Source organism: Zonotrichia leucophrys, chromosome 1A (genome assembly GCF_028769735.1).
Source record: "Zonotrichia leucophrys gambelii isolate GWCS_2022_RI chromosome 1A, RI_Zleu_2.0, whole genome shotgun sequence".
Classification (NCBI taxonomy): Eukaryota; Metazoa; Chordata; class Aves; order Passeriformes; family Passerellidae; genus Zonotrichia; species Zonotrichia leucophrys.
This window is the reverse complement of record NC_088170.1, coordinates 10,915,507-11,058,156: the sequence shown is the minus strand read 5'-3', so window position 1 is coordinate 11,058,156 and position 142,650 is coordinate 10,915,507. Positions and strand designations below refer to the sequence as shown.

Genomic DNA, 142,650 nt, shown 5'->3' with positions numbered 1-142,650 from the left:
AGAATTTAAAGGTAACTGACTTAACCTAATAACAAAGGGCTGAACAAAGGAAAATACCTGTATTTTAGAATTATAATTACTATTATCAGCAGCATCACTTAGGAGGGAGGGTTTTTACTGACTGACTTTAATTTCTGTCCTCTTTCAAATCCTTGGAGTTTATAAATTTGAAAGACTTGGCAATAAGACAATGGCTTTTTTCTTTTATCCTACAATCTCCAAAGTATATTTTACCAAATCCTAATTTAACTAGATTTGATGGTCTTTTTTCCACATTTCTTCTTATATGTTATTATTGATAGTTAAGGCAATTCAAAAGCAGGGGAAAAAAGTTGGTAATAACCTGTTTTGTTATTCTACTTTTCATTTTTTCCTAGCATGTACAAGAGGCAGTAGTTGTACAGCTGCAGAGAAATTAAGAAAAGAGCAGGGCTTAGTCTGATCTTAAAGAAGTTCTTTGATTTCTTTTAGGAGCCATGTAGATAAACAGAAATACCAGAAACTTCAGCAGAGGCTGTTTTGGGAAAATTGGGGAAACACCAGAATTTAGTTTGGGTTCTGTTCTCCTGGAAACCAGTTGGTAGGAGAATGTCATAGGCAAAGTGATGGGACTCAAACACCATGGAATCTCCTTGAAGAGTTTACTCAGATGTCTTGAGTGCTGTGTGTGTGTTGGGAAAATTCCCCTTTGATGTTGGAAAAGATCAAAGTTTCACAGATATGGATGCTTGGCAGAAAGCTCTCTGAATGTAGAACCTGAGAACAGAATAGAGATGGAAGCAAGTTTTGATATAGAAGAACAGTAGATGTCTAAATTGAGAATTGCTGAGCCAATTGTTACTGGACAACTAAGAAAACAAAGGTTGAGTCAAGCTGGAAGGAGTTTTTATGGCTAGAGCAAAGGATTTGTTGATCACAAACAAAAAAGATGTTTTTACCAAGCAGAAATAGGTCTTAGGAAAAGAGGAAAGATACCATAGGTAAACAAACATGCCAATGTGACAAGTAGAAAAAAGGTCTAAGAATTTTCCACTGCAAGAAAACAGAAAAACAACTTAAAGCTTAAACTGTACCATACTAACTCATGTGGTTGGATAGTAATGGCTGTAATGTGGTAATGATAGTAGTTGTGATGGGCTACAGGTACTAGTAAAGGTATTGTGTATGATGCTGATTGGTTGTTATGTATTAAGATGCTCAGCAAAGAAAAATCTGTAACACATCGTAACCAGAACTAAAGGGGCTTCAGGCTTGCCTGTAGCTGTAGCTGGCAGCTGTGGGCATGGCTCTGTTAGCCATGACCTGAGACTGCTGTAACATCTCCTGTACAATAAACAGTATTTTGAAGAGCTGCCTGGAGTCCCACATCTCTCATCTCAGGCTCTTACACTTAGTTTTTAGTTTGGCCTCTTTACAGAAAAGCTGTCTTATTTTTCCTCAGGGTATTTTCCTGCTCTGCACAGGACCACATATGAGGTCAATGCTATAATTCCTTCTGGTTGGGGATTTCTGAAATGGGTTGGGCAAAGGAAAGCTTTGCCTCTAAAACTCTGGCTGCTCTGACAGGCTTTGACAGGAATGAATGTTTGTCATTCCTGTTTTCCTAACAGGAGATCCACATGGAGCGCTGTGTGAATCTGACGGACATCGCTGTCGAAGCTGTCCTTACTTGTTGTCCCAAGATACACATTTTCCTGTTCCATGGATGCCCACTGATAACAGGTAGGTCTAATCACAAGAAGATAATTACTTGCTAATCAAGTGCTTTCTGAAAAGCACACTGTACTCCATAAGTAATCCCAAACGAATAATGACTTACTGGATAAAATAATCATCATACACTGAGATTTTCACAGCAAGCTGAGAGTTTTGCTTTGAAATGTGGCAGCAGCCTTCAGAGAGGTGATTTTTTTTTTTTGTTTGAAAATTGTGGGTTTTTTCCCCTTCAGCATGCTGATGAAGACCCAAAGACTTCAGAAAAATATTAGCATCTTAATCCCCTACTCTATTCCAGAAGTGGAACAGCACCCATTCAAGAAAAGTGGAATGGAGTAGGACAGCCTGTGGGTGTCTTTTACAGTTGGTGATGCTTTACAGTTAGATGATTGGAAAAAGAACCAAGAGGGTTTGGATTACTAGAGATGTATCTGAAATGTGATATGGTGATAGCAAAATAAATATAAATGCAGATATAGAATTTCTTTACTGTGTTGTGTGCCTATTCCAAATAGCACCTTTATATTCTGAATGAGTAACAAGAAATTCCTTTGTTGTTTTTCAGATCGGTCCCGAGATGCTTTAGAGCAACTCATCATATCAAACAAAATCAAGCAACTAACATGGACTGTTTACTGATTATTTATCCTGTATATGTGAGTGTCGAGTTTACAGGTGGAGAGCTCCTTCAGTAAACAAGCACCTTGGAGAACTAGCTGGTGACTTTTGTTCCAGCAGGTTGCATCCCTCCTGCCTCCCACTGGAGGTCTCCATTGCCATTCCAGTCCTTGCCCGTGAGCCTGGGCTTCCTCATTGACTTTCCTTGGGGCCCTGTATTTGCATTGATCATTAAGAGGAAAGTTAAACTATAATTAATATTACAGGGCTGTTGCTCAGGCTTCCTGAAGTGCTGGATTTGGCTGCTACTTAGCATCCATTAGCAATTTAGCCACAAACCCAGTTTAGGTAAGTGTGTGTTCTGAGTTTGTATTCTGGGATGGTACTTAAAATTAAAAGTACCCAGTTCAAATCTAACATTGACACACAGCAGTGTCTGTGAAGTTGGGAGTTGAATGTAAAAAAAATCAGCAGCCAGAAGTGGTGAATGGAGGTGGCATTAACAGTAAGACAAATGTACTTGCAGTAATAACAAAGAATCTCCTTTCACTGTGTATGTTTGCTAGGTCTGGAGTAAAAAACATAGGTACCTTTATTGTGATGTTACTGATGCTGCAGGTTTCTGTTCTTACTTACCATCAAATACTTGCTGGATTTTTACACATCCTGAAGTACAGCCTGTGAATGTGTAAACATAAACTTGCTTTGGAGTTGTTATGGTGACTTTACAAATTTCATAGTAGTAGCTGTGACCAAGAAACAGGATTTTATACATGGGCAAATATTTAATTTGACCTGGCTTTTGCCTGTTTCTACATGAAAATCCTTTTAGGGAACAAAACACTGGTACTTACAAGCATATCTGTGAGTGAAATAGGACCAAATGTAGTGTCTGAGCACATAAATCTCAGGATGGTAGAGTGTGTTCTGCTGCATGCAGTTCATTACATATTCAGCAGCCCCCAGAAGCTGAAAATATAAATAAATTTATTGTTCAGTTATAGTAATATTAAAAAATAATAATTTTTGAACTGTAGAGTTTATTACATGATGGAGCAGTGCTCTCATCACAATTCTAAGTCATGTTCCTTGGCTTTCTTGAACCAGCATAACCTCTAGTCAGAGTTCTAGGGTTTCTGCATGAAGCTCCTTAATGCCAGCCATTTCAGCTTTATAAGGGCATGGAGCACACTGGGTTCATCCTCTGGATCTGGAAGTAGAAGGGTTTAGCTACAGTGGTCTAACATGGATTTGATGACATCTGGAAACCTAAAGAGTTTAGGCAACCATAAGGAATATATTTACTTTACCATTTAACTCTTGTCATAGCCATACCTAAGTGTTGCAGAAATAAACCAGTCTTATATTAATGTATTTAAAGTTCAGGCCTAATTGCATGGAAGGTAATTTTTGTTGCCAATATTAAATGATATTATGATGTCTGACAATAACCTTTGTTCTTCTGTTGATTATATGGTTTATGAAAGTGCAAGAGTATTTAGAAAGGTTGTACAGGTGTCAGTAAAAGCATATTTTTCCAAGACCAGCACCAAAATCCCTTAGTCTTGTTGCATGGCTCAGCCAGTGATGAATATTTTCCTGTGATCTCTGTGGATGTAACTGCACCAGTACAAACCATTGGTTCAAGGAGTTGATTTTGCCACAGTAGCTACAAGTATCTGGCAGCTGTTACTGCAGCAAATCCTTGCACCTGATAGAGGCCTAATAACCTAATCTACCAGGTTTTATTTCCTTTTTTTTTTTTTTTCCTGAGGAGTAGTTTATTATGCCCTGTAATATCCCTGGGATCAATCAGGACCCATCATTCCTTTGAACTCTTGGACAATAAATCTGTGTTGCACTATTTTTGATATTGAATCATACAACTGTTTAGGCAGCTCTGTGAAACAATGCTACTGCTAACCTCAGTGACAAAGTTGTCCTTTTTCTCTGTACTAAAATAACCTTGGATTTGTCATGTTGAAGGCAAGTGCAGCTTATACTGTGTCCTTAAGTGTTCCTGTAGATTTACCATCTTCCCCTTACAGCCTCTTCTCAATGTGTAACTTAGTGGTACATCCTCACCTGGTGCTTAAAAAGCTGTTCAACACTGCAACGAGGTAACACTGTAATTTTAGGTTTATTTTTAAAGTTACTTTAAATCTTTCACCATTAGAGCTTATGTTTTTAGTATTTGCCTAACGCTACTAGAATGTGTTTTTGGTTCACAGTAATTTCCAACAAATGTTTACAAGTACTGGGTGAAGTGGGAGAAGAACCTCATGGCTGTGCTTGCCACTTCATATTCTCTATTGTTTGGACATTGTTCTTGTTGTGAGCCTTGCAGAACATTCACATATTGTTATGAAGATTAAAGTTTAGAAGTTGGCTGTTTGGATAGTTCTGAAAACTTGCTGGATTATAGAACCATGTATGTCTGACTAAGCTCCTAAACCTCCTACTTCATGAATGCCATGGTTTTCTGAGTGAGTACCACGCACTATTGCACATTTGTAAGCTTTCACTACAGCACCTGGCACCACTATGGGCTGTGGTGCAGTTATAGCTGCCCATCACTGCTTGTTCAATGATTGACTGCTCAGGTTGACACTTCCTCCAAGACTGCTCTGAAAAGATTGGTTTCTTCTTCAGATGGCCACAGTTACAGCATCTTACCTGAGGAACAGGGTTTTTTTTGTACCATGTTTGGCAGATGAAACTGGTTCTTAGTTGGCAGATAAAACTGAGAATGATTCTGGAGTTTGTCCAGCATCTCCTCAGGAGAAGAGCAAAATAATTATTTCAGACTTGCATTCCCTGTTTTTATTTCATTGCCCTCTGTTTGTCACAGAAGTAAAGACCTCTTCATCCCCCAGCAGCTTCCCAAGGTGACAGATTACCTGGTTTACCCTTGCAAAGGGTAATGTAGGGAGTGTAGATCATTTGACCTTACTCTCAAGGGAATGAAGGTACCCCATAGCTGGTACTATTTATTCACTTTCCATTTATTACAGCTTTTACACTGGCTGGCAGTCAAGAAGCAGAGTTTAAATTTGGGTGCAACTCCTACATAATCACTCTGTCAGTTTCAAGGAAGAGGAAATTTTTATTATAGAGGGAAAGGGGGAGATTTAAATTAGTTACTTTGACATTCAGAAGAGATACCCAGAAAAAAAGCAAGGCACTTCAAGTTGAGCATATTATGAGCTAAAAATCTAGTGGAGAATTTTATGGAGGACAGCAATAATTTTCTATATTTAGAAATTTTCTATAAATAAGCTGCAGAAGCCTGTAGAAGCAATGCAGTAGTCCTTCAGCCACAACCCTCTCCCCACAGCAGTATGTTGGACATCCAAAACATTTCACAGTAATGTCAGCAGGACACAAATACCCATGGGAAGCATCAAGCATGCAAACTCCTACGTGTAAGTTGTCTGTAGATCTGCACTTCAGTGCAGGCCCCTTTGAATACAGTTTGCATGTAGCTTTTACATCAAATTGAGCAAAAGCCTCTGTGAGTATGATTGAAATTAGTCCAGTGGAGGTACAGTAAGCTGCTTTACTGTTCAATTCCCATTTTCATGTTATATACCTGCCAAATGCCAATCAAGTGAGACAAAATCCCATAGGAAGGCAGCTTCAAGAATCATCTAAGCTGTTTGAGGGCTGATAACTCCAGACAATACTTGATGTTAGCCCATAGTTTTCTTGTCTTGTAGACTCAGGCAGTGAATATTCTATAACTTTGTGCAGCTGGCTGTGAATGCTGTGGCTTAAAAACTGATGTCTGCCAGGGTCACCAATCAGCACTTCAGTCTGGTGAATCCTGATGCACTTCTGCAGCCAGTGATGCAGACCATCAGCAAGTTGTTCATCATAAAACATATCTCCTAGAACTATGAGGTCCCAGTTGCCAGCCTCTGAATTAATGATGTTCTTAATGGTGATGGGGAAGGGATCCAGGTGGTTCAGTTCACAGTTCAAGATCATTGCCATTCCTGCAACTGAAGAAAAGTCAAAGTAAAATTAAAGTTACATTTTAGGATTCTGTCATTCAACCCTCTTATGTATTTCTGTGATGAAATTTTTAATTTTCTTCTCTTAAATGTTGTTCATCCTGTCTAGGGTGCTTCCACAGTTTTTTATTATGAGTCAAAATCTAGCATGAAATGATGAAATTTTCTCCTCGTTACACCATGACACAGGGAAGAAGTTTTCCTAGAAGGGATACCACTGGAAACCAATCATGGAATTGAAGTAGAATATATTAACTGCCTTAATCTATGGATATACTTTTAATGAGTAATTAAATGATGAATAAACTGTACTCATAAGTCAATTAGGGAAAGGCAAAGCCTAGAAGAAAAAGGCAAAATCTAAGCCTTGATGTATATGAAAGTACAGGAAAATGCTGTGGTCCTACAGAGAAGCCAACTTGCTGCTTGTGCTTGGAGTTCTCATCCAAACCAGCTGTGGTGGTGTATGGGCAACACTTGGCAGAAAATTTGCTGTTTGTTCTAAGGAGCTATGGAAAGATACCTGGGCCAAGAGAGGCTGGTACAACCCAGCTTCCAGTATTGGCAACACCCATTCCTCTTTTTAGCATTCTTAGGAGTCTGTTTGGAACTTGAATTTTTCCCAAATGGAGCAAAGAAAAGTCTGTGTTAAAGGTGCTTTAAAAATGAGTAAGTATCTTTACACAGAGATGGAAAAAAGCCTTACTGGGGTCAATGTCATTGGCAAGGACTTGGGATGCACCACTCATCACAGCAGCTATGGCTGTTGCTCCACATCCACTTCCAAGATCCAGAACCGATCGCCCTTTAACCACACGTGGATTATCTAAAATATACCTGAAAAAGAAAAGCTATTAAAGCAGTGAACAAGATCAGGCAAATTTCTCAGATTTACAGTACACTGCATAAGAGTTTCTTGCCAAACATGTAATGAAATGTGGTACCTTAATACTGTTCCACATGTGCAGCTGCCACGAAACTCCTTATTTGTCTCAGATGATACAAAAATCAAGAGCCATAATTTTTGTCCCTTAGTGTCCTCCCCCACCCACAAACAAAAAGAAATTCAGCCAAGTAAGCAACATTTTATGTCAATCAGCTCCTTCTCTGACAGGTGAGCTTATCTGGTAAGTAGACACTCCTAGGTAACTAGAATTCATCAGAATCCATGAGAAATAGTGAAGTAAGGATTTGGAGAAATTCAAAACAATCTGACTGAAAAAAACATGATGTGTTCATAGTGAATATGGTGCCCACCACCAATCTGAAACACTGCTTATGCAATTGCTTGGCAGAAGAGGATTTTCTCCTCTTTCTTTTCCTGAGCCATGCAGATAAAGATGCAAATACGTTGAGACTGCATAGTGTTGTTCCTGAGTAACAATGAGAAAAAGAATAGAGCTGTGGTGAGCAGAGAAGGTATCTTCATCTAATTGCTGACACCTGCCAAGAGAAATCCTGAAAAACTTCTAGGCTGGAAGTGAAGAACTGACAGAAGGCAAGTAGCAGTTATTGTTAAATACTATGAACCATATTGTAACTGTTGCAAAGTGTTCAAAACTTTAACAACTGCCATGAAATTCAATTTGCTGCCAAGGGGAAAGCCCCAGGTGTCAGGGAGAAGAGCACTGGGTGAAATGAATTACTGCAGACTGCCATAATTTTACTATCAATTTCCAAACTTCTTTTGAAGTAGAAATAAGAATTCTACATTTGTGTTACCTTCTGGCAGGGAGAGTGATGGCTGACTCTTCACAGGGGTCAGAGGTGAGCACAACTTTTGCAGGGGGACTCCAGTGCAGATGAGTGTCACAGAAATGTTAAGACTGGTGTGCATTGGGAATGGATGGATGGAAATGTCTGGGCCTGGAAGCACCAGCAGCAATGGCAGCAAGAGGCTTGTCCAGTGCATGACATTTGTGTCCAGGCTCAGCAGCTCAGATGTTTAACAGCATTCCCCAAGGCCATCACTCCTCTAAGTACAGCCCCCACTTTACCACCAGGACCAAGGATAGGCATGGGATCTCCACAGAGGTGCTGTGTTTCTCCTTTCTAGGAGCCCCTCTGGGATTGGGCATAACTTTCCATTAGTAATTTGTGTAGGGTGTGATGTGGCCCTAATGCTGCAAATGCCTTGTTTCCAGCTGAGTGGTTCCTGAGTTGCTGCTGCTGGTTGGGTGACTCAGGACAGCTGGATGCTGCTGTGTCCCCTGGCACAGTGCACACAGTGTCTCTGCCCTCCTCAGTTAATGAGGAATCTTTAATTACACCAAGAGTAGTGTGAAATAGGAGATTTCTGATGCTGTGGAAATGCCAGCTCTGATAGGAGGACAGTTATATGGAGGCAACTATATGTTTTTGTGCTCCCTTTTCACTCTTCCAAATTATGCAACTGATTTCTGATATTTCTTAATACATCAAACCAGTGCATAAACAGTAAGACAATAAAGTAGTGAAATGCTAGATAATTATTACTGCTACCCAAATATCCAAGTATATGAATTATAAGAAAATTTAGAAATTAGCTAATCTATTTTATATACCCAATGTTTAGGAGCACTCTAGTTCATCTATATGGCATAATCAACTCATAATTTAACAGTAAGACTCATCTTTTACCTGGTCAAAACTGCCTTCTTATTTATGCTTTCTTGCAGAAAAACAGTAACGCCCCAATTCAGATTCTTCCCTTTCATCTATGTGGGGACTCTCTGACAGCTTGTTCTCTGCTGTAAAAATTAAGATTTTTTTTCTGCTGTTTAAATGAGAGATTTGATTTCACAAAATAAAAGAACTCTAGTTCTTCTGAATCAGGAACATGTAAAGACATTTTGACAGTCAGCAGCCAAAATCAAAATGTGCCTAGATGAGGAGAGTTATTCAGGCTAACCAACACTCCAAGTGCATCAGCATTAAACTACTTTTCTCAACAGACCAGAGGCACATCCACACTCCAACAAAAAACCCATACACTTTATGACAAAATTGCAATCCTCTTGTTTGGAGTGATAGAATTAAACACCTCACTAGGTTTTCATGACATATGCAAGCCCTTTCATGGATCCAAATTCAGCCCTGTTGCCAGCACATGCATAGCCATGATTATAACAAATTTCTATTTAAAAGACACAAGTTATTTTACACAACAGGTGCTGAACTTGCTGCCAGCCAGCAGGGACTGGGACACTCCAGTATAAGCAGAGAGGAGGATGAATAATGCACCCATAATAGGCAATCACACATCACTAGGAATTGCTAGAAACAGAGCTAGATCTGACATCCTGGCACACTGCACTTATCAGCTGTGGTGAATTTTGCTGCATACCTGGAGAGGGCTTGGCCTCCTGGCCAGTAAATTGCCCAGAATGGGTCCCCATAAGGCCACAGGTCAGGTTTCTCTCTCCAGAACCTGCAGCGGGGCGTGAGCAGGCGCAGCCGGATCTCTGGGGTGAGGTGCCCGCTGTTGGTGACCTCGGTGTTCTCCTCCAGAAACGCTCTCACCTCGGGGGCCAGAGCCTTGCCCGAGCTCCAGTGGCAGCAGCGCTGCCAGCACACAGAGGGGCCTCCCCTCCTGCTTCTCCACACCTTGGCAAGGGTGTTCTGCCTGCCCAGGAGGAGGAGCCACCTCCAGCCACGGAAGGCCATGCTTGCCCAAGGACACCGGCCTTCCTCAGCAGAGTTCGGAAGAAAGTTTGACACGAACTCACAGGATGTTGTTGTTCATAGTGATGGATGGCAATTCCTGAAAGGAGAAAAATGCTGTGTCAGTGATGTTTCTTCTGTGACTTCAAGGCTTTAAGAAGAGGAGATCCCTGTGCTCTTGTGCCTTGCCCCTGCCCAGTCTTAAGTCTGAAAGAAGTGGTATTCAAGGAAGAAGCTATCAAGAACCCATTCAGAAGAGTAATCTGAGCTTATCCAGTGAGAAACAACCAGTTAGTGGGACAGCCAGCGCTAGAAATTGAATGTGCAACCTTTTAACATCTCTCTCCCTCTGCCCTCAAGATACACACACAGCAATCTACTCCCATTTTGGGTTCTTCCACTGAATCTTCAGATTTTGCAGGAAGACTCTGGCATTGCAGGGCCTGTAGACATAGCAGTGGTTATCACTAGGTTGTTTGAAGAGACACCATTAACTACCTTTTTTATAATGGTGATGAATCCTTACACAAAAGCATTATTTTAAAAGCATTCCTCTCTCTCCTTAAGATTTATCAATCTCCAAAATTGACAAAAATAGAAAAAAAGCCCAAAACTTATCTTAACCAGAGTAGTCCTAATTAATTGCATTTCAGCCAGTATTTTAAAGGATTGGTTAGTCTTATGGTGCAATAGTCTCATGTGGATGCTGTCAGTTGTAGAAGAAAGCAGACCTCCATCCCTGTAGCCCACTCTGAGACACCATATAAACATGCTCTAAGCTGTCTGAAGAGAGGAACTGAACCCAACACATTTAAATTCATTTTTAAAAGGTGGACAAACATTTGGCCTAGATGGCCTTGTCACACCACTCAAGGTATGTAGCACACTTCACACAGGTAATGAATAAGGAATGAAAGACTGGTGTGTAAGAGTTTAGATTCATTTAAGAATCAAGAGCATGGAGACTGGAGAGCCACGGTACTACATTGATAGGCAAAGGAAGAGCCTCTCAGCACTTTATCACCAAACTTTCCTCACCCACCTTCTCTTGCAGACCCTGGGCCTTTCCTACGCTGATCTTGAGAGTACACTCAGCAAGAAGGGGCCTGAAGGGAGAGGAAATGTTTTCCATCCTCCCTGCTTAGATATCTTTCAACTCATCCATTAGTATTCCCATATGCTTTTTCCTTCCTCACCTTACTCTCCAATTTCTTTTCAATAACTCAGACTTCCTTGCTTCAGGGCACGGCTTTTGAACCTCCCCTGAAACTGATGACCAGGTAAGCATTTTAGGCCCGTGCTTCCACAACAGCAAGACTGCAAGTAGAAACAAACAAGAAACTGAACTCGTTGTTTTGTAAATGTTTTCTCTCTTCTGCAGTGGTTTTCACAAACCAGCAGAATAATGCATGAAGAAAAACAACTTTCATCCCAGTCCCAGCAATTTTTCACAACAGAATCATGGACAACTTCAAGCTGTGCAGGTTGTCCTTAAAACTGGACAAAGGCACAACAGGAAGAATATGTCAGTGAAACAGTCTTAACACTTTAATTAGATCAGTTTTTCTTTATTTGTCTGTATCTTTAGAATAAAATTCATAGGTGTTTAACTGTATTTTTGTTGTGTGCTGGCCTCCGCTTTAAGTACTGGCTTTAGTTTCATCACTTACTCAAACATTAAGCTGTGAACTTCACACTTCGCTTTTTAGGCTGATATTCCTACTAAATCTTGTTTAAATCATTGGCTAAAGGCTTTATGTTTCTATTACAAACAAATACACATGGTCAAACATTTTGCATTTTTCCACACTGGAGAATGCCATTCAGCAGAGTCCATGTAATTAATGAATGCAATTAGCAAATGCCTTCCTTCTTGAAGGCAGATCTCTATAATCCTCATCTGCCTAAGGGAAGCATGATGTTAACTGCAATCAATTGGAGAGATGAGATAAATCTTGTCAGCAAATGCTGTATGCTGGCTTTTCTCCACGAATTGCTGCAAATTAGCAGGGCTGAGATTCTGTGGTGTTTATTTTGCATGGCCTGTCACGATGGTTACTCTCCTGAAATTAATGTCGGTACAGAAACACCTGCCAAGAGCTCAGCATTCAAGATGCCAAACTGAGCTTAAATGCTTAGTGAGGGAAGGCATCATGGACATCCATCCCTGTGTTGACTCTCCTGGCCCATCCATCTTACAGGGAATAAAACCAGGATGGATAACAGGATGGACATCCCTGTGTTGGACACTGCTTGCCCATCCATCTTACAGGGAATAAACCCAGGATGGATAACAGGATGGATATTCCTGTGTTTGACGCTCCTAGACTGTCCATCTTACAGGGAATAAAATGAGGCTGGATAACAGGATGGATATCCCCGTGTTTGACACTGCTGGCCCATCCATCTTACAGGGAATAAAACAGGATGGATAACAGCATGGATATCTCTGCGTTTAACACTCCTAACCTGTTTTTTACATAGAATAAAATCAGGGTGGATAACCTGCATTTGACACTACTGCCTGTCTTACTATAAATCAGTGGGTGAGTAGAACTTGGACCAGAAGACAAAACCTAGCAAAACACATAAGAAAAACCTCACCTCCCCCCCGCCCCCGGTCCAAAAAGAAAAAAACCAAACCCCCAATTTCTATGCAATTTAAGCTTTTTTTTTTTTTTTTTTTTTTTTTTTTTTTTTTTTTTTTTTTGGCAGAAAGAGCCGTCCAAAACCCAAGCACCCGGCTCCTTCCCCTCGGGTGATGCCAGCCCTCCCCACACGCCGCCCGCGCCGCGGGCCGAGCGGAGCGGCCGGGCCGCCGCGCCGCCCTCGCCGCTCTCCCAGCAAAGCAGCCACAGGCCTCGGCAGCACGGGCAGCTCCCGGCCGGGGCAGGGGACAGCCGGGCCCGCTGCCCGACCCGATCGGAGCTCCCGGCCCGCACGTACCTGCTGCTGCCGCCGCCGCTGCGCCGGGGCCGGGCCGGGCCGCGCTCCCGCCCGCTCGCCCTTAAAGCGGCAGCGCCGGAGAGCCCGGCCCCGCGGCCTCCGCTGCAGCTCGGGCCGCTGCTCTTGGCCGTCCTGCCCCGCTCCCAGTCCGCAGCCCTGCTCGGTGCCTGGGCTTGCTCCGCTCCCGATGCGTTCGAAAGGCTTTTCTGAAAGACGTGCGTCAGTGCGAGCGAGCCCTGCGTTTAAAAACGCTGATAAAAATCCGCGCGGGAAAAGGAGCGATAACACACGGCCCAGCTGAGCGGCAGGGAAAATGAGGGGTTTTTTTGCCCTTCGCGCATCAGATCAAGGGCGCTGTCAATGCGGTGGGGGCGAGGGAAAGCTCTCCAGCCTCTCGGAGATAGCGGCAGCTCCCACAGGCAGCGCCCAGGGCCGGCTCTGTCTCTGGGGCGAGTGGGACCTCTCCCTGCTCCTCTGTTGTTCCATGTCCCGTTCGCATTTCTGCTGCTCCAAAGATCCCTTCTCTTCTCTCCCCAGAGCCTCTCTGGAGAGAGAGCACAGGAGAGAGGGGCCTTCCCACCCTGTGTTGTTGCTGTCCCTCACGAGGGCACAGCTCGGTAAGGCAGGTAAGGCACACCTACACTACAAACGCTGGTGTTTCCTCCGAGGCCTCGAAGTGGCCACATTTTCACGTGGCAGTGACTGGGACTCATTGGTGTGGGACAAGGAACCAAACCCACATGCACCCCCTCCAATTCCCCAGGTTTTGAGGTTCACAGAGATGTCCTCAAACGGGCTCACCTCTCTCTGAGACCCCTGTGACTCTCCAACAGCTCCCACCTTGTCTCTGCTCCATCTCCAGTCCCATCTGCTGGGATTTAGGGAATACAAGCAGCTTCTAAAGGTTCTCTACCTCCCCGGTGGGACAAAGTGTACCAAATTTCTCGCGCTGCGTTTTTGAAAGGCTCCTGTGCATTGCCCGAGGTGATGATTCTGCAGCACTTGGGGTACCAGGGGCTTAAACCGGGCAATTCCTGAGCCCCAGCCAGGGTCTGCCCAAATCTCTGAGGTTACGAGGCCATCTAGTGATCTGCGAGCTTGTTACAATTAAAATGTACTCTCCGGGGTCGGAGAGCTGCTTGTGAACCAGGATCTCCCCTTTAAATGCGGGTGATGTGCAGCCTCCCGAGAGAAGGTGACCCCTGCGTGCTGGGCAGTGGAGTGACCAGGACAAAAGCTGGTGTCCTCCTGCCACACGAAGGAGCCTGGAATCCACAGACATGTTCAACTACAGAGACACTTGCATGCCTTTTACTCTTCTGAAGCAAGACCCTCACTCAGTCTTTTTAGAAATTGTATAAACGTGGACCTTTGTGGTTTATTTGGTGTGGACCAAATAAATTATTTATTTAATGTGGACATTATTTCTTGGGGCCCCCAGGGGAACTGTGAAGTTTCAAAGGATTTTCGGCAGCTCTTGCTGGTCCTCTCCAAGAAGGTAGATGTTGAAAACACTCATAGCACCCAAAATTGTGAATAAAACATGCAATATTTTGTGAAATAAAAATTGTTAATAAAAACTTGTGCCCTCTAGATACTCACCACCATGCTAGGAATGAAGAACTCAGTGATGCTATCAACATCAGCTCAGGATGCCACGGAAGATATGGGGCCAGGATGCTGACAGGTGATGATATAGCTCTACCTTGCACATTTTATTTTATGCCTGACATGGTTCTCAGGGAAGCTTTTACACTTAGATCACCAGCCTCTTTGATTGACATTTTAACAAGTATCTTCTCAGGTCTGGTTTTTCTGAACTTCTGACAGATGATTTTACTTAGTAGCTATGTGAACCTCAGTGAAGTCACTGCTGTCTGATACAGACTAACATCACACTTGAAAAGGCACTTAAAAAGGATTGAATCATAAAACCACAGAGTGGCTCGTGTTGGAAGGGACCTTAAAGATCATCTAATTCCAGCCTCCCAAAGAAGTTGACTGGCAACTCCCAGCTGAGAGATTTCATAGGTGAAAAAGGAGGGGTAAAGCCTTTGCTTCCCAGTAACACTGGCAGGGATGTTAGAACCAGAAATTTTTCTCATTTAACTACAACTAATTAGTTGTGATTGTACAGATTCCTAGCATGACACAAGAAAGCCCCAAAACCAGTGATAGCTGCTGTGCTTCTTGTGAGGGTCTGGGTGAACCCCTTAACCTTTCAGGACAAGCTTTGTGCTGATTATTTCAGCAAAGTATTAAAGCCTGTCATCCATGAGAAAACAAGTTTAATTTCCAAAGGCTTTTTGCTTTAGATGGTGACATCTTAAGAATTTCAGCTACAGTTTCTGGTATCCTGTGCAAAGTACCAGAAGTGTGCTGGAATTTGCTCTGAGGACAAGGACGTCTTTGATCAGCACAGAACATCGATTTGGTGTCTCATGGAGGAGGAGTGCAACACTTGCAAAATGCAGCGGTGGAGTAGCACACAGGGGACTCCCGGGTGTCCAAGGGAATTAGGGGATTACTGGCTGATGCTACAACCGCCCAAGTGTCTGGGGAAATCTTGTTTGAGCCAATTAATAACAAAGAAATGGAGCTGCCCAAGGACAGAGAGGAAGGCAAGGCACAGAGGGGCTACCTTCACATCAGCAAGCCCTCAACTCATGAGCTTTCACAGATACAAAAGTTAAACTCAAAGGAAGGCTGGCCAGTGGTTCAGCAGCCAGGTGACCTCCCCAGGTCACTCTCCCAGCTAGTACAGGTGACAGGACCAGCTGCTCCAGTTTGCTGTGGTGAAAAGGCCTCAGTGGAAATTCACCAGGGGGAAAATGGATGGATTCAGGACGCTGTTGATTTGTAAAAAGCATTCCAGCGACTCAATATGAGCAGTCAGGATTTGCACATCAGGCTCAATTTGTGGTTGCCCAGAGGCTGTGGAAGCAAGTCATTATCAGAATGTAGCTGGTGCAAGTAGCTAAGGTAAAATTGAAGCTGAGAGCTCTAGCTAGGTAAGGGAGAGGCAATTCACTTATTCTGTCATGCTTTCAGCTACAATCCAATTTTAGAATAGCAGTACATCTTTTGCAGTTGAAGAATAGTCATCTTAACATAACAACAATCACATATTACCTGTGATGAAAGCACTACATGTGCTTTTCACAGGATTACCTTTCCCCACTGCCTTGCCAGGTTAGGAGCAGGAAGGAGCAGCAGCTAGCAGAGATGAGGCCATCAAGTGCCTTCTAGCAGTGGAGGCAAGAAGGGGAATTTGTAAGGTGCAGCTATTTTTCAGAGTGGAGGTGGGATGAAGTGAGGAGAAACTGTATTATCTGACCCTTGTGCTGCTGTAAATTCAGGTTTTCTGGCACAGAAAATCTCTCCTCTGTGAGAGCCTTATTGCTGAGAGTGAGAAATTGAAAACTACTATCTCTGAGCTCATTCTTGATTTTGTCTTTTGTTCATGTCTGTGGTTGAAGTATTCTTGGCCTTTGCTGGCTGGATTTATTTGTGTGCAGTCAGACATGAGAGTACATTTTTAGCATGAATGAAGATCTGAGAGATGCAAAGAGTCAGGTGGCTTGTGCTTCTCTTTGGTCCATTTTTAGATACTTGTTTTTCTCTTAAACTTCATATTTTCTAGCCCTTTTTCATATTTTCTAGCCCTTTTTCATATTTTCTAGTTTTTTGAATTGTCCTTGAGCTAGAGGGACTTTTGTTCTCACATATCTCATGCAGTAATGACCCTTGGGCTCCTGAGTTTCAGGTCATAGCAATATTTTGTGATAATCAGCTGAGTAATTGTTGTGCCTGGCATCAGAGCCTTTGTTTGGGGGTTATGTAATTGTTTTAGGCATTTTTTTGTGTGTGTGGCTCCTGCAAAGCCCTGAAAGATGATGGAAGCTGAGTGAATATGGGCAGCCAGGGAAAAAGGCTGCTTAAGCACCTTGGAGTGTCTCTGTCTGGTCTCCAGACAACAAGTAGCTAAGTTTTCCTGAATGATACAAAATCATTCTTCATGACCTCATCCCTCCTGACTTCCTGGGACAGTAAAACCCATCCCATCTGTCTTCCCTGTGGCTTTGTCCCACATTCACTCCATGTGTGATATATCAAGGGTGATATGCAAATCTCATTATTTCAGGGTATATATTAGTCCTTAGCTTTTCCCAGACAGGCAAAAAAAGCATCAAAGGCCAGAGCTGAGCCAACACTTAGTCTGGAGCATGAGATCATGACCACCAGCTGGGGCCCTAATGCAAGTGATGCTTCCCAGTCTTGGCTCTCTGTGTTGTCAGGCAGGTTGGATTCACTACTGTGTTTAAACCTCTAACTGGTCTTTGACAAATTCTTCTTCTGACTAATTTCTTCTCTTTTCTCCAGGTAGAGTAATTGCTCCATCTTGCTCCAGAAACAAATCCTGAAACCATCGTACCTTTGGTCATCTGATTTTAAGGATCAAGCAGTTGGTGCCAAGGGGCAAGGTAAGCAAATCAAATTTTTAAGGAGCTGCATCAGTTCACAGCAACTGGTTTGCTCTCACAATTCAACTTTTCTAGTTTTCCACTGGTGTTCAGATCCTGGCAGCAGCAGAACTTTTCCTTTCACCTTCCACATGTTGGTCTGCCAGAAATTTGGACCCAGGGACAGAGGAAACAGTGGAGATCTGAGACAGACAAGGCAGACAGGTGGTGCTTACTCTCTAGAGCATCTAGAGGAGGCTCTTTGCCAAGGACCTGACACAAATGCTTCCTCTTTTGGCTGATGTTTGCTGTTGTGCCTTAGGAGGGTGTCAGGGTCCTCAAGAGCTGTAGTTGTGAGTCAGGGTCATGCCATGTCAGGGCCTGTGCTATTCATTATTTTGCATTAATATCCAGAGGACATGGAAATCAAGTGATACCACTGCAAGGAAAGGAATGGACACAAAACTCCCCCACAACACCAGCCAGCTCCCTCACGTGATAAACAGGGTGAAACTGAAGTTGGATGTGACCAAGGACAGAATAGCTGCTGTTTACGCACATGGAGGCATGGAAAGGTCTTAAGGAGCTGAAAAAACTTAGTCTTTGAAACTCCTCTCAGTTTCATTGATAATCTACAAAGCATTAGCTCCACTGGCATTCTCACCAATATTTATGCAGCATATCCTCTAAAATGGGGTGTTTGCCATACCTCTGCTTTAGGATACAGGCAACTCTGTCACTTCTGTGTCAATAGATTTCAAACACATTTGTGAATAGACAAGTAGTTGGGCTCAAGGATTTCAAAGGTCTTTTCCAGCCTAAACGATTCTATGGGCTGGGTTTGCAAAACAAATCAAACTGACATTAGCCCACATATAATGTCTTTGTCTAACTCAAGCTTCTGCAAGTTCAGTGTGTTGGCAGTTCACTGCAATTTCATTCCCTGCAGCAGAGGACACGGTGCAGTGACACCCAAAACCCAAATGGCTTGTTGGGAGCAGCTTTGTTCCAGCTGGACCTGTTTCCTGCAAGGCTGGGCAGGTTGCAGGGGAGCTGCTTGGGCACCTCCTTGTCACAGCTCCCAGGGCTCTGAACAGCAAGGGAACCTGAGAGCCCCCAACCTTCTGCTATGCAATCTCCAATGCAAGCAGCTGCATCGAGTGGAAGCAGCAGTGTCACCATGACCCAAAAGCTCTGTCACTGTGACAGCAGTATCACTGTGACTCTCTTCAGCTGTGGCACCATGAACTGGTGCTGGGGGAGCCAGGTCAGGAGCACCTGAAGGTGAACTAATACTCAATATGAATAAATGGCCCAGGAATAATGAAGCATACAGGCTCTGTTATCTTCCAGAGAAGAAGATAAGCACTCCTACCACTGAAATCAGCACATCTCAGCTGTGTGTGCTGAGTGTCAGGGCCTTGAAGGCACTAATGGGTCTTACTGGCCCTGGCTCTCCCCACCCCTTACCCACAGCCCAGGACTCTATTTCAGCACCTCTGGGGCTGTCAGTCCTTGCCCAAGCAATGTCACTGTAGGGCTGGTCTCTAGCTCCCCACAGTCCTGCCCAGTCCATTCATGGATCCCCAGGAAGCCATCCCAAGGTTGTGTTTCCAGTCTGGGTCCCTTCAATGTCACCCATGGGCTGACATCAGAGTTGGAGCTGCCAGACACTCTGACAGTGCCTGGCACCAATGATCATCTCTTGCCTTCATCCCTGCCAGGTAGTGTTGAGCACCAGGAAGCCAATGGCTCTGATTTAGCTAGGAAAATACTTTTTCCTGAGTTTTCCCAGTAACAGCTCAATTTTAGCCTGGAGGGAGGTACTGAACTACCTCATTGTCACATTAGGCAGCGTCAAATGCTCCCACCCCCATAGGATGTGCTTGATGGGAACTGCTGGAATTGCTCAGCATGGATCTGGGCTTAAAGAAGTTGTGACTATTGCTTTGCAAGGAAGTCACTAAGAAATATGATCTTCAAGGAGAAGCAAACTGCTTTGATCTCTGTCCTTCTGGTTGAGCTCCTCTGTGTGGGCTCAGAGCTGATTTCCAGTAAAGCACGAGCACAGCCAGCACAGAAAAGCTGCAGTGTGGCTGCTCTCAGTAGTAACTCTCCTGAGCAGCAAATACTGCAAGGACATGTGCTGGTGGCAGAGAGATATGGCTGGACCTGTGGTTGTAAATGTTTAGATTTTTGCTAAAAGCACTAGTAGGGGAATTGAAACAGACCCTTGATTAGTATGAACTGCTTCTACATTCAGAACAACAGCACTGCAGTGATGTGAACACAGAGGACAGAGGAAAGGCAGTCCTTGCTAAATGACATAACAATTCACAATGCATATTCATTGCAGGAAATACTTTTCATCCGTCCTTGATTGCATGTTGTATATTGGCTATGGATTCGATGGCTTTGGATTTCTTTAGCACGCCCTTGGGCTTTCGAGTGTGCTAGGATGCATTGTAATGTAGATGCAGGGTGTCTGGCACTTCTTACTGAATGAGGCTTCAAAGGGAAGTTTGAATCAGACTCTAATTACATTTGTAATAATGCCAAAGGCATTTTGACAAAGGGATTACCTGCTGTTCATGGACAGATTTTGTCCAGAGCACTTGAAACCGTGGGGTTGGTTCACGCTTCCACTGGTATTGGCAGACATGGGATTATCTGATTTTTGGTAGCTGAGATAAAGGCAGGCAATATTTGTGACTAGGCTTTGAACACAACGGTGTTACTCAGGTAGATGGGACAGCCTGGATGTATCTTCTCTGGAAGATTTCCCAGTGCCAGAGATGATCTAACTGGGAGCACAGACCACTGACACAGCTGTGCCTGAACCCCTGCCACTGCAGACAATATTGCTGTGGGCATGTGGTCCAAGCTGCTTGCCAGGATCCCCTCATGCCTTTCTCCTTGCCACAATATGTGCCTTTGAAGCTCTAGTGCTTTAGAAAGAAGCACACAGCCTTTTCCTCATACTTTATGTGGGTAGCTGTATTGTGTTGCAAGACTCTTCCACCTTCTCAGGTCTTTCAACAGACAGTTTGGGTCCTGGAGAACTGAAAACAGAGGAATTGGAGTTTAGAGGCAGGGAAACAAACACCTTCAGCAGAGAGCAGAAATTAGTTTGAAATGCAGAACAGAGGTTTGCTGTCCTCACTGAATACCTGCCTCCTCTCAGGCCTGGTGTGAAAGGCATCTGCCAGCAGATGATGGTGTTGGGAAGCGTGGCTGGAGGGATTTGGGGCTGCTGCCCTGCAGAGGTGCATCTGCCTCCTGGTGCAATGCCATCGGGCCAGCCTGGGGAACAATGGAGCTTTGTGCCTGGCAGATGTTCAGGCAGTGTTTGCTTTCTTTTCCTGAGGGCAGTTGAAACACAGTGACCTGATTTGCACAAGGGCTTCTGCAAGCAGGTTACAAGCAATTTGGCCAAGGTCATGCAGCGAGTGAGGGATGCTGTCAGAGATAGATGGAAATCTCTGTGTTCCTGCTTTAGCTTGATGGTCCCAGCACAACACCTCCATCACTGCATGACATGCTAGTGATTTATCCAAGCAGTACTTTGCTCAGTAGGTTTTATCTCAGTAGCAGTGGGAACAGTCTGTGTCTTGTACATCCAAAGAGCAGGAAGTGTACCTTACTCAGAGCAAAATAAGGTCTTTGACCCAAGGATCTTGGCAGTGAACCATACAAGAGGTAATGGTTACACATGATCTTTCTCCTGGCTTCATGGAGTGAGGAGGGACTGGAGCAAGCCCTCACCTGCTTGGCAGGAGAAGGTGCATCTCACAAGCTCAGTGTAGAATTACAGGCAGAAGTGGAAGAAAATGGCAGGAATCACCACAGATTGTTGCCATACTGTGCCACTGAACATGGGGAAAGAGCTCCAAAACCTCCAGAAACCAGGCCTGGCAAATCCCAGGACTTACCTAGGAGTGGCTTCTGTGTGAAGTCTGACCTCTGTGTGCCCTATCTGCCTGAGGGGCTGCTGTCACTTCCCCCCTCCAAGACCAAACCCTTGAGGAGGCTGATTCAGGATGTGGGGAGTTTTGAAAGGCCAGAGAGACCATCCCTGAAGCAGAGCTGCCCACTCAGCAGAAGGGTGAGCTGCATGCTGAGAAGCCTGGCTTGCAGCATGATGATGATGTGAATGAAACCAGACAACACAGTTCCATCCCTGCCTGTGTTTTGGGATCTCTTTGCCGATGGTGAGCTGGATGTACTCAGGAGAGGCAGACAAGGCTGCAGATTTGTTTGTGAAGGAAGCAGTGGGAGCACAGAGCCAGTCCCAGGAAAGAGAGGGGAAGAAGGTGCAATAAACTATTGCATAATTTCAGTTGCCTCATGAAACCTCTCCCTCAAGGATCCTCTCAGAAAGCAGATAACAGTGGAATGCATCTGTATGTGTTTGGAATGCAAGGCCATGTGTGTGACGAATGTACGTAAAATTAATAAAATGCAATGGGCTACAATAGGGAATTAGAGATTTAAAACCTTCAATTTTAAATCACTGGAGCTTCAGAGGTCCTGTGGCAGAGATTCTGGAAAGTAATAATGTTTTACTTTATCTGTAAGTCTGCTGGATGAATAATAATTACACAATGTGGCAGACGAAAACCATGTGCTTTTATTTAAGCTTAATCTTCATAGATATGAGGCAGTTATAGAAGGTGAGCTGCTTGCTTTAATGGTATTATAATTTGATAAGATATTAGAATATGCCCCTGCAGTATCTGCTTTCTAAGCAACGATGGATTGGGCTGGAGGAAGTGTTCTTTGCTTTATGCCTTATGGTTTATTTGGGTTTGGACCCTAAGGCAGCCAACACTTCTCCCATGCTCTAAACAGTCTTCTTGCATAAGCTCAGAGAATGAAAATTGCATTCTTTATGAACCTCTTTATAAAATCTTCTGCTGTTGTTTTTTTTCCAACTTCTGCTATAGACTCTTCTGCACTTTGTGCCAGAATGACTTGGATTTCAGTCTTACAGTCCATCCTTAACCCATCCTTATCCCACGACTATTCACATCCAGATCCTCATGAAGGAGTTGACAACACTGCTCCACTGAAAGTCAGCCAAGGGTTGGAATGTTCTGAGCATTACCAACATTCATGTTGCATCTTAGTGGTTTTCCTTCCTTCCATCCTACAGGATCTTGTGACCCAATAGATACTAGAGCAAAACAGGAGAGGCTTTCAATGGAAAATCAGTGTGGCTTGGCAGCTTGTGAAAGATCTTAGAGAGAGAACTGTGGAGCTGTGTGGAGGAGTGAGCAATCCATCACAGCAGCATGATTTCCAATTCATGGAAGAACGATGAAGAAAATAGAAAGTGAAGCAAGAGTGTCACAGCAAGGGGAAGGGACGTAACCTTTAAATTGCAGGTTTTTCCACCTCTGTGAAGCATTGGGCATTGGCTTCTTGCAGAAGTAGGACAAAGAGCTTGATGGTCTGATCTTTTATGGCAGATCCTAGGGGCAGGGGGAGCTGACATGCTTGTTAGCATTTGACCCAGTTTAAACTAACGGGTTCTGAGGAACAAAGACTCACTGAGAGGTTACTGAGAGGGAAACCTGAACCAAATTGACATTGAGAGAAATATTCATGGCAGCTAGAGATACAAGTACCTAAGGAAGAACAAATCTGCCAAGCCAAAAACCTTCCCTTGCTTTGTTGTACCAGTGGCAATCCAGCTGGTGAAGGAACAAAGCTGCTGCCATGGGAGAACAGACCAAAGTGAAAGGTCACAGGCAGATCTGGTCTATGCCAGGAAGTTTTTTGTGCCTGTCCTAGTCTGAAATCCTCAGTCCTACCTTATCCCTGTTCCTTGGAGCAACTCATAAGAAGTTCTGACAATGCTTTGCGCTCTGCTGTGCCAGGGACAAACCTCATCTCCCCGGGGTTATTGTTAATGTGATCTGAATAGAGGACACCCATCCTATTCAAAGCCCTTGTGGAACTTTAACACTTTTTGTTGGTGAAAAGAAAAAAAATACTCATAATCCCAGGCAGTTATCTCTGATCATCCTAGATGTGTCTCATGGCACAATCCTATCAGGCACTGCTGCCTCCCAGGCTGTACAAATGTTTTCTCCCTGATTAGTTAGTATGTGATGCTTTTAATCCTCATTTCTGTTTTTCTCTCACTCTTGCAAGAAGCTCCACAGCACCTTGGTGGACCTGCTGTGACTTCTGTAAAATTTAAGCACTTGGTGTTGCAAGTAGAGCAGAAGTATTGAAAGCAGGGCAGCCTTTTTAAGGAGGCACTGGTGATCAGCACCGGGTGGGTTTGGATGGTGAAAGGACAACCAAAATGCCTAGGTTCTGCTAAAATGTAATAAAAGTTACAGATTCTTTGTGTCGAGAGCCAGGATGGAAGTGGAGAAAAACCCGTGAGAGTGAAAAGAGATACCCAAAGGCAACATGCAGTATCTAAGCTAGATCAGCTTGGAGGGAAATATTAGAACAACTGAGATGGAGGGGTTTAGGTGAGAAAATCCTGAGGACATAACATGGCTTACCAGAGCCCAGGCAAGCTGGGTCTGCTGGCACTGCTTGGCAAAAGATCTGAGTGGCCTCATTAGGATGACTTTTGTGCCCAGAAGATCAGTTGTCTTAGGAGAACAAATCAATGCCCCCACAAAAAAGTTCTGTGGCAGCTAGATGTATAGAAGTGGGAGCTCAACCTCACAGCTAACCCAGGAAAAATGAGTTTATTAATTTTACACCTCCAATCCCATGTGTTGTGCTTTTTCCTCTTGTTTAATGCTATATGCACTACTGATTTTATTGAGATTGAGGTGTCTGTGAACTGAACTTTATTAAAGAAAAAAATGCCCTGTACAGAAGGCAGCTAAAGCAAAACAATTTAGAACCAGCTAGCAGCTGGTTTTTACTTAAGGTAAAAAGGTCAGAACTATTGTGTTAATTTTTGGGTTATTTTTAGAAGCATCCTTTAGAGGGGCTGATGAAGCCTCTGTCTTGGACTTCCTGGAGACATCCATGCCATTTGGCCTCAAAAAACAAACATACCTACAATATAAGCACTTGGTTTTGAATGAGAGTCAGAGACTGACTTGTCAAGCTCTTACCATCTGACCCAAAGCTGAATAAGCAAATACAAGTTAATAAACAAACCAAACTAAATAAAAGGACCTAGCTGTGGTGCAAAGTCGAGAAATTTACCAGTCTCACAGAAAATTTCTCTGCAGCTCCAGAAAGATTCAGGTTGCTACTGAGTGCTAAAACAACAAGAATTGGGGATTGTGAAAGAGGATTTGTCTTCTTTTTAATTTTTTTAATTTTTTTTATTGGAGATTGGAGTTATTGGGAAGGGAAAAAATGAGTTTAGCTCCTGTCTGCTTTCACTAGAACACTAGAGGAAGCTAAGAAATAAAAGAGCATGAAATTTGTTAATTTGATGAGATAAAGAGAGAGAGAGAGAGATGCTGACCTAGGTGGCTTCCAGGTCAGACAGTTACTCCATGTACCTTCATAAAATGACACAAGGTGGATGAATTATCAGTTTCCTTGTAGACATTTTCTTATCAAAGGCACTTGTTAAACAATGACAAATGTAAACCATAAAAAGAAAATACGTGATTCACACTGCTAAGAGGAAAAATAAAGGGGTCATAGGAGACCACAGTAAGAAAATGACAAGACTGTAATTATTACAGGTGGCATGGACCAAGACTAACAAACAGATGAAACACAAAAGGATAAAAGTGAAAATACTGAGTGATATGATATCCTTATGATATACAGATGTCAGAATTATTGACATATTGGGGGGGGATCTTATCACTTTGGAGAAGAAAAAGTCACAACTTCAAAAGAATCATCTCTACCACTTTAGAAGTAGGTGCCGCTCGCGGACAGAGCTGCCACTATTTTGGCATCGGGTGATCCTAACGAGGAGAATTCTAGCAGCGGGGGTAAAATAATGCTGTTTTATTTCTGGACGCGGCACAATGGCTAGTAAATCTTAAATAAACTAAGAACGAAGCAACATTTTAGATTTTTGCTTTGAAACGGAGTGCGGGTAGCCAAGGAATAGCTCTCCCGTAAGGTGGCACGGGTGCCATCCATCACGGCGCGGGGATGGAGAGCGCACAAAAGCCATCCGCCGCGGGTGGCGGCTGCTGCTTGCACATTGGGCTGGGGAGGAGAAGCAGCCGCTTCCCCCGGCAGGATTCCCGCAGGAAGCGCTCAGCGCCGGGCGGGGCTCGGCGCGTTCCGGCAGCGGGGCTGCGGAGCTCCCTCCTGGGGCGGGGGGAAGAGGCATTCCCGATAGGAAGCGGCACCGTCTCCTGCTTTATTTAAATAAAGCCAACCTCTGCGGCTCACACGCGGGGGAGCTTTAGGCTTCCATCGCGGATACAGCGGGTGACAAAGGCGCCCGCGGTTCTCCCCACACGCCGGGAACGCGGGCCCGCGGCGCGGGGCGGGGGCGGCCGCGCAGGGTTTAAATGCCCCGCGGGGGCGGTCCGGCGGCGCGGCGTGTCCCGCCCGTCCCCGCCCCGCTCAGCTGACAGCAGCGGGGCCGCCCGCCCGGTCTGTGCTCGGTGCCGCCGCTCGGTGCCCGCCTGCGCGGCCCCGCCGGGGATGGGGGGCGGCGCGCCGTGACCGGCCCGAGCCGCGCTGCTGCCGCCGCCTCACGGAGCCGCCGCCGGCGGGATGAGCGGGAGCGGCAACCCCGGGCCCGGCGCGGCGCCCTGCCGCTTCGCCCACTACTTCGTGCTGTGCGGCATCGACGCGGAGAGCGGGCTGGAGCCCGACGAGCTGGCAGGTGAGCCTGGAGGCCTCGCCCGCGCCGCTGCGGCTCTCGGCGGGCGTGCGGGATGCGCTGCCTCAAAATGTCTGCTCCCCCCGAGGAGGGCAGGAGGAGGAGGGGTCGCCGCGCCGGTGGGAGCCGCTGGGAGGGAGCGACTCTGGAGGATAAAGCATCCTCCTCCGGAGGGGCTGGTGGAGCATCCCCCGAGGGTGGTGGGGAGCGTTTGGCCGCGCGATGCGCCGATCCCCGCAGGCCGGGCTGCGCTGACCCCGCTGGCCCCGGTCCCCGACGGTGGCGGGGACAGGCAGCCCCCGGCGGGTGCCGCCGGCACAGAAGGGAACCCAGGGCTACGGAATTGGAGGGAGCCGAACGACCGAGCTTTCTGCCGGGGCAGATGGGTTTTCTTCAGTCTCTGCGCTGGAAAGGAGGGGGAGGGATCTGGGGAGAACTGAATATATTAATGGAATCGCATCTTTCTTATGTTTATTCGCACCTTATGTCTATTCAGAAATAGTCTTCCCGCATTCTTCTTTCCCTCTCTACCCCAAAAATGTTACAGAAAAAAGGAACACAACTATTGCTGTAGGCTCAAATACATTTTCTAAAATGTTTATTTTTGGTGAATTCATGACTGGATATGAGCTGATTATGTTGGCATAAGGCAGCAGTTCTTCCTCAATGTCACTTTTGTTTATGCAAGAGAAACTAAGTCAGGTTTTTACATATAAAATTTGATCAACTTCAGGCTTAATAACAGGGCTTAATTGCATGGAAGCTAAGCGTTTCCTCATGGAGTTCCGAGTTTGGAAGTGTTTAAGTGCCAATGTTTGCCCATTCCCGTGCGTTCTCACTGCAGGCAAAGGAGCTGTGTGTGGCTGGAGTTGAAGGCAGCTGTGAGCCCCTCTGCCTGGCAGTGGGATCCTGGGGATGGCATCCTAATGAGGTCTCTGCAGCTATTGCATCAGGAAGTACCTTGCCTTCTAGTTGTGTAAGAGAAAGACACGATGATCTGTATCACTGGTCAATGTACACACACTGGTTGAAGTTCATGTTTTTTTCACCAGTGAAAGGGGTGGATGCACGTATGCTTCCAAGGAACAACTTTCCAGGGAGCTTTACCTTAAGGCAGGGTAACTAAGTCTCTACCCTTGGCAGGGAGCACACACTGCTGTATGGAGGTAGCCCTGGGGTCTCCAAGTAGAAGCATTAGCTAAATGTACTTTCATCTCTTTGTTTTTTCGCATGTACTTGTGACCACAGCTGTGTGTTTTCAGTTTTGCTGCTTTTAGTAGAAAACTCCTGACTCCCAGGAGCCTCCTCCCATCTGATGGTGTGCAGGGTTTGATTTGCATGGTGTGACCTATTGGGGTTTCAGCTACCTAAACTTGGAGTCATCTATCTGAAAAGAAACTATTTTTAATGCTGTGTTGGCTGGTAGGCTGTGTTTCCCTGATGTACTCAGACTTTCCAAGTTGTCCTTTGCTGATTTTTGCACCATTTCCCAGGGAGGTGCCCAGCTGTGTTCTTGGGGAGCACTGCTCAAGGACAGCCTGAGTGTGGTGGGTTTGTGCAAATGTAGTGCCTCGACTACAGGGCTCTTCTGTGGTCATTCAGTAGGTTTGGATGGACTGCTCCAGCAACATTAAGCAGATTTCAAGGCTAAAATAATCCCCCTCTTCATTTTTCAGTGAAAGAAAGTAATTTTGACACATACAGGATATGCCCATTTACAAAATACAGTGCAGCTGTGAATAATTTCAAAGAGAAATTAACAAAAGTAGTAATTTTTGAAGCAATGTCTTTGTAACTGGTTTCAACTAGGCAAGATCCAGCAATATGCTTTGGACATACAAACACTTTTGGTAATGCCAGTTCTGGAGGCATTCTTAATACCTTAGGAGGGTTGGGATGTGATAGAGGAAGAAGTGGAGTAACAGAAATATGATGGGACTTAACATTGCCACTGAGCAATGTTATATTTTTAGGGACTCGTGACACGAGCTTTCTGCTATCAGCTGGGAGCTCAGCAGTGGGAAATGCTGGGGAGGAACAGGGAGTGCTGTGAGCCACAAATACAATACAGCCGTGGAAAAATTAACTCTGGTTGGAGATGTAGCTGAGAAAACATTTCTGTTAAAGCTTGGGGAGTACTGATGCTGCTGTAGGCAGGTGGTAGTGAGAGCCCATCTAGAAATCTGTGCTACAGGTTTCAAAAACCAAGGTACTAAAATGGAATTCTCTGCTGTAATGGGTGGGGAGAAAGATGCCAGAGGGAGCAGAAAGTCTTTTCTATCACAAGAAACCCACAAATGGCTATTCTTTCTAAAAACGTTCTTAAAATTCTTTGTGGACATGAATGACCCTGTTCATTCAGTGTTATGTAGCTGTGGTTGCTACATCTTGCTGTCCTTGTGCTTAAAGAGCTTGTTGAGGTAAGTCACAAGGCATCAATGAAAAGTTGCTGTGACTTAAGCTGCTGCACAGATCATCCCCAGTTCAGCAAAAAAAAAAAAAATAGTAATCAAGAACCTGCTTATCCCCAAACCCGTGAATCCCTTGGCAGCCAGTGCTCACAAGGACCCTGCTCACCCCAGCTCTGACTGATGGAGCTGCCTTGAGAGAAGGGACAAGAGGAGCTCTACTGCTGCCTTGGAGGCCCCAGGGCCTCTCCTGTGAAGAGAGAAGCAGAAGTTAGAGAATCTCAGAGGATTTGAGGTGAACCCTGTGGTGATGTTCGGGCAGCTCTCCGTGGTACATGGTGTGCTGAGGGGCTGCCTGTGAGTCAGCTCTGGCGTCACCTGGAGCTCCCTGACCCGTGCCCTGCCTTGCCTGGGGACAGCCTGGGACTCTCCCCAGTGAGGAGGCTTTCCTTGCCTGAAGCCCAACATCTCTTCCATTAAAAACAGCAAAAAGCACCAAAAAATCCTCATCTGCTGCATCAGGCAAGAAGTGAAATGTTTCAGTGTTACTTGTGAAAACAAAGAACTGCTTTTCTGATTATTGTAGTGTTGATAGGTTTGTTCAGAAAATGAAATAAAATCAACATTTATGGTTGTATAGCATTTTGACGTGCTTTTAGGGGAGAATATTGTGGTTTATAGTTCTTGTTCCACTGAATGGATGCTCATGCTTGAAATAAGCTTGGTAGATGAGAATTTTCCACCAAGCAAACAGTTCATTTTGCTTAGATTATTTTTTGTCTTTTGCATGCATGATGTTTTCTGGTACAGATTTTTTTTTTTTTTTTTTTGTGAGTTGCTCCACAGCTGGCTCTTCAGATGGCTGATTTGGGGTTTTTAACTGAACTAATTTTGAACAGCTAAAAGCTGTTTACCTATTACTCAACTTGGTAGTGTATCCAGGCACACAACAAAATTGTGTGTAGATTATGATGTTGTCAAAACACTTGTGGCCCTTATCACAAAGCTCTCACTCAGGATGGAGGGAAAAAAAACCCCACCCTTTTTTTTTTTCCCCAGGGACTCTTTTCCAGGCTCTTTCCAGGGACTAAAGGAGAAAAGGAAACTCTCTAAGGATTTCTTGGTGTTTAATAGTTGGAGGGGTCATAAAAGAAAAGCGGGATATTTGATATTAAATATCTTGAAAAGCATGAAAATTTCAGTATTGCTTTCAGTGCCCTGTTGAACTCCCCTAAAATAGGGTAAAGGGAGCTTTTCTGTCATGTGTAGGGCTGATGGAAAATAAATTTCAGTTCCCTTTCCTCTTCATGCCTGCTTCTTTCAGGTAAAGCCATTTTGAGACTATCAGCCTTGGAATTGCATGTGCTCAAATGAATTTGTTATAGTAAATATTTAACATTGCATTTAACAAAAAGACCTAATTGTTCATTAAATTGTTTCTGTCATATGTTTTTTCATACTATGTGAATTTCATGTTCATATATAGTGAGCTATATGTGCAGGGCACAAGGTTTTCTGGCTGTAGCAGCTTTTACCATTTGCTTGGGGAACATGTTAAATTTTGTAGTATCTTGTTTGAGTGTCACAAACCACAATTTAGAAAAATCCAGAGTACACATGATTCAATTTAAAAGAACATGAAATATACTTAATTGGGGAAGTAATTTAATGCTCTGAAGGAAAGTAGGGAGAGAATTAGGGATGGGTGTTTTGTTCTGAAGTGGAAGGACTCCATTGAGGGTGCAGTTTGGAGGAAGAGAAGGTGCAGTAAGCCAGCTTGGAAATTGGGATTTGGAGGACCATGTTGGATGGCGCCTTCTCTGTCTTAGAATGGGAATATTGGTGGAGTTATGGCTGCCTGTCTGCTGCTTATAGATTTTTATAGGGTTTTTCTCCACATATGAGCTGTAAATGTTACATTACACTGTCTAGTTGTGGCCATTGTGTAAAGATTCAATGTCTTACTGTCCTATTCGGTGTATGCTTGAAAACTCTAGGGAGCTTCATTACCCTACTGTTAAGATCAAATTCTTTATTTTAATAGCCAGCAAAGCAGAGAGTGGATACTGGTCATGCTGACTGAAAATGCTGAATGTCTTGGGGAAAATGCACATTTCTTCTACCTTATGCTGTTTCCCTACAAAATATCCACATATTGGTAATTAATTTCCCTTCAATGAAATGGTAAAATCCAAACAGGGCATGCTGCAGTCTGGCTAACTGTGCTTCTTATCTAGTAGGCTCTTATTTTTAGAAAGCTAAAAGACTTTTCTGTCCTTGTGTGTGCTTGGCACCTGCGTGCTGACGCCCCGCGGAGCCTCCCCGCCGCCTGCGCCGTTCTCCTTCGCGCTTCCTCCGTGCCAGGGCTGTGCGCTGCCAGAAAACTCGGTGGCATTACTACAGGCATACAACTTCTTGTGTGCATGGCTTTTCTGAAAATAGGCAGTTGGATTTTTTCCTAGTTTGCTGGAAATAGATGAAGTTTCCCTCTGCCGAGGAATATCTGATCAGTTGCGATTCCTGTTCGTGACTTACGCAACTGACGCAAATGGAAAGCAGGCCAAAGAAGTTCTGCTTTTCACTTTTAGGTGCGGTCCAGATTTGCTGAAAGCAAAATTTTTGGAGGGATTGTCCAGATGAAGTAACCTGGATGTGGATGAGAATGGTGCAAGTAGAGGCAGAGATGGTTTATGCTGTTCAAGTTAACAAAGCTTCACTTGCTCCTCAGAAGCAGTTGAGGTCGATTGCTTAGGATTTCTCATCTTTGCAGGGCTTGTGGGAGGAATGGAATTTAAGAGTTTCTCCAGCCCCCCTTAAGAAGTGATGCTCAAATGCAGCACTAAATCTTCTGACATTATAGCTGGAAAAAACCAAGTCTCATGGATTAGGGATTGGATGGACTAGCCAGCTTATTGAAGTAACTGTCATTTTTTGTGAACTGTCGTAATAATAGGGAAATACTGTGCATTCATTTAGGAAACCTGTTTGAGAAAAATCTAAGCTGGGTTAATATTTTGTTCATGTGAAACCAAATCTTATTCTGCATATATAAAGTGTTGCTTTTCTAGTTAAAGGAGCATGGAGATAATCCCTGCTTTTGGAAAACCAAAATTGGATGCTGAAACAGAAATAATGTTTCTGCTCTCTTCTACATCTTCAAAGGTGGTGACATGGATAATTGCTGTAATGGTTCATTCTTCTTTTTTTGCTATTGGAGGAAACCAGAATTCCACTGTAATACCACAAAGGTTTTAATTTTATTTTAAAAAATTATCTGAATTATGCATTAAAGACTTAGTTCCTGTAGGAGGATTTCTGCAGCCAAAGGAGTCAGTGCTTTTTATAAAGAACTGTCAATATTATTGATAAGTATGATCTCCATTTAATAAGGAGTAACTCTCTCTTGCTGGCTTGGATAACACACCAGTTTGTGGAATTGCTGATGGCTGTGATGTATTGCTGTGTTTCAGCAATAGCACTTCCATTCTCTATCTACATATATGCCAGAGAAATTCAGGATTTAAATGCTCACCCAGCCCTGATGTGATTATTCTGTTATACATTTGCCTTCATCTAAGTTTTTTCTACTGTATTCCTTTGAAAATAAGGTACTGATGGGGTTGGAAAAACATCATTATTCCTATCAATAGCACTGACTCACTAATGCTAAACCAAAGAGAATTTCTTGTACTTTGCTTGCCAGATAAGCTGCTGTTTTGATTTCCACTTAGACAGACTAAAGCCTCTTGCACGCTCGGAAGCTGCTTGGCTGCCAGTGGCTGCTGCAGCAGCAGAGAAGCAGAAGGTGTGAGAGTGTACGTGAGGGGGCTTTTTCAGAGAGGATCCCAGAACTGCCCCGTTAGTATTGCAGGAGGCAGCCCTTTTCCTTCACACGCTGTAATTGCAGCAGTGATCACAGCAGTGCCAGGCAGAATGGCTGAGCTGCTGTCCTTTAGAAGAACGACCTAAATCCAGCACTAATCTTGTTCCTGCGCAGCAGCCTGAAGTCACTGCTGGCCCCATCCTGGCGGCTTAGTGCTGCGGTGGCTGTGGAGAGATGGGGTCCCAGGCCCACAGCCTGTGCCACAGAGCCCTGGCAGACAAAGGTGGCACACAGCCTGTGCCTGGGGCACAGAGCCCTGGGATACAAACATGGCACAAACGTGGCACGTCCCAGGGAGTGTGGCAGCAGCACCGGATCGGGCTCGGCAGGGTTGTGTGTCAGTGGGGAGGGTATGGATGTGGTGGTGGTGTGAGCCTGAGATCAAGGTCCTGCTGCCAGGGGAAAGGCTCCTGTGTTGGTGTCCACCTCTGTCCTGTCCTCAGGGTGCTGGAGGATGGTGGCATCAGGGGTAAGGTGATACCCACCGCCCTGCAAACGGAATAGCAGTAACCATAAGTATGTCAGAATTGCTCAGGGCAGTGCGTGACTGTAATATTGATTTCTCTGCTCAGCTGTTTTCCTGTGTCCTCGCCAGAGCCTTTTCCCAGTGCTGCAGGAGCTGTGCCAGTGCCCTGACACCCTTCCCACAGCTCGCCTGTGCCAATGCAGAGCTCCATGTGTGCCAATGCAGAGCTCCATGCAGGAATAACTCCAAAATCAGCTGCTTCAGGAAAGCTGCATGTAAGCCAGCAGGGCAGGGGTGTCAGGGCTCTCTTGCCTGCCTTCTTTCACCTGCTTGTCATGGGCTAATCAAGTTGTCCTTAATGCCAGCTTGTCCCTAAAACATGCTGGCAAGTGTACAGCCCACAAAGGCTCTGCGTGGGCTGGTGCTGGGTGTGTGGCTGGCACACTGCTCCTGCTGCAGTTCTGGTCTGTTGCAATGAGGGCTGGACTCAAGGAGAAATGTGAATGAAGGGGAAAAAAACAAACAGTGCGTGCACTTCGATGCAGTTAAAGCTGTGATCTTTGGCTGGTGCTGTTTGAGATCATGTAGGACCACTTACCTCTGTGGAAAGAGTTTCTTCTTGAGCTGCCCTTGGCGTGCATGGAGAGGAACTGTGTGGAATATGTGAATCTCTGTATAGCTCATGACTGTAAATAGCCTACAATTTTTGTTCTTCTCTTGTTTTATTTTCATTATCTACCTCTTAACCAGCAAATAGAAAAAAATATATACAGTAGGAAAAATTGCATTGAGGAAAACCAAATTTGGTCAGGAAACAGTAAGCTTTCAGCTGTGGTTTTTTGATCATATTAGCCACATAGATAATCCCAAAAGTAATTAGTGAAGAAATGGTGATGGGTCATCATAGTAAAAGAAACATTCTGGGAGAATGACTAATGTGTGATAGACTGCTGAGGTGTCAGATATAGGCATGGCTGGAAGAAATTTCTGTTAGATTACCAGTATGAAAATATAAACAACTCCATTTGTGCTTGCTGCTTGGAGTCGAAGATCATTTTTAATCATCTCCCTGATCAGCTGAAGATTCTCTCATTAGGGTGTCCTAGGCTTGGTGGAGGTGCCTGGCTGAAAACATGAAGCCATTCTCCTTTGAGGTCTGAGATCTTGCTTCTACCTCCATGCCTACCCAAGCCATGAAAAATAACATCAAAACAACCAAGCAGATGCTTGAACAGTGAAATGTGAAGAATATTCCATGGGAAAGAGGAATAGGAAGAGTCCTTCTGTGGTTTGAAGTGCTTTGCCAGATCTCAGTGACCTGCTTCAAGTGATAGTACAAAAATTAACTCTTACTAGAATATAATATTGGACAGAGGGATCTGGTTTTGGTGGATCTGTAAAGAAATCTTTTTCTCTTCACAATTTCTTACAAACACGTCAGCTGTTCTTGGTTTGTGTTCAGAGGCAATGTTTAAGTATGTCAGTCTTGTAGAGTAAGCATCCCCCTCACCCTGGAGCATGAATTTGAGTTTGCTTTACAGTCATTTTAACCATCAAATTGCAATAATAATTCTGGGAGCTAGTAGCATTTAACAGAAAACCTAGTAAGCTTTATATCAAGCTTGATATGGAGTCAAATCATGCTTTGAAGCTGCGTGAGTGGTAAGTTGCACAGCATGAAAGCCAGAAGTATCCTCTGTCCACCCCCTTCTCGGTATTCTCTTGTCATGTTAAAGACTAACATGTGGAAGGGTAAGGGGGCTTAATCTGAAACGCCATTCTGTGTAAACAATGACAGGATTAAACAAAAAAAAAAAAGAGCCAAGCTCAACCGCCATGGGTGTGTAGTGGCTGCTGCTTTTCACGGATGACTGCAATTATTTGTGTAAATTTGCATTTTCCCCTCAGCATCTCTATAAAGCCCTGCTCATTCCCATGCAGAGCTGTTGGCACGTACAAGCAGGTTGGCATGCGGTGGCACGCGATGCCATGTCACCTGTGGGAGCAGGAGCTGCACTTACAAGGGAAAATCAAATATCACCTTTTTTTTTTTTTTTGTTCCTTACATGTTTGCTCCTTACACGAGGCTGCCCAGGTGTCAGAGGTGCTTTGAGTCCCTCGTGACTGAAACACAAGAGGGCCGAGCTCTAAGTAATGAAATGATGAAACCCAGAACTCACTTATCTGGTAATTTCTGAATGAAATATTGATTAGATGGGCCAAGCAGCCTGCTTTGGACTGACCAGCATCTGGAATCAGCTGGAGCCTTCTGAAAGAGGATGCTGCTGTCATGGTCCAAATAGGTATTGCTTACACTGACTTCAGGTGTCTGACAGGTTCTGCAGTCTGTGTTCTCACTGGCCTGGAGCCTGCCTGGAGGGTTTAAATCATCTAAGAGCCCCCCTCTCCTGCTTTTTCTCCAGATTGCTGCTGAGATTAATCCAGTCAGATGGTGTAAATACCTTCTGCTGAGCCCTCTGGTCTCCCCTGAGATGCCCAGAGAAGAAAATTGAGATTTGTTGTTTTAAATTCAAATTATGAAGTATTTGAGCAAAGAATGCAATATGCAATTGAATAAATATTTGGCTTTTCATTGTTGAGGGAGGGGAGGATTTGCTGATGAGTTAGTTATTCACACAATACTATTTTTCTATCAGCATTCCCACTTGGTATTCTTGTTTGTTTTATGCTGTGCAATACTCTGACATGAATTTAAAATGAAGAACAATTTTATGCTTAAAAACAAAACACCAGTTCTGTTAACACAGACTTTGTCTAAGCTGTGATGCTGGCTGGTGTGGAAGAGATAAAGGGCTGCTGCGCTGTTTCTAGAATGGGACTTTTTTGTCATGTAGATTTTGTCCTTTCTCACTTTTATTCTTCCAGTATGGTGTATGAAAATACACAGCACCAAGTATTTGAGGAAGAATTCCCGCTTTTTGGTTAAAAAAAAAAATAAAAAATCCCAAAACCAAGAAATCCAAACAAAACTAACAGAAACACTAAAAACACCCACCCCCCCTAAAATTTTGTGAGGATTTGAAGATTAAATGTTGGTCATGACTCACATTGCTTGAAAACTGCCAGGTGCTTTATAAAAATGACTGATGGTAGATGTGTGTAAAGCTGTGTGTAAAGGGTGTATTTTGCTGTAGTGATGCCTTGTAAGCACTGCAGAAATATCAAGGCCAGGAAGAATGATATTACAGTGTCTTCAATGCACCCCTTCTGGGGTTGTCAGCCTTTGTCTGTAACTACTATTGCTATGAATCTATTAAGGGACAACATTTATCTCTGCAAATCAGGATAGCAGCTATTCAGCATGGATGGATTGGGTGTTTAGCCTTTTCCCAAGATGATGCTGTTCAAGATGGGTTTTTCTTACGAAATATTTGCAAATATATTGACTCTTTCTGGCTTTAGTGAGTATGACAGCAGATGTTGTTTGACTCTCTTAATTCAAGCAGGGATGTGTTTTCTAGTGTTTGTGTCTGAAATTTGGGAATGACTAAGAATTACAGAATCCTGGTGTAGGGAATGCTATTAAGTAATCATTTTTTTCCTGTATAAATATGAACATCTGCATGGGGTGAGGCAGCTGTAACCATGGTCTGCTATTGCACTCAGCCAAAGGGGAATGGTGGTGGGAGATGTTAACTTTCACAACAGCAGTTCTGGATAATAACTTACTGTCATTTCCATGCCCATGTCTTTGTTTCTCTCAACTTGGAGCTGCCCACAGGGTGGTGAGTTGAGTGGGGAAAGAAAGAACCCTGTTGAAATTTGCCCAGTGTAACATACTGCTAAGAAAAAAACAACCATCAAAACAACAACAAAAAAAATCCCTTCAGCCTCATGTGGGCTGAACTTCCCATGAAAGCTGTGCCTTAATGAGCTCAGGCCCCTCAGCCCTGCTTTGTCCCTGTCAGCAGGTGAGAAAGGGCCGAGGTCCCTGGCGTGGGTGCCCTGGCTGTGACCCAGGAGCTCGGGGCCCCGATTAGTTCAGCTCTTGTGCTTTCAGTGGGAATAAGAATGACAAAACATTTGTCTGGGGGCCTGGATGTATTCATGCTCCTCCCTTCAGTTCCGTGCTAGTGCTGGCAGAGCCATTTGTCCAGGAACCAGGGAGAAAAGGCACAGATTTAGGTCTGCCCCAGAGCTGAGAGTGCATCACTCAGAGCAGTCATTGCTGTGGTGTGTCCAAGATACAGATCATACATGATGGTGATAATGATCTGAAAGCTATCTGCAATTCAAAGTGGGTATTGGGTTTCAGTTATTGGTTCATATTTTGTCAGCACTTTGTGACAATGACTTCTGACCGCGTCCCAGTATTGCTTGTGATGCACTGAATAACTCAAAAGGGAAGCTGATGCTAACTAAGCAGGAGACCATCTGTGTTGTTAATAGTGCAGTGTTATCGCACTCAAAACTCAGCTTGAGTGATTGATAACATGATCACACCAGGCTTGTTTCCTTTTTATTAAAAAAAAGTCAAAATACCAACCCTTCCCCCAACCAATCTTATCCTCCCCCCAATCTTATCTACCAACTTCTGAGCACACATGTCAATTTAATTTTGTCAGAGATGGAATGGAAAACAAAGAGGATTTTTTTTTTTTTGTTTTGTGAAGTCCCTGCAGCTAGAGCAGAGATCCTAATTAACCTTCCAATAGTGTAGGTACATGGTTTGTGGTAATTGGGAGTGGGGCTGTGGCCAAGCCTCATCCCCAATGGGCTACAGCTGTGCAGGACAGGCGAGCAGCATTGAGGGCAATGAGTGCCCAGGGGCACTGAGCAATCACCAAGGGGAACAGAGGGCACACAGGTGTAAAGCATGCAGGATGATGGCTATAAAAGGTTGGAGAGCAAGAAGGGCAGATACTTTCAGCCTTGTGAAGTGACGTGGTGGTGCTGTGTATGGGCAAGTGCTTAAAATCTGATGTGGTATGGTGTTACTCTGTATGGGTAAGTGCTTAAAACCTTCTGAAATTGTCTGGTGATACTCTGTGTGTCTTGGCCGTCTCAGCTGTGACATATGCTGCAGCACAATGGCACAAAGGCTGCAGGAAAAGCAGCAGCACTTTGTAAAGCAAGGGAGGCCCCTCCATGAGGGAGTCCTGGCCGTAACTGGCAGCCCCAGAGTGGGATCCAAGCAGAGCATGCACTGCCTCCTCCCAAAGGTAGCCCCTGATACTGAGGGGAAACGAAGGAAGGAAGGACTATGGGAGCTAGCAGGCCTGTGTGAGCAAAAGGAGCTGCAGATGAGGGCACCGTGACTTCTGTCCTGCCATCCTGTTGCATAATTCCTGGTGCTATTCACCCCTACCTGTGAAAGCCTACAGCTGTGCTAAAGCCATTGTGCTCAGTCTTAGCTCCTACAGTGTGATAACAGGCAGTGGGAACAAAGCTATGTTTGGCAATAAATAGCAGTTTTCAGATGGTTGTTTGCAGGGTCCAAGTCCTTCCTCAGCCCCAATGAAAGGATGTAGGAGCTTGACTGTGTTGGTACTATTACATCCAGAGATGTGTCTATGGAAAAACACCTCTGTATTTCTTCAAAATATACTGAATGGGAGATTCTTCCCCAGCATATTCTGCTTCTGTGAGTTCTTTAATATCTTTTTCTTTTCTTATCTTCCCTCTTTCTACATTCAAGAAAAAAACAGCTTATCCTCATGCTTTATTGTTCAAAAATGCTATTCTGACCTTTCTGATGATATTGTTCAGAATGACAATCTCTAGTCTGATATATTAAAGTGCTAATGATGCATTAGGAGTCATAAAACTGTATTTAGTGCATTAAATTTTGAGTAACTCCAGTAAAAGGCGCTGCAAGGGATGGCTAATCACTTGGCATTTATGAGTTGTCTTGGAAGTAAATGACAATATCCAGCTGAATCTGCCTGCTGAAATAGCCCAGAAGGAGATGGCATTGCCTTGCAGTGGAGGGTTGGCAGTCTGTGCTTGATTAATCTGCTCACCCCAAAGTGGCATCGCTCCATGCTTCCAGCAAGCTTGTAACAGATGAATGCATTAATGAGCCCCTGGGTAACTGAGACGACCCCCGGGGGCCCAGGGATGTGGGGAATGATAAACATTGCTGACTCAGTTTCTTGCTCTTATATTACATTTTTTCCCCCAAACTGTGCTTAAGTGATTCTATGTTAAAGTGCCTTTCTGCATAGCTAAAAGTAGCAGAGCTGTTTGTGTGGGTTTGACTGGCTGGGTTATTTAGGCCTTTTTATTTCCCTGACTTTTCTTTACTTGAAAAAATGTTGCTGTCTTCAGATGTGAAACACTGGCTCTTGGTTAGTTGCTGCTAGACCATGCTGGGTCTTTGTATGTTAGAGAGAGGCTGGGATCAAACCTCCAATGGGGCCAGCCCAGTGATCCACTGAGCCATCATCATCATCTGTGTGTATTCAATTAACTGGCTGGTAAAAGTGTCTAGAGGCCTCTGAGGGCTGACGATGACAATATGTGGTTCAGAAAGTTTGGGAATTATTCTAGCTATAAGAGAAACAGTTTCAGGAGGCTACTTAGCTTTTGCAGACTAGATTGTCTTTAATTGTCACCATCAGAATAGGTTTAATAAGAAAGGAATTACAGTTAAATTTAAGCAGGCTTTTGCATTCAGGAATTAAATTTCTGTTTTTCTTTCTTGTAGTGGCTTACTAACAATTGTCTTGCTAATGCATTTAAATTCTGCTCCTTAAAAATGTATTAAGTGGTTTATTTGTAGGAGGTCATCAGTTTCACAATATTGTATAAAACTGAAACCAAATCCTCCTGTCTGCAGCTGCAGTGTTAAATAGAGCATCATTGTCATGTGGTGAGCATGGCTGTCAAAACACTTCGGTCAGAGTGGGTAACATGAACAGTTCTTCTACATTAAATATTTATAGAAGAAAATGCAAACTCAGAGGGCTGCCAGCACACAGACATACTGCTTAAATACATTGTTGTGGTGGTGAGGGCACGGATCTTTGTGCTGCAGCTTTAGGAAAAAGACAGCAACCTGTTTCTCCTTGCTCCTAGGCTCAAGGGTGTGCTTTTTCTGCACGTGCACATGTGTGAAAAGGAACTGGAAATTGAAAACTTCCAAAGGAAAACAGTAGCTCAGCACAAGCGATTCGGCTGCCAGCATCCCCCAAAATGTCTGTTCTGCTACAGCAGCCACAGAAGAGTGCAGCACAAGCTTCTCTTGCCTGGCCCCAAGGGCAGCACGTCTTTATTTCAGGTCCTCTGGTGCAAACAGGTGGTGAACTACAAGTGGCGAGATGCTGAGGAGAAAACCATGTAATTAAATCTGGCGCTGTAGCATAATAAATCTCCCTTGTATTCTTTAGCTTCCTAGAGCCTTTGGAGCAGTACACAATGGCTGTGATTAATGACTGTTGTATTGTCTTAAATAATAAGCTTGAGCCTTTGGATAGGTGACATAATTTACCCTTAATGAGCGTCAGCTTCATGTGTTTGATCTCAATGCTTTGAATTTCAGTGTCGTTGTTGCCATGTCCTTGAGAGATTGTTTTATGCTGAAGCAAACCAGTAAAGGAAGGGGGATGGGGAGCAATTTTTATCAGGGTGTGAAGAATCCAACCAAACTGTTGCTCTGATGATGCTGACTTTCTTGTTGTCTCTTGTTTTTTGATATGAGAGATGAAAGTGATTTGAATTGTTCACAAACTGGACCCACTGCTATTGAGAGAGATCTTTTCTTTGATAAAAGTGTTCCTTGCTGGGAGGTGTCTGCTGAGAGCACCATTGATGGGTGTTTCCTTTTGTGTGTCAGGATGCACCAAATAGCCAGAGCAGGGAAAAGGCTTTTCCATCCTTTCCACATCATCGCCTTGTCCATCACCACCTCAGTAGGCTTCTCTGTTGTTTTCTCCCTTGCCTGAAGATAAGCAGCTCTTTGATATGAGCTCCTGTGTTTTCACATTGCCTGGATTCAGCTGGCAGACAAGAAAAACATTATATTCTCTTCCCTGCAGTACCTGTGAAGAGCTTTCCCCATCTCTATCTGCTCAGCACTTCAGCAGAGCTGGAAAGGGAGGGCTGAGAAACTACAAAGCCCATCAGATCTAATTATTCAGCCAGCATTAGGACCTTTCTTTCCTGCTTGGGATATTCACTTTTGCCTGTGTGGGAAGTTTGACTGACAGAGCGTGCTGATCCCAAAGCCATTGCACTGTGCCCTATAAATGCTCCAGTCCCAAATCCATCCTCCTTGGGGCAGCCTGGCCCAAGGGGGCAGCTCTCATGGCAGGGCTCATCAGTGGAGGGTCAATGCAGGCTCCCCCCTTTGTCTTTATTTTTGCAGGGACGGTGGGGAAAGGGATTTAAAACCCCTCACCCTTTCTTAGTAAGTCTGACTCATTTTGTTTGGTTTAGCGTTGTGGTAGAAAGAAACATAATGGATTTGTTAGGGTCAGTGCTTCACAATGTGATGGTTGACTTTGATGGGCAATAGGGCCTAGTTTGCCACTCCAGACAAAGGATTTGTAGGTCTTGCAGGCTGCCATCTGTTCCTAAAAGCAAGTTTTGGTGGAGAAGTGATGCAGCTTGCATGCTGAAAAAGTAGGGGTCTTTTTCTTCAAAACTGCTGTGCCCTTATGCTTGAGCTCTAAATTTCAAAACTAAACACAGTTTATTAATAGCAGGACTCCCTTTTGCCCTCCCTCAGGCAAGCTGAACATCCAAATAACATTAGTGATGTGTTGGCCTCTTCTAAAATATTTGTGTTTTAGAATGTGTACGCTGATCCCCAGAGTGGGTTCTATTCTTTTCTTCAGCCCCCACCCAAATTCTGAAATGCAACATCTGGCTGCATTCAGGTTGTTTGCCTTTATTCTGCTACATCAGCATATAAGGCACAGACTGGAGAAGAAATAATGTTCAGCTTTCATTTGATTTTTCTGTTGTGCTGAAGTTTTGTCTTATGCTTCCTTAAAAACAGCAGAAAAACAGTTGAACATATTCTGCCCCTATAATCCAGAGTGGAAATTCCTGCTTTCCTGCAGTGAGTCTGCTGCAGAGTCTCTTAAAGAAAGTGACCAGCCGACCTGTAGGGCTCAGACATGCTGACAAATACAGTCTATTTATGTGCTGTGCCTTAACCTGTTAATGGATTGTTTCTATGTATAACTACTGGAGGAAGCACAGAGCTGCACAATCCAGGTCTGGAGGGCAGGAAGGCATCCTGCTGCAGGATTTGGCAAATGTAACTAGTCAAGTAAAGCTTTTGCAGTTTTCTTATTTACAGCTGGAGATGAACAGGACCTCCAGCTCTATAAAGAGATCCTGGATTCTGGTCCTGCCCATTGCTCTCTTGGTGCAGTCCTTCCTAACACTCTTACAGTGCATTTTTCTTTTTTATTAAGGGGAGTGACTGGTGTGGCTGCAGTAGCTGTGCAGGTACACAGAAACGTCACTAGAAATGGGGCTGGAAGTGCTGTGTTGTGACAAGTGAGTTAATATGCTGCTGCTGAATGTCATAGTAAGACTGTGATGGCAGCCAAAGGAAACTGGCACCTTCCCTTTGCCCCCAAACACAGTACCCAAGGTGGGGTACCTCTGCAGGCACCCCAGGCATCTTGTCACCCTCCTGCACACCAGTGTGTGCCAGCCACTGGCAGAGAGCTGGCAGGCTGCACTGGGACTCGTGCTCCTGCTGCTCAAGTGCTGTGTTTCTGGCTGTTCCTGGAATTAACCTGCTCTCCAGACTTGCTCCCAGCCCTGGCAAGTGGCTCAGTGCTGGGGGCTGGTGTGGGAGAAGGGGCTTGCTGGCTTCCCTGCCCTGCTGGCAGAAGGAAACACAGTCATCAGCTGGCAAACAGCACAACCAGCTCTGCTTCCCTGCCCTGGCTCTCCTCACAGCGCTGTGCCTGAGCCAGTGCTGTGCAGGCAGCACTGAAAAGAGGATTTTTTTTTTTGAGGGAATTAAAGGAGTAAATGACTGTCTTTGATGTGGTGGCCTGGTTCTGTACTGAGCTTTCTGCTGCGGGAGCTGATAGGCTGTCCCTCTGCCAAATTTTCCTCTGAAGGGTGGAAAACACTACTGACAAAGACCTGAGGCCCAGAAAAATGACATTCCTGGTCAATAGGATTAATTTAAATGAGGGGTACCCAGCTCTTATATGAGAGCTGATCCATAGTAGGCAGTCTGAACACAGGCTGCTTCTAGTGATTCAGGCTCCTAGGTCATCTACCTGGCTGTTTTGTGGAATTTAAATAGCTTGCCAAGGAGGGGCTTGTCATGCCTGGATATGTAATCTAGACAGCTTTGGATAGCTGATGCTGATGGTTTTCTTTGGAGATGTGATGATGGTTCAGTGATAAAATGTATGTCCTGGGAGTGAGCCCATGCAGCTACCTCTAAGCTCGTTTCAAGCAGCAGAAAAACTTCTGTTTCCTTTTAGGTGCAGCAGTGCCATGGTGTCAAGTCCCAACACCTATATGGGACCCTTGGAAGTATGCTTGAGGAAGCCCATGATTTTCATGCAGTTCATTTTAAATTTCCAAAGCTGAGACTTTCTTGACTCTATTTCACTAAAATACAGGGTGACTCAGAAGCTTCACAGAAGTGCAGCCATTAGCTTAAGAGGATCAGAAAAAAATTGAAAGGATTTTGTTTAAGAAAAATTTGCATCAAGGGCTTCTAGGTAGCTGTGTTATATCTAAAATGAGTATTGAGTTTGAGAAGCCAACAAGTTCTTGATAGTCCATTTGTGGACTCCAGATTTTTGGCAATGTGTATATACTGCGGCTTTGGAACTATCAAATTTGTTGAAATGGTAGGTGTAGGAGCCTCAGTATCTTTTTTGTTTAGTCTTTGTATTTTCTACACCTTAAAAAAAATAAAAAGGAGGGAGTTGCAGGGAATAAACTTCTGAAGAGTGAGGACAAAAATGGTGGGATTGTCATTTGTAGATACAGCAGTTGATTTAGTCAGCTTAGCCAAAGAATCTTTGGCTCTATCAGAGAAGAACTTTTTCTGCTGTACTTAATTGAATTTGCCAAGCTGGAACAAGCCCTGGCATAGCAGTTTCAACCCCTGCCTTTGCTAGTCAGCAGCATGCAGAGCTGCAGAGAAGTGATGAAAAATGCTGAGCAAATGCCGTGTGAACTGGAAAGTCAGCACTGCAATGCCTTCTTGACCTGGTGGTGATGGTCATTTCCTCCTCCTGAGTCAGTTTGGGACATTTGGCACGTGCCCAACACACAAAAATGAGTTGTGTTCCTCAGGGATTCTCTTCCCTGCAGAGGTCTGTGTGTGCACTCAGTGCCTGTGCAAGACAAGCTGTGCTCTGGAGAATGCATCTGATCCGATCAAGCCTCTGTGGAGGAGGAAAGCTCACATCAGTTGGGAGCTGCAGGAGTAAAGCAGGAATTTTCACATACCACTGCAAAGGAGCATTACTTTTGTCTGGAAGCATAAGGGTTATAGTGGAGGAGCCTAAATCCTAAATTTCAAGTCCTGATGTGGATTGACTGCAGCTCCTAAGGAGCTTTATGTTCTGTCATTCCTGCAGTCTACTGGAAAAAATGTGTTATTTGTACAGGCACTGAAAGCATTGGCTGTGGAAGCTGCAGTCATTGGCACACACAACTGGATGGTTCTGAACCAGTTCAGTGATGAGCAGTCCCAGCCTGCCTAGTGAGATAGTGGGGAGCTGACATCCTACCAAATTAGTTGTTACTTGAATTGGGAAGGAGGGGAGGGGTGTGCAAATGAATGCCTTCCATTTGAGTTCATTTGGATGTAGGAGCTGCTGTTTTTGTTTGATAAACTTGATAAACCTCATCTGCTGTTACAGTGATTTCAATTGGAGGAAGATAAATTGAGGTGGAGAAGGAAATTGGAGGGCACAGGCTCAAGCCTGAGCAGGAAGATTGTTTTAATAGCCTTGTCAAATGCATGTTTCTCTGGTTCAGGGTAAATGATAATTCTTCAAAGTTCTTAAGGTAAAAAAAAAGCAGAGACTTCAGCTTTTCAGGTATATTTGAATACAATATTTGGATGCATTTGAGTTGCCTTTGAAAAGCAAGCCCAGTTTCCCCCAGCTGAGCAAGACAGAAGATTGTGTCACTTCCTTGAGGAAACAGACAGACTCTCTGCTGGGTTTGTTTTCCCAGTCCTGGAATGAGAGCTTTCTGTTTGTGCTATCTGAAATGCTGATTAGTAAGATGTCCTGACAAAAAGGAGGAATTTAATGCAGCAAGAGGCAGAGTGATGTAGTTTATCTGTGGGTGTGCCCCAGTGGGTGGGTGAGATTCATGCCCTGGATTAAGGGCAATGGTGTGTGCTTCTGTTGGACAGAGGAAATGACTTTCAAGTGATTTGAATAGTGTTGGGTGTGTGTGAAGAATAGAAGGCAATGAGCAGAAGTCTTTTTCTAACTTAAGGTAAGTTTCACTTTTATTTGATGCACTGCACGAAAATAGCTCAGATACAAAGCTTGAGGTTAAAATGCACACTAATGCTTGAGTACAGACTACTGTTTGGAAAAGCTAAGTTGCAGAAATTTGTGGAGAACAAGTCTGTAGCTTAAGACATAAGCAAAACCAGTAAGAGAAAAAGTAGCTTTTTTTAGGTTATAAGGCAAGAAAGATTATCAAACAGAAGTGATGAGTTAGGGGTGCTGAAAGTCAAAGCAAAGCTGCACAGTGCCTGGGAAATTGAGGGTGTTGGTGGCCGTTCTTTCTCCAGATCAGTGGGGAACTCTGTGTGTGTGTACACAGTTGCATGTGCAGACCAAGTTACTCCTTCCCATCACAGAAGAGCCCCACGTAACCTGGTTTGTTAGAAAAGGAAGTGGCTCACTGCTGGTTCACTGCTGTATGAGACCCTTTTCCACTCACTAATGGCAATTCACTGGTTGTTTCTGACTGTCCTAAATAAGAGACAATGACCTTGATGGCCAATAGGGACAGCTTCAAGCAGAGTCCTGGAAGCCAGGTAGCTTCTTGTGTGCATTTTTTCTGCACCAGATCAGAGAATTGTAGTAATCTTTTGCAAAAGGTGTCCAATGAGTGATTGAGTGAGGGATCTTGCTTCTTTTCATGCCAGGGCTCTTGCACATGAAGAATATGCAGTGGCACTGTTTTGTTGGTTTTGTTTTGTTTTTTTTTTTAATAGCAACCAATTCTAATGCTTGTTGAATTCCACAGATCCTGATGTTCCACCAGGAGTGATCTTCTAAATCTCTCCAAACTTTTCACTTATGCTAACAGGAGAAATTTTGGCATCTTTTTCCCTCATTCTGTCCCTTGGTCTACTAACAGAAAGATGTGGAAATGTGGAACAAGAAATCAGTCTTTTTATGTGTGTTGGTTTCTATGTATGTTCATGATAACTCAAGATAATGTTCTTAACTTTCTTAAGGCTCTGAATATAAAATCCATACCTCAAAATCTATGAGGTAAGAAGTAAAAAGACATAAATGGGAAGTGCTTTAGATAAATGTTTCTAAGAGGATTTGTTGAGCTAGATGACACATAGGGATTACCTCATAGATAGATGTATATTTGTACTGCAAGATGGACTAATGTTAAACCTTTGACAGACAAAATCACAGTATTTTGTAAATGGGTACAGCATTTACATTTTTCTTGTGATAGGGCTCTGATGTGGAGTCATTTCCCCAAGCTTATTCAGAAAGCTGTGGAAGCATGAGCTCACTTACATCCAAGTTCTGTAAAATGTTCAGTGAATTTAGAAGCAACTTGTGGCTGACAGCATTGCTTTTTCCTTTCTCTTTGAAGCTTCCAAGCAGGTAGAGTCTTTTCAGCTAAGATGGTGATTTTCAGGGCTGCATCATCTTTGTCATTGCATTGCAGATACCACAGAGTTCTGCAGGGTGATGGAAGGCTCCTGGACCAGGCTGCACAAGCTGTCCTGCTGCTGGAGCAGTGAGTGGGGACTGAGTTGGCAGTGCTGATTGTTACTGCAGCACTGGCAAGCAGTTCTCTTGTTCCTGCAGCCAGTGCTTGTCAAATTCTAGGGAGATGTATCACTTGATTGTGACTGTCCTATCGGGGGACACTTAACTGCACAAAAAGACTTAGCCAAACTAGTGTGCTGAAAATCTCATGGGGAGCAGATTTTGACAATTTTCAAAATCTTTGTCCATTCACTGGTGTCTGAAATTCTTTCCTTCAAAAACAATTTTCAAAAGAAGTTTTCCCATCCTCCAATCTCTTAACAAAAGCGTTAACAAAAAGGAGGTATTTATGTCAGGCTCTCTAAGCCTGTTTTGCAAGGAGAGATGTGATGAAAGAGGCTTCCAAGGACTTGCTCTGACAGTAGAGAACTTCTGTGTGAAAATCTTCACAATACTTAACCAAGAAGGGTCTTCCACTCTCTTTGCCTTCTCTTTTACCTTGCTACGTCTCTGAAGAAAAGTATTTTCCTTTTTGAAATACCAATTTAATGCAAGACAACTAATTGCATTTGTGGCCATATGTTGTATCACTGGGTTAAATTCTGTTGGAAGGCTGAATTAAAAACTAAGATGTCTCACTCAAGCTATCCCATGTGTTTATTAAGTAGCTTGAGCTACAGATGCTGTTCTGTGCTGCATCAATGTTTGTGTAGATTGCCAAAGAGCCAGCCTAATGCCAGAGATGGTTCAGAGTGCTGTCTGTCATCCCCTCATGATGGTTAACTCTTATATGGGAATTCCAGTCCTGCTCAGGTGCATTGTCCATCTTGCCTAATAGCTGGTGTATGCTGTTGCTGTGATGTGTGATTCATGGACAGTGTTATGGAATAACTCCCCTGCAGGGAACACACCTTCATGGTAACCCTTTGGAAAGGTTGATTTCCATACTGAAATAGTAGGGAGCTTGTGTGTGCATGTGCATCCCTCTGCTGTGCTCGATATGCTGTGGTGGCAGACATGGGCAATGGCTTTTCATTCTCTGCTGTAATCAGTCAGGTTTTGTTTTGCTGTCCTCTGTGCACTTCCTGATCATCCCCAGCATGTGAAATAGTTAATGTGTAACTTTGTTCAGTTTGTTTGATGGAGACGATTTATCCCCATCGCTGTATAACCTTTGTATTGCAACTTGTAACCTGATTTTAGAAAGTGGTTTAGTCAGTTTAGAGGCAGAGGAAAACAACAGAGCTGATGATATTTTTGGAAGTGAGAGAGAGGAGACTGTTGTTTGGATTGCATCCTTGAGGCTGCCAGATTGACTTTCTGAAGACTCCCATTGCAGGCAGATTTGGCATTTTTGAAGACTATGCTTACTGCTGTTTTATACAGTATTGGCAAACTGTTCCAGCTCAGGAAGATGGATTGCCCCAAAAGGGATTGGTGTGCCCTGCCCTTCTGGAAACCTGTCTCAAGTGGTACAGCAGTCCCTCAGTGCCTGGTTACTCGTGCTTAACAAGCCATGGTCCTTCAAACAGAGGCAAGAATATGAAGAAATAAAATATTAAGAAGGCAGAAGCTGAGTGCAATCATTGCATTAATCAAAGATGCCCTTCTCCACAAAACCAGCTGAAAAAAAGTGGTGGGCTCATCAGTATGGATTTAATTGATTTCCAAATGAGTCCATCAATATGTTGATCTTTGATGCATTCATTTTATCCAGTTCATTTGTTATGCAGCTCTTCTCACCAGACAGTCTCAGTCTTACAGGAAGCAGCTTGGTATGGCAAAACGTAGTTTTTATCAGTTTTTTTTGCATATCTGCCAATGAAGTATATGTGTGGTTGTTTATAGACTTCTAATTTGAGCTTGCTTTAGAAAATTCCCTATAGGGTCTCCAGAATCCTTCTAGGAAGAGCTAAAAGAGCCTCTAGGTCCCATTTTAATTTGTGGTTTTGTGTTGTGGTTGGCTGAGGGTTCAGCAGATCTCCACCTCCAAGCACCTGGGAAGAGTGGCACAGGCTGGCAAAGGTTTGGCAGGGCTCCCCTCCAGAGCCCTGTTCCCAGGCTGTGTGCTCTTCCCTGCCCTTCCCTTCTGCTTCTTCTGCTTTCTAGGCAGCATTCCTGAGCTGGCCCTCTAGATAAAAGCACTGCTTCCTTATCATGGTTGGTGTGCAGTATCTGTGGGACCAAGGAGGCACCAAGTCCTCTTGCCAAAACTCTGGTCACAAAGGGGATATGAAGTAATTTGGCTACTTTTGTAAAGTTTAAGGTCCCACAGTCTGTGATGGTTGCTTACAGCAAGTCTCTTGTGGAAGAAAAGAGGTGGGTGGGAAATCTCTGTGGAAGCTGTGTGAGCACATGGCATGGCTGGGTCTGGATGCTCTGTCTGATTTCTGAGTGGCAGCTCCTGGCCCAGTCATTGCTGACTAAAAGATTAAATATCCTTATGGTGTAAAATATAAGTTGATGTGTCTTTTCAATGTCATCCAGCAGTTTGCTTTCCAAGGCTTCAGTTTACAAGGACAAACCTTTGCTTGTGATGTAAGGCCAGTAGTGGCCCTAAGGGGCTGTGTGAGGGAATGCACGCTCCTAGAGCAGGAGACAGGTCACTGCTTTGCTGAGTCTTGGAGAACTGCAGTATCTGGCTGAACAGAAGGCTTTTGCAAGTTGTATAAAGTCTTTGGTAGGGCATGGCACAAGGTAATGCAGCTTGTTGTGAAATATTAATGTAGAACTTAAAATCTTGCTTTAAAAACTTGTTAATCTTTAATTACAACAAACACGGCTGAGCCACCGCATTAAAATGTTAGAATTTGATGTTCAGTGTGTGAGTTCAGGCAGGCAAAGATCATCCTGAAATATACATGTGAACAGGATTTCCCCTGCCCTTCCTCTTCAGAATAGTAGAGAGGAAGCGCCAGAAAGTGAAGTGTGACATCAGCAGTGCCAGCTACAGCAACATGCGTGCATTTAAGTCACTAGGTTTGTGTCCAGAAAAGAGCTTGCCTCTAGGAAGGAAAAAGCAATTGTTCATCACCTTCTCAATGGGGCTCATAAATCTGTGTGATCTAAGGAAAGCTGCAGAGCTCGAGAGGAACTTAAATTCTGTTCAACATGAGTTTGAAGTCCCTGTCCACACTCCCAGGATTTGTCCCCAAGTTTCCCCCAGCTGAGGATTGGGCCAGGTATTTCACCTGGCAATGCTGAGCTCAGCCCAGTGAGATGAGTGGTGTCACCAGGGAACTGTGGAGGTACAGCCACCTTACAGATCTGTGTGGCCATTTTACAGGCTTCCTGGCTTAGCCAGGCATGATGTTTTTCCTTTATTAAAGTGTTGTCAAAGGCACCATTTGAAGCACTCCTCAATCCTTAATGAAGGACTGTGAGTAGTGATTGTCTTGGGTGCTTTGGAGCACCCTGTTTGCAGCTGGGTGATCCATATGGAGAACTCAAGCACTGCTCATACATCTCCAAGGGGGTCTTTTGTTCTTGGTTGCAGCAATTATGAATGAATAACAAATAAACAATGAATACATTTTTTAAAAAACAAGATGATGTCCCTAGCTTGTCACAGGCTGTTCTAAAGGAGTGAAGAGCCTCAGGCTCTTCAGGTGCAGGTTTCTCTCACTGTAGTGGTTGCCTTGGTATAAATTATAAAAGCAGTTATGTCCAATAACAGCATGTGACTGGACTGCCTTTGCAGTGTGTGGGAGGGAGGGGGGAAATGAGCAGTATCCTTTTAAGAGGGAGTTGCTGGCTACACAATTCCTCATTCATAAGCCAGCTTTTGGTAAGGTAGCTATAGAAACCTTTTTTCAAAAAGAGGTAGTTAAATATTTTTCATCATTCCACATTTCAGGTTGGTTTTCACTAATTTCATTCTTACCTTCCTTTCTTCTGTGTCCTAGTAGTTTTCTTTCACAAATTTGGGGCCTCAAGTTCTAGAGAGCATAGGTGTTTTTGAACCAGTGCTCATGGAAATCCCTTTTCCTTTAAAAAGGAAACCCAGAGAGTTTCCCTGAAGTGTTTAAAGCTGGTGTTGCTTGTTTTATTTTCTTTATATCCTCCCCGTCCTCCAGGTGTCTTTATAACAGAAGAAGCTGAAAACACCTCTAAGGCATCACAGACTCCCATGGAGCTTGTGGAGATTTTTATATCATAATTAACATGCAGATGTTGAACATGAAAAATTTATCTGTGGATCTGAATATAGCATAATTTACCATGTGTAAATAAGTCAGGCACAGGGCTTAGTAATAATAACAAGACTTGTTAATGAAAAAAAGAAGTGAAAACGAGGAACAGAGATGTCCAAGTTTCTGTGGCACTCATAACAAAGTGAATTGACTCAGCTGCACAGGTGTTCAGAACAAGGACACAGGAAATAGAAAACTTTGATTTCTCTCTTAAAATAAAGCCAAAATTAGCAAGCACAGTTTGTGGTACCTTTTTATAGCCCATACAAATGTTCTTGGTAGAACACCTGTAATCTCCTGACAACAGTCCAGCCAGTAAAGGCTGCTAGCTCTGGGTTAGTTGTGAAAAGCTCCCAGTGACATGTGCATGTTTTATTCAGTTTCTCTAATGCTACAAAGGTCATAGTTCTGGAGCTCTGATTAGAGATGGCCAATATTATACAAGAGAACATAAAAGTGCTGGAGGTTTTCCATGTTATTTATCATGTCAGCTGTACTTTTGCAGGGATCCATGTGATCCCAGACGCTCCTGAAAATGTGATTACTGCAGGCAAAGCAGAGGGTGGCCTGTGGGAACAAAGTCTCAGCATTAGTTAAAAGTGAATGTGTGCAAGACAGACTGAAGAGTGTGTTTGAGCAGCAGCAATAGACAGAAAATTGTAAATAAGCCAGTGAAATGGTAATGAGTGGAGTTGGAAGAAAAAGTATCTGGATGTGTCTGATCCTTGCCGAAGACTTGACAAGAGATGCTAAGACAGCCCTGAGAACAGAATATTCATCTCTTCCTGCCTCTTCCCCAGCCAGAGCCTGTGGAGCAGGAGCAGGAATAAGAAATTAAGCAGAAGATTGCAGCCACTTTAATGACAGCTCATCCTGTTTCCTCAAATGAAGCTTCAGTACATCTACATACATTTTGTAACTACTTCAAAAATGTCAATACTCTTTCTGAATTGAGGCAGTAAATTACACAGATAAGTACCAAAAGATTAGTTACTTTTTCTTTGAATTATGGGCATAATAATTTAAAGGTTTCGGTACTCACTAATCTATGAAAAATGGACATTATGCTTTCCCATAATGTACAGGCCTGTCCCTTGTACTGAATACAGCATGAACACGTTCCCATCTGGTTTTTTGTTCAGTTGTTTATTGTGATACAGTGTTTTAAACAGCTGTTGCTGAATAATTGAATGTGTCTCCAGCTCTGTTTTCAGCTGAGTCTCACTGCTAGTGTGTGAAAAGTAACAGATGCTTCAGGGCAGTGGCTATCTAAAGTTTGTTAGGAAAAAGGTGTAAGTGCATAGATACCAGGTGCCAAGGTAGACCTTTTTGGTTCCTAATTTATTTATTTTACCTAGGTTCTCTTATTTGTGTTTCCTTTAACATCTCTATGTCCTTGGGCTATTTGGTTGGCTTGGTTCCTGTGGCTTTCTTCTAAGATAGCTGACTTGTGTTTTTTCATATTTCCCAAAAGAAAGATGATGTGCTAGAACTGTATCTTTTTTTACTTTGAAAGATCAAGTAAAATTTGGAATATTTAATTTACACGTTTGGGTGAATGTTGCAGTGAAGTTGTCGTGTTGCTGAGAACTGTCATTGTTTATCCAGTTCTTTTGCTATGGTCTGTTACACAAAAAAACAGCTACAGGAAACATATCGTGTCATTTTTTGTGTGTTCATTCATGATTTGTATTCTTAACCTGTTTAGTATGTTAATTCATTATTTGTATTCTTAACCTGTTTCTTGGGCCTGATTTTTAGTAACCTCCATCAGTAGGGTTGGTTTGTTCTATTTATTGGTGGGGCACTGTGTCTGTTTACAACACAGATGTCTCTCTCCTACAATAGAAATTGAGCTTTTTTTAGAGGCGTTTGAATGTTTTTAATATTCAAGCCCACTGTAGTCTCATAACTTAACCTACCAGCTGAAGTGAAGGCTTTCAAATGAGGCTCTTCACTGCTGTTCCTATGGTTACACTGGAACAGACACCTGCTAAGTAGGAGCCAGAAGGGCAGACAAAATCTAGTAGCAGTTGCTGTCATTATTGCAAGTTTATAATTTCCAATTTATTTAATTTTCTGTGCAATATTTTAAGTGGAAGTGTATATTTCTGAGGATTAGGTACTGTTGGAAAATAGTAGGCAGCAGATGATGGAGACACCCCCTGGAAAGAGTCTTTTGTTCTGCTTGCAGGGGGGTTTATATTTTCCCCCTTTACCAGTTAAATTAAATTGCAGAGCACTCTTTGTGTGCAGTTCTAGGGACAGATCCTGTGTTATTGGAAGGTGACTTGCATGGGAACTGTGAGCCAGCATCAGTGTACCCCTTCCTATCAGATGCTGGGAGTAATAAGTGGTATGTTAACTGCTATTGTGTGGAAATAATACATATTTAAAGCAAACAACCATCAGCTCCTTGAGTGCTGGAACAAATGGAGCCCAGGTCTCCTGTGGGTTTGCCTTGTGCATGATTGATTTTTGCCATCTGAGAATGAGCACAAGCATTTCCTCACAGCTGGGGCATTTTGTGGGGTTTCCCTTGTGTCCCATCTCCTGAGGGAAGGAACACATGGCACTGCAGGTGGGAGCTGTGGTATCCTGCTCCCTGTCTCATTCCCATCCTGCACCCACCTTTGGGCTGCAGCACAGTGGTATCCTTGGTTTCACTTTCTGTTCAAGAGCTTTGCCCTTGTGAAAACATCCCCAAGCCTGTGGCATGAGTGCAGGCCAAGGCAGCTTTTGTATTGCAAAAAACTCAGGGTAAATAGACATTACTATAAATAGCAGTTTTAATAGCACACATTAAAACAGAACAATGTTTATTCCAGCTTATTTCTGGATGACTGAATTTGCCTTGCTTTTTACATCATTGTAAAGGGTGGATAGAAGATCATTGCAAACAAGGAGCAAAAAAAACCTGATTATAATGACATAATGCAAGCTTTCCTGCTCTCTGTAATGCTGTTTGTGACGCAGGCCATGTGTGAGTAAAGAAATATGGAGACTTTTTAGGAGGGACTGAAGGGAAAGCAGGAGGACTACAAACTGGGAACTGGGGCTCTGCTTCCTGCTCTGAATAATTTCAGGTTGTATCCCATGGTATGGTGCCTGCTGAGGCAATCCATGCTTTTGTATTGCTGGTAATGTGTCAGGAACACCTGGAGCTGTGGGGTTAGGAACAGCAACAAGCTGCTGGGATATGGGGAGGGAATGCAGCAAAGCAACAGACTGTAGTAACATACACTTATCTGGAGTCAGGCTTTGTGATGCATTTATTGCTTTAGGTTTGGACTCTGCTCTCTGAGTCAGCTGCTGGCTCCAGCCTGTGCTATTACCTGGCACCAGGGCTGGGGTTCTGTAGCCACATTTCTCTCCACAGAGAAAAGCAAGGTACAACTTCCCAAGAATATTGCTGGGATTCACATTCTCTGAACCTCAGAGAAAGAAAAAAACAATTCTTATCTCATTTACTGCTCCTGTGTTGTTCACAAGTGGAATGTATTGTGCCAGATTGTTTACCTGAAGGGAATTAGTAATTGCATTCTGGTGTGAGTGTTTTGATTCACTGACCAATTGAACCCGTGTGTGTGTTGGGACTGTTGCTTCACAATCACAAGTTGTGCAGGGGAGTGCAGTTGAGTGCTTGGCAGATTCAGTTTAGATGTAATGTAGTATAGATGTACCCTATGTGTGCCCCTTGTGTCCTGTCTTGCACAGCCTGGTGACAGCCACCTCAGGGCTGTGCTGGTTACTCCAAATATCCAGAGGACAGAGGGTTTCATACAGTGATGGTGCTCTGATGCTGTCATTTCTGGGATAGCCACACCAAAGAAAGACAATATCTTAGGTCCAGTGCTTGACCTGAAACCTTTTCTAATGGGAAGCAGCTTGAGATCAGCATAGAAGATATTTTGTTTTAAATTTATTTTACTAAATAAATCACGCGGTTGAAATGCAGACAATACAGTTGCAAGGCTGAGAAAAACAGGGGTGAAAGGAAAACTAGAGCTGAGTTCTGTTGGACGCCTTCTGCTTAGCCAAACAGCTGGCTATACCTGCCTGCTCTGGATATCCCTGTATCCCTCTAACCCATCTCCCCAAGAACCAGCCAGCTGTGGGCTGTTTGATACCTGGCTAAGCCTTATGTCCTAAAGGGCTGATGGCAAATCACTGGAGTTTTCCATATCAAATCTTTTAAACCTATGTGAGATGTAACAGTGATCCATCCTTTGCATCCTTTGAGGTATCACTCAAGACCAGCAGAGGCTCTGATCAGTCACTCCAGGTCTGTTTAGAGGTAACTGGTACAGTTTGGTCACGGGGAATAGTGGAGCAATGGGATTATTAGCACAGACTCATTGGGATGCCTGTTATCTGAGGGATGATGGGTCAGTGGAGGCACTGCTTGTCCTGTGCTGGATCTGAGACTTCTGCTAAGCTTCATCTGTAATAATGTTTTTAGCAGAAGTGAGTTCCCAGCATGGGTGCAGTAAATAACTCTGCCATGGTAAATTTACTGAACTGTTTATTGGCAGTTGCTGACTGCTAGGAGACCTTTCTGCCCTGTCTGCTGCTTTCAGGGAAGTGAAACTACTGTTCCAGAAACTGGGGGTTTATTGGTGCTCATCTTCAGATGCTTAGTCTTCTTCAGTCTTTGATACAGTTATATTTATGCAGACACAGCAAGTCTTGGTGGTAAAATGGGGAACTTCAGAAAAACTGTTAACTGCACAAATAAATTCTGAGTTTAAAATTAGTAACACTTCTGTCTTGTCAATATATAGATGTATAAAAGTTCACTTTGTACCTCCCCTCCCCTTCTGTGTCCATTTCTGTCTTTTAAGAAAGTTTCCTTTTTTTTCTTTTCAAGTCATCAGTAAGACTGGTTTTTGCTTTTCCCTCTGTGTAAAAACTATTGATCAGCTGAGAAGGAAAGAAAGGTGTTTAGATTGTGACCTGAGGCTATTTCTGCATGGCCAGGTCCTTCTGCACAGTTCCTCAAGTGGCTTTAAATGCAAAGTTCCTTTGGTTTCCACCACTTTTGTTATTTTGTGTTGGCTTTTTTTTTTCTTTTTTTAACAAAAGATGACATATTGCTGTTTTGCAGTGTTGTAGGTGACATATGAAGTAAACCTAAAATGACTAATGTCTTTCTTTAGATGCCTTTAGTTGCTGGGATCTCCTTTGATGGCTAGACTCACCACTTGAGAGATACCACACAGAGCCTCCTGTTAAATGAGGAGTGGGTAGGAGGATCCCAGGGCATGTGAATCTGGGCAGGGAGCAGACCCCAAATGTATTCATGGACTGACTGAAAATCCAGCTGGATAATGGCTGGGATTCTTCTTGCATGTCTTCTTTCAGTGGTGGATTTCTTTTGTTGTGCAGTAAGCAGTTTTTTGTTGATATCACCTCTTTTGGGAAGCAGGAGAGGGAAATCTAGATGCAGTCTCTCCTCACTCCAGCAAGCAGAAAATTGAACACATTTTTCATGCCTGAAGGCATGTGTTCTACCTCTTATTTGGTGTTAGAGCAGCCCCTTAGAAAGAAGTTTGTCATGGCTTAGCCCCAGCCAGCTACTCAGCCCTACACAGCTGCTTGCTCACTCTCCCCTGGTGGGATGGGGGAGAAAATTGGAAGAGTAGAAATGAGAAAATGAGAGTTGAGATAGACAGTTTAATGGGTAAACTAAAAACAGCCTGTGCAAGCAAAGCCAAAAAAAAAGGATTTCATTCACTGCCTCCCATGGGCAAGCAGGTGTTCAGCCATCCCCAGGACAGCAGGGCTCCAGCACGTGTGACGGTGACTTGGGAAGACAAATCCAAGCCATAGCTCACTACTGTGAGGAAAATTAACTCTACCCAGCCAAAACCATCACAAAGTTGTAGCTGCATTTTGTGGGGATGCTTGTAAAATACTTGAAGCTTATTTGCTTGCTGGATCAGGCTGTGCAGGGACTGGGAACCAAGGATGCCTCAGCTGTAGCTGACATGGGCAGGAGCCTTGTTTCTGGTGGCTGAGGGAGGAAATGTGATGGGAAGGAGCATCCTGCAGAGCTGAGGTGCCCAGGTCAAAGGAGGAATTATTTAACAAATCCATAAACCCCCAATCGGTGAGCAGCCGACCCTGCGAGTGCCAAAAACCAGGGTTTTCTTAAACATAGAAAGAAAATCCTGTGGTGCTGTATCCAGTTTTGGATATGGGTTTAAAGACTTTTCAAAGACCAGAAAGCTCAACAGTGCTACTTTTCCATTTTGTAAAAGCCTGAGTAATACCAGCCTTGCTGACAATAAGTTTGTGAAAGCAGTTCACATTCATGCTTCTGTGCATGTGCTGCCTCTGGGAAGGTGTTGGATTCTGTAATTTGTGTCAAGAGATCTGTGTGTAGTTCTGCAAACAGGTGATACTGCAGATCAAATCAATAGATCATTCCTGAGCTGGAAACCCTCCTAACAGGATGCCCCTCTGCATTTTAGAAACAAAGGCAATGTGAGGATAGCAGGGTTTGTGAAGGCTGGAGGAAAAAGGGATGGGGAAAAATATGCTCCAAGAAAGCACACACTGATTGTCGCTCTGGCTCTGAAAAGAATCTGGGGGCATTCTGCTTGTAATCTTACCCACAAAATACTTTCTTTTTAAAACAGCAGCTCTTCCCTGGGTTGGAGTATTGCTGAACACAAAGCATACACTTCCCCTGTGGCTTTCTTGAGCCCAAGTGATGGGGCCTGACCAAGTTTCATCTCACACCTTCAGAGCCAGGTTGGCATCACTGGCTTTTAGGATTTGCTCTGTCCTTCTGTCTCATGCTGGGCTAATTTAGCCTCATCTTGGTAAACAAGAAAAGGGTCCTTATTCAACAGATTTGAGCTGGAGTGACTGCAGCTGTCGTCTGGTCTGTGCGCAAACCAATTTTGTTCATTCCCTCGCCTGGCAGGAAGCCTGAACCAGAATTGTGTCGGGACTAATCAGCATTAAACCAATGTCAGAGGGGCTGCAGCAGGCTGCTCTGTGGCAAGGCACAGCAACAGGGCTGTTGGGGAGGGATTAGCCTAAGTCCTGCTTGGGATGCAGCTGTGCTAGGAAAGGCACTGAAACTGTGCGGCGTGTTTTTTTCTTGGGCTTTCACAACAAGCAGGGAACTGCAAAATCACACTGATTTCTCACTGTGGCTTCCCAGTGAGAAATCAGCATGATTTACTGTATATGACCATAGATAAAAAAGCCAGGAGACACTGCAGTGTCCTCAGAGCTGTAATATCCAGGAGATACAAATGATGCCTTTGGTCATGCTGGGCTTTCCTCTCCTGGAGACGCAAGGCTGCAGACAATGAAACGAATTCAGTTTGTGGTTTCCAGCCAAGAGATGATGTTAGTGATGCTGCTGCTGCTATGTTACACCATAATAGATGTGTTAGTACTAAACAATATGAAGACTAGGAGCTGGAATTATGTTGAAGAGAAGACCAGAGGCTTGGCAGGGGCTGACTCATAGCTCAAGTGGCTCACAGGCTGTTTTGCTGCCTGGCATTTACCTTGCAGGTTCACAAGTGCCTCCTGGTTTGCACTGCAAGCATTAAGTCAGAAAACCTGCATTCCACTGTTTGATGAAATATTGATGTCTTACTTTGCTTGCCCCTCCTCACAGCTATTGAATTGTCTTTGCAGTTTTTATCTCAAAAATTATTTTTGTCTTGCTCCTGAGCACCATAATTTGGCTTTGAAGTCATCCCTGCTTTAAACAGGGACATGGACCAGATAACCTCTAGATCTGGTTATAACCTTTCTGATCCGGTTATTCTGATCCCCCTGCTTTTACAGGTACATATTTTGGGTGATTCTACAGCTGAAATTCTTCAGCTTCCTCTGTGACCCTGTCAGGGGTCTGTTTGTGTATGTGCTTAGTGTTAGTCATCCTTTCTCTGACTGCAGCTATGAGAGTTCCTTGGGAACAACCTGAAATGGGCTCATGTGTTATCCACAGCAGGCACAGCCATGCTCTGAATGCCTTCTAGGCTTCTGAACCTCTGCTAAATATGAGTCTGCCTAAATTTACATGTCAAAACTGTTTTCTTGTACAAAGCTAAGCCCAAATGAACTTTTGAACCATATCCCCGCCACATGCTAAGCATGTTTTTGTTGTTTCAAAAGCTGATTTAGGGGGAGCAAGCAGACCTTCTGGTCTGGGGTGCCCCAATTAATTATAAGCTACATAACATAAGAAGTCCTGCTTCTTAGGGAAAAATCTTCAGAGGCAAACCTGGCTGAGATGAGTGAACTGAAACACAGGAACAGAGCAGCTTTCTGAATGCTTTCATCATTAGAAAACTCCTTCATGTCTTAGTGAAGAAAAAAAGACCAAAGGCCCAGCCTTGCCTTCTACTTACTGATATATGGTATGATCTCCTCCAGCAGTGTCTGATGGCCTGGAACATTTAGTGGGTGTGAGATTATTCATTAGACAGAAGAGTATTAGCTACCAGCAGTGCCTTCTGGAACACCAGTTTCCTTGAGGGACATGAAATGTTTGGGGCATACTCTTAAGTGGGAGTAAAAGATTATTAAAAAAAATCACAGCTAGACAAAAAGACCATCAATATTCTGAAAAGCTGCTGTCCAGCTGGATACTAACTGAACTGGATGGGCTTTGCAAGGGGCTCTAATGCCCATCCTCAAATAGTCATTGAAATGAAAATATTGGTTGGAAAATATGCATGAACCTCTCAAATTCAGGCAGCATTATTGTTGTTGTTGTTACTATTATTATTATTTTCTTTTTTTTGCCAATCCTGGCTGAGAACATCCTGGTTTGTATGAGGGCTGGGCTGTTACAGAAAATAGATTTGCTGTAAGTCAAAGCCCCTTTTTGTTTCTGTCCTTCAGACTGGTATTTTTGTTCCTAAACAACTTACCGCTTTAAGTTTCAGAGTCTTTCTGTTAGTGTGTGGATATTCAAAAATTGCTTTCCCCAGTGCAGTTGTTGGATTCTGCAGGGGCCCATTTTTCATGCTCAGTTATGGGCAGTGTGCTCTGCTGATGGCCAGCGGCTTCAGGCTGTTATCCTGAAATTGCCACCTCTTGCTATTCCTTATGTAAGAGGTGATATTTTTTTTAATTCAGGGCATTTGACAAGTTTGGCCCCCCTTGCTGTGGGAGCACAGATGGCAGCTAAAGGGATGCTGGAACGATTTCACTCGTACCTTGGTGATGGCAAACTGGGTTTCAGGAGAGAGTGGCAAGACTCTGCAGATCTGTTAGAACATCTCCTGTGTCTCTGGCAAATGTGGAAGGGGTTTGATGCTCCCTGTGATGGCCAGTGCTGAGGTCAGAGGTCCTACTTGCTTACTACACTCTCCTGATTGATTTTGATGTCAAAAAACTGTCCAGATTTTCATGTTGGACTCTCTGCCTCTTCGGCCTCAGGGCATCCTGTGAGAAGTGCAGAGTTGTTCTTCTTGTCAGGGAATTAATTCTTTATCTTCAAGTAGAAGGGCCCTTCAGGAAAACTCATAGAATGTTAGAACAGTTTGGAAGGGGCCTTAAAGATCATCTAATTCCAACCCTCTTGCCATGGGCAGGGACACCTTGCACTAGAACAGGTTGCTCAGAGCTCCTTCCAACCTGCCCTTGGACACTTCCAAGGATGGGGCATCCACAGCTTCTCTGGGCAACCTGTTCCAGTGGCTCACCACCCTCACAGTGAATTTGAGCTGGTGCAGCTCCTTTCTCCATCTCAAAGACTACCTGTGTTTCAAGTTTTGTATATGCCCAGCTTGCATAGCCCAGGGATCTGAAGAAAGGGACAGCTTGGACTTGAAATGTCTGGAGGTGCAGCAATTTCCAAATTCATGATCTGACTTTGGGAGTTTTGTTTTCTGTTGAGGATCTTTGTAAAGCTTTGTGTTACTTTTTGTTTGGAATACCCAGTACTGTAGTTTCCTTACTGAACTATGATCTTTCTTAAAAGAGTAATTTTGAAAATAGTAAATAAAAGGTTAGGGAAAGGGAAAAACTGACCTTGGTCAGAACAGAAGTCAGTGCTTTTGTTTCTACAGGTTAACATATGGTTGCAATTAAATGCTTTTCAAAACAGAAAATAAAGACTTAGGAAGCATCAGTTATTTTAGACAATATTGGTTTTTATGGCTTCCTTGACATGCCCTGACAGTTCAGGGAGATGCAGCAGTGTAGATGTTTGTCTAAGAAAGTGCAAACCTCTCAGATTCCACGTGGATGACTATTGCAGGGTCATGTGAGTGTGTGTGTGTGTTATCATTTGGGTAAGGCAATTGCCCTTTGATCTAACCTGGAGAGGAGCTGTACCTGTGTGGGGCTCAGGTTTTGCTGCCATCACCTCACCTGCTCAAGATCTCCTCCTGTGGGCTGCATCAAAATCCATCAGCTCTTGAGGCAGGGAGAAAGCAGTGGAGAGATGGGAAGTGACATGGATTAGTGTCTTTAGTGCAGGATGGATACATCTTCCTCCTTCACTGTAAAATCCAAGTGTTCTGACCTGAATGAAACAGGGCTCACTGCTTAACCTACAGCCTAAAGCAGCTTTGTTGGGATGCTCCAGTGTAAGAAGGGAAGCAGGAAGGGTGAGAAAGATCTCTGGATGAACACACCAAATAGTTGAGATCTCCAGGATGGGTGGCAGAAGCGTGTTTCTTTAGGGAGGCAATAATTTGGGAAGGGGTTAACCAGGAGCACCACTAGAACACTCAGTTCCTCAGGCTGTTTATAAATGTATACTCTGATGCTGCAAAATACAGATTCAGGTTGAAGTTTCATATTTCTGCATTAAAATAAGTCACATTCAGGCTGTCATAACAGTATAAACAGAGAATCAACCTTGCTGAATTCAAAGCCTGGGGTGAAGTCCTACTTTAGCAACCAGCTTTTTTCAGAGGCATAAGAAGCATGTTTTGGAAGCTTTGTTGTTTTGCCTCATAAATAAGTTTAGCCAGAAGTTCAGTGTTTTGAAATTTTTTCATGACCCTTGAATTTGCAGCTGTAGGATGTATGTGAGTGCTCAGATTCCTTTAATCTCATACATACATAGTGGTTTTAATTTCAAAGGGGAATTCTGTTCCCCACATGCACTGCCTGTTCTTGTGACAGCTTGGAGACCAGCCCTGTGGGATCTCAGCACCTCAGGACTGAGGTGCCGAGTCACCGAGACCACCCTTGGGGGGCTCGGGAGTCCTGGAATGTTGCCAGAAGTGTCTGGTGGCTGGACTTTGATCCTACACGGGAGACGACACCTGTATGAGGATAGGAGGACTTCACCGGGGTGAATGGTGAAGGGATTAGTTAATTAGAGGGTGAGACACAGGGTTTAGGATTTATGTACAGGGGGGTTTAGAGAAGTAAGATGGAGGAATTGGGGCGTGTCCTGTCCTTCTTCTTCTTCTTCTTCTCCTCCATCTTCTTTGGTGATGGTGGCACTTTGGGATTGGTCATTACTGAAAGTGCACCGGACAATAAAAATAAAAAGGATTGGGGAAAAATGATAAATATTGTACACGTAACCGTGGGTATAAAGATAGGTGACTGTCCGGAGGGCTACACAGTGTGCTCATGGCTGACTGCTGAGCAGACCTCTGTCGGGCCGAAAGAAAATCTTTTAGATAAACAATTAATAAACATAAAAACCGAAAGAAGAACTGAAGCCTCTTCTCGTCCTTTGATACGCGGGCTGCCCCAAGGCCACTCCGGGCCTTTCCAGGCCCTTCAAACAGCCGAAAACCGGACACAGCCCCATTGGACTGATTGCCTGTATACATGTGAAACCCTTGAAATATTCATTATAGTCTGTGGTAATTTACTATTAGTGAATCATCTTACAGTCCTTACCAAGAAGGTATTTTTTATTTTCATTCTGATAGTAAAACTACAGAGTTTATTTTAGCAAATATCCAGTAATACTTGTGCTCAGGTATCCCCTGCTTAGCTTATTGCTAACACCTGTGTAACTGCTGAAATCTGTATCATTTGTTGTCACAAATATCATTTAGTTTGGGTCTTTGTTCTTGTATGTGCTTCCCATTTAAATATGAAAAAAAATGTTTCTTTAATGTAAATATTTAATGTAATGCACACAGACCTGTTAACCTTTGCATGCAGGAGGCATCCATCAGGGATGCTCCTGGTGTGTATTCTGCAGGTTACAGAATAAATCACCACCAACCTGTCAAACCCTGAAGAGGTATGCAAATGCCTGCGTCTCTTTAATCTGACATGTGTGGATGCTGCCTGATTTGAGATGGGAATTTTAATCCCACAGGAGCTCCTGATGCTACTGCATTGCTGTGAGGAATTAGGAGCCAGCTGGTGTCCAGGTTTGGGGACTGCCTCTGTTGTTGCTCAGGCCATTTTGTGGAAGACCCCAGGTGCTTTTATCCTGGAGCATTGTTCCTGCTTTTCCCCTTTCTTTGTGGGGAAGGGAGTGTGCACATGTGTGTGGTTGTGAATACACTGCATGATGCTCTTTCTTACACAGAGAAGTGATCTTGAGTTGGTGGGCTTATGTTTTATGGGGAATGTTGAGTGGGGACTATTGAAACCTATCCTCAAGCACCCAAAATTACTCTTTTCTGCCTTGATTTGAAGGCATAACAACTTTTCTAAAGCAAAATCACAATACTCTTGGTTTTTTTGCAACAGGATGTTCAGATTTAGCTGTTCTACACTTCACACCAAGACACCACTACATTCAACTGTGCTGCTACACCCATAGATTGTGTTAATTTTCTTTCAGTTGTGTTGCTACACCCAAACATTGTGTTAATTCTCTCTCCTTTTGTTTGCACTTCCTTGCATTTTTTAGACCTTCCAGGCTTTGTACAGTCACAGAAACCATAGGTACTAAAGTGTGTTCAGCTCTGGTCTGTGGCTAATCCAGCCTTGATCTGCTCAGTGTGAAATGCTCCGTTTCTAATGTGTAATTTTGTAACAGCTACTGAGGCTCCAAAACAGCATGGCATGGTTCGCCTCATTAGGTGAAGCATTTTATTTAAATCCATAAAATTCCACTTTATGCCAAAGGAAGGTGTAAAATACTATAACATGTGTTGTGCAGAAATAACAGGAGTTGTGTGCAATGGCCAGGAGGGTTCTGGTGTCTGCTTGAGGTAGCTCTAAAAGCCTTGGTTTTCGAGTAGATCTGGAGTTGGTGACAGCTCATGCTTATGTAAAAAATTAGAGCAGCAGTTACCTGTCTTCTACCTGTGTATTTTTAGCATGCCAATCAACCTGGGATCCAGGCACCCAAAGATTAGTGGATTAGTGGTGAAGAGGAAACATTTGCTTAAATGCCAAGTAATTTTAGATTTGTTTAGATCTCTCCTCTCTGCTGCTTTCATCTCTACTAAGAGGGCACTGACTAATAGGTAAGACATGCACTTTAGTTGAGAGTGTGCTTCAATTTCTTACTCTCCTTTCTGTGTATTCTCTTTGTCCTGCTGGCTCTCTTCAACCCAGTTTCAGGCCAGGAATTGCTCCCTGTTCCCTTTTGTGGCTCTCATGAGCCTTTTTAGCTTTAGGGTCTAAAAACATCCCTGAAACGTATGCCGTTCTTAAATGACTATCTGTTGATAGAGGGTTTTTCACTGGAGTGGCTGTAGAAATGTGAGGGGAGAAATGATCAAACACTGGTTTTCATTGCTGGGCTTTGGCAACAGCGGTACTTGAAAGACAGAGAGCCTTTTGCACTTTTCTGTGTTCTTTAAGAGATCTTGTTGATGGCAGTGGAAGGTGTATCCTGGGGTTTAAAGCTGGATTGTTGGGAGAGCAAGCAACCCCAAAATACACCTGAGAGAAAATGCAGCAGAAACCTTGAAACAGTGTTTTTGAGGCACAAGGGCTGCACTTGCAGAATTGTCTTCATTTCCAGATGTCTCTGGGGACAAGTGGGACTGGGGAAGAAAGGATTTGAGGCACATGGGCATTTGTGAGCTGTACCCAGACACAATTACTCTTCTGGCCTTTTCAAGTGAGATCCTTCTTTCCACAGATGCTTTGGCACCTAATACTCCCCAAGGCTTTAAGGGAAGCCAAAGGATTTTGGTTCTGGCAGTCTTTGTAGGGACCTGAACTAAATCTAGAGGCATGGTAGAAATGATGCTGTGCTTTGAGTTTTCCACCTGGAATCTAGTTTGGATCCAGAAATTGTTTGTCCAAGCCTTTGGATTTGAATCCTGAAACTTTACAGTGACCTGGTGATTGGGTCCTGGTGTCAGCTTTCTGTATTTTCAGTAAACTTGGAAACCAGCCACAAAATTGGCAGGAGTGATAAAGCTTAAATCTGGTGGTTTGTACTTCATCTGAAATAGAGCTCTGTGGCAATGTATAAAACCTAAAGCTGTATCTAACTCATCTAACTAGTAATGATTTACTTAAGGTTTACACAAGCATAAAGAATATTCTTCATGTGGCTTACATGCACAATCACTGTGCACTGATGCACTTAATGATCCCTTCTGTAAACTTCAGATTGTAAATTCGGCTGCTGTTGTCTAACACCTGTAGAGATGTTCATGGGGTAGTTACAACTGATCTTTCTTTCAAGATGATGTTTTTGCCTTTTAATAATGTTCTAACACTTCTAGTTGACAAAATTCCATTTCCCCCCCCAAAGCTAACAACTGCATCATCCAGCATGGTGTCTAAATGCCTTGGTGCTTTGGTGACAGCTTTGCCCACTTTCAAAGCATTTGCAGCAATATGCTGAATCTCCACTTACTGTGGTCCAGCTGGGTTGAAGCAGCTGAGAGAAGTCTGCAAACTGAAATGGTTTGCAGGTAGCTCTTTAGTGGAAGTATCAGCTTTTAAAGATGAATGTGGCTGTGTGGGCAGCATATCCTTGTCTCTGCAGCTCCATTCTTGCTTGCCACCCTTCTCCATCCGGAAGCTCTGGTAGTTTCAAGCCTTGCCTGAGGGTTCTTGTGACTTTTCAGTGTGCAGAAGGTTTTTGTCTTCTGAAAGGATTGCTTTGTTGAAAACTGGTGGAAGACTGGCTCTTGGAGATTGTCATAAGGCCAATTCCTTATTGGCAGCAACTTTTATAGCAGTTGCTCAAAACTCCCTAAATAAAGTTTGTGCTACACAAGGGAGTGCTTCTACTTTATGCCAGTGAAAGGGCCTTGTTGGCTGCTAGCAGTAAAGTTCTTTCTTTGCCTGACCCTTTTCTCACCAAGACCACATATTAACTAAGTTTTTATGAAGCTAGCAGCTGCAGCCTTTGGCAGGTGACAGCTGCCTTCTTGTAACCCTGTGCTTGTAAAGGGTGTGCAAAAGATGTAACTCACTGCAGTGGGGAGCCACTTCTGGGCCCAGCCTTTCTAAATCTTCCTTTTGCCCCACTGAGGAACCCATCTGTGTAAACCTCACAGGTGTGGGCCTGCTCTTCAAAGGGCTGCAGTGAGACTGTCCCTTCTCAGGGTGTTGTCGGTGTCCATCTTGTGTGCCAGGGTTGGGCTGTGGAATGTGCTGTTGGAAGAAGAATCTTCCTCAGAAACTGTGGATAGCTTCTTTCTGATGCATGCTTATGTGGGCAGTGCTGAGTAAAAAACCAACCAGGGTCCCTTGCATCCTCGGTGTGGCTCAGCACATCAAGGGATAGCTCTTGGCAACATCAGCAAGGAAGGGCTTCCTTTAATCTGGGGAAATCCCAGGGGAAGGTTGCTGAGTCCAGGGAACTGAGCTCTCAAGCTTGTGTGAGGTAGATAAAAACAAGGCTTAGCTGGGTTTAGATGGGTATTAAAGCTGCAGTGTGGACATCTTCATGCTCTGTTGATGTCAAAGTTATTTGGTGCTGAAAATGGTCCAGGTGAGATTAAACTTCTTCCTTTTCTTGTACTGATTTACAAGCTGAGCTTAATTTGGGCGGCAGGAGATGTTCTATAAATGCATTTTTGGTGAAATTGCTTCTGACTTCAAGTAACAAATCACCCGAAACTTGCCTTCCTGATGAATGGAGATTAATATGAGTGCATGATGTATGTGCATTGCAGAGTGGTTTAAAAAATCCCTAATTTAACAGCCCAGTTTAAAATGGACTGGATTTATAAAAATAAAACTGTGTGTCCCTGTCTTAAAAAAGCCCCAAAGCAAAATTTTCTGAAAAGCTCCCCTTTCTTTCCTGCATTGTTGCACACAAACCTGAACAGTAGTAGTATAGGGATTTTCAGGATGATAGGTTCTACTTGTGTGTGGGGTTTGGTGGGATTTTTCCCTATCTTTTCTCCAGAAATGCCAACTGTAACAAAGCACATCTTGAGACAAGACTCTGGTACTACCTCTGTAATGTACCTCTACAGTGGAGTAGAGAACAAAACCTATTTTAAGATTCGAGTCAGAAATTATACTGGTGAGACTATTTTCAAAACCAGTCTGAGAATGCAACATCATATTCTAACACAGAAATTAGATGCATTTGAACTTGACCCTGTCCCTGTAAGTGAGTAGAAAGCACAAACATGAAACGTGCTGTGCCAAAGGCCTGACTGGGCACCTGGTCCTGTGTCCTGTCTCTGAAGGGAGGTGAACACATGGAGCAAGGAGAGGGAAACTGGCATTGCAGTGGGTAGGAAGAAGCTGTTCAAGCTTCACAGGAATGTGATGGCTTCTGAAATACTTTCATTTTCTTCATGGTTCAGCCCAGTAGTCAGGTGCCTGTTGCTCCAAAGCCAAGGATCCCCTTGCTGGACAGGCTTTGGCATCCTGCTGTGTTTAAGGACCTGAGCCAGTGTCTTTTTCCTGCTTGAACATTTGTCACTCTGCCATCATTAATGTTCTTTTGGGAACTGAGAGCTGCATTTCAAACTCTTCAGTCTCATATAGTGTCATATCTTGCTCCTGTCCTGTGTAACTGAACAAGGACTTAGCAAGCAGTTTAAGAATTATGATGTATACAACTTCACTTTAAATGAACTTTTAATTGTTGCTTGGATCATTTTCTCTATTAGTAGAAATGCTCATTCATTCTATATCAAGTGTTCAAAAGATACAGCAGGTTTGAATATAAACATGTAACAGAAAAGAAAATATGCCACTGGTATGTGACCAGGATAGGCCAACGATCTCTGGGACATGTTTTCCCAAGATTGGGAGCCCATACTTGTAAAGGAAGTATGAAAAGTATAGTGAATTCCACACCTTGATTTCTAGAGAAAATAAAGGCCCAAAGTATAAATAATTCCCTGTACTTATAAGTACAGGTCTGGTTTTATACCTGCTCCGCTGTTGCCTTCAGCCTTTGCAGACAGACTCCAAGGTAATTGTGTAGGAGCACCATGCCTTGGGCACCTGTTTATTAAGCTCCACCTGCTCCACTGCAAAAAATCACCCAAACTGACCTAATTGGTTTTTTTTTTTTATTTGACAAGATTATAATGCAATTTTGGTGTAAAAGGGATGGGGTAATTCATACTTACTCACTAATGTAGTGACATGTCTGTGATCTCTTGGCAGCTGGCACCTGGGGCTATTTTAAGACTGACAGTGTTGATGCTGTATAGTGTTATTCAGTAGGCAAACAGTTTAGTATTTTAATCAAGGACAGAAGGAAGAGATTATGGCAAACTAAATTTCTCATTTTAAAAATTTCTCATTTTAAAAGCCCTTTCCTCTTTATATAGACATACAATTACATGTTTATGTGAACAAATCTCCTTTTTAATAGAATTTTTTAAATACTGCACCTTTTCCAAGTGTAAGTAATTTGTGGCACTAATAGTGCTTCATGACATTTTGTTTGTGTAAAGAATTAGGTGGTGCAACACAGAAGAGTGTCCATAGCTCTGTGTTTTTATCCTTGCTGGCAATTTGACTTCCTGTGCAGGAGTTTTTACATCACTTCTGGGGGTGCTTAGCCATGTGACTGATGATAATAAATGGTCAAAGTGCTGAAATGGGCATCAAACCGGAGCCTGTCCTGGAGCATCTGGTTATACATTGTTTCATGGTTGCTCTTTTTCACTCTTCCTATTGCAGCGGTGGCTACCTCTGTGGAAGCTCAGTGCCAAATTCCCTTTGAATAAAAATCTTTAGGGGAGAGCTGAAAGGACAGCCTGGCAGAGAGACTTGTAAAGGTAGTGTGGATATGGGCCATTTAGCAAGAGGCATCTCTCTAGTTTTGACAATTTCATTTCATTTAATACTTACGCAACTTTTAGTTCAAACAGATCAAAATTAGAATGAAATTACTCAAGGCATATGGAGTGGAGAAGCATCATCCTGCAGGTTTGAATGTGGGCTGTCTTCAGGTGCCTCCTAAAGGAAAGAGAAAATTATCCTGAAATACATATTCACATCTGAAAATCTCTGCTGAAAGAACTCCTGTGCCCTCTGCGGAGGGTTGCCTTCCCAAGAAATCTGGCCTTGGCAGAGCTATCTGTGTCCCCTGCACCGGTGTCTGGATTGACACTCAGTAGGAGGTTGTAGCAGAGCCACTCTGAATTTGCACCTAGAGAGTGAATCACCAAAGAGGTCACTGCTATTGCAGCTTTAACATAGGTGCCAGCTCTGTAAAGAGATTGAACTTGAGGAGGATTGTGTGATGCCTTTGTGTGGATGTGACCTTCTTTTGACACAGAAGTGCCAAGGCATCTGTGGAAACATTTCTGTTTGTCTGCAGGAGATGAGCAAGCCAGTTAGAAGAAGCCTCAGTTAGACATGCTAGCAGGAAGCTCTTCCTTTAGAAGTGGTAGCTGTTGCTGGAACACATAAAGTTTGTTCACCCAAGTTCTAAACATAGCTTATTTATTCAAGTCTTAGTCTAAAAACACCCAGTTATGAGACAGAAATGATGAATAGAGCTATTAGGTAACTTCAGTAAGTCCTGAAAATGGTGTGCAGTACAGGATTGAAGGTGTAACAACATAGCTAACAGTATTATCCTATATAAAACTTCTTGGGTTTAGTTCAACACTAGCTGAAGGACTGATGTGTTTTTGCCCCTGATTTTCTCAGGCTCTAGAAGGGCTCAATATGTGAACAAAGATGCCTTTCATAATAGGGAAGCTGTAAAGCAGTGTGTTGTTTGAAGTACTGAGAATTTAATCTTGTTACTAATTTTGACAAGTATTTCTGCCATGTCTGTCATTGCATTCAACACCTCTACAGTAATCCAGTCCTGGAAGGTTTTATTTGTCTTGTGGATTTACCCTTTGCCAGTAGTGGGGGGAAGTGAGATTGTGAGGGGGAATGTTTAATGTCTGATTCATGTTTTTTCCCCTTCCCCAGTAGAATGTATATATTTTCATTTTGTTCATACTTGCTTTTTTTTATTTCTGTTTGTTATGTTGTGTAGTCTTGTACCAATATCTACAAGCAGATCTCCATGGCAAGAGCTCAGACACTGCAGACAAAACCTCAGGTAAAGAGGGGTTAAGGATAAAACAATGATCAGGACCTCTCTATTTCTTTATTTTCAGTCTTCTAACTCCTCTTGAATCAAATTGAAAATCACAGATCCAAATCAAAACCAAACCTCTTGGATTTTTAAATTCTTTTACCTAATTGAAATCAATATTTGGAAAATTTTGTTCTGTTTCTTGAAGCTCTCTTGGCAGATGTGGTTCTCCAGCAAAATCCCACTAGTGATGTCAGTATATTGTCAATATATTGGTGGAGAGGAGACTGTGCTAGATCTCTGTGCATAATAGACTGAACAATATCTTGCATGAGGCCGTTTTTACAGGATACTTACCCAGAAATCTAACAAGGCTTAGTTGTGTGGATTTGTGAATATGGGGAACTGGAAGGTTCAGCTCCACCAAATTTTCTGCTACAGAGACACAAAGTTTCCTGACACATCAGGGAAGCTTATTTTGCAGTCTAGATTTAAAAAGCAATACTGGTGAGGTTCACATAGACACATACCCCCAAAAATTCCAAATAATTTAGATCTATTGATAGGGTACACATCCCCCTATAGTTTCCTGCTTAAATATTATCCATCAATTCCTTTACATATTGGCATACAAAAGGAAGATTAGACACTGCCCTCCTTTTTGGCGGTCCCAGGATGAGGGAAGAGATGAGAATCTTGACTCCATGTTTCAGAAGGTTGATTTATTATTTTATTATAGATATTATATTAAAAGAAAATGATATATTAAAACTATACTGAAGAAAGAGAAGATTTCATCAGAAGGCTAGCAAAGGAAAAGAATGGAAAAGAATGATAAAATCTTATGACTGACCACCGTCCCAAGACAGCTGGACTGTGATTGGCAATTAATTAAAAACAACCACATGAGACAATCAAAGATGGACCTGTTGCATTCCACAGCAGCAGATAATTGTTTTTCTTTTCCTCTGAGGCTTCTCAGCTACTCAGGACAAAAAATCCTAACAAAAGGATTTTTCAGAAAATATGTCCATGACACTTTTCCTCAGCCCCCCAAATTCCACTACTGTCTTACAGACAACTCAGATTTTAAAACTTTGGAATGAAAACTGTTTTGTCTGCCTTGTCCCAGTCCTCCCTTTCTTATAATCTCCATCCTCTGCTGTGAGATTTTGAGAATGTGAAGTCAGAAATAAGAGCTTTGAGTTAGCATGTCCTTGAACTCTGCTCAGCCTCTCCCTGCCGCCTTGGCATCCTGGGGAGGCATGGGAGAAAAGCAGCAAAGCAGTTCTGCACTACTTAAACTAACCAGATCCTGAGCCTGACAATTAACAGCTTGCTTGCTCCCCAGCCAAGCACTGTTATTCCTGTGCCCACATTGTTTTCTCACTCAGACATTGTGTATTATTTGCTTCTTGTGCAGGGTCATCCTGTTATTAAATAAGCTTAACAAAATTCCATCTGCAGGGAGAGGCCATAGCTGGGTGTGCTGAGCACTTTTAATTAGAGGAGGCTGTCACAGATGTGGTCACCATGAGCACTGTGCATAGCTGTGTTCCTCTAAAGGAATAAAAGATATTTTTGTTTCTGTAGTCACAGGCATTCCTGTCTGTGTTCCAGAGCCTGGAAGGAGTGACAGATAGCTGGCATTCCCTGGACCAGAGGGTGGAAGATGCCTCTGCCTATTTGGTACAAAGCTTTGTGTGCCTCTGTCACTGTGACAATAATTGAAACAGATCTGTTTAAACTTGAAGATCACTAAATTTTAATGTAGGATCACACTTATGAAATTCATCATGATTAACAACTTCATGACTGTAGCGGCATTTCCCTAGTAATTCTGTCTTTCATCCAAACACAGATCAGGCTTTTTTTCTAATTTTGAGCAATCTTTTTGTTTAGAAATTAAATTAGCACAGTTTTTTCTTGATCTAGCATCCATTGCTTCACTATTTGCTTTTTATTGAAACTAAATGTCCCTTTAAAAGCCAGCTCCTTAAAGGAAGGCACAAGTTGTTTAAAGAGTACCATTAATAGGATGTAGTATCCAAATGAAATGGAAGCTGAATCTGACACATTTTACACAATTTTTAAAAGTACTTGATTAAAAAAAAAAAATCCTGAATGCAAAAGGATTGAATTCAAACCCAATTTTTAAATTTGCCTCTGAGAGTTGTGCTGTTTGCATGGGCAGCAGGCATCAAATACTATGTTCCTGTCCGTATAGTAGTGTTATATGGCCATTGGTATTTTAGCAAATGGATTCAATTTGCATTTAATACTTGGTTCACTTTAAATGTGCCTTGCTAATCCTGTTTGGAAAGTTAGCAAAGAAGCACTTAGAAGTGTGTGGGAGGTTTAATGGAAATTCACTGTTCATCTGGAGTAACAGCTCTGTGAATTCTCTGTGCCACGTGTGACTCAGCAGTTCAGAGCTACCAAGGCTGTGAAGATCAGGCACCTTTCAGTCCAGATCCCTTCCCTCATGTTTGCCAAGGAGATTCTGCTCCCCGTGGTTCTCTTCCAGCTGCCTGGCTGTTGTGCTCCATGCTTTTCGTCTGGTTTTGCTGAGAATTGGGCTGTTTCCTGCTAGTTTGGGCAAATGATGGCATTTCACCCTCACTCACAGGCTGCTCCTGTCACATCCTTGTATTATTTTTTTTTCTAATTTATGTATCTCCTCTCAAAGCTTGCCCTCCTTGTCTTTCTGTGAGGCAGCTTTGTATGGAGGGTGCAATGTCATGTCCTTTCAAGCTAATGACAGACAGGTTGATTTTACTCCAGTGTGGTGTCTTGGCTCTTTGCTTTTCCCTCATGATCACTGATTGAGAGAATAGCATTTTCTCTATGTGTGTTTTACCTAAAGTTTATATTTTTCTTAAACTACTGGAATGGTAAAATGCAAACATTGCTGAGACTCTATGAAGGTAAGTTTTTTGTGCCATTTATTTTCCTGGATAAAATGAATCCATGTTGTCAGCCTACAGGGACATTTTAACTGCTGGTTTTGGGCAGATGGATTTCTTAAAGTAATACTTATACTTGATAACCAAGTTTTTTTTTCTATTTTTTTCTGTCATGAGAAAGGAAACCTTTAAATAAATTTAAACTTCAGCAGTCACTTAGTGCTAGCAGTAGAGAACTTCATTAAGTCATCCAGATATTCTCTTCTAACTTTTAGTAGAAGCAGCCAAATAAATTTAGCATCAAATACCTGCCTTTCTGCCAAGTCACAGTGGTAAGGTAAACTCCGTTAGATGTGAGAATGATTGAAGAGCTAATTGGGAAATAACCTCGTGCATATTTGTTTGATTATGCAAGCATGTTAATTACTTTTTGATTCTAAGAACTAAAAATGTTGCTGAGTATGTCTAGGTACATACCTGGATAGAAAATTTTTGCTGGCTTTGCTTGGTAGGATCTTTATTTTGCGAAATTTTGGGAAATGGTGGATGACACTGTCTTTAATGGCTCTGCAAAGAACTTTTGGACCAAAATAAGAGGTTATTCTACTGCCACGTTCTGAAATAGAGAAATGATCTCTGTTTTTTGTGTATTTGGTCGGAATTTGTAACTGAGCTTGAGGAGGATCTTTATACATTATCAAATCCTACCATTAAACCTGGCACTGCCTTTTTGCTACTAAAACATATCCCCAAATGCCACATCCACATGTTTTTGAACACTTCCAAGGGTGATGATTCCACTACTATGATGCTGCAATGTGTCTAAATCCTGTGTTCAAAATAAGTGTTGTATAAAAATAACAATACCTTTAAAATCTTAAAGATTACTTGGGATGGAAAAGATTTAAAATCCTTTCTCAGAATGCACTTGCATATTAGTGCTGTGGCAAGAGCTGGTTTTATGTGATAGTGTAATAGATGGTCACTTAATTAATAAATTTTAAGAACTCCTTGGTTTGATTACTGTTCTGCATGCTGTAGACAATCTAGTGGGGAGAACTCCAGTAACAACATCACTGTGAAATGCAGTATTTGTATGCTGATAACTGGATGCATTTCTGCCTGAAGTCTAATTTCAGTCTTCCTCTTTGCACTAGCTGGATTCCTTGTGTGGAGAAAGTAATGTCCTTGAAATTTAATGTAGAAAAAATAAATGTTTAATTTTCACATGATGTAAAAAATATCATCTATAATGAATGCTTGAATAATTTATAATAGCCAAGAGGTGCTCATATTTTTTGTTGACCTTAAAGACAACTTCTGACAAACTTGAGGGAAAGTGCTCTTTAACTGACTGAGTAAAGCTGTCTCTAGATACTCAAGCTGTTGGAGAAGGTCAAGAATCCAGTTGATTGCAAGGTGTTTTTCTGTAAAATTTCAGCAGTGATTTTTCTCTTGACAATACATTTCCATTCTGTAAATACTAAACTGGAAGCTGTGTTGCAACTGCAGTAAGATTTTGTGGGAAGGAGGGTAAGGTCAGACTGAATGGGAATCTTTTCTGTTTCTCTTTTAAAAGTAGTACCTCTGAGAGTCAAAATGTCTATCAGATTTGATTAAGAAAAGAAAAGAAAACCCAAGTCAGCTCTCTCTGAAGCCTCGGTGCTGTTTCAAGTCATTATTTCTTCATTTGTTGCAGGAGAGAATTTTGACCAGAGTCCCCTAAGAAGAACCTTCAAGTCCAAAGTTTTGGCTCATTATCCTCAGAACATTGAGTGGAACCCCTTTGACCAGGATGCTGTCAACATGGTAGGTAGAGAAGAGCTCTCTTCCCAAATTGTTACCCACAGCATTGGCTCTCAAGAGATTCCTGGGTTGTTTCCAACCAGCTCTTGTGATGCTCTTGTGGCTGTGCTGCTTCTGCTGGGACTAAGAGCACTCACTGGGCATGCTGCATGGAAAGCTGCAGAGGAAGAGGTGTTGTGAAAACACAGGATACTTTCAGGCACAACAAAAGCAAAGTGCTGCGTTCGCTTGTTAGTTCTGAGTGTGCTGCGTGATCAAACAAGTCCAAGCAGCATCCCAGGGACTGGTTGAGAAGGGGTGGGGTCACCTAGGATAGCAATCCCCCGGTGGGAAGGAGGGAAACCAAGGAATTTTTAAGATCCTGATATCCATGTGAGGTTTTGGAGCACAAAACACCTGGATTCTGCAGACAAGGGAAAGAGCAATCTTTGTGCAGAAGCTGGAATTTAGTTAAACCACAGCTTTTGCTGCTCGTCACTTTTGATGGCAGCTCTGCACTTGTACATCTCCTGTACATCTCTTTCCTCTCAGTTATATTTGATGTGAGCATTTGTGTGGCTGAGCCCCATGGACTGGGAAAGGAGGGGGGAAACAGTTCCTGGAGTGGAGGCAGTGACAGCTGAAAGACTGATAATCCACTGGGAATTTTTCTGAAGAACTGGTAATTAAAGGATGATTCCAAAATCACCAAAGCACTTGTTAAGAACATAACCTGACAAAAACAATAGATATTTGAGCTTCCCAGTACAGAAAATGCCATATGCTTCTTAATTTAAGAGTAATCAATTGTTGTGACAGTAACACTGAACAATATTGTAGCTGTTTTCAAAAATGTGAGTTGTGTCTAAGTCAACATTGGAAAATTAGGGAGGGCCTTCCCCCAGTCTAGGTTAGATGAGCTTTGCATTTGAGCAAGGCAGGACAGCACATCACCTGCTTCAAAACAGAGTGACCTCATTGTGTGGTGCAAGTGAGAAGTCTGGAGAATCTCCTGGCCCTCACCCAGCAGATGGAGAGGTGGGGAATATGTAAAACCCACATTAAGTTGGCTTTTGTAAATGCAAAAAATGCATTTGGAACTTCCCTGCAGTCATGGAGATGTCGAAATCTGCCGCTCATCTCAATTTCCACTGAATTTTATTTTTAGCATTCTGACAGATATTTAACAGGAAGGCACAGGAGCTGGGAGCAGCAGTGACACAGAGAGCTGATACTGTGGCCCTGCACTTGCACAGAAGGGCAGAGATGAGCCTGGCCACTCCCTCTGCCTGTTGACAGCTGGGGATTTGTGTCTTCTGCTTCCAAATGTGCACTGCTGGATTTGGGGTGGTATTTGGGCTGGTCTCCCGATCACTGTGCTGATAGAGAAGGCATGAAGGATTCAGAGCAATGCTTTGTCAGCAGTTAAGATGGTAATAGCTCAACTGCCAAGGTTATTTATGCCTTTTAGTTCTGCCTTTGCGTTGGGGGAGTTCCAGTATGAAGTAATGAGGGGTGTGCAGCAGGAATAAAGCAGCTGGAATTGCTGTGTTATTTGTCTCTCACATTACAGTGGAGAATGTCTAATATTCATGAAGTGTGATCACAGTATTGGACAAAAATGGAATGCTAAAACCAGCAAGAGACCTATTAGAATAATTGAACTGAGCTGCCTTGAACACATCTTTCATTTGCAATGTGTCTTGGAGAAAAAGAAAGCATTTACGAACAGCAGCAGTATTTAATGATCTTTTAAATTATCTTTTGGAAAACTTCTTTATTGTTTTGATCTGAAACATCATTTAACGTAATACCCACCTCCACAGAATCTCTTGAGGCAATTATTGGCCTTTCTGATCTTGCCTTGCTGTATTAGTTCTGCCTATATGTTTGCTTTATGTGAGCTTCCAGAAGCAATTTTCCTCAGAGAAGAAAATGCATAAATCCTTGAAGGGTAACTTGTGAGAACTCTGTTTGCTGGATGCCTAAGGAATTTCAATTGCCTTCTGGAACCATCCTGTTGTTTTAAAAATAGCCCCCTGAAGTTCCAGCAATCAAGCTGCAAAGGAGTCATGTTTTCGCTCTGTTTCAAAGTATATGTCAAAGTACAGAGTTCCCTTTAATAGGAAATTGTGTCTCTCCCCCTGCTGCTTTTTGTGGTTTTCCCTGCATAACCTCACACACCATCTTCTGTGGCCATTCTGCAAGTAAGTGTTGTACCAAACTAAAATTGTCAGTAAAGAGATACAGAAATTTTTAGAATATTAGAGCTTCCTATTTTAGCCCTCTGATTCACCAAGGTATATAAATCTTTGCCTGTATTTCTGAAACTCGAGGAAGCATTATCTGTTTAATGTCTCATGTACTGAAATAAAAGAACTAGAGGTTCCCTGGTGGAATTTGAAGGAGCAGGCTTTAACGCAAACAAAAGCAAAGTATCTTTCTCTTCACCCCCTCGCCCACAGTGTGGCTTGGGTATGGAGCTTGCTGCCACAGAATGTTGTGAACATGAGAAAGAGGTAGAGGCTTAAAAAGTGAAAGATTTAGTGGAGAAGAGGTGAATCAGTGCTGGTGGGCAGTGGTCCAGAGGGGACCTTTGGGTCAGAAATACCTGCAAATGATATTGGGAGAAGGAGGAAGGGATTATGAGGGGGTATGTGTCCTGCCTCTGTACTTGGGGAAAGGGTATCTCCTGCTCAGGACTTCAGAGACTGATTATGGATTAGCTGATACCTCTTTATCTATCCTGGTGCAGCTTCCTTTTGTTTTTACAAACCATCTTGGTTATAAGCCTTATTGCAAATCTGGTGTAATTCCACAGTTTTCTGCTGATGGATACCTTTAAATACAAATAGTGAAGTGAAACCAAAATCCTGTCCTTTGATCAGTAATCTTGGATAGTTTTCAGTATTTATACAAAGATGCAATGCAGGTGACTGACTGTGTTCTCAGCATTAGTGAGCCAGATTCATACCAGCAGGCTAAAATTTCACCCCCCCTTAGCACATCCCAAGCTTCTCTCCAACACTCTCCTGTGGCATGTGTGACACAGATGAGATGGGAAGTGATTGATGTCCGAGGCACTAAGATGAAAGTTTTCATGCATTAACTACAAATTCAAAGCTTTCTGTATTGCTGGAAAATGATTACAGGCTCTTCCTTTTGATCTTAGCTTCTTAAGTGACTCCTGGTCATTCCTCCTGTCTCAGTTCTTCCCATCTTTTTTTTTTTTTCCTCTGCTTTTTCCTGTGTCCTCTTTTAGGTCTAACAACAGCAGGAGTCTCTGAGCCAAGGTTTGCAGCCAGGGTCTTAAAAGGTCAATATTCTGCATATGTCAAGTTGTGGCTGAAACTTAATAGATGGGCATCCCTTTGTGTGTGCTTACCCAGTACATAAAGGACAAGGGAATAATAATTAAGGCTTGGAGGAAGTTTATTTAACCAGCCTTCTGAAACAGTCTCAGCTGATCTGAATTTTCCTGATGCTTATCTGTGCCTGATTGTAATAGTATATCTAATTTGCTTGTCCAGGTATTTTTCTGTAAAGTGAAGAAAATTTCATCTCTGATAGCTTTGAGATTTAAGCCTATGATTTCAGCCTGGTTGGCTTTGATAAGGCTTACAGCCATCATTGAAATAAAGAAATAAATTTTTATTAAGCTAGCCTGCCAAAAAGTGAGGTTAAGAGAGATATTTATTGTGGAGAATAAATTTAAATAAAGTGTGAAACAAGCATTTTTTACTACTTTATTGGAGAAGCCTTAACCATGGCACTGCTGTTAATGCCTCAATAAAAAAGCTCTTGAATAAAAATGTGACTGCTCTTCAGAAACAGTTCAAGCTGCAATTTCATGGTTTGTGTCAGCAAAGCCCATCAATTGAATTAAATTCTTCTGCCTACTCTAGGCTACTTATTTCCCTACACATTACCTTTTGGAGCAATACATAAGAGCTGTCCTAGATAATTTAGGGGCCTGATAGCCGGTTGTGGAGTCTGGACCACTTGCCTAATTGCCAGCTTTACCAGGCTCTTGAATGGTCTCTGCAAGGTGCACTGCTGAAGTTCAGGGTAGGATGTGCCTGAAAATATCTAGTTATTTCTTCTGACCTCTTCCAGCATCAGAGAAGTTTACTCCTGCTCAAGATGAGACATTAGGGGATGCACTCAGCTGTGTCTAGGTTTACGTACCGTGGTAAAGTTGGCTTCTACTGTTGCCTTTTTTGAAAAGGAACCTTTGAAGGTTCTCCTTCTCTTCTTTCCTTTTATTTCTTCAGGTGATAAAAATAAAGCTACAGTCCTTTGTTTATAAATATACTTATTTAACTAGAACATGAGCAGTTTCCTGGTGATACACAATTCAAGCGAGTTTTGCTGGATGTTTGTTATTTTTTGTTAGATGGTTGATAGCATTCCCAAAGAATGTCTGGAAAAATGCCTTGATTTATCACTAGGGCCATGCTTCAGAGAAACACCCAGTGTAACAGAATCATTGCAAGGGATTTTGCAGAGTGGTAAATCAAAAATGAGGCTTTCATAGATTTTGGGTGTTTCCCTCCCTGCCCCTCCTTTTACCCAGTCTAAGCTATTTGGTAGCACTTAGAGAAGAAAGTAAATGTAATAGCTGCCAGTCAGCTGGGGTTTGGTTTGTTTGTTGTTTTCTTCCCCCAGAAAATTAGGGAAGATCAAAGAATTCCAAGAAGTCTATGTAATTTAAATCCAGTGGTATAAGATGCTTCCTTCAACTCTCTGATTTTAGAGTACTGTGGGCATATATATGCAAATGAGAGCAGAGCTGGATGTTTTTATGATGCTTAAATAAATGGGACAAAGACCATTCAGTAGTGAAAACAGTTTCAGCAAGTAATGAAAATGAGTTGTAATGACTTAATGGATGGATTATTTTGGAGGGTGCTTTCCTTTCTGCAGTCATGTCTCTCTCTTAAGTCGCATTAGTCGTTTTGTTCTTGGATACTTTTTTTTAAAAGCTAAGTGGCTTGTTGTGAGGCGGGGGATGAAAACAATGTGCCTGCACAGCAAAAACAGCAAAATAAAATTGTGTCTTAGATAACTCTGTCTATTTCTTTTCTCCTCTCTTAGCTGTGTATGCCCAAGGGGCTGTCGTTCAGGACGCAGGCGGACAACAGGGACCCGCAGCTGCACTCGTTCATCATCACCAGGGAGGACGGCTCCCGCACGTACGGCTTTGTGCTCACCTTCTACGAGGAGGTCACGAGCAAGCAGATCTGCACAGCCATGCAGACGCTGTACCAGATGCACAATGCAGAGCAGTACAGCAGCGTCTGCGCCTCCTCCTCCTGCAGCATGGACTCCCTGGCCAGCAGCATCGACGATGCCGACGCCACATCCCTCGCCAAGCTCCAGCGCTACAACTCCTACGACATCAGCAGGGACACGCTCTACGTCTCCAAGTGCATCTGCCTCATCACCCCTCTGCCCTTCATGCAAGCCTGCAAGAAGTTCCTGATCCAGCTCTACAAGGCAGTGACCTCCCAGCAACCTCCCCCTCTGCCCCTGGAGAGCTACATCCACAACATCCTCTACGAGGTGCCCCTGCCGCCCCCGGGCAGGTCGCTCAAGTTTTATGGGGTTTACGAGCCCATCATCTGCCAGAGACCTGGCCCCAACGAGCTGCCCCTCTCTGACTACCCTCTGAGGGAGGTCTTCGAGCTGCTGGGCCTGGAGAACCTGGTCCAGGTCTTCACCTGTGTTCTTCTGGAGATGCAGATCCTTCTGTACTCACAAGGTGGGCACTCATCCGGCCATGTCTGTTTCCAGCAGGCAGTTTCTGGGCAGCTGCAGCCACAGGAACGTGTAGAATTTCATGTTATATGGAGCTAAGGGTTGATTTTTGAAATGTGAGAATGCCTTGAAAAAATGAGAGAAATGAGTGTGTCCTAATGAAAGCACTAAATAATTGTTTCCTCCAGGCAGTCTAGGTGCTGCTTGTTTAATTATGCATTGTATTTATCACTTGTGGCAGCTAGCAATTGAATACATTTGATTATTATCCTCACACTGCCCTTGATCATGTAAGACAGCATGAAATTAATCCTGTCTTCTTCAGAAATACCAGTAGAAAATAATAGATCTTGCAGAAGACACTCTTGCTGCTACTTTGTTTTTCAAATTTCAGCAGCATATTGAAGTCTAGTGTAATTTCCTGCCTCCCATACGATTCATATGTTCTTGTTAAAATATGATTTTAGCACTTGGAGGATAAATACTTAATGAGTTTTGAAACTGAGTGGAACTACTGGTCATTCCTTTTTAGTCCTGCTTAAGGTATTTGGGAATGTTTCTGACAGATTTAGAGATGGCAGCACAAATCATCATAAAGGCGAGAACAAGGTTGCTGACAATGGCAGGATGGGAATTCTCAGTCATCAGATTACCTCTGAAGAAAGACTCTTTCGATTGGGCAATGCAACAATCGAAAGACTTGTTAATCGCATTGTTAGCTTTTCCAGGAATTTGCACAATCCATTTTCCACAACGTAGAATACTGCAATCACAAATATGTTACAGAGCGAAACCAAGAATAAGTGAAGAACCTTTGGATGGGATCACAGTGTTCACTGATGGCTCAGGGAAGGCACACAAGTCAGTGATCACGTGGAGGAACTCAACGACGGGGGATTGGGAATCAGATGTAAAGACGGTCCAGGGCTCTCCACAAATTGTGGAGTTGCCAGCCGTTGTCCCAGCGTTTCAGTTGTTTGAACAACCTCTCAATCTGGTCACAGATTCCGCATATGTTGCAGGTGTGGTCAAACGATTGGAAGGTTCGGTCTTGAAAGAAGTCAGTAATGGGGTTTTATACTCCTGTCTGACGAGCTTGAAAACGTTGCTAGAGAGCAGGGAAAGAGAATATTTTATCACGCACATTAGAGCGCACACAACATTTCCAGGGTTTTAAGTGGAAGGGAATGCTCGGGCAGACAGGTTCACAATGACCATTTCGCAAACACTGCCAGACATTTTTGAGCAGGCAAGATTGAGTCACGCGTTCTTTCATCAGAATGCACAGGTGCTGATGGAATCCTTTCGTCTCACAAAGAGTCAGGCGAGGGAGATCATTAGTGCTTGTCCAGACTGTCAGCTTGTGCAGCCACCTTCTTCTACAGGAGCAGTCAATCGGCGGGGGCTGCAAAGTCTTCAATTGTGGCAAGCTGATGTCACGAGGTATCCATCCTTTGGGAGGCTCAAGAATGTTCATGTTTCAGTAGATACATTCTCAGGTGCAGTCTTTGCCTCAGCACATGCAGGGGAAACAGCAGACCATGCTTGTCGACATTTTCTGCAAGCATTGGCATCATTAGGTGTGCCTCAGGAGATAAAAACAGATAATGGTCCAACATATACAGGCAGGGTGCTTGACAGATTCCTGAAGAGATGGGGTGTCAAACATACATTTGGTATTCCATATTCGCCCACAGGTCAGGCAATCATTGAAAGAACACATCACACCCTGAAATCCCTTCTGGACAGACAAAGAAGGGGTGAGCCAGATGCAACATGCTCAATCATGTGTCTGTCACGTTGAGTGACATGTTAAAAGACATCAGTGGTGTAAGACGGGTGACTCTTCAAAACAGAGCGGCGATCGATTATCTATTGCTCGCTCATGGACATGGGCGTGAGGAATTTGAAGGAATGTGCTGCATGAATCTCTCAGACCATTCAAGATCAATTCATGAAAGTATTCAGAAAATAAAAGACAGCATAAATAAACTTGGCGAGATCAAAGGATCTTGGATCCATGATCTGGTAGGATTTCTTGATATCTCTCCCATATGGAGAGGAACTTTAAATATAGCATTATATGTCTTAATAATTCTCTTAGTCCTCATACTTGTTATCCCGTGCATCTTTTCATGTCTAAGATGTGTCATGAGTCAGGTAGCAAAAGAAGTGTTTTTAGTGCAAACAGAAGGGGGAGATGTGGGAACTCACCACATCATTCCTGATGTGCAGAGTCCCCGAGACAATCCTTGGGGGGGGCTCGGAAGTCCTGGAACGTTGCTAGAAGTGTTTGGTGGCTAGACTTTGATCCTGCACAGGACGTAACACCTGTATGAGAATGGGAGGATCACACGGGGATAAGTGGTGAAGGGATAGATTAATTATAGTGTGAAACACAGGTTTTGGAATCTTGGTACAGGGGGTTTCTAGGAGACAAGATGGAGGAATTAGGGTGTGTCCTGTCCTTCTTCTTCTTCTTGTCATCCATCTTCGATGGTGATGGTGGCTCTTTGAGATTGGTTCTTACTGAGTGTGCACTTGTCAATAAGGGTGAAAGGTATTGGGGAGAAAAGGTAAATATCTTACACGTAGTTTTTGGTATAAAGATAAGTGACCGCCCCGAGGGCAGTCAGTGTGCTCATGGCTGGCTTGCTGTGCGGACCTCTGTCGGGCCGGGAGAAAATATTGTAGGTAAGAATTAATAAACAACTTTGAAGAACAGAAAAACCTGAAGACTCCTTTCGTCCTTTGGAGTGCGGGCTGCCCCAAGGCCATCCAGAGCCTTTTCAGGCCATTAGAACAGCCGAGACGGGACAGTCAAACATTGGCAGAAGTTGCTTGCACAGAGCCTGTCCATGTTCTGTGTTGAAGTGTGCCAGCAAGCTTTGGAAAATCTGGTTTTGAAAACCTTTTCTCTTATGGTTGTGTCTTTCTGTAATAGTGCAACACTCTGCTGCAGATTTGGGGAATCCTGACTTAGCACTGGGCATGCTTTGGGATGTTACACTCCTATTACTGTTTCCTCTAAGATGCTGGTTCCTGTCAGTGTAGCCCTGGTGCTTTTGGATGCCCAACATGTCAAGGTCAAGTTTTCCTGCTGACTTTCAAGGGCATGTTCAGACTTTTTGGGTGTTCCTCTAAGTCTCACTGCAAGCCTGTCCATATAATTTGCGTTCTCAAATGGCATCTGTGATTCTGACCCTAAATTAGGAAAATGTGTGTCAGGGAAAAATTTTTCAGGGTGGGAGGAATGGTTTCATCAGAGGAGAATGAAAAACCTGGGGCCAGGATGCCTTTTAGTGAAAAGAGGAAAAGATGCTGAATACCTAGGCTTGTCAAGAGAAGTGGTTTGAGCAGCAGACAGCTTGAAATGGAGCGGGGAGAGAGGATGGGAAATGGTCTAAAATGGCCTTGGATAATGAACCTTCAGGCTCCAGAAGGGATCACTTGGGTTTGTCATATAAAAGAAAAGGTCAGGAAGTGTGTAATAGTAATGCTAATAGCTAAATGACTGAGAATGGGGAAGAATGTTCAGGGAGGTGGAAAAAGGGTAGTTCTTCTGCAAATGACTGAATTCAAAGGGTTGATAGTTCTTTGCAGAGCTCTTCTCCACATGGACTCCAGGGGTTTGCTTTCAAGAACTGAAAATGAAAGGTTTTATCTTCTCTCAGTTGGAAGTGTGAGCAGAAATCCTGCTGTTAGTTTTGATTAGGCTGCTTTTCCCCTCCCTCCTGCTTCTCTGTGTGTGTGTGTGCAGTTATCCCCTTTCTTCCTCAGTTTGAATCATGCTGCCTTTGCCACTTTGCACTGGGGTTTGATATTAAACAGCAGCACCACTGAAATGCCTCTCACCCATCCCTGCTCATCAGTACCACTCTGGTCCCTGCTTATAGACTCACTGAGAACTGAGAATGGTTTTTTTTCCTTTTTTCTTTCTCACTGAAAGATAGCAGCATTAGGAGAAATGTGCTTGTCAGGTTACATTTTAGTAATATTTTGTGCATGTGGAGAGCAGCCTCTGTATGCCTTACTTTTGTAATAGACATTGAGACAGATACAAAGTATCTACTAAATAATTTTGACTCAGCCTGCATGTCCACCAGAAGTTAGATAAATGTTGTTCTTCCAATTACTGGTTATGATTTAAAGGTTTACTTGGTTTGTTTGGTTTCATTGTGTGGGGTTTTTTTTAAAGAAAAGTGAGACAGTGAGAAGTAATTCTTTCCATCCTTCAAATTTCAGAGTTTTTTCATTCCCCTCTCTTCTCTTCTGTTTTGAATCTAGGGATGTCCTTGACATGACTTTTACTTGCCTATCTAACATAGACACAATTTGATGGTGCATGGGGAAAGTATCTAGCTGTGTTAGGGAAATTCTGTGATTATGTAAATAGCAGCATAATGCTGGTTCCCAGAGGTGAGGAATGTGGAGTGGAGGGCAAGTGCAAAGCCTCAGTTTTGGCATACCCTGATAGCTGAGTGCTTGGCTAATTGTGCACTGAGGCTTCTTTTAAATGTCAGTCTTTCAATTCCTGAAAAAGAAAACAGCAGCCGTTTTCCAATTTGAAATAGAACCAGCCTAGAATGTACAAAAATCTGCTCTCTTCAGCTTTGAGATTGTGGTATTTTTGGGGTCCCCCATGGCAGGAAGGAAATGATGAATGTGACTCCATATTCTTAGTAGGCTAATTTATTATTTTATTATATTATATTAAAGAATGCTATACTAAAACTATACTAAAGAATAGAGAAAGTATACATACAGAAGGCTTAATAAGATACTAATGAAAAACTTGTGACCCTCTCCAGAGTCCTGACACAGCTGGCTGGGATTGGTCATTAAGTTAAAACAATTCACATGAAACCAATCAAACAATGGCAAGTTGGTAAACAATCTCCAACCACATTCCAAAGCAGCAAAACACAGGAGAAGCAATCAGATAATTATTGTTTTCATTTTTCTCTGAGACTTCTCAGCTTCCCAGGAGAAGAAATCCTGGTGAAGGGATTTTTCAGGAATTGTCATGGTGCCATGAGATCCATGGTGGAGAAAAACTTTTTAAACTCCCTAGTTCTTTCAAGGCAAAAGATGAAGAGGTTTTGGCTGACATATCTCTTGTTCCAAAATAACAAATGAGAGCGGCATTTTGCAAGTTCACCCTTCTTTGCCTTTCTGCTTTAGAGAGAGGGTGGACTCATTGGACTCTGTTTCCAGAGGCCTGGCCTTTCTGCAACCTTCCCAAAATGAACAAGAGATTAGTAGAAGATCCTGTGGTTGCAATTTCAAGTAAGGAAGCATTATTTACACAAAATCACAATTCACTGACATAATCATGTAATACTCAAGAAATCAGAGCTGGAGCAAAACCTACTTCAGTTCACTAAACTATTTCAGTGAGAGCTGCTGTTAACATGTATGGGAAATGTAAGCTGACTTTTTTGTGGTTCTCCTAGACCTGTTGGAAGGAAGCTTTTCATTTAAGCTTGTCAAAAATTTAGCTCTTCTATAGAATAAAGGCTTCTTTTGAAAAGTGGAGTGAAAATATAAATTGTTGCACAACCCCAACCATACAAAGAAGCCCAGCTGATAATAACAGCAGTGAAAGGCTGGCACAAAGGTTGCACAGAGACTGTACTGGCTTTTCTGAAGTGTTTTTTCTCAAGGGAACTAGGAGTTGAGGATGAAAAAGTTTATTTTTAACCCTGGGGCATAATGCTTCCAGCAGCCTGAACAAAAGCATCTAAGTCAATGAAGAGGTGAGGGTGTTGGATGACTTTATCCAGCTTGCCCTGGATGTGTTCCCAGTGTGATAGGAGAGTGTCTGGCACAGCTCTGCCTTGGGGACAGGAGCAATGAGTGGCTGATTGTACCATGGCTGCTACAAGTCCTCTTTGGGTATCCAGCTGCACTGTTGATGGTGTCTTAGGGTGACTGGTGCCCCATCACTTGGGAAAATGCAGGGATTGCAGGGGATTGTAGCTTCACTTTACAGCTGTGGTGGTCGAGCAGAGGGCTGAAGAGAGACTGGCAGCAAAGAATGATGAGCTCATTTTTAAAACTGTTTTGTTCCCATATATTTTGGACTGCATGGCTGAGTAACTGGCAGAGACCTGTGCTTGCACCAAGTCTGAAAAGATGAGCACTTACTGCTCCCAGAGACTGTGTGGACTTCCAGGGAGTTAATCACAACAGCTGCTGGTGGGAAGTGCCAACTTTGGTCTGCAAAGGTGGTGTGGAAACCTGTACCTAAATCACCTTCACTGTACGTTAATTCCTGCAGCTTCAGGTTCTGCGTATAGAGAATATTTTTATTCCTTCCTTCTGCATATAGAGAATTTTTTAAAGATTAAATAGGGCAAGTTTTCAACATTTGGGCTTTGAAAACCAAGGGGAGGGATTAGATATGCTTTCCCTGCAATTCTTCAGGGTGCAGTCTTTGCAGTGCTCTTGTAAGTGCCCTTCATTCAGAGCACAGCTCTCCCGTGCAACCGTGCAGATGGAAGGTCTTGCTCATGTCCACTCTTCAATAGCTACTACAATTTCCAAAGGATAAGTAACAAAACATCACTGGTGTGGGTTTCCTGCTGGAGAGAGATGAATTAAACTGTGAGCTCTGTGGAAACCTCAGCAATCCATTTTGTATGTCTGCCTTTCAAGGGATTTAAGCATGAGAGGGAATGTGTGGATGAGAGAGAGATAAACTTCTTAGAGCTTAGGCTGTTTCTACTCATTATAATTTTGAGCATTTTCCAAGTTGTTTTTCCAAGGGCTTGAGTAATTGCTCCTCCAAGATTGAAATATTCTTTACATTATTTTTTTTTGATCTTGGAAATTGCAATACAAATGACTATGCATATATAAAGTCATTGCCTAGAAAGTGTAGTGTCTGAAATATCTTTCTTATGAGGTCTGTTTTGGGGTAGATTTTTAAAAACTAATACATGCATAATGTATTTGCCTTTTAAAGCATTTTTACGTAAAATAGTTACATGGAAAACCTTTGCTCTTCTACTCATTTAAACAGCTGCCCTCCACACTAATATTCATCCAAATCAGTGGAAAGCTATTGCAGAGAACAAATTATATGGGGACAAAATCTGTGTGCTGTGGAAGAGACCTGGGTTTATTGCCTCAGTAGACCTACACTCAGAGTCTGCAGTGCATGTTTCCCTGGGAAAAGGACAAGTAATTTGGTAGAAAAATCAGAAAATGACATATAGTCTTCCTTCTCAACTTAGGTGAAATGGCAAGATTGTTTTTTAATTAGAAGTTGCTCAATTTTGTTAGCTGTCGGTATGACCTGAAAAGTGAAGCTTTTAAAGTATTTTGAAAAAAGGAGAAGGAGCTGGTTCAGGTTTGTGTTCACAGTGAGCTGTAAAGGAGATAGGGCTGCACACACCACAACCTCTCCAATTTTCTTTTTTTAACTTGGATCTCATATTTTTCCACAATGAAAAATCTTTACCTTTTCAAAATGAGGGGAAGAAAGTTAAATCAGGCTTTTACCTTGCAGTTATGGCAAATGCCAGATAAATAACATGGCAGTCTAAAGTGATCATGACCACAGTTGTTCCCTGGTGAACTTGTGTGTCCTCCCCATCATCTTGCTGCTGGCTGGGGAGCCTGTTCTGCCCCAGCACCATGGGAGAGAGAAGGGGCTCCCTGTGTGCTCAGGAGCACCTTCATGTGTCCTGCTGGCACAGACCTGTCAGCCTTGGCACAGACTTTTGCACTCTTCTCAGAGATTCAGCCATGCTGGTAATGGGAGCTAATTCTTGAGGTGGCTCTTAATCATAAATTAATTCATACTGAGCCACTGATAGCAGGCTGGGACATAGTTAAATTATACAAATGGAAATGTATTGAAGCAGAAGCTTTTTAAATTAAGCTTTGACCAACAAGGAAAAATGGTTAGGACTGGCCTCGGTGAATATTGGCCTTGGGATGTTTCCCTTGGGGCAGAGCTGAGCCCCAGTTTGAGAGGCTAATTCTTCAGGCAATTAGATGCAGGCTTGTCTTGACCCTTCTGTTTAAGAAAATAAGTATTTTCATATTTGCATGAATTACCCCTCTGCTTTTATCATTTAACTGATGTGCTGCATCACTCCCTGGTGAATGCACCTTTCCTTTGGGGTGCCAGGGGTCATTTCCTCAGGACAGGCTGCTGGTCACAGCCCCAGGTTATGGCACCTGCCCAGGTTCCCTGAATGCAGCACTGCTGCAAAGTGATTTCTGCAGTGAATAAACATTTCCTGCACCATTTTTGTGTGTTTTGTCTGAACATCTCTTGAAAGTCACCAGGACTGGCTTGTCAGTTGTCACAGCTGCTAGCAGGCAAATCAGATGAAAGGTGGAAGCTTCCAGGGCACTTTGATGTCTGCAGCACTTGTGTGTGCTGCTTCTGTGGAGCTGTTGAGATCTGATTTGAAAACCTTTGCTTTCATAAACAAATTTGTCTCCAATGTGAATTTCAGATTTAGTTTTTCATCTGCAGTGTGCTTTATATAAACATTACAGATCTGAAGGTACCCAGACCCAAGACAGGTCTGGTTTGGAGCTGTTCCTGACTCATACTCAGAGCTCAAAGGAAAAGAAAATACTTTTATTTTCCAGTTTTTCCAATGTACCTGGCTCATCTAACTCATATCTTTTTACCAGAAAAAAAAGGTAGTTGCATAACAATTACTTACAATACTTGGACTGAAGAGGTAACATGTGGAAAAACTATTGGTCACAAGAATGCTTTAAAGCCTGTTCAGGTGTTTTCCTCTAAAGAATTAGGTTTATTCATTCAGGTTCATTGATGTTTTTCTTTTCTCTGTTGTTGGTTTGCTTTATTTTGTTTAAAGACAATTGTTTTGTGCATATTGATAAGGTACTCTTTGAGAATACCATCTGATTATCATCTTCCAGGATGCATTTTTGAATATGTGGCTTTGCCAAGCTGCAGTTATCCTTTATATGTGTTCTAAAAGGAGTAGAGCAAAGGAAGCGGTGTCCAGGTAGCTCATCTCTTCAAATGCTTTCAAGTGCTTTCAAAATGTATGTAAAGTGAGACTTCAAAAGGAAAATAAAGAAGCAGTCTATTTTTAAAGGCTTGGACTGGATTTAGAGGATCCAGGCTGTGACTCCAGCTCTGTGGTAAGCTTTCTGCCCTACCTTTGGTAGGTTACTGGAACAGAGAGTTGGAAAATGGCCAAGCTGTACTTTCATTGGGAGGGCTGAAGGTGTTGAAACTGGAGTAACAGTACACTGTTCCCAGCAGGAACACCATTTCTGGGGAGAACGAGTGTGTGTGCCCTTACACATGCCTTATGCACAAAGTTCCTGTGACTGGGAATTTGCTGAGAAGGTCCCAGGTGAAATCCTCTTCTGTTTTGGGGGTAGAACCTATATGTGGTCTTACCTCTTTGGAGCAGGGGTAACACTGATGTCTTTTTGCCTTCTCAAAGGATTTTGGTTTTGCTCTGCTGCAGCATGGGAAGGATTTTGTGATATCAGACTCTTGTGGCAGGAAAAGTAATTTTTATGTTGAGCTTTGTGAATTGCTTAACATCTCAGATATTCTTTCCCCAGTATTTATAATGAAGAGAAGATTATTTTGTTTTTTCAGTGTTTGAACTTTAAGGTCTTTGGGATAGATATTTCTTACTGATTATTGTCCTGTTATTGAGTTATAGAGAATCAACACCAAGACAAAAAATTGTCAAGCTTTGTCCTCTCTCAGAAAAACATTTGTAGGGAACCGATGTTCAAGTGCTGGATCCATTTCCATCTCCAGCAGATAACTGTGATTGGGAATTCTACCGGAATATCTCAGGGTGTGCATTTTAAGCACTATATCTTTGAGCCATGTGATTGTTAGCAGAGGTGGGTAAGGCACGGCTGAAGATGGTGCTGGAGCAGCAGAGCTGCCAGCCTGCAGTGGAGCAGGTCCCTGTAGCCCTGGCATGTCCTGCACAGGGAATTGAGGTGCTTGGCCAGGATCCCCTGGAGGATGGTGCCAGAAAAGGGAGGTGGATCCAGAGCCTTTGAGCTTGACTCTGCTGCCTTTTCCTTCACTTGCTGAAAAGGTTGTGTGAGACAGCACTGCACCACATCCTATTGTAAATGCTTTCTCACCAGCGAGGGGAGAGAATGATGCACCCGACTCCATGTTCTCAGAAGGCTCATTTATTACTTTATTATATTATATTAAAGAATACTATACTAAACTAAAGAATAAAGAAAGGATACTTAATAAATGCTAAGAAGATAATAATGAAAACTCGTGACTCTTTCCAGAGTCCCAACACAGTGTCATGGTTTGAGCCTGGCACAGAGCCAGTGCCCCCCCATGAAAATGCCTCACCCTGGTGTCTGCTGTGAGATGTGACCCAGAATAAGCAAAACAGGCTTTAGCTTGAACATAAAGAACACTTTATTATCTAAACTACAGGAAAATAGGGAAAGACTATAAGGAAAAGAAAAAAAAATTGAAAACCTTACAAAAAACCACTTTTCCCCCTCCCCACTACCTGACTTTCCCAATCCGATACATTCTCCCAAATCATCAACTGCCCAGCCTTGGCTCCACATTTTAGTATACTCAAACTGCAGTTCATGAAGAGGAAAGGAGTCTTTCTTGTTCCATAGGCTTCCCCTGGAAACACACTGAAACTTCGTGTGCTTCCCTGTCACTTCGGCACCGCCCGGAAAGTCCTTTTGCCGCTTGTAACATCTTCCTTCCATGCCCAGTGCTCTCACCACTGAGACATGGCCAGAGCTGCTCTTAGGGTTGTCTTTCAAGGATGCCTTGTCTCACTCCAAAAAGGCACAGTCTCTGCTTTGGGACATCTGTCCCCCCCATATTTTTCCAACCCCCTGGGGCCGGGGGGTCCTCACGAATGAACCCTCCTGGTTTTGAGCCACTGCGTCCCCCTAAGTGCAGTCTCTGTGTCACAGGAACAACTGAGTCCATGGCCACAAGAAAAGTCCAGCCAAAAGGCCACTCCAAATCATCTCTCCCCATTCAATCATCTCCACGTTCTTCGGGCCAGGTCCTTGTCTCATCTCATCTCTTATCTCCCTTCTTATTCAGCTTCGAGGAGGATTAGCATTTTTGCAAGGCCCCAATCATGAAAGAAAGGGTTAAAAGTTTTCAGTCTCTGTCTATCTCAGAATGCTGGTACTCCCACAGGTGCTGCTGCTCCGCCGGCCAGGCTGCACTCTTCCCTCCCCTTTCTCCTCCGGGCTGGCTGCTATCACATTCAGACGCCGGCTCTCCTCTCTCTCTCCCTCCGGGGGGGGGGGGGGAATGACTGCCCGATGTCTCTTGGGGCTCCTCCACCCTTCCATCCTTGAAGCCCCCTCAACCCCCATCTCTGTCCAGGCCCCGGGCCTACCGCATGGCTGCCCCTCCCCCGCCCAGCAGCAAGGCTGGACAGGGGAGGGTGATCTGACCTCTTCGAAGCGACGTCCCAAGAGAGAGTGCCAAGGGCAGTGCCCTGCTTTTTAACCCCTGTGTATTCTCGGAGGTGTGTCCAAACCCCACTGGCTACACCAGGTGCCAGTCTCAAACCCAAAACCTTCATTGGTTTGACCACAGCTTCCCAGAATTCCCACTTCTTCCTGGTCAAACCACCACACACAGCTTGGCCCCAAATGGCCAATGAGTGAAAACAACTCACACCAGAATCCAATGAAACAATCACCTGTGGGCAAACAATCTCCAAACACATTCTACACAAGCACCACACAGGAGAAGCAAATGAGATAAGGATTATTTTCCTTTTCTCTGAGGCCTCTCTAGCTGCCTTTTGGCTTCCCAGGAGAAAATCCCTGGGCGAAGGGATTTTTTCAGAGAATGTGAATGCCACTACATCCAGCTAAGATATTAGGAGGCAGTGGTTGCAGTAGAAGCCCCAGGGACCACTTTGCCCTGGGCTTCTTCTCCTTGAGCATTTTCTCTTGGAAAACGTTCTGTGAACAAATTAGAAATGGAGCTTTGAACATGAAGAGTCTTAGAATAATTTTGGTTGGAAAAGACCTTGAAGGTCAACTCCAGCTGTGAACCTAACACTGCCAAACCCACCACTCAGTCATGTCTCTGATTGCCATATTTACATGTCATTTAGATGCCTCCAGGGATGGTGACTCAACCCCTTCCCTGGACAGCAGTTGCAATGCTCAGCAACCCTTTCAGTGGAGAAATTTTTTCTAATATCCAATCTAAACCTCCCCAGGCACAACTTGAGGCCATTTCCTCAATCCACTGTTTCCAGGTTGTCCTCAAAATCCATGTATGTTTCCCTCAAATGATGATAGGTACAAGAATCTCTCCCTCAAAAATTATTTCAGGCTTTATATGATAGGTGTCTAACCTCGTGCAGCTTGAAAGTATGTAAAAAGTAATTAGAGTTTGGCTTCTTTAAACAGATGACAAAAAAAGTATTTACAGATTTTTGTATATTATTTTTCTGGAGGAAACTGGAACTTCCTTCTCTTCAGTCAAAACTGCTGGGTACACAAACATTTTATCTGCTAATCACTGACAAGAATTGCTAGATGATAACAACCTAATCATATAGTCATCAATAGGTTTTGGGTTTTTTTTTAAATCAGCTTTTCTCATAGTAATTTGGTTACAAAATTTGTGCTAGTGACCATGTGGAATATTATCAGTAGCACTAGAGAAAAGTCAGCATGGAATTTCAGAACTGAATGCGCTTATCCAAAATGATCCTTGCAACTTTTCTGCCAAGACCTGTTTCTTCATGTGGATCAGGAGAGACTTTGAAGGTGTCTCACAGACTAGGACGTGCTGCTTTTTCTATTTGGTTTTTTTGATCTTTAAAGCTTTCAGAGTTATGAAACGTTACGAGACTCCTAAGCCTCTCCAAGTAGGGATTATAACTCGAGTTTGTGTAAGTGCTCTTCAGCAATACAGGGAATGCACAAGTGTGGTTGTAGACCATTGCATGGGCAGGGATTCATAAGTGACTGATCTGTAGTTGGGAGTGTTTTGGAGGTGTAACCTTGAGACTGACTTCTGTGCATGACAATAATTTTGCAGGCTGACTGAATAGCTATTAGTAAGACAAGATGAAAAACGTTTTTGCCCTGCCAGCTGACCTTCTGCAGATCGTGGCTGGTTTTCCACAGAGAGCTGCTAGCAAGGAGAATGGGTGATGCAATTTGTTGTTGTAATTTGCATTTTTATTCAAGAACATCTTCCCAGTGACCTCCTAGTGGCTGAGCAGTGTCGGATGACAGCGCTTTTGCTGCTGTTGGTGTCTGCCAAGGCCTTGGGCTGGGATGTTCAGGAAATGGGAAGGGTGAAGCTGGGCTCCTCTCCAGGAAGAAGCAGTCAATGGGGCTGTAGGAAAAAGCCTTCTCACCTGACTCAGAACCAGGGTGTTCATGCAGGTATCTTTCATCTCCTGGAGTGGGGCAGAGAGGATTAGGAGAGATGGGCAACAGCCCAAGTGTTACCCAGGATCTGGGTCTGGCCTCCATGAGAGGGAAAATCTTGTGGTTGTTCAAGCCAGAGCTTGTGAGACTTGCCTGGCACTGATGAGGCTTGGGTTTGAACACTGCCATGCAGCTTACAAACCCAGGGGTCTTTACCTTTTCCAGATGGGTGGTCTGCAGTTTGAGATTTGCTGTAAGGATGACTGTCTCTTTAAGACCAGTATGTGATTTATTTATTTACATTAAAAATTAGTGCTTAATTTATCCCCTCGTTTATATTAATAAGTATCTTGTGGTATTGCATCATGCCAGCTGGATATTTGATAAATACTTTGCTGTTACCCAAATTCTGAAACATTCAGCTCAGCTGGACCAAAAGAAATTTTAATTTAAAAATAATGCACTATGTGGTTACTAAAATCAAAATATTTCAAAGCAATGAACTAGTGGGTTAAAGACAAATTCGGGAAAGTAACATAATATAAATACACTAGCTGTGCAGAATATATTTGAGAACTAAATTTTTATTGGGCTTCTGTTTGGATTTAACTTCAAAGCTCTGCTTTTATATACTTAGGGACTGTAAACTAATGCTGTTATGTGGCCAAGATAACTCTTCTGGAAAGTACACTCAGCTTTGAAAATAGAAGGCAAGTGGAGCAGAAGCAGGCAGGCAGGAGCAAGCAAGAAACCACAATGTTTCCTTGAAATCCACTTCTTTCTCCTCTTCTTCCTATGTAAAAATACATGCTTATTATGGAATTAGAGTATTGTTATCCTGTACTAGAGACAGAACTTCTGGTATCTTTTTGATAAACTAATTTAATGACAGAATAGATCTAGATAAGGTATGATATCTATGCTCAGCTGTTTCTTTACGGGAGGAATGAGTTTTAACAGATTTAAATAATGTTTAAGGTTTTTAAGCTCTGTCTTATTTTCCAAACAACATCTTACATATAAGCATGCTTTCTGTCTTTTGTCATGGATGTCCTTGCCAAACAGATCTCAAAAGCAGAACACAGGGAGATAATTCAATATCTGCCTTTCTCTCCCATGTCTAGATTATCAGCGGCTGATGACGGTGGCAGAGGGAATCACAACGCTGCTGTTCCCGTTCCAGTGGCAGCATGTCTATGTCCCCATCCTCCCTGCCTCCCTCCTGCATTTCCTGGATGCTCCTGTTCCCTACCTGATGGGGCTGCAGTCCAAGGAGGGAACCGACCGCTCCAAGCTGGAGCTGCCTCAGGAGGTCAGTGTCCACCTTGGGGGGCTGTCCTGAAATGTCTGACTGATAGATGAGGGAATTACTGCTGGGAAACAATGCCTGCTGTTGGGAGGCTTCTCTGGCACTGTGGATACTGATTGCCAGCAGCAGTGACCTAGTAGAGAGGTTTCCACAGCACTTCTTGGTCCATTTCTGAATTTAGTGAGTACCACTAACTCTTTTGGTTTCGAAATGCTTCTCTTTCTCCTGTTTGTGGTGACAAAGCTGATTTTTTGTTGATTTTCCCTACATCATGCACTCCACCAGGTTTTGTTACTCCATCAGTGCCACAGTCCTACTGACAGTGGGCTAAAGAGCATTTTGTTGGGGTAGGATCTCAGGTGCAGTTGCTAGATGGTGTAAACCTGTCCCCTTGCTGGTGAGGAGCTTCCCATGTCCTGCCAGTCCCGTCCCATCCGTGTCTGAGCCCATGTGTTCCTGTCTCTTACTAGACCAGAGTCCTGGCGTTAAACAAGCCAGGCTTGCACTAATACTGTGCCTGTGAACCACTTAGAGAGGAAAAAAAAAAGGAAGGAAAGGTCATCCTCTTAATCTCAGGGTTAAATGGAGGTGGTGGTGGAGAGTGAAATGGAGATTTTTCTCCTCAAAATTTGATGAAGGTGATTAAAACTGCTTAACATTTTAAGCTGGCCATACAGCAAAGTCTTTGGGATATGGCTCATCTGTCTGCATTCAAGGGGGTGACTGGAACCGTGTGCTTTTAAACTTGGGCTTTTTCTTAAAATCAGTGGAAACCCCAAAAGTACCTGTTCATACAGCATTAACATCTCCTGCCAGTGGCTGTGCTGAGGGGACCCTCCTGGGGACAGAGTCCTTAAGGATTCCAAATACCTGCTCTGACTGAGAAGGCAGATGGGAACAGCAGCAGAGGAGAATATACAGGAGTGGGAGTTTTTGTGTGGAAGTGGAGGGATAGACACAGGGCAGGGGTAATAGAATTTTTCATTAAGGTTTATATTACATACTGCATGAAGGTGGCTGAGTCAGCCTTGGTGGTATGGAACTGCAAATCAAGCTTTACCTCATGGATGCAGTGACTGAAGCATATGAAATCTGTACTGGTGTGGAAGCAAGGCTGCTATCTAGCTATGCTCCTCACTAAAACCATGCTAATATTACATAATTGCTGTGATTTTTTAAATTATTAGTCACATGCTTTTGGTTAGCAGATTAAGCTGTCATTTTCCTTAAATTAAAATTTTAATGTGACAGTATTTAGTATTGCAGTAGCGTTGGAATAACAAATATCACCAGGGAGAGAAGATTAAGAGTGGGGTGGAATCTGCCCCCTCCATGATGTTTAGCAAATGAGTGAAAAATACCAGCATTTATGAATACCACAGGTCCAGTAACTGTGAGAGAGGGAGAGAAAGACGACACATTGAACAGGGAAGATCTTGAATCTCAAATTCCTCTAGACAATAAAAAATAAAAATACCCTCAGTGATGAAGCGCTGTTCACATCAGCACTCCTTTATTGTTCAGGCCAGGGGCTAGCCTTTCAAGCTCTTGCTCTAAATATAAACCATTTGTTTGTTAGAGATAAAAATTCTAACAACTGGCCATCATGCTCTCTTAAGGTTACTAATCTCCCTGCATTAACTTTAATCATCAGATGTTTTTGAAGAGAGAAGTGAGACCAATTCCCCAAGGGTTTTTTGACTCTAAATCTCATTTTTCAAATTTTGTAAATGATATGCAGAGCTGAAATTAAAAAGCCTTTGAAATGAAATATTGATAGATAAGAAGGCAGTCCCTGAGCTAAAGAACTGTACTGATGCATACCACAACTGTGTAATAGCTACATAGTTAAATCAAATTGTTTGGTGTGAAGAAATGCATTTGTTTGTACAGACTAAATTTAATACAAAAAAGCTGAAGGGACACTTCTCCTTTACCAGGTGAATCCTAATGTGCTTTAAAGTATGTATGTGAAATGTGATTAATGTTATATGTCCCTGAAATATCCAATATATTATAAACATATTTGCTGTGGAATGTGTTGTCTGGCTGAAAATTAACCTCTCAAAAATGAAGGAAAATAAATAATTTGCCTTCACATAACCTGAAGATTAGTCTAGGGTGTTTGATAAGAAGTAAGGAACATTGAAAGTGCCTCAAAGAAGGCAGAGGAGCTGTGCTAATGGCCAAATCAAGCTAACAAAGACCTACTGCTGCCCTTTGGGTTTTCTGCATCTCCTCTTCTGCAGTTTTATGCCAGGATAAAACACATCAGAACTCAGCACCTTGGGAATCTGACCTGGTTTAAGATTTTACTCAGCACAGTGCACTCAGACAGCAAATTTTAGATGTAAGCCACCATTCAGAAGATCAATTACTGTTTTTCATTCTGCTGTTATTCCTGAGGGTGCATTTGCAATGTAATTAATTTTTATGTGGGGTTCTTCTATCCCTCCATTGACACTTACCTAGTAAAAGTATCTGCTCTGCTAGATTAATGTCTTCACTTAACTTTAATCTTACAGGCTGAGATCTATCTCCATTCATAGCAAAGCTAAGAGCACGCTCTTTAAATCTCAGGCAGAGGAATTGCCACTGTTAAAAGCCTCCATGGAAACAGGGGGTCAGGGGAGCGGGGAGACAAGACAGCTTCTAGTGGACAAGATGTACTCAGACATAATCCCAAAGGATTTCTGTGGGACCCTCTTTTGTAGTTTTGCTTAAAGCAGCATCATCTTTCTCACTGAACATCTCATTTCCTGGTAGCTCAGCTGCAGTGGCTTCTTGCAGTTGGATCCTGGTAAAATAAATGTGACTGTGAGATGCAGTAATTCACACAAAGGGTATTTGCATGGGCTGAGAAGTGGTGCTGCCCTTCCTGCTTGGTGGTGTGTCCTTGGCTGCTCTGGGAGGGTATATGAAATCTTTGTAGTGGAGAGTTTGGGGTCTGCATGTCCTAGGGAAACAGGAGAGTGCAGGAGCCTTGATTTGTCATCCAGCTGACCCTCAGCTTTGGTGAAGTCAAGAAATTTCACAGGCTAGACAGCACAGCTAAAGTGTCCTGCATACGTGTGCAGGATACACATTCACCTTCCTTCTGTCTGGGAGAAAGGGCTACATTGCAGGGGAACCAGTTCAGTGCTGAATGTCCATTTTGAAACGTCTGTTTGTATTTCAGGCAAACTTGTGCTTTGTAGACATCGATAACCATTTCATCGAACTGCCAGAGGAATTCCCGCAGTTCCCCAACAAGCTGGAGTTTATCCAGGAAATCTCTGAGGTTCTCCTGCAGTTTGGGATCCCTCCAGAAGGCAACCTGCATTGCAGTGACAGCGCCACCAAACTCAAGAACTTGGTTCTTAGTGACCTGGTGAACGACAAGAAGAACGGGAACATCCCCAGCAATGCCCTCAACATGTACGAGCTGCTGAAAGGCAACGAGACCATCGCCCGCCTGCAGGCCCTGGCCAAGAGAACGGGTGTGACCATGGAGAAAATGACCATCAGCACCCCCCTCACAGAGGAGAAGGATGGGAAGCTGTCCTGTGAGGAGCTGGAGCTGAGGGACTACAAACTGAACGTGCAGCTCCGCGAGGTTTTCGCCAACCGCTTCACGCAGCTGTTCGCCGACTACGAGGCTTTCGTCATCCAGGCCGCCCCCGACATGGAGTCGTGGCTGACAAACAGGGAACAAATGCAAAACTTTGACAAAGTAAAGATAGCCATGTCTCCATCTAAAAGGGGGAGGGAGGATAGCTGTGTTTGTGTAAATATAGCCTAGGCTCTCTCTGGTCTGCCGTTCCTCATCTGCCTCACTGCGAGATTTGTCCGTTTCCATTACACAGGGCCAGATCTCCTGCCAGAGTGAATCGGAGCGCATCCACTGAGCTGTTCAGAGCCGTCCTGGCTTGTGCAAACCAAGCTGGCAGGCTTCTGCCCAGCTCGTGGGGCTGCTCCTGTGGGCTTGGTGGAAGGGTAGCAATGCAAAGTGACTTCTTTTTCTCTCTTTCTTTCTTTTTTTTTTGGGAGCAGAGGTGCACACTTGAGATAAAGAACCAAATCTAGTCTTTCATTTTTCCTATCCTCATGGTAGAGGTTTTGGTAATGGGTAACGTTGTTCTGGGGAAGGTTGTCACTTAAAGAGTATTGTTATGACTCTATTGTCGTGTATGCATAAGAGGGATAAGGAATCTCTTGAGGTTAGAAATGGGGATATAAATAGATGGGAGGATAGCAAAAAGAATGGGAAATGTTGGGAAGCTTGCACAGCTGCTGAGTGACCCTACAAAGCAGATAGTATTCTTAGCCATCATCTTTTTTAGGTCCAAGTCCTTCTTTAAGGAAAAGGTTAAGAGGATGAACAGTGAGGAACAGACTAAATACTGATCTGAGTTAGTTTTTGATTTACAAAAATTGCTGCCATGCCTTTTATTGGTTTGTTTGTTTTTGGCCATTAAGCAGTGCAGCATTCAAAAGGATGGGGTTGTTTAGGCAATCTCTGCTAATGTTTCTGCAATAAAATGGGCTGTTAAGTTTAGGGTTTTCAAAGCTCAGTTAGAGATTTAGACACAGTCAATTGTAATTGGAAATTTGTGATTAATTGCCCTGTGTAACATCACATGTGACACCTTAAGTGATATGGTCCCAGGCAAGGATGCCCAGACCAGAGGTCCCACGGAGACACATGTGATGGTTTGCCATGCATTTCACAGGGTTTATTCCTGGGGGGGAGGCTGCTATGTTCTTTAAAAAAGCAAGCAGCATGAGCACTACTTTAGTAACTCGATATCCCTTTGTTCCAGCTGTCACAAAGCCTCCCTGACTGCTTATTTCTTACAGTTGTGAACCAAACCCCTTTGCAGATGGGTTCATAGCTCTCTGAGAGGTGTTTCTGTGGTGGGGGAAGCCTTGTCCAGGCCTTCCTGCTGGCTGCTGGAGCAGTTCTCTGCTGAAGGATGGCTGGGCACATCAGTGCTGGGCATGAACGTGGCACTAATGAGGTGTTCTGTATTCCAGGCTTCCTTCCTTTCGGACCAACCTGAGCCTTACCTCCCATTCCTTTCACACTTCATCGAAACACAGATGTTTGCAACCTTCATAGACAATAAGATAATGTCCCAGTGGGAGGAGAAGGACCCTTTTCTAAGGGTTTTTGACTCCAGAATTGAGAAAATAAGGCTGTATAACGTCAGGGCCCCTGCACTGCGGACATCCAACTACCAGAAATGCAGCACTCTGAAAGAAGCAGGTATGTTCAAATGGACTGGTAAAATATTCACAAGTACAATGTCAGCCACCAAGAAATATAGGTCCTCAGTCATCTGAGTGTTGCAATTGATGAAATCCTAGAGCTGCCTGAGGAGGACTCAGCAGTATCCTTATCTCATCTCAGCAGCAACTTTAGCGTGCTGTTAAACACCAGAAATGGCAGGAGCCTTTGCCTTCTCTTTGATCTCCCTTGGGCTGGTGCCTTTCATAAAATCAAGCCAAACCCAAATGGAACTGGCTCACAGTTTCTCATTTCAGGCAGCTCCTGTTCCTTTTCCAGGAGAGCTTTCCTTCACCCTGGTGGTGGGACCAATGCCAGCCACACAGAGGAGTCGAGCCCCGGTGTCTGCTCCACTGGCCTTGTCTCTCCCTTCCATAAAAAGACATTGTTGTGCCTTGCACCATTTGGTTAGAGCAGCAGGGGATGCTGGGTGGGGATATAATCCTGTGTGGCATATTTAGTACCTCCAGCAATAGATGTTCAGTGTTAGTGAACAATACACTGTACTGAAGGATTGGATTTTTTTCTGTTACTGTCACAGGATGCCTTTCCAAATTATATTTTAATTTCTTACCTAATGCTTGTTCAAGTATTTATTTAATTTTTAAGTAATACAGGGAAATATACTCCTAAATTTGTTGGGACACGTATTAGTAAGATAGGGCAAAAATATTTCTTTTTTTTTTTGTTTAACTCCTTCAGTGTTTTACTTGCTGTAAACGTGTCAGAAATAGAAATCTGTGTCTGTTTAAATTTTTCTGTCTATACCCAATTCTAATTTGCAGGTCAGCTGTCTATTCAGCGTCTAGTTTTGGCAGATATTGTGGCACCTGAACCTCATATTCTGTCTTGTGAAAAGCAGCAAACTGATAGTAATATCAATTTTCCTTCATATTTACCATTCACAGTATATGTGACCCCAGCACTGATCCAGCACCTGTTTGTTTAACTATTTTTGGAACCCTTCAAATCCTCTGACCCCACACCACCCACTCCTTTTCTCCAAAATGGAACCAAACAAAGTGATTTTTATTTTTTTTAGAGGGGAAAAATACTTGCTGAGTTTCTAATGATAATGTATGTAAATCTTGTGACAGCTTCTTTCCCATCACAGTTTTATAAAACAGGAAATGAGTTATATGTTGTTCTTAACAAATGCATATGTATTCTGTAGCTGTGGTATGCTGAAGGAACAGGCCTGCCCGTTAATAGATGGGCTGGAAAGAGTTGAATATTAAAGTTGCTAATTAAATGCTGAATTCACCCATACACCTCCTTTCCCAAGTTCTTCACAAGTTAAGAGGGTGACAGGTTTAATTTTCATTCTGTTTGAGGTTTGAGATTGAAACTCTCAAATCCTTGAAGCAAAGGATTGAACTGCTTTAGTTTCAGTGGAGCTGAGATTCCTGGGGAGCCCTCTCTCATCTTACCATAGCCTTCCCTGTTTCCAAAAATCTGCTCATCCTCCTGATGCTGCTCAGGTCTTACTACAGTTAGCTGTGCTTTTTGAAGGCCTGTCATCCAGTTAAGGCAGATCTAAATTCAAGAGGAGGATAATTATATTCCCAGATGTTTGCAAAATTCAAGTGTCCCCCCACAAGCATCTGCCCAGGGAACGTGTCTGGGGCTAAGCAAGGTGCCCAGTCCCACAGGGGTTGCAGCTGGCCTTGGAGGTCTCTGTTCTGCTGAAGAAGCCTTAAAATCCAACAAGGAATTTCAGGGAAAGGTTGCATTGCTGTTGCCAGCTCCTAATGCATCTCATAGACTCCTGTAAATACCTGCTTGCTTAACAGCTAACTTGCACCAGTGCTTGTTTGTGTTGGGTAAAGAAACTAAAAGCAAAACTAAAAACCCTACAGCACAAGTGTCTCCTCACCTCTGTGAGTGGCAGATTTGTGTGTAAGGTCACCATTTAAGTCTCTAGTGGGTTTCCAGGGGTCTGAGTGTGACGCAGTTGCTCACCTGTGACTGTCACCTGCAGCCCAGTCCATCGAGCAGCGCCTGATGAAGATTGACCACACGGCCATCCACCCCCACCTGCTCGACATGAAGATTGGCCAAGGGAAGTATGAGCAAGGATTTTTCCCAAAGCTGCAGTCAGATGTCTTGGCAACAGGACCCACCAATAACAAGTAAGCGCAGGTTTTATTTTCTGGATTTAAAAACAGGTTTCTCATACAAATGCTTCACATCATTGGACAGAAGTCCTAATTTTGGGTGGCATATAGCCAGTCTGATGAATGGAAAACTAACAGCTGTTTCCATTTCAGGTTTTTTTTCAGTCCATTTCATGGGCTGTGACTTTTGAACATATGACCATAGTTTGGGTTATGTCAGGAGGTGTTAGCTGTTTTGGGGAAGATTCCTCACTGCTGTTTTCTATTTAGTAACTACTCTGTCTTCTCATACATAGTTTTTGTTTTCTAATTGGTTTTTTGAGTTTCAAATGAATTGTTTGACTGTTTTGCACTAAATACAGTAATTTGGGAACTCAAGCCAAAATTGAGATTCTGAAAGAAATTTTGATGTTGAAACCTTCACACCATGATGTGAAATGAAATTAGTGTCCACTCTGTTCCTTTCTTTTCTTTAGCAGTTTTTACCCAACCCAGAGATTTTTATAGCTCTCTTTCAGTTGCCACATTGAAATACCCTGGAAGGATAACTTGGTGAGGGTGGAAAGTGTGTGACTCTGTACCTGGGTTTCTTTTTTGAGTCTGAAAAGGTTCTGTGGCCCACTTTGATAAGAGGGTAGTGGTACCTATAGCTGTGGAATTGAGCATGCCATTACATGGTTCATTTACCTAATGCAAAATGGGAACCTGGAGCACTGATACACTTTACAGTTATAATGCAAAGTAAGTGCTGTGAGTTCCTTTATTTTTAATCTTTCTTCCTGCAAAACCTATGAATGAGGGGTTTCTCCCTCTTCAAAAGTGAAATACTTGTGCATCACTGATTACAAACTCATTAAATTATCAGCTGAAGCCCTCAGTTTCAGTTTCTGGTAGTCAAAATGTGGGAGCACAGGTAAATCCAAGAGCTTCAAAGGCTACAGTTGTCCAAATGTTAAAGCTACCTCTTGTTTTAGACATGTGCATGCACACACGCTGCTCTGAGCTTCTGCATGAGGTGCCCACTCAGTTCTATTTAAACACCTTTTGTGCATACCAGTGCTAGCTAAACCCTTTTGAATAACCTGCTAAGAATAAGAATTGCAAATGATAATGAGATCCTTAAGCACTGAATGTTTAAAGAAATGGAGTTCTTTAAAAGAAATTTTAAAAACCCCAGAACCAACCGCAGAGGAGGAATTCATATTTCAAAGTTCCTTTGGTTTCAGGCTTCCTGCAAATGGAGACAGAATTGTATGGGGAATGGTCCTTTGAGGAATGGAGGATTTCTTCATCTTGTGAGATGCTGTATTTAGCAGTCTGGCTCTTATCCTTATGGGTGGGTTTCAATTTCACAGTGTCAGCAACAGTGAGAGTGTGCCCAGCCTGCTTAAAATTGCTTAAATCTTCTGTGTCTATTGCAAAATCATAGTGAATCTATGAATAAGCATCACTTCAAAATAGTTTTCCTTATGCTCTTTGAGATTTGCTTCCATTAGATTGGTACCTGTTCTAAATTGACTTTAACTTCTTGAGTGGTGATTTTGATTTAGATCACAGCATGTTTCAGAATTTGTAAGTTCCAAAATCCTATTGCTTACCACAAAGCAATGTCAAAGTGACAAATGTTTGGAATTCCTCCAGTTGTATGTTGCCAAAAAGGCTTGTAATTGGAAAATCTCAAGACCATCTGTTTATATCTTTCTTCTGCCTAGTTTTCATGTGAGCAGCTGAGAAGACTCTCTCTCTGCCATTTAGGACATGTAATTCTGCTGATTTTACACCTGTGTATAGAACAGCTTTTCCTTGCGTTCTGCAAAAGCAGTGTGACTCTTCTGACCACAAAATCAGCTGAAGTATAGCCTTCCATTAATTTGAATTTCCCAGTGTATGATTCTTGGGGATAGGTTTTACTTACAGGACTGGAGCTTTGCCTATGAGCATGGGCTAAGAGAACATTTCTGCTACGTTTCCAGACCCTTCAGGTGTAGCTATTGTGTGTTTACATTATAAAATTAATGTAAAGAATATTGCTGTGTAGATGAGAATTATTTTTGCAGGCTTCAGTTTTACATAGCAAATTTTGTCCCGAATTTTGTATGGAAGTGTATTTGTGGGAAATGGGGAATAATTCCCATGTTGCAGTCAATTGTTGCTGGACAGCAGCAAATAAACCAATTCAAAGCTGTTTTAATGAAAAGATGTCCTCAGTGGCCAGCAATCAGGGATTTATTGCTTCCCGTTCTGGGCTGATAAACTAAGAAATACATAACCAGAGCTCATAATGTTATCTAGCTGTTCCCTTCCTGTGAACAGGAGGAGCACTGAAAATACCTCAGTTACTGGGCTGTTACAAGTGTAATATGTTATATCTAAATCACAAATATAATGCAGCAACAAACACTTCTAGTTTCAGTTCTAGATCCTATATGTGATTTAAACAATTTTGACTAAACCCAAACCCAGTTCTGTCCTCCTTCCCATCAGGCAGCAGTGTCCCACTTGGACTCCCTCTGTGCTGTTTGCCTTTGATCCATCTCCCACATCATGGGAAAACCTTCTGAATCTACAGGGAGCAGCTGCAGCTTCCTCTGGGTACAAAAGCATCCCCTCCACGCTGCTTTAAGTGTGTAAAGCAGTGGCTTGTGCAAAGTTCTCCTAGAAAGCATCCCAGGAGCAAACAGGCTGCAGTCCCTCAGGGTTATTTCTCTGTTATTCTGGAAAAGAGCTGTGGTTTCCAGAGCCCTCATTTCCTTTCTCAAACCCCAGCACCACTCTGTGGTTTCTATGTGTTCCCTTCTTCCCTCTGTGCATTTTCTGCCAGGCTTTAAAATTGTAGCTGGAGCTCCACTGGCTGAGGCATTTGCAGGAGTGGAATTTGAATGACAAAAAGCCAAGCTACATAAACACTTCATGGTTTTTGATTAGCTAATTGTTAAATTAGGGGGAATATGCTTACAGTGCAAAATTAAAACAATGAAACAAGCTGTGTTTTCAATCTAATTGATTACCTTGTAACTTAATTTGTACTAAGAAGCTTGATAAATGAGATTAAATATTGCAGAGGAAAACAGTGATTCCCAAGCATGGGAATATATTTGCATTCTGGCAATTTGTATTGAATGCCTCCAAAGAACAACTGAATGCATTTTTTTCCTTGCTTCTTTTGGTTTTCAAATGAAGGGTTTGCTTTGTTACACATCTACAAAATGGCTTTAATTACCCTTTTTTTGCCTTCCTATCTGTTTAGGCCTGCTTCCCCTCCCACTTCTTTATTGGAGCCCTGCTTTCCTCCTTGCTTACTTTCCTGACCAGCTTGTTTCCTCTTTCCTGCCCTGGCCACTTCCATTTGTTCCTGAGCTGTGTTTTGCTGATCTGTAAATAAATACTGACACCACTGTGTCAGTATTTATTTACAAAACCTATGCAGTAGGAGTGTATGGAATTGGAATTCATTTTTGTGCTCGGTTTTATGGCATGACTTGGTGGGCACTGTCCTGTGGCCTTCATCTTCAGCCCTCTCCTTCAAGGTGGGAACTTTCCAGGGTTTATCTGCCTAGGGCAGATTCTTTTTTTGCTTGTTGCTGGCATTTAACATCAGGTAATGATTTTAAAAGAAAGTATGATGTATATGTAACACAAAGAAGTTGATGTGTCTCTGTGTGATGACAAAATTTGTTCTGGTTTTAACTAAATTATTTTTTGTATGCCAAATGGTCTTTTTCTTTTAATGAGTGCTTCATATTATATGGCCTTTTACTGCCCCCCCTGTCTGTTGGGTACCGTTTCAAGGCTGTGTTAAATGAAGATATCTTCTTTTTTAATCAAGCCAAACAACTGCAAGTAATATAGAGTGGTATCTCTGCAGCACATCTAGGTGGGCACAAAATGAGTCAGCACTGAGCTTATTTAAATTTTGTGAGTAGTAAAAGTTCATCTTTTATATAAGAAAATCTCAAACAAGCAGTTACTATACTTCAGGTAACCTAACGTAGCAAACCACTGATGGGTGCAATGAAAATATGGACCACTTGTACTCCAATACATTCATTTTCAGGAATAAAGTGTGAATGACAATCTGTGCTTAAAGATGGTTTCTGAGATAGGAAATAGACATTGTGGTGACTTGGAATCTCATGGGTTCCTCCTGAGCTACTGATCCTCTGCTCAACTGGTGCAAGGCAGGAAAAGTGCAATTAACTTCTTTGAGTTAATATGTCATTTTAACATAGCTGTGCAGAATTAAAGCTGACAGGGAAAAATGGGCAATGACATCCTTGCATCCACTATTCCATTTGCTCTCCTCTGAATAGTACTCCTGTCTCAAAGGGCTTGCAAATTAAATACCTCATAGGACAGTGGTTCCTCAGGGCAGGTGATGCTGCCAATTCACTACAGCTCTTCCTTACAGAGGATGACAACTGTGTGTGCCACCCTTTAAAATCACTTCTTTTCATATGAACTGCTGAAAGAGCCTGCCAGTGCAAGGCCACTCTCTTTAAGGCATTTTACTAATTTTTGTCCATCCAATGAGCAGTTTCAGAGCTTTCCTACTTCACCCTATGGCAGAATTGAAAAAGTCTCCATCTAAGCCTTCATTCTCCTTACCATGGAGCAGAGTTTGTGGAGCAGATTCACACTGTGGATCCCCATCCATGATCAGGTGGAGCTCAGTTTCCATGTTCCTTTTCTTGCTGTGTTTGACGTGTGTTTGGCTTGGAATCTCTGTGTACAGTCCCACACATGTGAGCCCTACAAGGAGTTGGATGTGCAGGCTGTGTGTGTTTGAAGTGTGCATGTTTTAGGGGGATTTGCTGGGGCTGTACTACAGCTGTGTGCCAATTTGTGAATCTGAAACTCAGATAACTCCTTTGATGGACCTGTATAGGTAGAATGGGTATTGTCATGATTTGCAGACCTAAATAGCAGCCTGCCTCATGAGATGGTGTATAGGAGGAGGTTTAGGTTCTGTCTTATAGACAAATGCATTTCTCTCTTTCCTTCTCTCTGTGATCACTGTAAATGGATTGTAAATTACAATAGTGATTTTCATGGTGATGGTAATATTGGTTATATCCATCTGAGGAAGAAGTTCTCTAGCAGCATGTTCATGTTTTGCAGTATAAATCTTGCCTGCTACACCCATGTCTGATTTGGGAAGACATAATTTCTTCATTTCTCAAGGGAACTTTAAAAAGGGGGGCAAGGGAGAAGGTATGGGAAGAAAGATCTGTACACATGGTCACAGTGCAGCATGGCCAGTCCCTGGTGTGAGGTGCTGTCTTGCTAGATGGTTTCTGACAGTGCAACTTTGCCGCTGACTGCCTTACCTCCTTTATTATAGAAATGTAAAAGATGAGACTTAGCATGGGATGTTTCAAATATCACCATTACATTCCCTCAACCTCTGCAAACCTATTCCTATGCTTGTTGGGTCTAATTTGATACTAAATGATGCTGACTTGACTGCTTTTATATCACAAAGGTCTTAGTTGGAGGTGCCTTACTTCATCTCCATATGTTGAACAGAGCACAGTGTTCCCTGGCCCTGCTCTGAAATATCCTGCTTTTCCACAGTCCCTGGAGGTGAGGCATTAATCTGTGGATATGGGAGTTAGATACAGACAGACACACTGAAATGAGCCTTTCCTCATTTCTCCATGGAGGCAGCTTGTCCCTGTGCTCCCTGCAGCACCCGAGCTGTGTCTGCTCCATCCCCAGAGAGCTAGTGCTTGTAGCAATGCCTCCACTGTGAGGAATAAATGAAATATGTCAGTTGTCCATGCTCATGGCCCTGCCAGCAAAAAACTTAAAAGGAGAAGGCATTTTTTTTGGGTCAGGGAGTCCTTGGGCAGCATCCAGGCTGAGCAGCAGGGGGGCTTCATCTCCTCAGGACAAGGAGAAAGAGGGACATAGGCAGCAGGGGTTATCTGAAAAGCCCAAGTCTAAGGGACATGGAGGGAGAGCAGCTTTGCTTTGTGCTTTGGCAGCACCTGGGCTGAGGTGTGAATAGAGCAGCAGCTGATGACAGGGCCAGCAGAGGTACCCACACAGGATTTCAGCATGGAGACCACTGGGCCTTTAATCCCCCTTAAAATCACTTCAAGTGGTTGCAGGGAGGGGAAGAGCAATTTGAAATGCAGTCACTGCTGAGGAGAGGGAATGGTTCTTGCAATACTGAAGCATTGTTTTGGGGGAAAAAAAAATTCTATGTGACCCAGTAAAGAAAAGGCTTTAAAAGATTTAGCTTAATCCTGTTTATCTGCTGTTAGATCTTCACAAAACCTCCCAGAGAGATTCAGAGCAGCATCTGAATGTACAGACCTCACCCAGTGACTCAACAGCTCCTCTTCCTCAACTTGGAGTGTGGAAAAGAGGGGACATGCAGCTCACTGTGTGTAATTGCTCCAGCTAATGAGCAGCAGTTTTGGGTTTTTTTTCATAAACATCCAACAATCTTCACTTTTGTATGATTAAAATGTTCAAATAGTTCTGGTTAATAACCTGGAAAATGGTCTGTGCTGTCTCCCAGGTGAAGTACAGCTCTGGAATGAACTGAAAATGCTTTAATAGTGGCATGTTATTTTGTAATTGTTTTGTGGCTTTCATTCTGCTTTCACCTTTGGTGAGATATTTTCCCTCAAAGGACACTTACAGCAATTCTTTCATCTTCCAGTAAATGCAGAAATGCAGGTGGAGATGGATCCAAGCTCTGTCTGAAATTCAGAAAATAACCATATAAATTGGAGCAGATAAACTATGATATGGGGTAATATTTGATCTATAACTTAAATTTCCAGTGTGTTATTGGCATTCTGTTGTGTGAAACATAAACATGGTCCTGGGTTGCAATAAATGGAAGGTCTCCAGAGCCAAGTGGCTAAAGTCACATTAATATCCTCTGTTCAACAGAGTTTTTCTGTGACATTTCTGTCTATTAAAAAGTAAGGGTTTATTTTACCCCTCTTTGTCATCTAACAAGGCTTTGGCTGTTGCTACTGAAAAAAAAAATGGTGACTTATTAAACTTGGGCTGTACATTTATAAAATGTCTGTGGAGGTACAAAGACACTTATGTCAGTGATGTGTTCCTCTGAAAAGGTACCAGCATTTACTGTGCAGACACCTGTTTCATTTTGTTAGCAGAGACTTGAGGCCACAAAAAAATATGCTTTAAAAATAAATGTGTTGTCATGTGGGATACTGAGGTGATGAGCCATAATTACATGCAGACCCAGATTTCTTCCTTTGTACTTGTTTTCTTGATGTTATTTGTGAGGTACAGTGCGACTTCAGTTTGACTTTTCAAACAACAGTTCCTGTGGCTTTTTTTCCCTTTGTATCTGTGTGGTGAGCCAAAATTCAGTCTTTGGCTGACTCTCTTGAAGGAACTGATGAAGATGTTTATGTACACGTTTGCAAAGTCCTCTCTGGAAACAGAGGCCTTGTTTTGGTCACCGGGGGCCACATCCCTGCACTACTCTTGGGTCAGATTCCCCTCCCTACTCATCCCCAGTGTTTTGCCCAACTTGTCAGAACGCAAGTCCAGCTCTGTGCAAGAGTTTCCTCCCCAGGCATTCATCTGCTGAAACTCCTTGCCCAAACAGTTAGATCCCAGATTTTATTTGTATCTACTTTTGTTTGGAGTGCACACAGAAATATGTGGGTTTGGGACCTGGAGACTGCTGTCCTCACCAATGCCATGTGTGTAGAGAGAGGAAAAATTCAACTGGGTGTACATGAACAGGTGGAAAAAACCCAAGGCTTTCTGTGGTACTTAGGAACTAAATGCAAAAAAAAGCTAAGGTGAAAATAGCAACATGACTAATCCCAGGAACATCAGCATTGTTTATAACCTTTAGACATGGGTGCATCCAGCAGCAGTTGTTAAAATTGCAAAGAGATGTTTGTCTCAAATAATTCCTGGAAATACCACAGAAAGTGGAGAAAGGAGAAGTAGCACTTCTCAAAGAAAAGCAAAATCATAGAAATTGCTACTCAAAATAAATCATTGTGTTTTGTTTTTTGCTAAAGGGGCTGTTCTTGTCAAACCCCATTAAATGCAGCCGTGGTGTTGGGTAACTAAGCACAGTGACTTGCTTAGGGATGGCATCAATGCTGTGGCATGACCTGCATTTCAGGTACCAGGAGCTCTCACTGGAGACCCTGGCAGGCAGCTGGCCACGTTTCCATTGGGATTTTTGTCCCTTGGGTGAGTGCTGGTCTGTCACCTCTAGGGTGGTTTCCCATGGGGAGCCCAGGCACCAGCTCACACGCGTGTTTACTGCAACGTCCAAGGTTGGGCTTTCCCTTCTTTTGCTGCAGACCCATCGGATGTCCTTCAGCTCCTGATGCAGCCTTTCCCCCCTGCTTTCCTTCTCACTCGTGTCTCCCCTGTGTTTTGCAGCCGCTGGGCCAGCCGCAGCGCCAGCACGCAGCGGAGGAAGGACCGCCTGCGGCAGCACTCGGAGCACATCGCCCTGGACAACGACATGAGGGAGGTGGGTGGCCTCCTCTGGGGGCAGCACCAGCTGGGATCCAGGAGCTGGAGGCTTGGACAACAATGTTCCCATTCCTTGGGGCAGCTTTGTGGCTGCTCTGTGGTTTGGTTGGGTCTCTGTAGCCATTCGGATGCCGCTCCGCTTGTCACTGATGCCGTACAACTTCAAAGCACACAACATAAATAAAGTGCTTTTATTATTTTGGGACAAGACAGCCCCATTGTCACCAGGGAAATGATTTGCTGATTTAGACCCTGGCTGTGTTACTGCACACAGACAGCAGAGCCTGGCAGTGCAGCTGCCAAACTCTGGCCAGGGTGGAAGTCTCTGGAAAAGTCAAGTCCTTGAGTAAATGTCAGCCATGTAGAAGTGAATGAGGCAGGATTCTTCTCTTTTTTTTTTTTAAAGGAACTTTTTTTCCCTTCTTTTATGTAGATTTCTAACCTTTTACATATTTGAAAGGTTAAGACTTTGGGGCCTTTTTATGCCTAAAGCTTGGAAACTCCCATGCATCTCGTAAATGTCAGTCACATACATGTGTTTCTTTTCCATCTTTTCAGTTCTTCATCCTTCCATTAAATATTTTTCTGCCACATTTTTCCATTGATGTCCATATGCTTCTATTGTATGTCACTAGCAAAAATATAACACTCATGCTGTTTTGTGGTAAAATTCACTCAGTAATGGTAGTCTGTTGGAGTTTGCTCTCCAAAAGAACCTGAGTGGATGAGAGGACTCTTCAACCATAGTTTTGAATGTTGTTTCATGGAAACACAGCAAAACAGCACTTGTACCTGTTTGTTGCTATTTTTGCTAACATGGCTTTGCAAGTATATTTTAAGCAGTGCCTTGTGCGTGTATATGGCAGCAGAGCCTTCTCAGTACTTTGTCATGTATTTACTTTCTTCTTTTTTTTTTGGCTGTGGATCATATGCATGCTTCTTTTGCTTTGTCTCTTCTTTCTGTTCTGCCATTGGGGCATCTGCCTCCTCTTAGCCCTCGGAGGAGCTTTTGCTTCGTCAGAACTCAATGGCCTTCTGGGAGTGGGATCAGGGACCACCCCCTCCTGCACGGCCTCCTAAAAAATCCTTCTCTGAATGCTGCCTGGTATGTTTTAGTTCTTCTTGTTGAAAGCTGCTTTTGAGATGTTGTTAGCATGAGGAACCTCTGTCTTTGCTGCCTCCCAAATCTGCCTCTTTCTTGTAGAGTATGAGCACATCCCTGTAGCGCTTGGAAGTGTGGTTATAGTCAGAAAAGTAGCTGGAAAGGAGCTTCCACACCAGCTCCCTGGAAACACAGTAGCTCCAAAGACTAAAAACCAAGAATTTTAGTTTGCTTTGGGGTTTTTTTTTCCCCCATGTTGCTCACCTGGTAAATTCAGTTTAGGGTGTCACATCCCAAGAGCTTTGCTTTCTGGCTGTTGGACCATTGCATCATACCAGTGTGCAAGAATGTGGTGGTGCATGGATGCTGGGACAGGCAAAGGGCAATCAGCTGATTCTCTCAGCCCACCCTTAGTCTTCTCTGGAACCTCGGAGTTTGTTGGGTTTTTTTTATTTTGTTTTTTTTTAATATAATAAGAAGCTATACAATGAATAAGGTTATCTGTGTTTTGTACTCTTCAGACTATAACCACACTTTTTATTCGTTCAGATTTAGAAAGAAATATTTATTTTTCTAGTTATGTATTTATTCCCTGTATTACTTTTTACTGATTTTGCTGTTAATTTTTGCACTGAGATGGAAGTCACTTGTGAGGTTGCTTGCTGAACAGCATACTTTCATTGTCTGTAGCTTTTTTTCTTTTATTCCCACCTGTAGTTTTTGAACAATTATAAAATTCTTAGAGTATTTTTGAAACTGTAGTTACCTAACTGAGAATTTCAGTGGAACACAGCTTTTTCATGGCAGATCCCTACATTCTTGTCTGGCCTGTTAGGGTGATGCAAAGTGGTTGTTGTCCAAATTTCTGTGTTGAGAAAATCCAATTACATCAGAAAAACTCTATTCCCATTTAAATTAAAAAAAAAAGGTGGGGGGGAAGCTATTTGCTATTTCAATGTGTTAAGATTTTGGTTTTGCTTTTCCCGATTTACTGGAAGGTATCCATGCCCACAACATGGAAAGTTTGGAACTATGTGATCTTTAAGGTCCCTTCCAACCCCAACCATTCTGTGTTTCTATGGAATAAATTTTCTGCCCAGACAGGAAGCTCCAAGGATGCAGCAGCCATAGTGACCTCTCAGTTCCCCAGAAAACCCAGCCAGCAGCAGCAGGGATTCCCTGGAGGGATGTGATCTGCTCCTTCCAGGAAAGACTGGTCATTGTCACATACCATCCCCCAGAGAGGCATCATTAACAGGACACAAACCCACTGTGGAAACACAGCATTCCCACACCAGGCTATGAGTGCAATGACAATATTCTGTTATCTTGCAGTATTTATTTGGCAATATTCTGTTATCTTGCTCTTTTTAAGGCAAAATTACAAATAATGCTCAAACAACATTTTCATAGTTGGGCCAGCTCCTCAGCCTTGCTCAGCATGCAGCTCTGTCACTGATGCTGGGGTCAGAAGTCATGTCCTGATGGGTTTGTGGATTTTGGCTTAAAAAAAACAAACAACAAAACAAACAAAAAACACCCCCAAAAAACCAGACCAAAGCAAAAAATACTCTGCCCTGAAGGCAAGGCAGTGGAACAGGAAAGTTTCAAAGTCTTCAATTATAGCTTGGATTTTTTTAAAGAGTATGCTGATTTTTTTCATACTTTACAATTACCATAGTAAGAACATGAATGATCCCAAGTGTCAGTTCTGTTTAAAATGAGCTTCACTTGTAATCAAGAAGTTAATTGAGAATGAGATCAAGTCTCATTTTTCCCTCATAAACCATCTAGATGAAAAGTAATGGATGAAATCTTTCTCATTCACTAAGTGTATTTCTGCTTCTTATAATTTATTTTCAGAGGTTTTTTTTTCTATTCATATATAGTCTGGTCACAAATTAGACAATTTTTTTTAAGTGAGAAATAACAGTGGAAAGAAACTTTCTTGGTGTTTTGGCTTTATTGCTGAATGAAGGTATTACACTTTATGCACTTTTACCTAACCTCATGCTAGTGACTAACAGCACAGTTCACTGGCTAATATTGGCTGATTCTGTGCCAATCCAGGGAAATATCCTGCTTTTTCTGTTGTCAGAGGGGATCATTTCTCTAGCCTGACACCTAAACATCAGACAAATCAAGACTGTTCTAGATTAACACTAGTTCATTTGTTTTCATCACCTTGCTTGCCTAGGATGAGGAGAGGCACTCTGACCTGTAATATCTAAAATTATTCTCTTTATTTTTAGAAATACATGCAGGAGGCAAGGAGTTTAGGTAAAAACTTAAGGCAGCCCAAGCTGTCAGACCTCTCTCCAGCTGTGATTGCACAGACCAACTGGAAATTTGTGGAAGGGTTGCTGAAGGAATGTCGCATGAAGGTAGGTCTTACCCTGGGTGCTCTCTCCTGGATTGCAGTGAGCTCAAAGAGCACCTGCAGATGTTCTCCTGGTTCACAGCTGGAATGACATGGTTCTTTTGGAACACCTGGTTGTTGCAGGATGGATAGCCCTGTAGTGTTTTTCAACAGCTGGAAGAGAAGGGAACATGTTTTGAAAGGAACGTGTTTTCATTTCTCTTCTGTTTATGCAGTTAAAGTTGATGGAAGTAGAAAGGACAGGAAGGAGAATCAGCATGATCAGACATCTTCTGGAGGATTTCCTTTAATTGTTCATATTTACATGTAGCCTAAACAGAATGTCTTAGAGACCTGTGGTCAAAAGGGAAGAATTCAGCATAAGTAGCTTGTGCATGTTGTTTATGCATAGCAAATGAAATATAACAGTTCCTGGTGTTAAAGATTTCATAGCCATGGACATAAAACTTCTTTGTGTCTGTTGCAGTTGGTAGTATACTCCTTTACCTGAGTGTTAAACTTTATTAGCTGTGACAAGAATTAAAATGGAAGCTAAGTAAGACTGAGCATGTGTTCTGTGCTCTGCTTGGTAATAAATCAGCAGCGTAGAAATAGGACAATAGGTAAAGGGTATAGAAGTAGGACAGCTGGAACAGGCTCTCCAGGGAAGTGGTCACAGCACCAAGTCTGCCAGAGTTCAAGTGTTTGGACAATGCTCTCAGACACATGGTGTGACTCTTGGGGCTGTCCTGTGCAGGCACAGGAACTGGATGTGGTCTTTCTGGGTCACTCCCAACTCAGGGTATTTTGTGATTCAAAGTAATTAAGCACATTTTTAAAATATAATTATTTTTGTTAATTTACAGTCTCTACAAATAAATTTGAAGTTTCTCTCCATTAGCCATGATCTCTAGATAAGCATGTCTAAGTAAACTCATCTGTAAATTCTGTTCCTTGTTGGATAACAGTCTTAGAAACTGTTGGGATCTTTTTTTTTTTTTTTGATAGACTAAACGCATGTTGGTAGAGAAAATGGGCCATGAAGCAGTTGAGCTGGGCCATGGAGAAGCCAACATAACAGGTCTGGAGGAAAATACACTGATTGCCAGTCTCTGTGATCTGCTAGAAAGAATCTGGAGCCATGGTCTGCAGGTCAAGCAGGTTGGTAAATACTGAATGTCGTCTGTGCTTTCTAAGCTGCTACTCAGTGGCATAACTCCAAGATAAAGCAGGAGGTCTGATATTTGGGATCAGTGTCCCTGGTTCATATTCTGCAAAGGTTTGAGGAGTTTTGGGTGTTTGGGTTTTTTGAGGGGGGATTGTTTTGGGGTTTTCTCCTCTGGGCATTGCAGTGATGTTGTCAAGTACGTGTTTGGTTTGTTTCCTTTCAACCTTCACAAAGGAAACCCAGAGGGAGAACAAAGAAACAAGGTGGGTGGTGTGACTGCTGAATCAGTGGGGTGGTCCTCTCTTCCTGAGGTTTCATGGCCCAAGAGAGAAGGATTGGCTTCCATTACTGAACATTTTGCCCATTCAAATGCTGTTCCATTATTCTGCCATGTTTTTTGGCCATTACTGGTTATTTTTTGCCTATATATTTTTTTTAATTTATTTTCAGGGGAAATCTGCATTGTGGTCCCATTTGCTTCAGTACCAGGAGAGAGAAGAGAAGCAAGAGCACAGTGCAGAGTCCCCAGGTGAGTACTTGGCAGGTGACTCCATGAGGAGTCCATCACAGCAAGTGAACTCTGCCATGGTAGGAACAGTGCAACCACATGAAACCCGTGCAGGATTTTCAGTGTATTTGCTTGCTAATACCACATTTACCTTTTGAGACTTCTCATATCATTGTGGGGATGTCTTGATGTCTGGACAAAATGGATTGAAATCACTGGAGGCCAAGGCACGTAGTTTCCATCCTTGTCTGGAAAATCACTTGATGTATGTGTACTACCTTCATTCCCTTTTAATGAGCATTGAGTGAGGTTTGAGAAGCAGTGTCTCCATGAGAAATAATTCCTGAAGAAGCTGAAAGTGTGGAGCTGGGAATAAGACAGCTGACATTTTTCTTTCAGTGAGCATAATCTGTCTCTCAAATCCCAATATGAATAACTCTATGTTCAGTAAATCTCTATACTGATGGGTGGTACAGTTCAGAAATTGTGTAATGGATCCATCAGTCTAGGTGCTCAATTTATGCTTTGGCCAGGCCCCCTAAAATCACTAAATTACTTCTGTGTTTAAAGAGAGGTTTTCTAAAAACCTTGAGATGGGGTATTGTAGTAAAAGTCTCTGAACTTCAGTGGGTCATCTTGCAAAGACTCTCCAATTCAGATCCTGCAGATGGAAACTTTTATGATCAGTCCTCAAAGAGGCATTTATGGACAAACTAGTCTCTCCCATGAAAGAACTTTTTAATAAGCTTCAATGAGTAATGCACTAAACAATCTGGCTGGCAGGCACAAATTCCTGAGAGCAAAATGTGTCACCACAAAGTGGTTTGATCAGAGCAGAGCACAGAAATGCATAGCATTCTTTGCATTGAATGTGTTACTGTAGCTTAATTTTATTTGAGTTGTTCTCAGTTGTGAGCTTTCCATAGAAACTTCTTATTAATAAAACTCACTGCTGTACAGATTTAACTTAAGGTATTTCACACACAAAAAAGGAAGCTAGATCTCCCAAGTTCAGTGCTGAGTTAAGGAAGAAATAGGTAATATATTCAGAATTTTCATTTTGTCTGTGTCTACATTTCCAGGATAGAGTTAATGACAATGCACAGAAACAGTGCAGTAACCAGCCAGAGAAGATTGTTTTCAGCAGTATGTAGAACAAATGTATTGCAGACTATTACTGTAGAGTTGTGCTAACTATGTGTATTTTCTCCACTGTAGTTGGTGGTGGAACAGAAAGACGAAAGTCTGATACAGGAATTACCCTGCCTACATTGAGGGTTTCCCTGATACAAGACATGAGGTATGCAATTTGGTTCCTAAAGCATGAATTGTGGGTTTAATTGTGTAGCATAAGGTAAATATCCTCACTGGGTTTGGGTCTACAAAGGCTAAGGAGAATTAAACCTTCTCTTCAGCCCACATTCAAATCTACGATGTGTTGCCTTTCTCTTTTGAAAAACTTTTTTGTGTGTTCACTTGATCTTTTTTAGTGAACAGAGAATGAAAACCACACATATGTTACTGCAATTTCTGTTTTCCCAGGGGGGTTCTTCCAGTAACAAAGCCAGCTTCTACAAATAACAGCAAATAAGTTAAATTCCTTGGTATTTTCAGTTTGTTTTTTTCAGTTCATTTTTTAATTACTGACCCAGCAAGTGCAGTTGATAGGCAAAGCAAAGGGACATAAAACCTTCTCACAATGCCTGAGCAATATTCTTCCTTTCCAACTAGCATTTCATGAGAGAAAGTAATAAATGTGCAAGTTGAGAAGTTTAATCAGATCTAGAATTTGGGTGAGTTTAAAGCTGGGATGTGAAGTTAGGTCAGGTTCTCTCCAGTGGACCACAGCGTGGCTCTGGAGACCTTTCCAAGCAGTGTTTGTTTGGAAGCAGAAGGATTAGAGGGTCAGAAGAGGTGGAGGCTGGTGTGACATGAGCAGGCAGAAGTTCTTCAGGGCATCTCCTTGATTAAGCCACTGCCAGGTCAGGCCACTGTTTTCACACTTTTCTTGCCCGGGCTAAGGATTGCAGTGGGATAAACATGTCATGAAAAGGGAGGAGGAGTAATGCAATAATGCTCATCTGTAAAGAGCTGAGAGCAATTAAATGTGTAACACAACATGAGTATTGTTTCTTACTTTCTTCTTACACCTAAAAATATGGCAAAAGAACCTTAGGGTAAAAAATAAGATTTATTGTAGTTTGTTCACAAAACCCTGATTACAGTGATGTGATTTTTACTATGTGGGTTGATAGATTAGTCAGATTTTTCTGGGGAAAAAAATATCACTGTACTCCCCACCTGCAGTGTACAACCTTTTAGTTTGATGCTTTGCAGTTTGAGTCTTTTGTTCTGATTTCAAAGAGCATGACATGCCATGTACTGCTAAAACAACATGTAAAAGAGGGAGAGAGAGAGAGAATGCATAGAGTGTAGTGCCAAGAGGTCATTCTGAACATGTGTCTGCCATTTTAGCATCCCTCTCATGGGATGTGGCAGCTCTCTCCTTAATTCAGTCCTGGGAGACTGGCAGGGATGTAAGGGTCAGTCTGAGGGAGGATCTGGAGCGGAAACTCCTGTGCTGGGGGGGTGGCTGACAGAGGAGGCTGTGTGTGCTCACTGCTCATGCATGGCTCTGTCTTCCACTGGAGTCATGAAAGCCCAGCATGGAGCTGAGCTCTCTTGTTTGAATCACAAAAGTCTTTCTTACTGCTCTTCAGAGGAAAAATACAGAAGCAGAACATTACCTTTTGTAATATCTTGGGTATTTGTGATTGTCCATGAATATGTTTGATCATAGGAAAATGCTGGGCAGATGGTGAGTTGAATTTGTCATCTGTAATCTCGAGGCATACTTTCTCCTGCTTGGAAGGAATGCTGCCTAATATTTGTTTGCACACCAGGCTGAAGTTGAAGGATGGGTAATTGTTAAATTGCAGGGCTTGTGGTGCTGACTGAACTAATGGCTGGAGGATTAAGCATTGCCTTAAGCAGGGCTTGTTTCTGATGGCTCATGCAAGGTTATGTAAACAACTTAAAAGCAGGGCTGAGTCACAGTCATGCTCTGAGTGTGCCATGTGCCACAGGTACTGTGGTGTGTCCTCTGCCTCCCCTACAAAAGCCAGGTATCTCAAATGTGGTCAGGAAGATGCTCAGGGTGTTTATTTTTGTTCTGTGCATGGAATCCCAGTGGCACAAGCCAGCCTGGGGATTCTCCCTCCAGCTTTTCCCCTGGCACAATCTGCCCCATCTCTCTAGCCCCTCTTCCAGCCACAGCCTGCTTCCAGCATGGCATTGCTGAGCATCCAACCAAGCCAGCCAACATCAGGGCCTCCCCAAAACCTTTGGTCCAGCTGGATTCAAGTTTCTGATCCTTCCCCTTTGAGCAAGCTCTTCCTTGCTATCAGCACTTGCTCTCATGCCCACGTCGTGCCTCCCTCCTCAGGGAGCTTGCCCTGGAGGATGTGAGCTGGCCCCTGGCCCCACAGCAGTGATGCTTAGCCTGCTGTGCTCAAAAAGAAGGCTGAGCAAAGCCCTGCTGCCTGCCTTGGGTGAGCTATAGGCTCCTTCCTGACTGTGCTGCCATGGGAGCAGGCACAGCATCCCCAGGGCACGGCGGTGCTGGGCAGCTGCAACCTCTGCTGTCAGCACAGCTGTTTGCACAGGGTTTGTTCACCAGACCCCAGGCTTACATTTGACAGGGCAAATAGATTTTTCTTTATTACTAATGGGATTAAAAGCAAGTCCAAACCAGGGGAGTTGCATCGAAATGGCTGCTCAGTGCTATGACAAGAAGAATTTGCTGTGCAGTGCTGAGCAGACGGTGCTTACACTTAGGTCACTGATAAAAATAGAGCTGTTCTGACTCTCACAACTGACAGTGAAATAAATTTGGGTTTCTGCATGCTCTGTTCTGTTACACTCTGCTTTTGCTGACACCAAGACTGATTACTGAATCTTTTTAATATCTCTGGCAAGCTGCATGCTTGCAGATATTTATTTTTTTTCCCAAATGCACAATTAACGCTTATCTAGTCTGAACCAGACACAGGTAATGAAGAGGCACAGAGCGTGCATGGAATAAGGTTGAGTCCATCTGCACTTGAATCTTCTCCCAGTGAAATAACATATTCTGCTCAGTGTTTCATATTAGATGTAATTCAAGCTGAGCACTCAGGGGAAGGGGAGGGAGATGGTAGTCTGTGCTTTGATCTTCCCATCTCAAAAGGCTTGAAATGTCTGAGGAGAGTGTCTCAACACGATGTAGTTGATTGTAGCATGCATCCTGTTTCTCAAGGACTGCAGGGGTCACGTGTCCAGCTCTCTGCTGGAAAGTCTAATGCTGGCTGCCATGCTCTGAGCCAGGAAGGGCTTTCCCCTGCCAGGAGCAAGGCTTCAGCCTGCAGGTCAGCCTGGCACAGAGCAGGGCTGCTGGGCTCTGCATGCTCTTCATTTGTGCAGAGAAAACTCCTATTTCTGGACAGCTCCAAGTTGTTCTTTGCAAATTTGCCCTGAAGGTCCTGGGCTTGCTCTGTTAGAGGCTCTCTAAACAAGAGAGTAGTTCTCTCAAATAATGCAGGGACTAAATATAACACAAAGCACACACTTGGGTGTAACAGATGGGGGAAAGCACGAGACTATAGTAGTCAATGTAAAAAGCATCAGTCACAGCATGACTTTGTTGGATTTCCTTTGGAGTAAATATTGCCACATTCCACAACACTCAGCAATGCGTGGAGGGCTGTCGAGGAAGTTGCAGGAGTTGGACAGTAAACTGCAGCTGGGATTAGTTCAGACTTCAGCTGATGGTACTTGGAGCCTGCCATGGAGATTTGGAGAGCTGAACTGCCTGTGCACTTAACGTGCAGATTTTATGAAAATTAAGATATTTGAGCCTTTTCTTTCCCCTGCTGAAAACTGTTACTCACTTTTCTTGTTTTTTATTTAAGCAAGTCGGGAGTTTTTGGAAGCAACTTTGTCCTGCCGTGGCAGTTCTCTTCCTCTTCTAAAACTCCCTGTGCTCTAAAGCTAGAGTTTTTGGCATTCTCCAAACTGAAATGTGGGAAGCTTAAAAAGAAAAAAGCATAACTGTAGAAGAAATCCCCTATGGAACAGTTCTGCTTTCCTACAGATGAAACATATGGAGGGCTGTTCAAATTACCACTTACAGGAAGGCTTCTTCTATCCCTAAAAATATGTTTCTGCTTGCAGCTTCCTGTGCTGTTTTTGCTTCAGCAGTCCTCCTTTTCTCAGTTGTGCCATTGCTGCTGCTCTCAAGGGGCTTTGTTAGAACCTTCAGAGCCACTGTGGCTTGGAGAAACTCTCAGGACTTTGTCCTCTGCCCTCCCAGACACACCTCAAGTCAGCAGCTTGAGGTGGCGGCTGAGGTGTAACTGGGTCTCACAAGGTGCCACTTTTTAAACAACCCACTGCTGTTTTTCAGTCCTAGCAGTGTCCATGAGAACACCTACCTCAGGCAATGCAGGGGTAAACAGGTTTACCCCTCCTTACATTGGCCAGGCAGCCACAGAGCAGCTCCTATGGGCTGCCATGCCCAGGAAAAGCTGCCCCATGTCCTGGTGCCAGCCTGGGACTGCCAGGGATCTCATTGCCCCACTGCAGGGTTCTGGGGGCCCTGCTGGGGATCTCTCCAGAAATCATGCCAGAAGACATTTTCCAGTTCACTGCTGCATCATCACACTGGATGAAGCATGCAGAATTTTTACAATTCATCTATTTATTTTCTTCCCCATACATTTCAGGCACGTTCAGAACATGAGTGAGATCAAGACGGATGTGGGGCGAGCCCGAGCCTGGATTAGACTTTCTCTGGAGAAGAAGCTTTTGTCTCAGCACCTGAAGCAGCTGCTTTCCAACCAGGCACTTGCAAAGTAAGCCAGCTCTTTTCTTCAGACCTTCATTTCACGTTGTGAAGGTGATGCTGCTTGGGGTGCAGCCAGGTACCCTGTTTGGGTACTGTGGTTTCCAGCTAGAAGTGATTGAAGGGCAGGGGGCAACTGGGAGAGGTGGAACTGCCCACCCAGCAGGACAAAAGTCTGTTCCTCTGCATGGAAAGCACATCACAGATTTCAGGAAGGAGACATTGGTTCTTGGTCAGATCCCTGCACTGCTCCAAGCCATGCTGCAGCCCTACAGCTGACAAGGTGGTGGGAGGGCCCCAGCTGCTGCTTGGTGCATCCTGCTGGGTTTGCTGTCACAGTGGGGAGCAGAAGGAAGATGTGCTTATTAGATGAGACCATTCCACAGTGGGAAGGTGTGGGGAAGAAATGAGGTTGCTGTGTGTTGGTTCAGATCTGCTGCTATCAGTAGTGTTAGTTTTTAGTGTTAGTTTTTACCTGTGCTTTGCAGCAAACCCCAAACTGAGATGAATTCAGCCACCTTGCTGTGGGAGTGTGGAGCCAAGAGTGCTCTGTAAAGCATCTGTAGCACCTTTACACATCGTCTGTGGGTTTCTAGCAGCTTGTGTTGTTGGGGGGGGTCATACCTCCCATTAAGAGCCACTCTTCATTTGGTGTTTTGAGATTCAAACACCTTTTAAGATACTCGGTGCTCTTTCAACAGCAACAACACAAATGCCATGTGCTTGTTTCTCCCAGGAAGCTTTACAAGCGTTACGCTTTCCTGCGCTGTGAGGAAGAACGGGAACAGTTTCTGTATCACCTGCTCTCACTCAATGCTGTGGATTATTTCTGCTTCACAAGTGTCTTCACTACGATCAGTGAGTTGGAGAATCAATTTTTTTCCCCCTGACTAAAAATTAGTTGCTGTCATGGTTTGTAAGAGATGATGTGGCTGGGGCTTGAGTAGCTGAGCCCTTATCTGTGAGCCTTGGTTGTTGCTGCAGGGTTCCTGGGTGCTGGGTGTTGCTCTGGGAAACCAGCTGGAGAGCCAAGGTTGTGTGGGAGTGCTCTGGATAAGAGCACTGCACAAAGGAGAGCAGTCAGCTGGGAGTGCTGCTCTCTGTGTAGTTTCTTTCAGCTTCCCTCCCAGACGAGTCCTCTACCTCCTAATGCTTCTTTCTGGCCTTCATTAAGTGTGCATAGCAGTCTGCTCTCCTCAGACTGAGGAGGAGATGCAAGATTAGAGGATGAAATACTTTGTGCTGCTCTTTGTATCTTAAGTCTCTTTTTGTCGCTTCTTAAATGCCAGAAAGATTCTCTTTCTCACTCTCTCTTGTAAGGAGAAGAGCAGAGATGAGATTGCTATCTGGAAATGAATCGTTGTCTCTCCAGTACAGGACAATGCAGAAAAAGCAAGATCCCATTAGGTGACCTAATTATTTGGATTCACCTGGTTAGCCATTATTTTTAATTTTCCTGCCTATTCAGAGTGAAGTGAAGCAAGTTTTACATGGCTGTCAAAACAGGCACTCATTCTACTTTTTCTCCTCTAAAAGCAATAAATCCACCAGAACTACCGCAGCACAAAGATTTATTCATCCTTGATTACCTTATTTCTGTGGGGCATCCAGCTTAACAGCTTTCCTCTGCAGGACAAGTGCTTGGAATCTGAGGGTGTTTTCTGAGTGCAGGATGATTGGCTGGCACACAAAAATAAAAGAGGCTGGCTTGGCTTCCCCAGTCCAAAAGGCAGCTTGTGAAACATATGGGGAGAGTGGATCTTGTAGTGCAGGAGGTGCAGTGTCAGAGCCAAATTGGGGTGGGTGGCAGTCCTTGTCTTCAGCATGTATGGGTGGCACAGGTTGAAAAGCATAAGAGTAAGGGAATATGAACAGGAATAAGGATAAAGAGGGGAATGTACACAGAGACACAGCAGACCTGAGAGTCTGGCTGTGGTGTTAGCAGCTATGCCAGCAGTACTTGAAGAGGGCCTATACCAAAGATGGGAACAAACATTTTATCATTTACCTGTTGCAGGAGGACAAGAGGTGATGTTTTTAAACTAAATGGGGGGTCAGTTTAGGTTAGATATAAGGAAGAAGTTTTTTTCACGTTTTGTGTAGTGAGACCCTGGCATAGGGGATGGGATGGGATGCCCCATCCCTGGGAGTGCTCAAGGTCAGCTTGGACGGGGCTGCGAGCAGTCTGCTCACTGCGGGGGGCTGGACTAGATGGCTTCTAGAGGTCCCTTCCCAACCAGGCTGTTGGAGGGCTGTGACATCCCCTCCTTCCCTTCCCCATCCTCCGGCGGCGGCTCCGTCCCGCCCGTGCGGTGCCGGCTCTGCCGCGGGGCTGCAGCTCCACCGTGCGGCACCGCCGCCCTTCACCCCGCCCGCACCGGAGGGGTCCCCTCCGCCTCCGAAACCGGCAACCAGAGCTTGCCTTCAAGGGAAAGGCGTGGTTTGCCCCAGAAATTGCGGTTACTGTAAGGAAAAGAAATAAAAGAAGGCTAACGTGCTTTCCACTCTGCTTGTTCGCAGTGATCCCTTACAGGTCAGTGATAATTCCCATCAAAAAACTAAGCAATGCAATAACCACATCAAACCCGTGGATATGTGTGTCAGGAGAGCTAGGAGACAGTGGTGTCATGCAGATTCCTAAAAACCACCTAGAAATGACGTTTGAGGTGAGTACGTGCTTTTCACAGTTTCCTTACAGTTTGAAACACGCTTCCAAATAAATATGAATTTGTTAAGGGGTTTTTAAGAGCACAGCATTTCAGATTCTGTCCTGATTTTCAGCATCACTGTAGGTTCAAATATGTACAGGAAAATAGCATGCTCTTCTTGTGTGAGATGAAGGTTTCCTGTGAGCACACACCACTTTTAACCACGGGCCTTGCTGCTGTCCCTGTCCAGCCCAGAATTCCTCACCTTGGCTATCTATTTCCACATCTCATTCCCCTCCACAACTCCTTGCCTAATTGTCCCTTTCAGTGCTTATTTCCACCTCCTCATCTCCCTTCCAAGTTTCTTTTCCCTTCTTTCACTCCCTCTTTCCACTAACCACCACCCAGGTCCCTTTTGACCTCTGACCAGTCACAAATTTCTTCTGAGCCCATTGTCTGGCATTGCTCTTCAACATCCCAGCCTCAGGTGCTGTCTGTGGCACACCAGGAGCTGCCATCCCCACTGGGCTCTCTCCCCTGGGCTTGCTGGGGTTTTTTCTCTTTGCTTTCCCCTCTGCTTTCCCACCCAGCAATTTCAGACTGGCTCGGTGCCATGCCAAAGCAGCTGGTAGCAGGGATTGCAGGGAAAGCCCCATCAAGCTCCTCTAGCTCCAGGCTGTACCATATCCATTAAGGAGTCATTTTGTAGGAAAATCTGCTACTGAAAATGAGGTTGCATCCACTGAGCATATGCAGGCTGATCTTCAACAACAATAGCAAAAAAAAGCTTCTTGCCAAATACAGGTTGATTTTGACAAAGAGACGATATTTTTGAGATAAATGCCCACATATCATTCAGATATTATTGCTTTGTAGAAAAGATCTCCAGGCTTCTAACCGGGAAAATGACATATTTAGATATTTCTAAGGACCATATTGTTTCTGTTCTGGATTGTTCCTTTGGCTGAGGCTTTCCTGAAATATCAAGTTGGGTAGCCACCCACTTGTAGAAAATGTCAGCCCAAGCTGCTTTTTTGGCAGCATCAGAAGCAGTGAAAACCAAGGTATTTCAAGGGAAGTGTTTAGGTGACATTAACAGATGTTGTTGTCAGCCCCACCTACAATTACATCTTGCTCTGGAATTCACAGTGCCTTGTTTTCCTTCTTCTGTGTCTTTGTGATGCTAAGTCTCATGTTAGTGGTTTTTGTTTGGGCCAACAATAAGCAAATCAGTCTTAGAAAATAATAAAGGATCTAGGGACTGCTGCATAGTGTGGAGTGAGTCAGCTGAAGGTCAGCACGCTCCAAAAGGATTTTTGACAAGCTATTTGTATTAAAAATCTATTTCTTCTGCAAAAGCACACCTTTTTATCACCTTACTCAGAAACGTGTAATTAATACTTCTCAGAAATAGTCAGAGTGAGTGATCCCAACAAAGAATATAATCTCTCCACAAGCTTCTAAGAGTTTTATTTCTTTTTCTCTTGTCTTAAAATAATTATGCTGCTTTTGCAAATACTCTGTGTTTGGTCGAAAACACTTGTTCTATAAACCACAGAGAACTAGAAAACTGAATAAAAGCCTATATTTGACCATATGCCTGCATGTGGTGGGGGTGTGTGTTGTCTGTTCTTTTTGAAATGAAGCAAAAACTGTTACTCATTTCAGTGCCAGAACTTGGGGAAGCTGACGACCGTTCAGATTGGTCATGACAACTCAGGGCTGCTGGCCAAGTGGCTGGTTGATTGTGTCATGGTCAGGAATGAAATAACAGGACACACGTACAAGTAAGCAACAAGTTGTCATTTTCCTTGTCTGAAATTCTTTATTTACAGAAATTCTTTATTTAGAGAAAGCAAGAAGCCATTCACCCTCTTCTTAACTCTGATTGCACCTGCTTTGGGTCCCTGATAGGGTTGGGTTGGTTTCCCCCACCACTCTGATTCTCTCATTTCAGTAGCCCTAGTTGAAGTCTGATAATCTGATAAATATTTAATGAGATTTGAATGCAGGATTTTCTTTGCATCTTTCTGAGACAGGACAGACAGTATGGATACTTTTGAAGTGATTGGTATGATTGTGTCTAGTAATTAGATCTCTTGATTTAAAGTAGTGGGGTAAAGTTGGGCACAAATTGACTCTTGAAAGTCCAAGAGCTGAAATGATTGTCTGGGTGAAATACTAAGAAAATAAAAAGTTTTGATGATTTCTTAATCTTACATTGAGCACATACCTGTGTGTCAAAATGGTCTCCTAATTCATCATTGGTTTTACAAAATGTGGCTAAGCAGGTTTTTTAAAAAATGTGAACTTGGAAAACTGCAATTCAGAGAGGTGAGCTCCAGATCTCAGAGTCGACCACAATGTTATATGGGAAAGGGAGAAGATGAGATAAAATGACTGGGTATGGACATGTGCATGGATTTCATTAGGGTTGTGTATGGGGTCCAAAGGTACAGCAGTAAAATGTAAGGTCTGAGTATGAAGAGATGTCACAGCCTCAGCTGGGTGGAAATTCTGTGGGGATTTGGTTGTTAATTATCACAATGCTCTTCAAGGCTGCATATCATTTGTGGGTGCAAGTGCAAAATAACTCAGCAGACAACAAGATGCAAACCATAAAATATGTGTCACACAAGCTTTGCATATTTCCCTGTTTCTAAGGACGATCAGTTGTGGTGCAGGGGCTGCTCCTGCAGAGCTGTGCTTGGTGAGAATTTTCTGGGAGCAAAGATGGTTCTTCATCCCTGTTAGCAGTGTTTGTTGGGTGCCAGCTGTCCCCAGCTCTGAGACCAGGCTGCTCTGTGTGTGTGGCTGACCTGAGCTTGTCCTGGGCGTGTGCAGGTTCCCCTGTGGGCGGTGGCTGGGAAAAGGCGTGGATGATGGCAGTCTGGAGAGAATCCTCATTGGGGAGCTGGTGTCCTCCACGTCCGACGAGGAGCTGGGCAAGCAGTGCCGCACCCCGCCCCAGCAGAAGTCTCCCACTGTGACTCGGCGCCTGAGCATCACCTCCCTCACGGGGAGGAACACCAGTGAGTCCTTGCCTTCCTCCCCGGGGTTGTAGGGAAGGGAACAGCTGCCAGCTGCTGGGGAAAAAAAGCTTCTGTGTGGGGGTACCAGTCGTTGTTTTTCTGGGTCTGGGTTGAAGGCACTTGAGACAGTAATTTGTGTTCAGACTCAAGTGTTGATTATTTCTTATCAGCGAAACAGTCTCACAACCATGAGTTTGGCAGCTTTTCATTAGAAGGCACAAAATGGCCAACGATCTCTTGTTACAAGGTCTTTTAAGACTAAACTATCCAATTAATAGCTGACACCCAGATTATTTTCCCTTTTAACCCAATAACTAATCCCACAGAGCTGCAATGCAGACTTTTCTGCCCAATTACAAAATGCCACCCAAACCCAAGGAGAAGGAAGAGGCATGAAGAAGAAACCCAGGATGACACCCTGTGCCCTCCATCTTGCTTCCATCCACAACATACTGAAAATACCAAAACCTGAATTTCTCACCCAGTGATACACCTACACTGCTCTCTATAATCTATTTCACACTTTTGTGGAATCTAGTCTGTCTGGAAGTCCAGGAAACTTTCTCCATGAATGAGGGTCAAAGTCAGTGCTCCCCTGGGGGTGAGGGCACCCCAGAGCAGACAGAGGAATATTCCCAGTGCCCTGGGAACAGGAGGGTTCATCCTGAAGCAAGGCTTGGTGCAGAGCAGCAGCTGCAAGCCAATGAGCTTTTCCTGCCTTCCCTGGTTGGTGTTTGCTCTGTGACGTACATGTTGCCTCTTCAATGTCCCCTTTTGACTGTTGAGAGATAATAATCTCTTTCTTTGGAGCATGGAGATATGAGATGAGGGAGGAGGAGGCAGCAGAATTTGCAGTAGCTGATGCTGCTCAGCCTCCCAGCTCACTTTGCAGTCTGAGGGCAGCTCAGAGCTTGATGTGGCTGCTGGGAGCTGCCTTCTGGCAAAGCTTATCTCTGCAGGGACCCTAGGGCACATCGACCTCACATCCCTAAAATTAGCTTTTATGAGTAACTGCACTTGGCTGCAACAGGACACAGGACTATGAGGGTCACACAAGGCATTCTCTGCTAAAGCACAGAGGTGGGACAGTGTAGATCCTGTTCATACATCTGTCCAGCTCCTGTAAAATTAGAGGACATGAGTGCTGAAATGACAAGCAAGCTAAGATTAACCTTCAGCTTGTCTGCTCTCCATCATTTCACAGAGCCTAATGCGGGGCAGATCCAAGAGGGAATCGGGGAAGCTGTGAACAACATTGTGAAACACTTCCACAAGCCAGAGAAAGAGGTAATTCCTACTTTTCCTTACTTGTTTACAGATTTTTATAAACAGGAATTGCACTGAAGTACCAGTAGATGTACTGCCTTTAGATCTGAAGTTTCTGGCATCCAAACAAGGCAAGTTGTGCTAACCTGCTCTGCCTTTTCCACAGAGAGGGAGCCTTACCATTCTGTTGTGTGGGGAAAATGGTCTGGTTGCAGCCCTGGAGCAGGTCTTCCACCATGGCTTCAAATCAGCTCGCATTTTTCACAAGAATGTCTTCATCTGGGATTTCATAGGTAAGCTGTATGTGATTTGGAGGAGAAGGTTTAGGGCAAAATGACTCCTCACACACAGACCTTGGATCCTCATCAGCTAGGGGGCCATTTCTCCTGCCAAGCACCTGCTCCAGGTTGCTTAAAGTCAGTAAGAAACCTGATGGCAGATGAGAAGTACTAAACTCTGTGTAAGAGAAGAGTGTGAGTGTGCACAGAAATTTTATGAGTTCCTAGTTCAAACAGCTGCTTTTCTGAGAGAAGCAAGGTAGGCTGGAGGTTGGGGTAGAGCGGCAATCAGTGTTAGGGGGAGAACTAGGAAAGGGCAGGGGGTGAAAGGTTTGGATTCCTGCTTTATGAGAACTCTCCTAATCATTGCACTGGTGATCCTTACCTGCAGGCCTGTGTAGGGGTAATTTAAGATGTACTTCCTCCCTTAGAACAGGCTGGCAGGCAGAGATGCTCAGCCTGAGGGTAAGTGCTTACACAGAAAAAGGGAAAAATCACTGCTGGTGGTATCACTTAGAGTGAAACCACTGAGGGGTGCTCTGGTGCTGCTCCTTGGTGTTACCTGTGTTAGACATCAGCCAGACTGACCAGTGCCATGCCGTGGCAAAGGTGGAGGTGACCACCTACCTGTGGTCTTCAGTCAGGAATTCATAGATAAACTGTGCAATAGCTCTCAGCAGGTTGGTTTTTTAAGGATTCCCTTGTGTGATTCTGTGTCAATGAAGTGCTGCTTCTCACTGGATTCTAATGTTCTCCCTACCACAGAGAAAGCTGTTGCTTACTTTGAAACCAGTGATCAGATTGGAGACAACGAGGAGGCCCTTCTGCTTCAGAGATCTTCATGCAAAACCTTCTGTCATTATGTCAATGCCATCAATACAGCTCCAAGGAACATTGGAAAGGATGGCAAATTCCAAATCCTGGTTTGCCTGGGAACAAGGTACCCAACTGCTCTTCATTGTGTGTGTCCTCTGGCATTAGACTAGAATAATATTTTTCCACTATTGTCATTACCTTTAGTTTTCCATTTTAAGACATCTCACACCTGTCTATTATCCAGTGCCTATTTTAGGCAGCTTTAGTACTACGTCAAAAATTGGAGCAAAGAAGCACTAATAATGGCTAGTGTCTAAACTGCTAAAAATGTTTTGAGCTTTTTTTATAGCTGTTAGCTTGACAGTCATGTGTATGAAATCTATTGAAATCCTATTTTTGATGAAGTACTGACTTTGGGAATGCAGAGTTCCTTTTCAGGAGCTAGTGAATTTCTAAATCCTCATTCAAATGCTTGTGAAAATGGGATGCCTGTTATAATTTTGACAGAACTGTTCAAGATGAACCTTTCCTTCCTAATAGGGTGCTTTCTGTCTTGGAGAGGGGTGGGAGGGTGGGACTTCGTTGTACTTTGGAGGGTAGAAGTTGGTATATCTGTAAATGAGTGCCATTTTTGTTTTATCTGTCTGGATACTTGGAAAACCAGTTGGCAAACAGTGGATAGAAGTTGGTATATCTAGAAATAAGTACCATTTTTGTCTTATGTGTCTGGATACTTGGAAAACCGGTTGGCAAACAGTCTGTCAGCTTTTCCTTGAGTTTTACTTTCCCTATTCCTGATCTGAAAATGTTCTGGAATTCTTACGAATGTCCAATTCTGCTAATACTTTTCAATTTTCATTTCTACAGTGGGTAGTATTTTACTAACCAAATCAAGGGTCGCGATTACGAGGCAAACTCGTACGTACAAACAACACCCACCGCTCGCCAAAAGGGGCTGCATGTTTTTGGGTTGTGCTCTTCTTGGAGCAGAATTCCAGTGTGATATCTGTGGTACAACTTGGTGCTAAAACAATTCCTGTGCTGCCCTTTTCAGGGACCACCTGCTGTCCCAGTGGATCCCGCTGCTGGCGGAGTGCCCGCCCATCACCAGGATGTACGAGGAGAACGCTCTCCTCCGGGACCGCATGACTGTCAACTCCCTCATCCGGGTCCTACAGACGTTGCAGGATTTCAACATCATCCTAGAAGGGTCGCTCATTAAAGGAGTGGATGTCTAGCATGGCTTTGCTGAGAACTTCATTACTCCTTTCCCAAACAAGCAAACCACAATTGGAGACCTGTCAGGACTTGAATGCCATGGTAGTGCACCACTGTAAGGCAAAGCTGCTGGTGGAAGCAGGATTGGGAAGCCCAGTTTGTGCCCGATGGGGACTGGCCTCTAAAGCTGCAGAAAGCTAAGATGCAGTATTGTAGTTTATTTGAAACAGAAATTTAGTACAAAAAAATAGAGTATTTTCATGTGTTAGATGTGTGTAAATATGCTATCTTTCTTTAAGAAATTATATTACTCTAAGAAATTTTTCTTAGAGTGAATGTTCTTGTTCTGACTATGAGTAGCTTAAACCCAGGGGAAGGATTTGGGGGAGGGAGGGAAGGACCAAGGTGGGAAGGGATGCCGCTACTTGCTTGTGAGGAAGAAGCCAATCAACGTGTAAATACAGTGCAAACTCAGCAGGGCTTTTTTCAGGTATTGCAAATTAATACAGCAAATATCCTTCTGTAGCCATTGTGATCGTGTCACTCTTGGAAATGCTGTAAGCATATGCTGGTTTACCCTACTGTACATGGTCTCTCTTAGTTTGTTGTTTGTTCAAGGACTCGCCTTCCCATGCATGGAAGCAGTGAGTCGCTGGTTTTTTTTCTGTAAGGTCTTTTGTGTCACTCCTGTTGATCTCCAAAAGGGGAAGCAAGTGTTGGAATGCTTAAACACTGGAGAGAAGGACTGCTGTCAGCCTCAGAGCCTGAGAGGATGAGACACCTGTGGAAGCCTTGCTGCTGCAGCCTGAGATGGGGAATGCTGGCTTGCTTGACTCGCTCAGTGTGTCCCTTCCCTGTCTGGATGTTCTCATGATTCACCCTCAGCCAGTTTGTGTTGTGGATGACCTTTTTATTTTTCTCATGATGAAGAGTTTGGTTTATGCCAAATTCTTCCTGTACTTGAGAAGAATCATTGCTGTAGAGCAACAAACGCTGCTGTTGCTGTGCTACCAAACTGTATCAGCTGGCTTTGAAATGCTGACAGGTGATGAATCTTCCTTTATCCTGCAGAATGAGTGTTCCTAGGGGAGTACAGGATCCAGGAAGACTTTTTTTTCTCAATTATCCAGCTACAAAATGAAAAGGAATTAAGCAAAAGGAGGAAAAAAAATAATGTCACACTGGTATTTTGAGGCTTCTCTCCTACACTCTTTCCAGTTAATATGTTATGAATACAGTGCATATATGGAGATACAGCTCTTGATGAGGAGCTGGGAACAACTGTATGATTATATCAAAATCACCTTGTGAACAAGAGATTATATCAAAATCACCTTGTGAACACCATGTAGCAAATACAGAGTGTATTTTCCATTCTTGTGGATGGGACTTGGAAGAGTCTGATGGCACAGTTAGCTTCACCTGGTTTTAATTTTTGGAAGTTATTCAGATACAGGTTTTGCTTGTACTTGTTTATTCCCTATAATCTTGGGCCTTTCTTTGGAGGTCTCACTGTCAGCTGAGGCTTGGGAGAGCCCCTGACTGGTTCTGTGGGTGTGCTGCCTTGCCCTGTGCTCTTGAGTGGCTTCAGGAGGCGTTTGGCAATGGTGGGCAGTGGCAGGTCTTGGCATAGTGTGCACATGGTGGAAAGAGGGATGGGAGATAAGGAAGAAGAAAGAGGATGAAAATTGAGGTTTGCTTTCTCACCTGCCTTTTGTCAAGTTTCTCTGCTTTCCTGTGGTCCTTCTGCTGCTCAGGTCTTAGAACAGCACTCACTTCAGTGTCAAAATTTCATATCAGACTCCCAGCCAGAAGAAAACTTTGTGTGACTTTGTTTCATTGGAGAGTTTTCTGTTATGCAAGTCTTTGTGTTTCTTAGAAAGAAGTAAAATAACACTGTCAAGGAGCCTTCCACTTAAATGAGGGTTCAGCTTTCAATAACTAATCTTTCCTCCTGAGCTTGTGCTTCCTTAAACTGACTGAACTCATCCCAAATCCTGCAGGCAGCACTGCCATGGCACTGCTGTGGGTGTGAGTAACTAATGTAAAGGCTGTGAGTGTTGTCTCGAGTTAGTAGCCAGAGCCCGCAGCTGTGTGACATCTCTTACATTTCCAGAAATGTGAAATTTGGGGTGTTAGGATTTTCTGTGTAGCCAGGCATGTCTGCTTAAAGTCAGCAGGCAAAGCATGACAACCCTTCAGCAGCAATTGAAAATGTGTCCCTGTACTTAACTCTATCAATGAATTATACATTTAGCACCAGAAACCATGTGGCAGCATTATTTGGTAATGACTGCTTAGGATGTTTTGATTTCTATTACAACTCAGGCCTTTCATGTCTAATGACTGCTGTACAGGATTTTTTCACGCCCAGCCCAGTCTAAGTGACTATTTCATTTTACTGAAATAACCACCTCTTTAGTGCTTGGATTTCTTCACAGCATCATCTGCATTTGCAGGCTGGAAGCTTCCCAAAGTACATTGCTGCAGACTTCTCCAAAGGCTGTGTATGACTGGAGCAGTTGTAACACTCATCTGACATGACAAGGGTTAAGTGCAAGCAGGATAAAGGAGAAATGTAGGCACCTCTAAAGGTTATTCATTTAAATGAATAAACCACATACAGAGAAAAAAGGCAATAACTACATTAAGTCTTTCTTAAGTTAAAAGAAGTCCAAACCTGAGAATTTTTAAAATTCAGATCAGGGCCTTTCCCTATTTCAGACTACATTAAGAAACCTTTAGCACTTAACACAACTTCACCTCAGCTTTTTCAGCAAGTGTTGACTTGTTTGGTTTTGTCAGGTTTCACATCATATAAATAATAATACAATAAAAATTATGTATGTCTCATGTTTCCTTGCAGGCAATAAACCACCCCAAGATATGTGGAAAGGGGCACAGCTGAGTGCCTCAGATTCCTGGAGTAGTTATTTGACAGCCTTGGGAGAATGGTTCTTCATAGTGAATTTTTATTCTACTGTGTATAATTTTTTTTTTTTTTTGTGGTCTACTTTTCTTGATTGGGAACTGTGAGGTTTTTTTCTGTAAGGTTTACAGAAATCATTCTACCCACTAGAATGGTGAGAAACCCATCAGGATTCTTCTAAGCGAACACAGCTTTTGCTTCAGTGTTAAAGCACCTTCTTTGGTTGAGAAAGGGAATCGTGGAAAAGACCAAAGCTCTCTGGTATCTGCTTTGTAAAAAAACAAAAAAACCTTCCTATCCAATGCCCATCTGCAGTTGTCTGAGTTTGCATAGTCCAGTTGTACTACAGCCAGCATGGTAACTTGAGGGAGTCAGAGAATCTAATGCCTCACTATGTACAAAATGTGTATTTATAATTCTCTGAAATAAATGAAGTTGTACTGTTTAGTGAAAAATCTGCTCATGTTTATTCCAAGTTGGTTTGTGTAATTAGCTATCATTGTTCAAAGATGTGTTTTTAGGGTAGTTGCAGCGTGTTTGAGGGAATTCCTTCTTTCAATCAAACGAAGGTGCGCATCGTGAGGGGAAATGTTGTGTGTTACACTTGAAATGTACAAATGTGCCCTGTATAGCTTAAAACGATCCCTACATGTCTCCATTGAGTATATTTTGTCTTTACATTATTACTAACTGAATAAGAACTGGATTATTTTCAAGACAACATGAGTAAAGGTATTGTTATATCAAGCACTTTAACATACACACCACGAACCGACATGGGTTTTTCAGGTTTTGAAGTACATTGAAATACAGCTTTTCATGCTATGTCCTTTACAAATAAAACTGTGACAATAATGGTTGGTGTCACTTTCTCCTTGCAGAGGAACCAAGAGATTTGGGTCTCAAGCTGAAGAGCTGCTCTGAGCCTGGAGGGAGCAAACCAAACAGAATGATCCAGCTGGTGGTGACTCTGGTACTGGGAACTTGCTGGAGCAAGGATGGGGAGAAGGGGTGTGAGGGACTGTTCCCAAAACCAGCCCTTCTGCCTCCCCAACACAAAGGGAGGCAGAGACCATGCTGAGCCCTTTATTCCAAGGCTTGGGTGGAAAATGTGGCTGATTATAGGGAAGAAATGGGATCCCAGTGGAGCTGAGCTCTTACCAGGGTGAGGTTTGCTCAGCAACAGGATTGCTTTGCCCTTGGTATCTGGAGGAGGAGGGTGGGATTAACTTGCAGCAAAGGGTCACTTTCCTCTCTTTACATGGGTTGCTCTGATACTTGAACTCAGGGTTAGAATGCTGGGATGAAGCTCGTGCTCTCCAGTCTGTCAGGCAGCATGTTGTGGAAGGAGGAGGGTGGATGGACAAGAGAGATGGATGCCTACAACAAAAAAGGTGCAAAGAAAAAGAAAAGGTAGTGAAATGCCCTCTATTCTAAGTTGGGCTAGATTTTTAGAAATTTCCCCCATGTCCCTCCCAGCTTCAGATATGCTGGAATTGGCAAAAATAGAAGAACTTTTTGAAACTTTGAGTTTGAAATGCAGAGTCGTGCATGAGAGTGTGCATGGCACATGTGAGGTGCAGCGTGTCTGTTCACTTACTTTCACCCTCTGTTTAGAAGAGGCAGAGAATCTCAGGAGAGGACTGAAAGCCTCAGAGCTTGGGACCATATATGTGGGAATCCTGAAATATATTGTGTGATGATGCTGGTGCTTATCAACATTATAGATGTGAATAAAATCTATAGAGCTGCTTATTGTCAAATGTCAGTGGGTGGGGTGGCCATACCTTTACACCTCCTTAATAAATGTGTATAAATTAGATGTGTGTAAATTAAATGTGTGTAAATTAGAGATCTGACATCTTAAAGGCAGTCAGTACTGGAAGTAGGGCAGAACTAAGCTTGTCCAGGTGAGCAAGTGCAAATAATTTCCTCTCCACTGTGCTGTCATTGATGCAGTCTGGGAGCACTGCAGTATTTTCTGCAAAGGAGGAATAGAAGAAAACTGAGAAAACTGACATGGGTAGGAGTTGAAGTAGCTCATCAATCTGGTTTGTTCCTTTCCAACATTTCAGGTAAGCTTGTTCAATAAAAAATTAATTGTTCAGTGAAATGGTGAGTGAAACTGCTTCTCTGGCTGACCCCATCAGCTCAGAGGCTGCTGTGGCTGCAGTCAGGGAGCATTTCATTGCTGACATTCCTGATTTCTCCCCTGCTATTCTCTCAGCCATGTATCATGAGCTGCTTTGAGCCCAGCACAGGCTGTGAGGGGAATGGGAAATTCCTGTCTGGGTCTGCTATCTGGTGGCTGGTTATGGTAAACTCTGCTGAAGCCACTGCAGAGCTGATTTGTCAGTGGAGCTGCAGGAGGGCTTTGCACTGCACGGGGCCCATCTGCATCCCTGCACACCTCACAGGGCATCTCAGAGCCTCTCAATGAACTTTTTCTGTCAGAATATGACCAGGACAATTATTTTTGCCTTGAACCAAGCCCAGCTTTGTCCTGAAGGGAGAGGGAGGGAAAAGCCTTAGGAGGAAACAAACCCCCCAGATCCTTACCCACAGCGTATTTTTCATGCTGAAAAGGAGCTCACTGCTAGGTGATCTAATGACTGCCTTGTTAGCATTCAGTAATGGGTTCAGTGGGGTCCATAAATGTCAAATAGTTCTGGTTTGCATAAGAGAGACTCAGGTGTTCACACCAGTCACTGAGTAGCAGGATTATCTGTAAGATATGCCCCCATGTCACACAGGACATTCAGTGGCAGATTTTCCCCTGCTCCCATGGTCAGCTTATACAAATCTAAACAAAAATTAAACTTAATAGCAGCCAGATGTTGCATTTGGTGCTCTGCAATCCTTGCATTCTCCTGCTTTCAAAGAAGTTTCCACAAAGGCTGGTGCTAGCCTAGGAAAGCCATTTCCCTGCCCCTGCAGCCAGTGGGAAGAGATGGGCTCCTTCAGTAGGCCTTGCAAGGAGAAACCTCACTTGGCTGCTTTTAATTATGCCTAAAGAAGCCCAACAGAGGCAGCTTGCCCTTGGAGGCTATGCAGGCATTAATCTTTATGGATATTCCCACCAGCACTGTCCTCCTATACAGAGTTCATTCCTTCAAAGGCACCCAAGTGATCCATTATGATACATTTACACATCAAAAAAATAAACTGTTTACAAGAGTAAAATGTAAATGTGATTGACTCAGGCAGTTTTGGGGTTTTTTTACAATATATGGATAATTTGGACATCGATTTTAAAAGACAAATTCCTTATTTTTCTTACAGAGGCACACAGTAGAGACTAGAAAATGTGGCTTCAATTTCTAAGTCTCTCTGACTTGCCCCAATTTGCTTGTGTTATATCCCATCTTGCAGGTAGGGAGCTGATGTACAGCGTGGGGGGGCTTTGCTGCAGCCAGTTCTGCCTCACCAAGGAAGATTGTCCATCCTTGGGGTCAGCAGCTGCCCCTGCAGCACCCACTGGTGTGTGGCTGAGAGCTGCTTCTCATGCTGCTGTGACTGAAGTGCCCTGAGCTCTCATCTGTGCTTAAATTCAGTTTAAAGGCATTGGCGAACCCTGTTGATTCATGGTGTTCTGGGCTTGCAAGCTGTGTTTGGTTGGAGAGTTTTGTAATTGTCCAAACAGAAGAACAAGCTTTCTTCCTACTTGGGTGCAAGACAGGAATTATGGTTGGTATCAGCAATGTTGTTAAGCACTGCAGAAATGCATAAAAATCCTTGCTTGGCTGTTGTGTGGGCATGGCAGTGATTCCCTACCAAAAGGGAAAAAACATATTTTGCAGAAGCACCTTTCCATGGCTTTTCATGTTGAGTCCATAGCTCTTATAGGAGACATTCATGAACATTGAGTTAATCTTGTCCTTTCTCTGCCCCACAGTCATTGCAAGCCCATATAGATCACACCAGACCCACCACATCCATACCAGAAAATGCATGCTGGAAGACCTGTGAGGTGCTGGGGAGAGATTTCCAACAATAATCAGAAGTGGTCAGTACACTGAGAACCGTCTTTGGTGCTGGTGTTTGGTTGTGGGGTTTTTTAAAGGCATGGATTCAATTTCAAATGGACTGGGAAGTCATTTGAAGACTCTTCAAATGACTTGAAGAGTCTTCAAATAACTCTTCTTCTGTACTTGATCTGGTGTGAACTCTTCCATGGAGTCTCCTTAGGCTGTTTCTTGTCCTCAGTGCTTTCACCTGAGTTCATCTGCTTGCACACGTGCAGTTTTTGAGCTGTCATTGCCCCATGAGATAAACAGAATGTGCTCTAAGCTGGACCATGCAATGTGAGCCCTGCAGCTCAGAATCAGTGTGGCTCCTGGCTTGCCTGAGATCTGAACTCCTCACAGAAGGTTTGTGGTTCCTGACTGTATAAACAGCGTGAGGCTGGCTACAAGTGGGTGTGGTGCACAGGATATTCTCCCCCAGCCCATAAAATGGCTTAAAGAAAAACTGCATTCAGGGAATGGAAGTGGAAACATTGCCCTATGGCTCTGCCCAGCTTTCATGTTCCTAAAGCTGTGGAAAAAGTTTCCATTTGTAGTAACAGGAATACAGGAGAACTAGGAAAAACTTGCAGGCCAGAGAAGCTATTCATTCATTCATCCTAGGGATGGACTTTGTTAGGAGAGAATTTCAGATGTCAGCAGGAATTTGTGCTAGACAGGGTAGTGTGGGTAGCTGTGTTCAGTGAGAAATAGGATAGCTGCTCTGGGCTTAGTCATTTCTATTTAACTGGCACAATGCAAAAAAGTGAGGAATGAACTAGCTGATCTTCAATTCAAATGTGTGGTGGTGTTCACAGGGGTCTCAGGATGAGGGAAGAGACAAGGATCTGACTCCATGTTTCAGAAGGCTTGATTTATTATTTTATGATAGATATTACATTAATACTATACTAAAAGAAGAGAAGAAAGGATTTCATCAGAGGGCTAGTAAAGAATAGAATAGGAAGGAATGTTAACAAAGGCTTGTGGCTCGGACAGAGAGTCCAAGCCAGCTGACTGTGATTGGCCATTAATTAGAAACAACCACATGAGACCAATCACAGATGCACCTGTTGCATTCCACAGCAGCAGATAATCATTGTTTACATTTTGTTCCTGAGGTCTCTCAGCTTCTCAGGAGGAAAAATCCTAAGGAAAGGATTTTTCATAAAATATGTCTATGACACAAATGTGTGTCCTGGAAGTGCAAACACAAGTTGATCCACCATGGCTTCTTGAAGTCAGTGAAAGTTCCTAAAACTGATGAGTTTAGACAGGCATTCATGAACAATGTAGTCTGCAAAAACTATTAGTTTGTGCACAGAAGAGAAGCAACCCTCTTTTGGGAAAATCTTAAAATGACTGTTGTTGCTGCTGCTTTCAACACACAATGTTTATTAGGGCAGTCGCAGTCTCCACATAAGAGTTGGCTTCTGGATGATCTCAGCATTTTAACTACAAATAGTTATCTCTGTGAGGGGCCAGAATTGTGCTAGGGAAGATACTGGACAGCCTGGTGTTAATCTGTTCAGCCCAGATAGCCTGGGAGAGAGCAGTGGCAGGACACAGGGTGGGACAGCAGGACACTGATGGTGAAGAATGCTGGTGTAGACTCTGGGTAGAGCTGTGAACAGCAGGGTTTGTCTTATCACAAAGTGCAGGATGTTCTAGATAGATCCCCCTCAGCAAGTGGGGGCAAATCTGAGCCCCCATTTCATTCCCCAGGGCAGAGCAGGACCTGGGAAAGGAGGACAGCCATGTCCCTTTTGTCCCCTCTGATTGTCAGAAGCATTTCTCAGCAGGATGCACACATCCATCTTTCACTTGCACTTAGCCTGTAACCAAATTAAGTTTTCCTTTGCATTGGAAGTTCAATCTGTTTTCAACAGGACCAGCTCCTGGGAGCATCCAAAGTGTTGGGAAGCTTTCATCAAAAATGGGTTCGGGGCTACCAAAATGCAGTGCATTTTGCCAAGTACTGTATGTAAGCCTTCATCCCCCAAGCTGGCCATGTTCCTGGAGATATCACAAGCTGAGCTGCTGAGCAAAGTCCTCCTCACAGAGCTCCCTTGTCACAGACACATTTTATGAAAAATCCTTTCCTTAGGATTTTTTCTCCTGAGAAGCTGTGAGGCTTCAAGAACAAAATGTAAACAATGGTTATCTGCTGCTGTGGAATGCAACAGGTGCATCTGTGATTGGTCTCATGTGGTTGTTTCTAATTAAGGGCCAATCACAGTCAGCTGGCTTGGACTCTCTGTCCAAGCCACAAGCCTTTGTTATCATTCTTCCTTTTCTATTCTTAGCTATCCTTCTGATGAAACCCGTTCTTCTATTCTTTTAGTATAGTTTTAATATAATATATATCATAAAATAATAAATCAAGCCTTCTGAAACATGGAGTCAACATTCTCATCTCTTCCCTCATCCTGAGACCCCTGCGAACACCGTCACACTCCCTAGATGTCCCTCTGTCCCTTGCACCTTGCTCCTTCCAAATTTCACAAGCAGGGGGATTCTGAGAGGTTTTTGTGCTGAGGATCAGGGTTGGGAAGGAGAAGGAAGCAGCAGCAAGAGGGAGGAGCAGGAGGGAGTCCATCATTCACTGGAAGTGGTTCTCAGCAGGCAGTGTTCCCATGCAACCCCTCTGGCCTCCCCCAGCCAGGCACTGCTTGGGGGAGCCTGGCAGGAGGGCTTGCACTCCCTTTGCTCCTCCCAAATGCTGAAGTGAATTTCTACCCCTGGCTTAGGCAATTAATCAGGTAAGGAAAAACTACTGAGGACTCCAGGCACAACACACACTGTAACATCTTAATCAAGTTCCCCTTTCCCCATCTTTCAAAGAAATACTTGCCTGCAAGGGGCTGAACTATTTTTTCCTTTGTTGGCACAGGAGCCATGGGTAAGGAGATGATGGTAGAAGCTCTTATTGTGTCTGCATAACAACTCATGACTCTCTTACTCAGCTAATTAAAACCAAAACCCCTCTAGCTAGCCTGAAAAATGTAAATAACATTTATTAAAACATTGTTCTGTGGTATAGCCAGCACCCATGTTGCAGAAAGGCTGTTGTGAAACAGGACTTTGCTTATGAAGAAGTGGATGGCTGTAAATCAAGTGAATACCAGGCTTTCTTCATGAAAGCATTAAGCTGGAGACAGACAGAAGTGTGTACAATAAAAATGCATGAAATTCAGAGGGCAAACAGCTGGCAGGGGCCAAAGCACTCTGAGCACCTTTGCATTGTGCTTTGCCCTTCTCTGGAGTTAGCACAGATATGCAGGGTGTGGAATATGCAGTGAAACAAGATTCCTCCAAGGGCACTGTGCTCTTAGCACAAGTAGCAAGGTAACAGGAAGACAAAACAGATCCAAGCAGGAGGAAAAAGTTTTGATGAGACAGGAGAGTGTTCTTGAATCTCTGTCGAAATGCACAATGCCTGTTCAACAGTAGATCTGCTGTTATGTAAAATAAAGGGAAAAAACATGAATGTGAAGCCAGGAATAAAGTCAAGTCCAATATTAGGACACAGCTCCTGTGCATTCACATTTATATCAAAATCCAAGCATGCTTCATTCACAGAATGAACGCTTGGTTCAAAAGTGAGTGAGTGGAACTCCTTGCTTGTTCCTTGCACCTGATAAAGATGCTATGGAACAGGCCTGATTTAATTCTTCAGCTGTGGCAATGCCAGACTAGCTTAAAGAATTTGATCCAATTTTTGAGCACTCTAATCTGAATATGTGAAACCTCTAAAGATAACTAAACTAACAACTCTGGGATAACAAGAGCATGTAAAGCCAAGTGCATATTGTAGCCTTGCAAAGCAGACAGCAGGAGCCATCCTGATACCTGTTTCTTGAAATATGGAGACATTTCGACAAGTGCTTCTGCCTTAATGCCGAAACAAAGCATTTCCCATTCACTACAGGGTCCTGCCACCACTGTTATAATACAGTGAGCAGGGCTTTGGAAACAATTCGTAAAGGGTTTGTGAAAGTTCCAGATAAGAACAG

At 43.3% G+C, this 142,650-nt stretch overlaps 3 protein-coding genes across 9 annotated transcripts in view; 2 read left to right on the top strand and 1 right to left on the bottom strand.

The window, feature by feature from the left end:
• Nucleotides 1–3,785, top strand: part of AMN1 (antagonist of mitotic exit network 1 homolog) — a 15,660-nt gene extending 11,875 nt beyond the window's left edge. For all 3 annotated transcript variants that reach the window (XM_064737593.1, XM_064737586.1, XM_064737601.1), the window contains exons 5-7: nt 1–11; nt 1,611–1,722; nt 2,282–3,785. The exon at nt 1–11 is cut by the window's left edge and continues 46 nt beyond it. In XM_064737593.1, the coding sequence (XP_064593663.1) occupies nt 1–11; nt 1,611–1,722; nt 2,282–2,355 (197 nt within the window). In that variant the 3' untranslated portion in view covers nt 2,356–3,785. The remainder of the gene's footprint in view (nt 12–1,610; nt 1,723–2,281) is intronic.
• A 1,536-nt stretch (nt 3,786–5,321) lies between these two features.
• On the bottom strand, nt 5,322–13,065 carry ETFBKMT (electron transfer flavoprotein subunit beta lysine methyltransferase). 2 transcript variants are annotated; one of them, XM_064737570.1, is made up of 5 exons: nt 12,939–13,065; nt 11,189–11,309; nt 9,676–10,092; nt 7,057–7,187; nt 5,322–6,338 (listed from the first exon to the last, which is right to left on the bottom strand). In XM_064737570.1, the coding sequence occupies exons 3-5, from the start codon at nt 9,993–9,995 to the stop codon at nt 5,974–5,976; spliced, it is 816 nt and encodes a 271-aa protein (XP_064593640.1). In that variant the 5' UTR covers nt 9,996–10,092; nt 11,189–11,309; nt 12,939–13,065; the 3' UTR covers nt 5,322–5,973. The 2 variants fall into 2 exon arrangements, with proteins under 2 accessions (XP_064593640.1, XP_064593644.1); XM_064737574.1 differs by lacking the exon at nt 11,189–11,309 and having other exon boundaries at nt 12,939–13,042.
• Nucleotides 13,066–25,947: 12,882 nt separating this feature from the next.
• Nucleotides 25,948–135,284, top strand: DENND5B (DENN domain containing 5B). Of its 4 annotated transcripts, none has more exons than XM_064737544.1 (22): nt 25,948–26,195; nt 70,344–70,409; nt 74,991–75,100; nt 80,174–80,840; nt 95,356–95,543; nt 98,719–99,252; nt 100,557–100,788; nt 102,791–102,941; nt 111,330–111,423; nt 114,780–114,911; nt 115,895–116,047; nt 116,505–116,583; nt 117,781–117,862; nt 122,325–122,453; nt 123,180–123,301; nt 124,964–125,109; nt 126,760–126,878; nt 127,936–128,123; nt 129,328–129,410; nt 129,556–129,682; nt 130,433–130,607; nt 131,538–135,284. In XM_064737544.1, exons 1-22 carry the CDS (start codon nt 26,084–26,086, stop codon nt 131,719–131,721), a joined length of 3,873 nt encoding a protein of 1,290 aa, XP_064593614.1. In that variant the 5' UTR covers nt 25,948–26,083; the 3' UTR covers nt 131,722–135,284. The 4 variants fall into 4 exon arrangements, with proteins under 4 accessions (XP_064593614.1, XP_064593622.1, XP_064593635.1 ...); XM_064737558.1 differs by lacking the exon at nt 25,948–26,195 and adding an exon at nt 37,899–37,917; XM_064737552.1 differs by lacking the exon at nt 70,344–70,409 and having other exon boundaries at nt 25,949–26,195.
• Nucleotides 135,285–142,650: the final 7,366 nt, after the last annotated feature.

Excerpts from the sequence above, each read along its gene's own strand:
- DENND5B (XM_064737544.1), top strand. The coding sequence starts at position 26,084 with ATGAGCGGGAGCGGCAACCCCGGGCCCGGCGCGGCGCCCTGCCGCTTC. Across the intron at positions 123,302-124,963 it reads AAGTGTCTTCACTACGATCA|TGATCCCTTACAGGTCAGTG; the intron begins GTGAGTTGGAGA and ends GCTTGTTCGCAG. Across the intron at positions 126,879-127,935 it reads ATAACAGGACACACGTACAA|GTTCCCCTGTGGGCGGTGGC; the intron begins GTAAGCAACAAG and ends GGGCGTGTGCAG.
- ETFBKMT (XM_064737570.1), bottom strand. The coding sequence starts at position 9,995 with ATGGCCTTCCGTGGCTGGAGGTGGCTCCTCCTCCTGGGCAGGCAGAAC. Across the intron at positions 7,188-9,675 it reads GGAGGCCAAGCCCTCTCCAG|GTATATTTTAGATAATCCAC; the intron begins GTATGCAGCAAA and ends TTTCTTTTTCAG. Across the intron at positions 6,339-7,056 it reads TGCCAATGACATTGACCCCA|TTGCAGGAATGGCAATGATC; the intron begins GTAAGGCTTTTT and ends ACTTTTCTTCAG.